At 36.5% G+C, this 144,179-nt stretch overlaps 1 long non-coding RNA gene across 1 annotated transcript; it reads right to left on the minus strand.

Moving 5' to 3' along the window:
• Window positions 1-3,995: 3,995 nt before the first annotated feature.
• LOC140001469 (uncharacterized) lies at window positions 3,996-75,133 on the minus strand. Its single transcript, XR_011806700.1, has 3 exons — window positions 75,070-75,133; window positions 44,223-44,263; window positions 3,996-4,186 (listed from the first exon to the last, which is right to left on the minus strand). It is a non-coding gene; the product is annotated as an uncharacterized lncRNA (long non-coding RNA).
• Between the last annotated feature and the right edge of the window lie 69,046 nt (window positions 75,134-144,179).

Consider the following 144,179-nt stretch of genomic DNA (forward strand, 5'->3'; position numbering starts at 1 on the left):
GGACAGGTATACAGTTCAATGGGTAAAGAACTGACTGGATGGCCAGGCTCAAAGAGTCATAGTGAAAGGAGTTCAATCTAGTTGGTGGCAGGTCACCAGTGGCAATCCCCAGGGCTTACTCTTGGGGCCAATTTTGTTTAACATTTTTATCAGTGATCTGAGTGTACTCTCAGTAAGTTTGCAGACAGTAATAAGAAGTTCAGTGGTACTGTCAATCTTCTTGATGGTAAGAGGGCTTTTCAGAGGGATCTGGAAAGGCTGGATCAAGGGGCTGAGTCCAATCACATGATAGCCAACAAGGCTAAATGTTGGGTCCTGCACTTGGGTCATAGCAACCCCATGCAATGCTAACAGGCTTGGGGAAGTGTAGTCAGAAAGTTGCTGAGCAGAAAATAGCCTAGGAGGTCAACAGCCATGTGAACATGAGTCAGCAGCATGCCCAGGTGTCCAAGAAGGCCAATGGCATCCTGGCCTGCATCAGAAGTAGCGTGGCCATCAAGACTAAGGAAGCGATTGTCCACTGGTGAGACCACACTTTGAGTACAGTGTTCAGTTTCAGGCTCCTCACTACAAGGATACTGAGTTGCTTGAGTGGATGTAGAAAATAGTGACAAAACTGGTGAAGAGACTAGAAAACAAGACTTATGAGGAGTGGCTGAGGGAACTGAGGTTGTTTAGTCTGGAGAAGAGGAGGGTGAGGGGACACTTAATTGCTCTCAACCACCTGAAAGGAGGTTGCAGCTAGGAGGGTGTCAGTCTCTTTCCTCAGGTGACAAGCGATAGGATGTGAGGAAATGGCCTTGAGATGTGCCAGGAAATGTTTATATCAGACATTAATTTCTTCATGGAGAGTGTGGTCAGGCATTGGAATGGGCTGTCCAGGGAAGTGGTGGAGTACCCAGCCCTGGTATTTAAGATGTATTTAAGAGACATGTGGACATGGTACTAAGGGGACCTGGTTTAGTAATGAGACTCACTAAATCATGTTGGTGGTTGGGCTTGAAAATCTTTAAGGTCTTTTCCAGCCTAAAAGATCTATAATTCTATTTGTTTTCTTCTGTAATAGTGCAGATCTGGCTATTGGCACTCCTCATAGCCAGTAGTATAGTCAACAGATATGGTTAAACACCATTCTTCTTTCTGAGGGTATGTGAAACACATCCAGAACATGATGCAGCTTCTGTGTCACTAGTACCATTAGGTAAAACACATTCATTTTCTGTGACTTGGAACCTAGATCTTCACAGAACAATCACAAGACCTGTGGAATGAAATTGTGCACTTTCATCACCACTGCTCTCTCTCTGTCACCTTCTCAGTGCTTCTGATGTGCATTTTGTATTTTGATGAGTATTTTTCCCAGGTTTCACACAGTTGCTACATTTGGGCTGTGCTTTTAGTGTTTGTACAGCTCTGCATGTATGCCCTACCAGACCCTGTTACCATGTAGAAGTATAAAGTATATACAATTTTTCCCATATAATTATGTATTCATAACCAGATGTATGGATGAGATGATAAGGAACTTGGAAGAATTTCTTAGCACTTATCAAAACGTTTATGGTAGCTTTTTGAGCATTGCCAAACATTAGTAGCTGATAGGTGGCCAACCAATCAGACATGAACTGTTCTTTTTCAAAAATCAGCCAAATAAATGTAATATATTTTTGTTTAATATGAGATATACCAATTTCAACTTTTTAAAGTTTTAAAGTCAGAAGAGGCATAATGAGAAATGAGTGCTTAAGACGTATTGCAACTTTCATTTCTTAGGGGACTGGTCAGTAGTTCAAATCTCAACCAAACTAACAAGTGGTTTAAAATCATTACAATCTGTAGCTGTTCAACAGCTGTTTTTACTAAAATGAACTGGCAAAAATTATGTTTTGCAATATGTTTATAGTCATGAGACCAATACCACCTACTGTTTTGATTAGCAGTTTTATGGGAAGACAGACTTGAGGTGGAGTTCTCTCAGAACAGAACTTACCTCAGTTCTGTCTACTTGAGACGGATATTAAGGTTTCTTCTTTTGATATTTTGCTTTTTAGGCCCAATTAGTAGGTGATTCCAATGACCAGTATTAAACACCCACCTGAGTAGTTGAAAATGGTTATGCTGCAGAATTACTTCATAAACAGCTTAAGTTACGCAGAAGAAATTTTGTGCTCAGTTCTTGCATGTAAGACACCCAAACCAGATTTGGTGGAGAAAAAGATCTGAGAATGTTTCCTGGCTTCCCAACATGTCAAGACTGTTTACACAGTGGCAGCAAATTTGCCTGTAACATAGCTCTGCAATTAATCGGGGCTTGACTTTCGTCTTGGGTAAAACAGAACTGATGTAACTGTAGCTTGTCATTCTTTATATTGATCTTCTTTTTTTTTCTTTTTTCTTTTCCTTTTCTTCTTTTCCTTTTTTTCTTTTTTTTTTTTTTTCTTTTTTTTTTCTTTTTTTTTTCTTTTTTCTTTTTTTCTTTTTTCCTTTTTTTCAAGTGAAAATATACACACAGGACCTAGGAAGTTTATTCTTTGAGACTGAAAGTCAGAGCTCAGCATAGAGATAAAGGAATTGTCATAAATAGTTCAATATTTATTTTTCAGTACCGGCATCTGCCTTTTGTACTTCGTGATGCTTTCCATTTATTGAAATATAACATCAGTCTAGTATGCTTTCAAGTACAGATGCTCCAAATTACTCTGCTATTGCACACAATCAAAATGCATATTATTCAAGATCTATTTTTAAATATATTTATATATTTTTATATATGTATTTATTTTTTTTTTTTATTTAGGTCAATTTCATGCAGAGTTTGTAACATCATTAGTTTGGAAGGGCACCTGAACTCCCAAACTGTCCAGAAATAATCCATGTTTAAACTCTCTTTCTCTGTCTCTCTCTTTTTTTTTTTTTTTTTTATAATAAATAAGTGTCTTGAGTTCAGTTGTAATTTTCAACTTTTTAAGTTTTTCAGAATTTTAACACATGCCTCTTCCATTTTCACAATAAGCTTGTGCATTTTATAATGGTTCAGAAAACTTTCAGCAACTACAGCAGTGATGCTGCCAAAAGTTTTGACTATTTTTGACTTTTTAGTAAAAATATTGTAGCTAAATTTGAAGCTGTTGATGTAATGAAGAAACCACCAGCATGGTTCTGTAGTCTATTCTATGCAGAAGTTTAATTCTGTTACACTGTCTTTTCAAAGTTTAAAAACTGTATATTTGTGAAAATCATTCCAAAGAGCTGTTTATTTGAACTTTTCAATGGAATGATATTCAGTTCCATGTTCTAGTTTTGTAAATAACATATGGACAACTTTAGAAATGATCTGGGAATAAGCAGGAACTTATATGAAAAGATCTAACTAGCTGAACTAACCTGATACATTTTTTTACCCATTTCGACCCTGTTTAATCCAATTTTCTGCATGCACATTTGTATGTCTTTCTCTGTGTGATCTTGTCATCCATAATACTAATTTTTAATTTCTGATTTTATTGTTGCATGTACTATCTTGTCTTTGTATTTCACCAAGGAAGACTCTGTACTGTTTGATCATCCAGCAAATTTCAGATCTGTCTGTTTCAGAGACTCTCCATTGCCTTTCTCCCCCATAATTAGTCTTACAGCTGTGAAGTCTGAGGGCTGTATTCTCAGGGCTTGTATTTTGTTGAAATGAGATTTCTTCCAGAATGATGGAAATGTGCATTTTAATTTTGTAATCAATTTATAAACAATACCAATTGCTGCAATATAGTGAGTAAGCTTAAATAATTAGTTCACCTACTAGATTTGATGTCTGTTTTGAAGTCTAGAAAATGTATTGTGCCAATCAGTAACAGTTTTAACTCATAATCAGTAATAGCCAATCAGTAATGGCTTTAACTTGTAATAAACTTAATAACCGTATACATTGCACATAATATATAGGTAGATAAAGCTATATCCACATACATAAATATAACTAGCAATATCCACTCTCTGCAGTGTTTAGAAGGCTTTGGGGTATAAATATATACAAGGCATATGGCTGAAAAGAAGCAGTTCTTCACCTGTGCTCTTTTCTTTAACATTCTTTGTGCCCATTTGACCTGTATGTTTTATTTTCTTAAAAGCACCTTTGATCCTCAGCTGTTTAGCTTCCTCAAGTGGAATCCCAAACAGGTGGCCATCAAGAAACCTGGGAAAAAAATCCATCTATTGGTGTGTACATATATATTAACAAATATAAAGTGGGTTAACATGCAAAACCTATGCCTCAAGCTAATAGAACTTATACACACAAAAAACATAATATTGGGATGTTAGAGATAAAATTAAAAATTCCACTACACAGCCAATTATATCCCTAATCATTCCCTTGAGTTTTTTTTTTTTTAAATAAAAATTTTAGTCACATCTGAAAGAGAGAGACACTAGAGAAAAGATGGACGTAAAAAAACTTTTCTCATATAAAATGTCACCTAAGGATTATGCATAATTTGCTTTAGTATAAACTAATGCTTTGCTTTAGTATAAACTAATTATTAGTGCAACAAATAAACTTCTTTAGCATGTGTGATTCCAAAAAGTTCAGTAATCCCTATTTTATTCCCTTCATTTAAATGATTCATCGAATCATCTCAAAATATAGAGATATTACAGATAAAACTGAACTGCAATCAACATGCCACAAAAATACATAAAGGAATTGTTAAAGTCCTTTAGTCATTGTATTTTAAGTTTACTATGGTTAAAAGATTCCCTTGAACACCTGCCACTTTCTCTGTCCAACCTGCTTGTTTAATCATTGTGTCAAGAATGTTAATTTGTCCACTAAACTTATTTTCAAAGTACTGAGCTGTAGGAAACTTTGGAAATTTCAGGCAAATCGCTTAACCTTTTGCCATAGATTCGAAAGATTAACAGAAAGTTTAAAGTAAGAGTTGGGAGGTAAATTTTTACTGTGAATATTAGCATCCCTAGTGTACAGCCTGAAATTCCATTATCAGCTGCTGTGCAACCTTGTTGTTTTAGGTGTTCATATACACCTCAAAAAGTGTTAGGTGTTAAATCATGTCTCACAGCACCTGACAAAGGAAATCTGAACCCACATTAGTGTGTCCTTTCCAGTAAGCAATGCTCATTCTTTTACATATGTTTGTCTCTTTGGCCAAATCAACATTTATTTATTTATTTATTTATTTATCTATTTATTTATTTATTTATTTATTTTCCTTTGAAATGGAACACTTCAACAAGAATAATTTAGTGAACCCATCTATTTCAGACACCTACAGACAGTGGGAAAATTGAACTGGCTTGCTTAGCAACTAGCAATTCCCAAAGCTATTAGCTAATAACATAGCTGTATCTACTTCCAATACTATACACTACACATGCAGTACACTATATATTCAGTTGTAGACATATGCAAACACATGCACAGACAATGTCTGTTTATATACACATGCTGTCCATATATATTTGTATCTATAACACTTCTTTCCACATATTGTGAATCAGCTGGAGGACAATGATCAAGACTGTGCATTGCAACTAGAGATACATGTCATTGTGTAGCTGAAGAGTTGTGAAGAAGCGTGAAAACTAAAAATATCCTGTTTTCTCTTAACATGTTATCCTGAGTATTCTAGCTGTTCCTGCTCAGTGCTGTCACTGTGTTTTCTTTTTCTCTATACCTGTCTGCACACATTTAAGAAAGCTTTTGTTACCTAGGTTAAGCCTTCAGTACTCAGTAGACAGAGAGGGTCAGAAGTTAAAATTGTCCCTCTTATGTATCTAGTTCTCTGATTATTCTCACACCTATTTTGCATCAGCATAACTAATTCTGCTTCATCAAGTTACTTTTAATTAATACAGAATAAACAGAAGAAGATTGCAGCGTCTTAAATATATTCCTTTGCTGAATAAGGTTACATTAATTGAGAAAAGAAAACAAATGTGTACCTCAGTTATTAAATGATGTATTGACTACACTTTGTCTAGAATATTATGAGCCAGATTAACTCCTATGTTATATTTATCAGGATATTCCCATCAGAAACATGAATTTGTATTCTTCATGGTGAAAAAAAAAAAAAAAAAAAGAAAAAGAAAATTGCTATTTTCCTTTAGTGTGCAAGTTCTGCAAACTATGCTGAAACACTCTGGCCAGGTATGTTTAAGGGCCTGTCTGCCCCTTCAATTTTATAACTCATTGAAGAGCTTACTCCAATTCACAAAGCATGTGTAACTATTTAGCTCCTCTCATCAACTCTCATGATCACTCTTTTCCATCTGCACCAGTTACAAATACACAAAGAATAGTGCCTATGCTTTGCACTATAACTGTGTTGATTGTCTTCAGGAAGAGGTTGGCCTGTCTAGGTAAAAGGAGGAAATAGTTGCAGGACCAAAGTCAGAAAAGAGAGAAGGAGAGATGACAGAAAATGTGGAAGTCGAACATTGTGTCTATTGTTATCTAGTTATTTAGTTGTTGGTGTGCTAAAAATAAAAATAAATAAATAAATAAAAAAGCTCACCTATTTGTTCTTTATGCTCTTTATTCTCTCTTTCTCTCTTGCTCTCCCCATGTTAATTCCCCATAGAGATATCTCAAGTAATAGCTGAGCCCATTTTAAGTTTCAGAGGAGGTTCAGAGGTGGACAGTCAAGTCAGTTCCTCTTATACCTACAGTAGACCTTGTTCAGAGTTCTCTCAAAAACTTTGGAGTACTTGTACAAATAAGGTTAACATACATGGCTGTTTTTTTATGATAGCAATAAGTGATTATGTGGAAATAATTTTCAATATTGAGTAAAGATGAATATGACAAGATTTGTATATGACTTAACATAGTACATGGTTAGGTTGCAGTACTGCTGGGAGGGAAATAAATATCCAAAAGGAGAAAGCGTACTGAGGATTTTGAATTAGTTTATATATTTTTGAATGGGTTTATCATTTCTTAAATATAGCATTTAATAAACACTAAGATTAAGTCTAAAATAATGCATTATATGAAGACTACTATTATCTTTGAATGTACTTACATCTGTATTTAAGTTAACTAACTTCATTTGCTATGTTGCAGTCTGGGCATCAGCCACTTGAAGAGGACATTTTTCTGGCTACTGAAATTTCAAATTTCACACAGGATTCTATATCTCCATGCTCTTTCCCTTGGTCTACTACAAATTCATATTAGCACAATTTAATGTATCATTTTGGTTGCACTCATCACATTGCACATCATCATATTCATTTTCATTGTGTTTGTCTGTCCTGGTTTCGTCTGAGATAGTTAATTTTCTTCATAGAGGCTCATTTAATGCTGATTTGTGATGAAAATAATGGTGATAACACACTAGTGTTTTAGTTGCTGTGGAGCAGTGCTTACACAGAGCCAAGGACTTTTCTGCCTCTCATGCTGTCCCACAAGCAAGGAGGCTGGGAGGACCAAAGGATATCCCATACCATATAGCATCATGCTCAGGAATGAAAGCAGGGGGCAAAGAAGGAGGAAGAGGGGGTGTTCGTGGTTATATTATCTTTTTCCTCAAGTGCCTGTTATGTGCGATGAAGCCCTGCTTTTCTGGAAATAGCTGAACATATGCCTGCTATTTGGAAGTAGTGAATAAATTCCTTGCTTTGCTTTCCTTGTGCACACAGCTTTTGCTTTACTTAATAAACTGTCTTTATCTCAACCTAGAAGTTCTTGCACTTTTACCTTTCGGATTCTCTCCCCCATCCTGCTGGGGAGCAGTGAGAGAGTGGCTATGCGGTATTAGCTTCCTGTCAGGTTAAACCACAATTGATGGTAAAGACAAAAATCCTTCTGGGAGTACTGATTGCAAAAAATCCCCACCTTCCTACATTTTGTTGCTAAATCACGTAAAAGCAAGGAAAAAAAAAAAAAAAAAGACAAAAGACACTGAGATATAATGATTTACAATAAAGAGATTTAGTAGAAAACTAAATTACGAAGCATGACAAAGCTTTTTTTGCATCTTTATTCTATTTCTCAGGGCTGTGGAGACTACCAAAGGGGGCTTAAAGATGGCCCTGGCAGCCCATGCCATCCCAGCACCCTATCAGGAGCGGGCAACCAGTGGCCCCAGGGCAGCCTCAGCACCAGGAATCCTCTCTGGGTACAGGCAAAGCCAGGCATGGATGCTGTAGGCCTGTGGGTGGGCCCAGCTGGGCAGGGGCCGTGTCTGGGCAGGGCAGGGCTGTGGGGAGCTGGAGACAGAACGTGCTGCAAGTCACTGGGGCAGGGGCTGGCAGTTCCTGGGCAGATATGGGGGCCTGGGCCTGTGCAGGTTGGGGAACACTGGGGGCAGGGCAGGGACAGGCAGGTCTAGGAGAGCCCTCATGACCCAGGCCCAGTGGCTTGACACGTTAAGAAATAATAATAAATTCTAATTGTTTTTCAACAGTTTTTTAATCTTATCTGTTTAATTGTAATCACTTTGATTTTTACTGCAGTCATTGATTTAGATGAGGTTGCAACAATACAGTATTTTAATTTTTTTTTTTTTTTTTTTTTTCCCTATATTCCACATTTGTGGACCATTTTACTACTTTTCAGCAGAAAATTGGCTTCTCTTTCTCCTAAATCAGTCAATGAAAAAGTTAGTGATTAGATCAGTAGAAGCAGGAATTCATTAAAAATGAGAGAAAGTATGCACATGCTTCATATATACTATGAATGTACACAAAGTTAAATGTATCTGTCCCTAAAAGGGAATGGCATTTTCTTTGTGGTGCTAAATTTGAAGCAGCATCCTAGCTGAGGTGCTGCTTAGTCTGCATTATTTTCAACTTTAGCAGCAAAAATATATGGTGAAGTTTAGACATAGTCATTTTTGTTCTTTTAGGTTTTTATTTTCCCATAATGGAAAACCATTTTTGTTATTACATTAAAATGTTGGCATGTTCATCAAAGCTATTTACCAAGAATCTGCTTTGACAGATTATGCTAAGGAAAGATTTGACATGAGAACAGTCTTGAGCTGAGAATACAGCTATAAATTAAATGAACTGAAGACTCATAGTCTGAGACTGAATGTGAGGCCATTCTGATTAAATCAGAGATACACATAAAGCCTGGTATACTGCTTTGCAAAGTCTCAGAAAACATTTGTCTCAACATTTCTGTGAGAAGGAGAAATCCCTCTGTTCAAACACTGCAACAGAATGGTGGGTAGCATAAATGGATCTTGTCATAAATAATAATCTAGAGAGACAGCATTTAATAGCAGGGCTACAGAAGATGTTCTAAATACCAGGTTTTAATACAAAAGGAACATTTATTTCTTCTGATTTTTTTCCTTTGTATGTACAGCGCGAAGAATCTGACCTCTTGTTGTGCATAGGGGTGTTTGCAGCCAAAGCTACCAACCTCATTTTAAGGGGATTAATAAGTACCCAGGAAAAAATGATGGTCTCAGGCTTTTAGAATATTACTGTTGGGAGGCTTAATTTGAAGATTTGTCTTTGTCTATATGATGATGTCCCTGACATGTAAGTCACATCATATTTGTCTGTAGCTGTCATTTCTAGAGAATTAACGTACAGTAATTTTAGCATTTGTACATTCATTACAAGACTTCCATTTAGTTTATAATATGTTTTCTACTAGTTTCTCCATGAATATCCTCAAGAAAAAAAACTAGGAAGATGTTTAGAGTATGTAAAGGATGATATGCTTAACCAACTAAAGAATTATTTTGTTTAACAATCATTTCTGCAACTCTATTAGATGTTGGGCCTTTCTTTAAACGCAAGCTAACAAATGAGCCTAATACAGATTTATTTATTTATTTATTTATTTGCTACAGTGTGGTGTAACTTGAAGTTTCTTAAATTTCTTATGAGTAATTTTTTTTTTTTTTTTTTTTTTTTTTTTTATGGAGAAAGACCAGGTGAAATGTATTAAGAAAAAAAAAAGTGTCTTAGGTGGCAAAATACTTTTTTTAAAAAGGTGGCAATCAACATAGCTTAATGCTCACCAAATCTCTTAATCACAGACATTGACATTTAGTAGTCAGTTGCTTAATTTGAATTATTCAGCAGAACTGAGAAAAATCTGCAAATATTCATGACTTTGCAAGGCCAAAAAATGAATCATTTCACACTACTTCAGCCAAGATGTTTCACAAACTGTATAAGAGAGAGACAGCCTTCAACAGTGGAAGCATGGAAAGATCATTAGCAGTGTAGTGGTTTCACAGTGGATGTTGTGGAGGTGACTGATTCAAAGCCCACAGAACCAGTGGAGTGGAAAAAAAAGTAACCTAGAACCTTGACTCTGAAGTAATTTGACAGTTACAAAGCCAAAACAGTGTTTTGAGATGATGTTCTAACTGGAATTCATAGCAGATGTGATACCATACATTGATATTGAATGCATTGATGGGACAAGCTGTATATCTCAGATTGCTGCAACTCCTGACCTACCAATTACTTGTTTAGATTCTAGTATATATCTTTTACAAGCTCTGTTAACTGTAGGGATAATTAATGTGTTAAATTCAGAACAAACCAACAACTAACCAAAAATGTTTAAAAAATCTTGTAAATTAGGTTGCATATGCTTACTACTACCCATGGTATATCTATGTGTCTATCTTACTTGTATTTGTGTGCCTGAGCTTCCTCATTAGTAACCAACTTATTAGACAGAAACATGAGTCTCAGAGATGTTAAAGTCCTACACATTTTATAGAATGGGTAAAGCGGTGTGGAAAGAGGAGACCCTCAGACATATGATACTAAGCTTTATTAGTTCCATTACTTTTAGAATTATTTGCTGTATCTGCACTTTTAAGCATTTCAAAACATTGTGATTTAAAGATATATAATATATACATAAATCTTCTAACTTCTCTCTACATAAAGACATATAATTCTTTAAAGATTTATATGTTAATGATCTAACAATTGGTTGAGCAAGGTGCATTTTTAACTTAGGAGACCAGAATGCAGAATTCAGTGAAGTGCAAGGTGAAAATAGGTTTGGTGGCTTCCTTCTATTTGCTCATATCAAATCAAATTTACATAGCACTACATTTGAGTATTTGCAATCTCTACGCAGCCAGTAAAGAGGTATACAAAATGATGTCTAAAACAGATCAGAAGAACCAAACCATATGGGCTCTTCCTTTTCCTTTTTGTCTGTATAGGATACTAAATGTTACCAGTTACCAGATATAGTAGATAGATATAATAGATATAATAGATATATATATATAGATAGATATAATATATATATATATATATAGATATAATAGATATAATAGATATAATAGATATATTCTCATTTGCAGCATGGGGATACAAAGATAAGTTGTGCTATCAGATTAAATTTATTTCAGTAGTAATCAAAAAGTTCTGAAATGTTTAATGTCCTTCAACAGTTGTCAGTTTGTCAGACTTCTTTTCTTTAGTGAATTTTCAGTACTGAATGAACTGTAGTGAATTTTCATTTCCAGAACACATTCCATCTTAACTTTTCTGAGAATACCACAAGGCTTGAGCAAGATTCAGGGAGAAATCTTAGATGTTTGAACAGAAAATATCTAGAAATGGCACACCTGACCACAGCAAAATGACAAGGAAATTTAGTTGAATATGTAGTCACCACAGGTAAGTGGTGATCTGAAATGTGAGATCTCAAGTAGAGAGCCATTACAGTTGGTAAGAAACATTAAAACTGAAGTGTGTTTGCTGTGTTGGCTACCTCTGAGGCACTAGAAGAAAGAAGAGATATGTAAAGGAGCAAGTAGAAGTGAATCCAACTCTTTTAAATTCATTATTAGGCACTGAGTTAAACAAGGAGACTCCTTTTTATTTATTTCTTTATTTATTTATCTATCTATCTATCTATCTATTTATTTATTTATTTATTTATTTATTATTTTTAATATTTTGTAACTGGAATGACAAAGTTTGAAAATTATGTATGAGTTCAGGAGGCAGAATCACACCAGATGACTGACCTGACACTGCAGGCCATCCTCGTCCAGTCCTGTTGGCCCTGTATTCCTGGCTGATGGTTTACAAGGTTGTCATCTGGTAAAAGGTCCTTCCAGCTGCTTTCTATCCTGATAATTAATGCATTCTCCTGGGCAATGAGCTTTCTGAGTGTTTCAATATTCTTAGACTGTTGTCCAGGACCTAGATGTGCTTTTTCTAAACATCGTAGTTGTATAAAGATGACTACTCCTACTACTACCAGAATATTTTAAAATACCTGTGTTATAAAAATTTGTTTTCATCTAGATTTTATGCTAAATGTTTGTAATCACTGTACTACATCACATGTGGTTTGTAGATTTAGATAGGTCACACATCTCCAAAACTTCACTCGTCTGTGATGTTTGGAGATATTCATTTAAGCCTGTAGGGAACATCGTGATTCAAAATATGATTGAATAAGTATAGACACTTTTGACCTCCACTATTGGGAAAGGCAGGTTTCTGCATCCCAATATGTTCTATCAAAACTTGAATTTAGGCACCACGGTCTGTATCTGGATCCTCTTCATAGTACTTTGCAGTGTTTCAGTGAAGTAGGAGGAAACTTGTGATTCTTATTCATGTAAATACAACTGGAGTTAAAATTCCTCTTATCTAACTTGAAACATTAAACAATTACAATGCAAAATTCAAATGTGCCCTAACCACAGAGAATAAGAAGAAATAAATAAAGAAGGTGTTTAAGATATATATTGTGTCATGTTGCAATGAGATGAACTGTGCTCGGTCAATTATCAGTTTCTCTTCATTCAATGTAAAGGAAGTTTAGAATCATAAATGAAAAATAAATTTCTATCTCTGAGGTGCTTAAAATCAGATCAGATCAACTTTTAGATGAAATATACATTTCTCAACAGGAGATGCAGAAAACAAAACAAAAGTTTTGCACTAGGGCTGCATCAGATGGCAGCAGCTTTCAAAACAAAACACAGAGGCATAAAAACACCCCAATGTTCCTTGCCGAAGATTTGGACAAAATCTATTTATTCTGAGATATCTACTAGTTTTCTCTTGAAGTCAATAGGTTGTTTTCTTATCAAAATCACTGGATCACAGGAAGACACCGTTTGAGAGCATCTAAACCAACTTCCTGATCAGATCAGGGTCAGCTGGATTGACTTCACCCTACATATATTGATGGAATATGTTGATGAAATAAAACTCTATCCTATGGTGATAAAGTTTTATACTGCATCACTTTGAAATAAAAGATTCTAAGTATCTCAAAGTTGCAGTGCTTCTGATTTTAATTGTTGTTGTTGTTGTTCTTCTTCTTCTTTTTAAGAACTACAGATATTATCGTGTTCCAAAAGTCAGATTCAAATGAGATCAGTAAAGTTTGTCAAGAACTCTGATATTATGGAAAAGCATTCAATCAAAACCCTTTCAGCAGCTTGTTTTCTCAAACAAGTCAATAATACCAGGAAAGATTCAATGAACTACTGTGACATAGAGTCCATCCTGTAAACTGAGTTGGGGAACTGTAAAAGTTTATACCAAGAAGACCAAATTAAAATTGCAGAAGCAACAGTGATTCTGACCTGCTCTATTAACTGTTCATGTTCTCAATAGTTGGGTTTCTTTAAAGGTGATTGTATGGGTGTTTTGACTTGAAAAACTAAAATTATAAACGCTGGGGAAAAAGTTATGAGCCAGTAACTATCCATGCTTGCTTCCTTCCTTTTTACTTGTTTTATCATTCATCATAAACACAGAATTCCTATTAATTTAAATGCTTAATAATTTTTTTTTTTTATGAGTATTACTTCTTCATATATATGTATATTTTGCATATAAACATAGTTTCTGGGTTGAATTTTTCCTCATGATTTTTTATTTTGTGAACAGTGTATTTTGAAATAGTAAGGCAGAGCTATATACCAAGATTTATTTGCTGACAAAGATAGTTTATTGTTTTTTGCTGACAAAGATAGTTTGGAGTTCCCACTCCAAACTGTAGATTTTTTCCCTCCATTGCAATCTTTTGTGTTCTCACAAGTTCTGCACTGTAAGCTGGAGTACAGAAATGTTTTTTTTTTGGTGTTTGTTTTTGAAATCAAAATAATCTAAATGACCTAGTTTGCATTGTGATCTCACAAGTAATTCTATTAAGGATGGCAAAAATAAAACATTAGCATGAAAATGAACACTAGAATAGGGAGAGGAGGAACAGGACCTAGCTAACATTTCTATCAGAGAGAATACGCTGTGTAACTGCATGCTTCATTACAGTAGATGATTTACCAAGCCAAGGATTTGAAATATTTGGATAATAATTGAATTGATTAGCTGTCTAAAATAATTAACTGGTGATAGATATAGAAGAATTATTTTACATAGATATAGAAGAATTATTTTACAAAAGATACAGTGCCTAGAACATTATAATTCCCTACCAGATGTATTTTTGATGCTATGGGATCTATTTTGACTGGACTAACATATCATTTATGGTCAATCAAATTAATACAACATGTAAACAGGAAATATCTTGTGGGGCTTGATTATGTCAATTCAGTAGTGTAACAGTGGCTATTTGCTGCAGAGCTCTAAGGCAGGAGTAGACTGTGCAAACTCCTGGAAAAGAATGATTAATTCAGTGCATTTAACCTTGTTAAAATTTATGAAATAAATTAAAATATATAAATTTGATCATGATAGACTGAATCTTTTTACCATGAGTATAGTTTGAAATACATCAAAATTTTTCAACAGAAACAATGAACAATTTTCTTAGAAGAAAAAAATAAAAATTTCCTCTCTGTTAATTATAACTCTTCCACTGGTAGCTAAAACATTTAGAATGAAGAGAAAAATCAAACACAGCAAGATGCCTGATGCTAGTGGAGTTGCAACAGTTGATGCAGGTATTGCATTATTGATACAATTATTCCATTTGAGTTCTCACAAATAATGCCAGCCAAATACACACAAGCACATACACACATGCGTGCACACACAATTTTATACACATATATACATACCTATATTCACATAACTAGTCACAATAAATTAAAAAATATAAATAAAAAAGGATTATAGATACCATGAAAATGAATTCACTGCAGTGGCTTTCACCAATTTTGACAGAGGTTCTTATACATACTCATATGATAAGAGCTACATGAGAAAGAACTAACAAAATGAAATTCAAACAATGGTTTAATAGTTGCTTGCAAAAGAGCAGCAATCTATGGGATTCCCTGACCCTAGAAAATCTTATTTTATAAAATGATCATGAGATCAGAGAATTCTCCAGGCATCTTAGCGATTTGCGCAGCAAATATGAAACTATACCACGACTATACCAGGACTCCACTGACCTTCAAAGATAAAGCAGTTGTTACATATACATATGCAGTGTAATTTTCTACAGTGGACTGTTCCTTGATTTTGATATTTGATCCTATGTTCTTTACCTCTAAGAACTTATTTTTCTTCTGAGTGCATTTCTGTTAAAGTTGAAAAGTACTGATTTGGGGAGAAAGCCTTTGTTATTAGGCTGGTTCACAAAGCAGAAATGTTTATCTTCTTTAATTTTGTAGTTTACATGTAAGCTTTGCCTTGGCATAAATGACAGCCCTGGGATTTAATGTTCTGTGTCCCTGTTATCAGTGCACTGAGGGAGACATGTCCTGAAATTTATTCCAAATTCACATCTGTTTCTCCAGTTGAATAGATTTTTAAGACTCAAATGTGATGGTGCAGCTGTTGGCCTTTTACATATGTTGTCTCCTCCTTTGAGAACCAAGAATTCATTTTCTTCTTCTACAGAAAAATGCTATAAACAGTTTTCTTCAGGGGCTAGTTTGTATTAGGCTCTTCAGAGTGTTCAGGTCAGTGGAAAGGCAATTCTCAAAACACTCTTCCATCCCTGTGTGAGATTCAGTTACCACTCCCTAGCTTAACTCTTGAAAAAGGGAAGGCAGCAGAGGAGGTCAAAGCCACATCCATCCTTTCCCATAATTGTAGGGCAGGCCAGGTGCATTGAAGGGTGGAAGCTCAGAAAATAGTTTGCATAATGCCTGTACATAGAAAACTGTATTTATGATGTGAAATTCATTTTGCAGACCATACTGCATTAAAATGCTATTGCAAGTGTTCATTGTCACACAGAAAATGCATTTATATATGCAATTTTTCATGTCTAGCCCTCTTGTATATGTGCCTGATGCTCTGGCTTTCTTCACTTTCAAATATGTGGTAGCTTGTGTGCATGGGGAGGTAATTTTCACAATGAGTCACTGGAAAACTGAAAACATAAGGAAAAGTTAATTGCAGCAATTCCTGCACTGAAATATTAAAGCAATGAAATAATAAGAATGATGATTTCACCTTCTTTAAACTTATTGATAGTACACAGTAATACTTTTCTATGAAAATTTATTCTAACACTGCAATTTGAGACTGAGATTCTTCACTGCCTTTAATACTGTTTTGTAACATTCCTTTGTGTTTTAGTGTGTTTGTTGGAATTAGGAATGCATGATTTCAGCACCCTGAGAGAACTAATAAAGATTAGTATAAGTAGTTCTACAATGAATGAAAGCTAGAGAGATTTGGGGGGGAAAAAGACAAGTCAACGTTATAGTTTGCCTTCACAAAAGAATGAGGCATGCAGTCAGATTATCTAGCAAGTGCTGCAGAATCCTTTTGGGGAAAAAATAAATAAATAAATAAATAAATAATCTTATTCATTACATTCCTGTGATTTGTTCTAGTTCTGCTGACACAGGCTATTAAAAACCTTGTTTATGTTTTAGAGACTTTTTTAAAGAGCACTTTGAGGCTTTATAGTGTTTGTAGAATGTTATCTATAGTTAAAATTACATGCTGAGATGGCAGGCTGCTGAGCTAATATATTGTTACACTGATTAAATTGATTAAAAGCTTCATTTTTGACAGGCAAATTGCAAAGGCTGAGATCTCTTTATTGCACGTTTCAGTAATTCAGCTCTTGTCTTGTCCTATCTAATAATCACTACTCAGCTTCTCTGTTTAGGAATCATCTCAGCAATGGGTACAATTTCAAACAGCATATTAGCTTCAGATCTGAATTACATGAGTCACAGTGCATTGGCATTACAAAACTCTTATACCGGGTAATGGTGAGGTACTTGAAATACATTGTGTGTGTGTGCACATGTGTGTTGCTATACTGTGGACAAAGAAAGGAACCCTTGATATATAGAAGATTAGAAAATATTAAATTGTTCTTACTGTAGCTGTGGATTGACAACAGAAGTCACACTACAGAAAATTTTTATGTCCTACTCTGAACAACATAGGCTTCCTTACAAATGTGTTACAGAACCTGGCATAAAACATTGCAAGAAATCAGGCAGATAAAGAAGATTCATCATGTTAAATCAGATGGAGAAGAGGTATTTTCCACAATAAATGTGGAAGATGAGTTTTTTTTTTTTTTTTTCAAAAAACAAAGGAAATCTAAATTGCCCTAAAAATATAGATGCCTACAGACAAATTTGTAGCCTTCTGATTGCAGCAAAAAGTGCAATGTGTTCACAGCTTGCCAGTAAGCAAGAAATCCAGAAGTCTAGTGAATCACCTGAGAGCACTACACAGATATAATCAGCACATTCCTGATTTGTTATAGGCATTAAGCATTTTTCAGGGCAAAAGTGGGCTAGTTTAACCAGAGATCAGTGCGCAGCCCAATGACTATTAAATTGCTCTGTTTGTCTGTCTTACAGCATGAAAGGTAAGAAGTTGAAATGTGTCTGCCTGGTTCAAACTGAAGCTCCGTTGGCTCAGTAGCCTGAATTGCTGATTCTGCTCAATGAACCATACAACCCAGCTTCTGGCTACCAGAAGTTTAATAAATTCTGGAGTAGCAGTGACATGCTGCTGGGTATATACAGATGCCACAGATGAAACTTTTCTCTGGATTTTACTTTTTGAACCTATTTACTATGTAGGCTATACAGTATCCGGTGACAGTGAATTTAGTAACTGAATTATATTCCATTCTAAACCTGACATAGAACTAACTTTCTTACATTGTGAGGAATAATAATTAATCATTTTACTTCTTGCTTTCTTCCTAAAGTTCACTGTATCAGTGAGCTCTAGCATTTCCCCCTCAGCTGTCGCCATGCCTTATGCTGGTAAAGCATTCCAGATACAGCATTGTTTCCAAAACAGCTCTGACACCACTGGCAGCTGACAGAAAACTCAGTGCAGGTGTAAACAGTTTAAGTTTTGGTATGTTTCTTTCTGCAAACAGAAGCATAAGGGGAAGCATACAGGAAAAATAAAGGGCTTGCAAAGAGCAAGGACTTTCATCCACATGCAATTTTGAGATACTATGTCTCCCAGCAGTCAGAAGTTGACATCCTTTTATATTAACATCTATAAAAGACTCTGGAAAGAATATGGAGGTGCATTACCTGACTGTACTTAGGAGGTTGCCCTGTGGAGCATAGGCCAGTAGGATCTGATGTGCATGTCTGACACGAGTAGAATAGCAACTGCCCACAGAAAGTCAGAAAAGGAACTGCACAACGTTTTTGTTTGTTTGTTTGTGATTGAACAATTAAAACCACAATTATTTGTAAATTAAGGTGGGAATCCACATCACACATGCATTAGATGTGATATACAGGTCATAAGGGGACATGATGAAAGCAATTAGTTTAGATTTCACAGAAAGCAGAAATGCAGAAATAATGGTAATCCTAGCAGCATTTAGGTTGTATGGTATATTACCAATCCCAAGTTCCAGAATCTGAAATCAGTCCTATAAAGTGCTGGGAAGTATTAATAGGAAGTTACATTCATTTTTAATGCCCTCCCACTTCACCCCCTAATCTGCACCTGTGAAAAAGCACATCAGATATTTTTGATCCCATCTGTGTAAAATAGGCTCCACAATCCACAAAATCAGATCTCTTTCAGCTCAGCTCGCAGCCCAGCAGTGAATTGCACACCTTTCTTTCCTGCATCCCTGTGGAAGAACCTACTTCTGCATCCCTTAAAGAAAATAAAGACTTATTTTGGAATTACTTTATCCAGCAGATTTTCAACACACCATTTGTTGGTAACCCTGAGCCAGGATACAGGTGCTTAATCTCCTAGTATATGTCCTTGAATGTAAGAAATTTGAGTGTATCTAAGGAAGAATTTGACTAGCTATGTAGACCTTGTCAACAGCTAGAAATACCCTCACAGCAATTATCTATAGTTAGAAATACAGCACCAAATGAGCTTCAGAGAAAAATAACAAGAGAAAATAAAATGTATGTCCAATAAGGCTAATTCTTCCTTCCTCAGCCACTAGTAGAAAATGTACATTGGAGCTTTTTCACTTAAAGATATAGAGATTCCACTCACTGCCCATGCTGAGTCATCCTATAGCATAAGGATTTATAATCTCTGTTGACTCTTCACCTTTCTCCTCCCATAATCCACAGATTTCTTCACCAAGGGACTTCTTGTGAATAAGATGTGGCATTTTAGCCAATATTTCTACATTTTGTGCTGTTGCACATCTGTTAAAATACATTTATTATTTCATTAAAGAGACTCAAAAGAGAACCAAGGGAACTTTTAAGAAACAGCTTTTAGAAGAACTGTTCTTCTATAACCTGTTAACTCTTTTGTGGACTCCTTTGCCTTTTCCCAGGTTTTGTATTTTCACCAGTCTATCCTTTTAAATGGTAGAAAATGCAGGCACTGTAGAAGTAGGCCCAACAGGTGTTCTGGTTTGTTTCTCACTGCAGGTATGTTACAGTGGACAATTTTAAAAAGAGCAGAGGCTCCTATTGAACCATATGATTATTCTTGAATATATTTTTTCAGATCCATTCAACCAAATTTTTCTATAAGGAGAAATTTCACTGTGTTTGTTCTTCATATGCAGGCTACTTTCCCTTTGATTGCTGTGAGATATGCACACAGCCTAATTTTAGACACTTGACTTTCTCTTTCCCTTGCTTTCCTCCAGTTATAGTGATTCAGGGCAGTAGGACAGTAGTACATTTGGAGTAGTCTACTATCTTCGGTGTCTATATGTGGTTATTGGGAAAACTCACCTCCTGACTTAAACCTATTAATCATTTTCCTAAAGGTAGGTGATGTGACTGTCCCTTTCCCTAAAGGACTGGCCTTCTAAACCAGTCCACAGTTATTCTGGGACAAGGGGACCTGCTGAGGATTTCACTGGTACCCGGTAATGTTTTGGATTTAGGCATGAGTTAAGTGCATGTGTGTTCAGTTCATTGGGCTTTGCTTTCTGTTGCACTGGTGAACACCTTCTGATATCCTCTAAGATTCTGAAATCTGGATTCAAAAGAAAAGATTTCCATAATTCTTAGCTACCCATCACATTCCTTACAGTTTGAGCTCTTGACACTTTTAGCTAATTTTTAGCTTATGTGAAAGAAAAACTACTCAGAATCTACATGATTGTTAATACTTGCAGAATGATGAATATATTTTAACAGGTGTACATCCAGCTGGCTCTGGATGCCTTGGGAAACAGCCACAGATGTGTGAAAAAAGAGTATAAAGACGAAACAGAGCAGTAAATTGTGCATGACATTCTTCTGAAATGGTCTTGCTTTCTGAGGTCAACCAATTGGAAGTAATTCTTGGGACTGGGTATGACAGAGCTGGGGAAGGATATGGGGAAATTCAGATGAAGAAGATGACATTCCTAGAATTCTCTGGGGCTGAAATGACATATTGTCTCAGCAGTACTCTAAGATGTCACTGTTAATAAACTGAATGACTTGGACATCTACTAATCAGTTTGAAGTTACTGGATGAGCTGTTGGAACTATCCTTATAAAGATGTGTTTCTTTATCAAGCAGCTACTGATATCCCTGAATTACAAAGCTTTCAAATACACGGAAAAGTATTAGTGTCCCAGATTAAATTGGTTCATTGCTGGGATAAACATACCTTCTCTTTATGTACCCATTTCTCAGTGGGGCTCCAAAGCTTAAGAAAATCGCCATTGCTACCTGAATGAATTATGAGATTGAATGAAACTGAATTATGACAGTAAAAGCATTATGCACATTCATTTATATTATGATTCTTCTTGCTATTATGAAGAATAAATTCATTCTTCTGATTCTTGATTAATGAGCTGATGAGTTAAAACATGGTAACAAGCTCAATTTATGTACCACCGTAACTATCTCTGAGAGACTGCGATGGATTTTTGATGGAGGATCATCAACATACATTTAGGGCAGAAGCTTGTCCATGATGATACCTATATTTCTTACATTGCTGGTGAGTCCAAGCCACTTAGAAAAATTAGAGAGATGGTTTCAGAGACAGTGCTAAATAACTGGAAACAGATATGGATTTCTATCAAAGTTTAGTGGTACATTTTCAACTGAAGCTATGTGGTACACTCTTTTGCATAAGTGGGGATAGAGATTTCCTTGGATTTTGCATTACTGACATAATAACTTCCACAATAACTGACTAAAACTTTTTTTTTTTTTTTTTTTTTTTTTTTTTTTTTTTTTTTCTAGAATGCAGACATGATTTGCACAGATCAGCTAGATAGCAAGAATTAATATATGGGATGCCATACCCAGAAGATTGCTGGATGTAAAATGGCATGTAAATGTATAAAGTCATGAACCTAGAAATAACAACTTTCAAGAAAAAATAAAAAATAAACTTATTCTTTTTTCTGTTTATATAGATAACTTTATTTCACAAGAGGATAAAAAGTGTTTTCTAAGATTAACATAAGGATAAATTGATATATGATGCCAAACCAAAATCTTCATGTTTGGTTATGAAGATGATGGAAAACTATTTTTCAGTGACTGAGTACTACTTACATTTCTCTTAGAAGAATGTTAGAAGAAAGTTTTGTTTTTTATTATACAAGCTAAAAATCAGTATTACTTGATCTCATACACGTCAAAGATTTGGACAGATTTCAGAAACCTTCTACATATCAGTTCTGATAAATCTAAATGTCAAATTCAGATCACTGTAATTATGATTTTCTTTTCTTGCTTTTGCTATTGTATTGCTTATTTTTTTGCTTAAAAAGGTGGTGTGTGCGTGTGTGTGAATGACTTTTACTTTATGGCAATCATAATTTCTTAATTCAGAAAAATTGTTTGAGGCAACTGTACATATAATAGGCTGTATGAACTAATTACAAAATGCACTGAAATGTATTAATTCCAGTATCATTTTCAATCAGGTTATGATAAGTGAAGTATATGCTTATTGGCAGCAAAAAACAGACACTTGTGATCCACAAGTTTGATATATATTAAGGAAAGACCTTTTATTTATTTATTTATTTATTTTTCTCCTATAAGGAGCTGTTTCTCCTATAAGGAACTGTTTAATTTAAAGCTGTGCCATTTATTGTATGAATTTCCTGCTTGCATTCAAGAAAATGGAAAATGTGGTCACACAGCTTTTTGTGACATGATCTTGGTGGATAAAACATTCCACAAACAGCCCTTGAGTTATGACAGTGAAATGGCATCTGATACCTGAAGACACAAAGGATCAGAAACCACACAGCACTTCTCTGATAAACATCAACTATGGAGAAAGCTACCTTGGACTAAGGTGTTATAATAGCCCAGAAGAAGCATTCAAGCTCCTCAAAGTGTGGCAGATATCTGGGATGAACCTTCTAGATCATGTTGCCTTGGGGAAAAAATCCTGGGGTGGGATTTTCCCCGAAATATAAAAGTCAGATGACCAAGAGTAAGAAAAGGCTTAAATTAATTGGACTTAAGTGTTGAAGAGAGAAATGTCATGTCTTTTCTGTGAAGTGAAAGAGGGCACAGACCATTCTCTGATTATGAAGCAAACCACACTCAAACCACAGCTGAACTCTCTCCCTTCCCAAAACGTGGTGGAAGCATCTATACTGCCTATGCAGAACAATACCTAAAGGCATATGTATTTTCTAGTACACGACTTGTTGCCAGAGAAGCTGGAAAAGTAGCAAAAAGATGATTAGAAGAAAGGGTAAGATGTAGTAGTTTAGAATTCTTCCAAGAGTAAGCTGATTGCATGAGGTTTGTTGCTGTCTGGCTTCAAAGAAATAAAACCTCTGTGGAAATTACTGTTAAGAAAATCTCTCAGTTTACATCATTAATTTCTTCTCCAAACGAGGAAAAAGTCTTTTAACTACTAAAACACTTCTGCTGTGTTTTTATACTAGCCTGATTCTGCAAACAATGCATAGTGGCAACAGAAGTGAAAACAGACTTCTAGTAGGTTCAGATTTCCTATACTATTTTCTTTGCTAAATTTGTGTCATTTGGCATTGTGGTAGCCTTTTTTACCTTTATGCATTATGTCATAATTGATTCATAAAAATCATTTCCAGTTACACACGAAAGGGCACTTTAGGCTAAAGAATGCATGTTTAATGAATTGTATATTTAGATCCAACTGCAGTTATTGGGAAGCTCTTGATTCAAAGTAACAGCATCCTCTTCTGCTGTGGCTTTTGAAGCAGTCTCTTGACTGCTGTGACAAAGAAAGATGCAGATTCAGAGACTCAAGACAGACCATGATGTTATGCCCTACTAAGGAGAACTAGATGTTGGTTAGTTCTCTCAGCAGCACTGAAAGGAAAGAATGACACTGAAAGAGTGAAATCTGAGACAAAAACTATGATGGGGTATATGATATACAATGTATATGATATATTGTGTGGTATGTGATATATTGTGTGGAACTGAAAAATATTGATCTCGAGATTCATGTTTCTGGACCAAAACAATAATTAGCAGTTGTCTATGAGAAGAAGTCAAAATTGTGGTTGCAATTGATATCATGGAAACACAAATATATTCCATCACATATTGTGGTTTTAAAACGTTTATTTATTTATTTATTTATTTATTTTCATCCAGGCCACTTGCTAATTCAGAGCACTTTCAAACAAGGCTGTTTTAATGCCTGGGATCAATATAACTATCAGATTCTGGAAGGAAAGGTCTCAGTTGACCAATGTTTTTATTTTATTTTATTTTATTTTATTTTATTTTATTTTATTTTATTTTATTTTATTTTATTTTATTTTATTTTATTTTATTTTATTTTATTTTGTTTTGTTTTGTTTTGTTTGGCTTAGTGTAGTTTAGTTTCTTCTCGTATCTCATTTAAAGAGCTGGTCATTTGCACTCTCTTTGGGTACATTCCTGCTTCTGCCAACTGGGAAGGAACAAACAAGATCTTCCCTGTAGCACTCAGTGTGATCATTGATGGAGTGTCACTTAGTTGCTATGCTCCTGCTTGTAAAGGGTGGGAGGGGAGGCTTTCATGAATCAGACAGTGAGACACCACATTGGAAGAAAAGAAATAAAAGAAAGGCAGAATAAATGAACTACAGGGAAAAAGGAAAAGAGAACTTGTGAAACTTCTGCAGAAATTCTGGCTCAGAATTATTTGGAAATGGGAGCTCAGAGGACTGGGAATCATCCTCTCTAAGCTGTGAAGCACACAGAGCTCTCAAAGGAAAATAAGTTACAAATCTGGGAAATGTCACTAACAATATATCAGTCTGTTTTCCCTCTCTTACTCCTACTTTCTCCCCATTTCCAGTAATTTAAAGCGAGCTGTGATTAGCCTGGTGACCTGGCGGGTGATTTCCCTGAAGAGAAAGTAAACTACAATATTTAAATGTAGCGTTTGATATAAGCATGAGCCAAGCCTCACCTTTTTATGGCTGGAAAAGAAGGAAACACAAGAGAATTGTGATTTCACTTTAACAGTTGTGCTAATAGCCAGATTGGCTGGTGTCACTGTGTTCCTTAGACAGGCCTCTGCATTTTTCTGGTGTAAAGGAAGAAATCACAAGAGACATTCATTTTCCCTGTCATAACCAGGTGTCTGTTACTTGATCTCAATAGTGAGATCAAGTGAGATATCCTCTTTTTTTTTCTCTCTCTCTCTCTCTTTTTTTTTTTTTTTTCCCTCTTGCAAGTATTCAGTGTTTCTTCACTGAATGGTGTTCTTTGAGTTTTAATCTAAAGCTAGAAGAAGAGAGAGAAACAATTTTAGCTGAATACTAGCTATACTGGAAAAGCTGCAGTTCTGTGCTCTGCAAACATTAATTGCCAACAGTCCTGAATATAGTTATGAATTATGCAAAATAAGAAGTATAAAGGCATGTATGGCTTGCCACACTGGGTCTGACTTGAACTCTATAGTATTTTGTCTCTGTGAGTGGCCAGAAGTTAATTAAAGTAATGTTTATACAGAAAATGTAAATGTGTGATTCTCTGCTCTGTTGCTAATATAACATCAATTATGGCAGAGGCAATATGTGGTATCTGTTAACAGGCAAGCAAAAGGAGCTTTTTCTCCTTTTAGGAGGAAACTAAAATAATACGTCTTCGGCTTTGTTTGTGTAAAGTAATTCATAGCTAATTGTGAGCAAATACTACACTTAAATACTGTATTGCATTCTAAGCAAATATATATTTTATAGCTCCAGTTCTATCACTATGACTAATCTGAGTGACGTTTGCTAAAGGTGTGATTCGTTGTGAGAAAGACTGATTGGAGAAACAGAAATTTTAATTCAGAATGATCTTTTCTTCACTTTTTTCCTCTTTTGAAATCTATTTTAATGACCTTTTCTTTCTTATATCAAAAAGTTATATTTAATTTGAATATATAAAGAAATCTAAATAGAAGCTTGATCTTGGTCTGATTCTCTGCTGTCTTGTATTCTTTGTAGCCAATTGAGAATAAAAGTGAAAGGTTCCCTCTCATATTTAGTGCCATTTGGTATTCATTTCACCCCTGCATAAATGACAATAAAGATAGAGGGCAACATATGATAGAAGTACAAAGCCTGACTGCAAGCAAAGAAAGAAATATTTCTGTTCGTGACTCTTTGATGGCAGTAGATCCATTTCAAAAAAAATGGATGTGCATGGAGGTGCATGGTATGTTCCCCAGTAAGTCAGAATGCTCTCAATATAGGATTGTTTACTACTGATAACCAAAAGAAATATAAAACTGTAAAATGTCAGTGCTAATTACATGTAAATCAGTATACAATTCCATTCAAATTGTGCATCCCAAAGTCAGACTGGCTTCAAAATCTAGAAAAGAAGAATTATTCATGGTATAACCTGTACTGGGTCTGGCTGGGATGTTAACTTTCCCTGCAGCAGCCCATACAGTGCTGTGCTCTGCACTTGTAGCTGGAACAGCAGTGTTATCACACCAGCGTTGTGTCTACTGCTGAGCAGTGCTAGCACAGCATCGGGACTCTCTCTAACCCTCCTAAGGGGTGGGCAAAAAGTGAGAAGACAAACGTCACCAGAGCAGCTGACCTAAACCAACCAAAGGGATATTCCATACCATATGATGTCACACTCAGCAATAAAAGGTGGAAACAGGAAGAAGAGGGGAGGGGTGGGCTCTCGTGAAAATGTCAGTCCTCTGCCCGAACACCGGCTATGTGCGTTGAAGCCCTGTTCATTTGTGGGAAGTAGAGAGTAATTTCTTTCCTCTGCACTTCCACATAGCCTTTATTTGTTTTGTTTATTTGTTTTTCTCTTTTTTTTCCTTTCCCCCTCCCTTTTCCCCCTTTCCTTTTTTTCCCCCTTTCGTTAAATTGTTTAGTTCATAACACTATTTCTTTTATTATTATTATTATTATTATTATTATTATTATTATTATTAATTATTATTATTATTTCCCTTTAATTAAATTATCCTTATCTCAACCCGTGAGTTGTTCTTTGCTTTACTTCTTCCCCTCTGCGTCTAAGGAGGGGGAGTGAGAGAGCAGTTGTGGTGTTTAGCTGCCTATCACGGTAAAACCACCACATAACCTCAAGTGGTTTAATATGTTTAACATGTCTTTTAGCTGCATTTATGTTATATCTGACATTAAGGGTACTTTCTAGCAATGTCATGCAGAAACAAACAAACAAACAAAAAGCACATGGAAATACGAAATGAAAATACACATGTAGATGAGATGAAAGTTAACTGTTGATTTTGTGGTGTCTTAAGCAGATTATGTTTTTTATCAAGGCTGAGGATTTCTAGTAAAAATGACCATTTACCTACTGTCAGCTTTTAACTATATGTAACTATATTTTTATTTTATTTATTTATTTTTTTTCATTGTGTACCAACCATTTCAGATATCCCACCACATGCTAATACTATCAGTGGGTTCTTTCAAACCTGTGTACTTTGGCAAAAGAATTGGGAACACTGCTAGTTAAGAACTCAGCAAATATGGAGAACATTTTTCATGAGTTCAGAAGAAAATTTAATTAAGAATCCATCTGAGAGTAAATAGGAAACAAAATAAAATTAAAAAAAAAAAAAGGTGCTGTGCTAGCACACAGAGCAGAGTGAACAAAGGTTTGTATGTACATGTGTTCATATGTACATTCCAAAGGAGGAAAAAAAGCAATACATTTTAACTCAGAAAACACCTCCCAGACTGATAAAAGACTCTGTTAATAATAGCTTAGTGACTTACAATCAAATCCAAAGCAGTGCTAGACTCTTGCTTTGGAAAGTGTGATTCAGAAAAACTTCAGTAACTCCCTGATGAGACAAGCCCTCTGTCAACTGAGTTCCCTCTGTGCCTGTGACTCAGCACTATACACATGACCAGGGCTGCCTGGCCTCAACAGCGGGTTTTCTAGCGTTCACCTAAATCTGGCTGGATCTAAACCAAAACATGGCTGCAGGAGTGCCAGCATCTCCTGAAAAACTCAGGCAGGTCACTCGAGAAACTGTCATCAATACCCGTGACATTGTGTTGGGCAATTGAAAGCTCACATGATTTTCTCATAAAATTACAAGAGAGGGGAACGTATGGTATAGTTAACTGTAGTGACCTACTGCTAGAAGATCAACATGTAAAAAGGGGTATGATGCCCCATCCCAATTGTTAGAGCACTCTCACGGACATTTAGCATCAGTGGCCTTGGAATTCTGTTCAGCTCTGTTTGGGAGTGCTTGAATTTGGTTCCTGATGCTAAGATTCTAGTTTTGTTGTTGTTGTTGTTTGTTTGTTTGTTTGTTATTTTGTTTTGTTCCGTTAATGAATTCAATGTCTAATTCAGAAAAAAAATGATAAAATCTGTAAACTGACAGGTGGCAGATCTGAGTATCCTCAGGCTGAATCAGCAATTAAACCAAGATTTTTCACATTTTTGGCAAATTCTTGAAAAAAAAAAAGTATATAAAACAAAAATAAAAATCTGCAGAGCTGTATTTTAAGGAAGAGGCCAATAGTAATTGTGGGTTTTCTTTTTCTTTCTTTCTTTCTTTCTTTCTTTCTTTCTTTCTTTCTTTCTTTCTTTCTTTCTTTCTTTCTTTCTTTCTTTCTTCCTTCCTTCCTTCCTTCCTTCCTTCCTTCCTTCCTTCCTTCCTTCCTTCCTTCCTTCCTTCCTTCCTTCCTTCCTTCCTTCCTTCCTTCCTTCCTTCCTTCCTTCCTTCCTTCCTTCCTTCCTTCCTTCCTTCCTTCCTTCCTTCCTTTCTTTCTTCCTTTCTTTCTCCAGTCCCTCAAATGCCTATCCTCAGTAGTAAAGGTCACATATTCTTATATGTGGCTTGTATCCCAACTACATTTGATTAATTTCTGTTAAGATTTTAAATATTTTGTAAGTCTTAATAGAGAAGATCTCAGGCTACATTAAAAATCAGTCCAATGCAGCTTCCTAAATATTCATCAACTCATTAGAAGGGATTCCTGTTCCTCATCAGAGACACCCAAGCCTTCCACATGGTCATTCCTTACATGTCACTAGTGAATTTCAGCACAAAGATTCACCTGGAAACACAGCACTTGCAGTATTATATTACGGCAATTACTGAAAAGACTTAGTGAGTCATATGGTACTCATTTATGGTGTTCTTGCCTTTGTGGATATGGAAAGGAGCTCATATAAATATTTAACATGTACCATTAACTAAACCTATAGAAACTCCATAAAGCATATGTTTTACCTGATGCCATTTCTAGTAATTAGAGCAGTGCCTAGCAACTATAATTGAAATCAGGACTTCTTTGTAGAAAGCAACACACGTGCATATAATGAGATAGTCTTGGTCTTGAAAGAAATTATGTATCAGCATTCTTGCTGTATATTGTAATGTCTTACATAAACTTCTCAAGGGCTTCCTTGAAATTGCAAGATAGAAAAGGATATTTAATCATTTTAAAAACTGTTCTATCCTATGCCAAGCCTTAGCTGGGACCTATTAATGTAGGTTCTGCTCCATGATATTTATGAGTTAAGTGAAAAGTTAAATGTTAGTATTCTCTGGCACATTCATGTAAGGTAAAAATATGTTCATTTGCAGCTGTGTCTGTGAAATGTGGAAGTCAGATCTACTTTTGAATTTTGAACTTGTCTCTGAGTGCACTGAAAAAGTATTTTGGGCACAGTGGTCAACAACTCATTTGATGTAGTCTGTAGCATCTTTGTGTAAATGCTTGCTTTCAGTAGTTTGACATACCAAACCATCAGAAGCTATTAAGGGAGCTTCAAGGTTACTTCCTGGAAGCATTACTATAGGAGAAAGTCATCTAATGTTGAAGTAAATGTGACCCAGGTCACATCATTTTTTTAAGTTCAAAGGCACACAGAATACATTTCAGAATCAGATCAGCACTAAAATCATATCGCAATGTCCCCAAACACTTTGATAAAGAAAAAATTTCTCTTGGTGTGGTTTGGAAGGGAAATGAAAATTCCTGTGCTGTTTTTTATTTTTCTTACCACAAAATCCAACCATGCATGTTAAAAGGAAATAAACATTTGCTACTGCAGGATCAAAGATGAGACAGAAAATACATTACTGTTTAAGTCACATATTCAGGGAGCATGAAGAATGTGAGCTTTGAAAAGGTGGGGTTACTACTCACTTAGGTAACTGCTGTGAGTGTTCAGTCAGAGTAGCAACTAGCTAGTCTTCTAGCTTGGGGGTTAGTTGTAGAAAGGCTGGAGCAGAATTTGTTCCTGTCCAGAGCAATTGCTGCAGGGGGAGGTGTTGCATCATGTGGCTGGATTGCTCTAACCACCTACTGTGACCATGGGCATCGTGGTCAGGCAGCATCCCAGCACAGCCAAGAGGAGTGTGAAAGGACATTTCATCAGGCCAGCAAGGCACTTCACTTCTCACCCAGCCTACATCCAGACACTGCAAGAGGCAGATTCTAAATTAGAGGCAAACTGGGAACAGAGACATTTCCATACGCAATTCACAGTCTTGTCATGTTTTGTTAAGCTGTGGGAAGGGGAAGCACTATGCTGTACAGTAAGCATTCAAAGAAGCTTATGGCTTGCGTATATGAAGAGCAAGGCTAAGCCATGGTGAGGGCTGCATCAGGATTACAAACAAAAAACCCTCAATAACATTGCTGTCCTCTGCAGTGTTGGTGCAGCAGTTCTTGTGTACATCTCCAGTGCTAAACTATCACATACTGCAGCCTCAGGAGGGAGACAGGAAACTTGCAAGCCACATAACTGTGAAGAAGCTGATCTTCCTGGGTCTCTGTGTTTCTGTCTTGTTGCTGTCTCGTGAATCTTAGAGTCTAATAGCAAGACCTGAAGTTAAAGAGACATAGGGGTGCCACTCCTTGATTCTGATAGAGCTTTCACAGCAGAACAAGGCTCAGAGGAGATTTAGTCATGCTGAAATTAAATTTTCTGTTTAGGTGGAGCACTAGTTGACTGCTTTCTATTTTGAAGTTTTAAACCAACTACTTTGCTTTTGTAATTACCCAGGGGGTAATTTAGGAAGATCATTACAGTTACACAATTTTGTCTCATTTTTGCTCAACTTGGGTAAATGCTGATCTTATAATTCTTCTGAATGTCATCAGTACCTAAAAATTCTGAAATCACATAAAAATAGCTTTTTGAGCCCAATTACATATTAGAGTTTCACCTCATTTAAGGATCAAAACTTAAACATATAATTAGTCTTATACTTTGCTGAATATGTCTGGTTAGCTGGATAATTAACTAAATGACTTTTACTGAGGAGTCAGGTGATTAATTTCTTCAGATGCTGCAGTATAACTTGTCCCAGGAGCATTGCTACTAGAGCAGTGGTCTGCTTCTGCTGAAACTGGGATACAAGATCAATATCACAGGCACCATTCAAGATGAGCAGCAGAGACACATCCTGGGAATGTTCTGGATAGGAATGCAGGGAGCATCAAATACAGGTGCAACACTTTGATCTTGTCACCTTGAAGGGTAGTAATGCAAGCCACTTCTCAGAGTAATAATAGCATGGTACCCAAGCTGGCAGAACAAGTCAAAGGTTAAGAGGTTTGGAGACAAGGAATTAACAGAAAATTGTTGTCCAGAAACAAGTAATTCTTTCTGTCTGAGATATCCTGAAGGAAAGGATATGTGCACTTTCTGGACCCAGAAGTAAATGGAGATATGACAGCTGATTGTTCTGAGATCTGCCCAAGGACCTAAGCATAGTATTTGCTCAAAATAAACAAACAAACAAAAAAGTACTTAGAAGCTTACACACCTTATCTGCAATAGTTAAAGGACCTAAAGTAATAATAAGATAAAAATAAATAAGAAAAAAATTCCCAGACCATCCTCTCTGAATTATCACATTCTTTTTGTATTGAAAAGTTCTACTAAAGTGCTCAGTAGCAGGAAGAAGTTCAAGACAGAATTAAAATAAACGAGAAGCAATTTGCTGCTAGATTACAAATTGTGACAGAATTTGTAGTCATTGATATTTCCACCAGGCCTGTGTAGTTAAATCTTTAAGTTTCTAACTTGAAGCAGCAAAAACAAATGCAGAAGAAAGTCTAATCAAACAATTCTTATTGTTAAAGAATATTTATTATAAGACCAAAATGACAGTGTAAGTGGTTCAAATTCTCAGATTTATTTATTTTATTTCTTATTAGTTTGTACTTCTGTAAGATTATTATGTTGCTTGTGCTTATTGCTTTTCCAGACCCAGGTGGATTACTGGTATGCTTTGGTTAGCCGTATTTGTATTGTATTTTCTCATAAAACCTAAGTAAAACTAAGAGATAAAGACTGCAGACAAACCTATAAATTGTTGTCCACTGCTGATGTTGTTGGAACTATGACCTTAATAGTGGCCAGCTACAGCAATTATAATTGTTCTTTTTATTAGCTCTGTTATTCTCATTTTGCACTGCCAGGCCTTACATGTTGTCAGGAAATTGAGGGAGCAATGCACATTGGAGTCAATTAGAGGGTTTTTTTGGCACATGTTTCTACCATACACCTACTTCTAAAGCTGGGATTTGGTTTATTTTTCAGGTAAAGAAATATCAAAAATTAAACAAACAAACAAACAAACAAAAACACTCTGTAGAACAAAAAGGAATATAAAGGAATATTAAAGAGTAAGAATAAGTACAAAGGTCATGGAGAAGTGAAGTGGGACACACACACACACACACACACACACACACACACACAAAAGACTTGCAAAGTCACAATAAAAGACGTTTGAAAACAACTGTAGCACATTAATAGAAGCACATTAATAGAGTGTGTTTGTTAGCATCTTTGCCCTGTCCCTCAGCAGCTCAGCAACTGTGAAGGATATTAGAGACCTCTTTAAACTCATTTATTCAGTTATGTGCTGTGTAATATTAGTGTTTTATTTCTCATGAGTGTCAAGACAAATGACATTTTAAAAACTCTTCCGGTCAAAAGATAAAAGGATGTTATATTGGTGTATGCCAATCTGTTCAGAGAAGGTGGGTACTGTAACTACTCTATGCTCACATCCTTATGCCTTATTATCATTTTGGATAAACTTTTTCAATGAAATACAACTCTGCCATATTCACTCTTCAAATTTATTCAGAACTGAGTAGCAAATATTACAGAATGGATGTATACACAACCTTAATGTTATTAAATAATAAACCTTAATGTTATTAAACATATTAATGTTATTAAATAATGTTATTAAATGCCCTCCACTGTAACCATCTATAAATCCATATGCAAACATTATTTTCTTCTAGTATCTGTTTAGTTTCTGTACTAACTTTTAATTAGTGTATGATAAATGACTCTTGGACACTCAAGCAGATTATATCTACTGAATTTTTATTATAGATACTGATGCTGAGCTCTTTGAAGAAAGACAATCCATTTCTTGTAGTAAGACTGTCAAAAATGTATGACAAAAGCTGTACTTAAAATTGCCAAGGAAATTATATATATTTTTTCTGTGTACATGATTTCTGATTTTACTATAAAATTTTATAGTTGTCAGGAATTTATTCACATTGGAAAATTCTTCATAATACTTATTAATTTTATTAATGCTATTTCTGGTTTGTAGGAGTCCAGTAAAAAAATTCTTCCAGATTTTCATTTCAATGTTGGTCGGAGGGTATAGTTTGGGATGAATTTCCATATATTTTCCCCATGTATTTATTTTCCGTGATAATAGCCTCATCCCCTTATGTTTTAGTATAGAACTGTGTAAGTAGTCTAACTTCAGTTGCTTTTACGTTTTTGCGTTTTTTTAAAAGACATTACTTTTGAGCCTAAATAAAACATTTAAGTAACACCAGTTAACGAACTTGTCATCATTATTTCTGCTGATGAATCTGAGACAATAACTCCTATTAAAATCACACCAATTTACACAAGCTACAGCTAAAACCTAAAACCCGCAAAAGGAGTATGTGCTATAATTTAACCTAAAGGTTGCTATTAATAGTCATTTATGTAACACTAGCTAGCTAACTTGTCATCATTATTTCTGTTGATGATCCTGAGGATTATAACTCTTATTAAAATCACACCAATTTACACAAGCTACAGCTAATGGCTAAAGTCTGTGAAAGGTATATGTACCATAATTTATTTTAAGGATTTTTTTCTGTTGTTGTTAATAATTTTTTTAATTTTTATTTTATTTTTGCTAATAGTCATTGCAAATAGTTATCGAGTTTGTGATGCTAATAGTCATTGAATATGTGATGTACAATGACCCATTAATTACCACTGGTTCAGTTTTCCTTCAAGACTAACAATTTCTTCTAGACAAGAGACATTTATTTATCTATTTATTTATTTATTTTTCCTGGTGGATTTTGACACAGTATATTATGTCAGTCTCATAGAATAGTTTGAAGCAGCTATTGATTTTTGTAGTCAGTATAGGGATGTTTTGTGTTTTAAAATACTTGTGTAAAATACAGATCTGTTTGTTTGTCTGAGGTGCTATCTCTGAAAACAGTGAACCTAAACACATTCACTCAAATATAACATTTTTTTTTTCCTGTAATTCTTGGGGAAGAAAAAAATAATCAGAGAAAAATTATTAAACAAGATTTTTTTCAGCCTCAGAAAATGTGAATAATATTTTTTGCATGTTTCACATTAATTCATGTAGCAATCATATTCACTTTTTCTAAGTAGGAGATATTATTTTAGCTTTGTTTCTTCATTTCTGAAGGTTTGTTTTCTGAGACTGACACTCCCTCTGCTTGCCATCTTTTGAGCTGTGACTAGCTGTTGTATGGCACAAATAAAATATTTTAGAATTTCTCTTTAGACTTATTCTGAAGATACTCTTCAGAAGGGACAGGCAGCACAGAAGGGGTGGTGGTGTGGCTCTCTATATTAGAGAGTCTTTCAATGTTGTAGAACTCGAGGCTGGGAACGACAAGGTCGAGTCCCTTTGGGTTAGGATCGGCAGGGACAACAAGGCTAGTGTCCTGGTCGGGGTCTGCTATAGACCGCCGAACCAGGATGAGGAGACGGATGAGGAGTTCTACAGGCAGCTGACAGAAGTTGCGAAATCTTCAGCGCTTGTACTCGTGGGGGACTTCAACTTCCCTGACATATCCTGGAAGCACAACACAGCCCAGAGGAAGCAGTCTAGGAGGTTTCTGGAGAGCATGGAAGATAGCTTCCTGACACAGCTGGTTAGTGAACCTACCAGTGGTGGCGCCCTGCTAGACCTTCTCTTCACAAACAGAGAAGGACTGGTGGAGGATGTGATTGTCGGGAGCTGTCTTGGGCAGAGTGACAACGAAATGGTGGAGTTCACTATTCTTGGCAAGGCCAGGAAGGGAACCAGTAAAACCGCTGTATTGGACTTCCGGAGGGCTAACTTTGGGCTGCTCAGGACACTGGTTGGTAGAGTCCCTTGGGAGGCGGTTCTGAAGGGCAGAGGGGTCCAGGAAGGCTGGGCACTCTTCAAGAGGGAAATCTTAATGGCGCAGGAACGGTCTGTCCCCACGTGCCCAAAGATGAGTTGGCGGGGAAGAAGACCAGCCTGGCTCAACAAAGAATTGTGGCTTGAGCTTAGGAGAAAAAAGAGGGTTTATATTCTTTGGAAAAGTGGGCAGGCCACTAGGAAGGACTATAAGGATGTAGCGAGGCTGTGCAGGGATAAAATCAGGAAGGCCAAAGCTCATCTGGAGCTCAATCTGGCTACTGCCGTTAAAGATAACAAAAAATGTTTTTATAAATACATCAACACAAAAAGGAGGACTAGGGAGAATCTCCATCCTTTACCGGATGCGGGGGGAAACTTAGTTACAAGAGATGAGGAAAAGGCGGAGGTGCTTAATGCCTTCTTTGCCTCAGTCTTTAGCGGCAATACCGGTTGTTCTCTGGATACCCAGTACCCTGAGCTGGTGGAAGGGGATGGGGAGCAGAATGTGGCCCTCATAATCCACAAGAAAATGGCTGGTGACCTGCTACAGCACTTGAATATATGCAAGTCAATGGGGCTAGATGGGATCCACCCAAGGGTACTGAGAGAACTGGCAGAGGAGCTGGCCAAGCTGTTTTCCATCATTTATCAGCAGTCCTGGCTATCGGGGGAGGTCCCAGTTGACTGGCGGCTAGCAAATGTGACACCCATCTACAAAAAGGGCCAGAGGGCAGACCCGGGAAACTACAGGCCTGTCAGTTTGACCTCAGTACCAGGGAAGCTCATGGAGCAGATCCTCTTGAGCGTCATCATGCAGCACTTGCAGGGCAAGCAGGTGATCAGGCCCAGTCAGCATGGGTTTATGGAAGGCAGATCCTGCTTGACGAACCTGATCTCCTTCTACGACATAGTGACGCGCTGGGTGGATGAGGGAAAGGCTGTGGTTGTGGTCTACCTTGACTTCAGCAAGGCTTTAGATACCGTCTCCCACAGCATTCTCCTCAAGAAACTGGCTGCTCTTGGCTTGGACTGGCGCACGCTTCGTTGGGTTAGAAACTGGCTGGATAGCCAGGCCCAAAGAGTCGTGGTAAATGGAGTCAAGTCCAGTTGGAGGCCGGTCACTAGTGGCGTTCCCCAGGGCTTGGTGCTGGGGCCAGTTCTCTTTTAATATCTTTATCGATGATCTGGATGAGGGCATTGAGTGCACCCTCAGTAAGTTTGCAGATGACACCAAGCTAGGTGCGTGTGTCGATCTGCTCGAGGGTAGGAAGGCTCTGCAGGAGGATCTGGATAGGCTGCACCGATGGGCTGAGGTCAACTGCATGAAGTTCAACAAGGCCAAGTGCCAGGTCCTGCACCTGGGGCGCAATAACCCCAAGCAGAGCTACAGGCTGGGAGATGAGTGGTTGGAGAACTGCCAGGCAGAGAAGGACCTGGGAGTGATGGTGGACAGTCGGCTGAATATGAGCCAGCAGTGTGCTCAGGTGGCCAAGAAGGCCAACGGCATCCTGGCTTGTATCAGAAACAGTGTGTCCAGCAGGCCTATACTCGGCTCTGGTGAGGCCACACCTCGAGTCCTGTGTTCAGTTTTGGGCCCCTCGCTACAAGAAGGACATCGAGGTGCTTGAGCGGGTCCAAAGAAGGGCGACGAAGCTGGTGAGGGGCCTGGAGAACAAGTCCTTTGAGGAGCGACTGAAGGAGCTGGGCTTGTTCAGCCTGGAGAAGAGGAGGCTCAGTGGCGACCTTATCGCTCTCTACAGATACCTTAAAGGAGGCTGTAGTGAGGTGGGGGTTGGCCTGTTCTCCCATGTGCCTGGTGACAGGACGAGGGGGAATGGGCTTAAGTTGCGCCAGGGGAGTTTTAGTTTGGATGTTAGGAAGAACTTCTTTACCGAAAGGGTTGTTAGTCACTGGAACAGGCTGCCCAGGGAGGTGGTGGAGTCACCATCCCTGGAAGTCTTTAAAAGACGTTTAGATGTAGAGCTTAGGGATATGGTTTAGTGGGGACTGTTAGCGTTAGGTCAGAGGTTGGACTCGATGATCTTGAGGTCTCTTCCAGCCTAGAAAACATGTGATTCTGTGATTCTGTGATTATTCAAAATATCTTTTCAGAACATCGAGTTCTGAAAAGTGTGGGTCATACAACACTTCATTATTCAACATTAATTTTAATTTAATGAAAATTTTCTAACAAGAGTGTGTTCCTGCCATTGTACTGCTTTGAAGAGCATAATAAATGTTTTTGAAAAATATGGCAGTCAACAGGATCATTTACTTACTACATGCAATTCCAAAAAAAAAGATGTGTTTTAATGGAAAGCATATGCCTTGGGCCTTTACCTACCAAAATGTCATATCTGAGTATGCAATGAATATGCAATTAGAAAATGAGCATTTTTGTGATGAAATAGAAGAATCGTAATTGAAATTCTGGACTACTTTATGACAGCAAATAATCATCCCTTGATTTTGATAAAACAAGTCATATATTCAATTACAAGTCTTGATGAAGCAGGTTGATAATACTATATGTGTTTTTTTCAGGTGTTTATTTATATGGAATAAGCCCTAAGATTCATTTATTTATTTGTTTATTTATTTATTTATTTTTTAAAGAAAAGAGACATGATTTAAGGTAACTTTACAGGCACCATCATGGTTTTTCTTTAACCAACATCAGTGTTAGATGTTGTAAATATTACACAGATAAACCTATTACTATTCTGGAAAGGACCTGTGTGCTTTTCAAAGAAAAATAAAGGACTAATTATATTATTATTATTATTACTACTACTACTACTATTATATTATTGTAATTATATATTATATGATATATGATAGATTATATAATATTTATTATTATTATTATTATACTATTGTAATTATATATTATATGATATATTATATAATATTTATTATTATTATTATTTCACTTTGACAATAACCCAATGCTGATAAATTTCATTCAATTTATGTGAAAGATATTGGTTCAAAGTGTGATGTTGAACTGCTTCATATTTTTTAGAGAGAAAAACTGCCTTTAGATAGGGTGAGTCTGAAGGGTTAATGATATATTCCAGGTGTTTAATCTTAAAAAGTGGAGATAGGAGGAGAAAATGAGGAAATGCATTGTAAAACAAAGAACAAGTGAGAATACATTTTTAAAAGAATGTATCAAAACACTATACCATTATATACAGTGACCATAATATCATGTCATTTTAATTATTATTATATATTTCTTTTATTTTCCTATCTAACCACAGACTTATTTTAAAGAACTTCTATTTCAAATGCTGTGAAAATCAGAACTAAGTATTTATAGCAGCAATTCATGGCCATGTTATTCCAGAGATATATAATTTCTTGCCTGAGCCTACACTTCTTGGTATTCCATTTTTACCACAGGTTCATCAATTTTCCAGGCAAAGAAGCTCTCTGGCAAGGTGATACTGGCTCACCCTCAACACCAGGCAATTCAAAAGGATGAGGGGGACTGTAGCTCATGCTTTTCACGGCTAAGACAGCTGCAGCACAGCCCCAAGAGCAGAGACCATCCATAGATCCCACAATGTTTCCATGGTTATGTTAGGGACAAAGAAGAGGTGTTTTAGCTCCATTCCAACATACATCCGCTAACTGCTATAGCAAGATGATCAAAGATGCACAACAGGCAACTTCTGCATTTAATGCATCATTGCAATAAAGACCTACAGGTCCCTCAAGGAAGAGAAGAGACTTCTGCTCTTGGAAAGCTCTTTGTCAGACACAGGGCCAAGTCCTATGGTCCTCATTCTTGTAAAAGTTTCCATTAACATCAGTAATAAACCAGAGTAAGTCTTTTCTCTACAAAATCATCATTGCTTGCATGTGTATTCCCATGAGGGGTAGGAGGGAAGATTGCTAGCTAAATGAATATATACCCAACCTTTTGAATCCTTTCGAAATCCTTTGAATCCTTTTGAAATTTGACAGAAAACATCATATTTTGCTATTATTTCCTGTTACCACTAACACTTGAAAAAATTAATTAATTAATTTCAGTGACAGGAAGGTATTTCTCTGTACTGATGTTTGTAACCTTTATTAACTGTTTTTACTCTTTCATAATTTTTCAATTTATCTCAAGTGAGATTTCTATTCTGGGTCCTTAAATATATTCCACTGTTATGTGCTAACTGATTGCTCCCCAGGGACTGAATTCATATTCACAAATGACATCAATTGCACAGGCTCGGGTCTTTCTCATTTTCAATGTTATTTAGCATTTTCACCATGAGCTCAATTATCAGGTATTTATACTGAGTGGCAAAAAATTATCTGAAGAGTTAGAACTGAAGGGAAGAGAGCTTCATAGTAGAATTAAATTTGAGACATGTTAGTGAAATAATATAGCATCAAACTGTTTTGAGAGAATGCATGATGTATATGCATGTGTGCAGTTTGAAACTGCAGCTATTTTCTAGTGTGGTTTTGTGTCCAGAGTGGGATGTAGGTAGTTTTGAAGTTGATAGTTGTGTATAAGGTAAAACTATAGTTTGAAGATTTATATATATCATATATATATATAACTTTAAATTTATTTTTATTCATATATAGAATATAGTTGGGTATTTAAAAAAATAAGGGCACCTAACAGCCCCTCAGTGCCTAAGAGAGGTCATAAAGGAGGTGGAGGTGGGCTACTCACAGTGGTGCAAAGCCGGAGGCTGTGAGACAATGGGCACAAACTGCAAAAAAATGTTTCAGGCTGGGTATAACAATTTTTTTTTTTCCCCCGGAGGACAGTCAGGCAGTGGAGCAAGTTGCTTCAAGAGGCTTTGCTGTGTGCATCCTTGAAGAGTTTCAGGACTGTATTGAATCAAGCTGTGAGCAGCTTGGTTTTATTCCAGAGCTAGTCCTACTTTGGGTGGGGGTAGACTAGAGACTTGCTGAAGTCCCTTCCTGCCTGAATGGTTCTGTGATCCTTTATAATATTTCAAGTAAATTGATAACTTTGTGAATGGTTGTTTGGGAGCTGTTGAATATCAAAGCTTCTTATTTTCTTCAGCATACATATTTTTTAAAGAACAGATGTAATCAAGAGAAATTATACTGGCTTCTCTGTGCATGTTTCCCTAAACTGTATTATCAAGCTTGGCAAAGAGCATGAGGTGAAAGCCTAAAATGACATTTGGAGTGTCAGAAGCAAAAACATTTTTTTGTTGTCTCTTTAATATAAACCATGCCTTATCATTTCGTCAGTTAGGGAAAAATACCCAGTATGAGTGTCGTAATGTAATATACATAGGGTCCCAGAACTGCTGGTTCACTTGGCTTCATAGCCCAAGCAGACCTGTGCTCATTAGCATTTGTCTCATTCATGCAGACACTACTGGAGTAGTTATGAGAAAAAGCAAAGAGCAGAATACTTTAATTCCAGGATTTGAGCAACCTTAGCTACCACTAGAAACACCAAATCTGGGAGCCAAATCACTGCCAATCTTTGCAGGCCAATACAGCCATTGCTTAACTTTTTTTTTCTGCTCCTTTTATTCTTCAAGGGTTGATTCACAGGAACATTTCCTAAAAATAAGCTCTCATCCACAGGTCCTGATCCCTAATCTTCAGGTATAGACTCATGAAAATAACAGCAATTTTGCCTCTGATTTCAATGAACCATGGATCAAGATTAAATTGACATTTTTCCTGATTCTATGTTTTGCTAAAATGAATGGGGAAAAATATTCTCGTATAGGACGTATTCTTACTCTCAGCCCCAGCATAGACGATGTTTCCTTAGAGGAATTTTTCTTTTCTTGTTGTTCTAACTGTGATGTTTGCATCACCCTCAGACAAAACAGTTCATGACATCTCACAGTAACACTGTTGGTTAACATTACATTTTCCAAATATATCTAATGTGATGCTGCTATCAAGTAATTATGGTAAACCACTTCCATTAAGAAATATGTCTTGATGGGCCTGTAACTTATAAGTTTGTCAAGTGACAGCATTCAAAGTGAAGATGGACTCTGCCCAAGGTTGTGGTCTTCATATTCTTCCGTTGAATTAGGCTTATTGCTACCTAGGCATTTTAATATGCCTCTGCATATGAAATCTAATAAAGTAGTACCACTAATGCCTGCATCTTTCCAACATCCCCAGAAGGAAGAAAGCTCCCTTAAGGTTTTCCATAGCCATCATTACTAAGTAACTATTCCTTATTTTATCTCTTTAAGAAGAGGAGTTAAGTTCTCATGGGCGATACAAATAACTAAATTGCTCTCTTTAGGAGAGGTCGCTAAGAAACATTTCTGCAACCACTGTTTGTCATTCAACTAATATGACCAGCAGGAAGATATAATTAGTGAACATCTAAATGTAATATGAATGCCCCTGTATTAGTTTTTCTTATTTGCAACTGATATAACAAAGTGAAGTTTGTTTTCTCTGGTAACATCATCTAAAGGGTCTTTGTTTACTGTGCTGCTTCTAGCACTGGACAGTGAGACATTCAGATGACTTAGAAAGCCTAAATCTGACAGAAAATCTACACTGGAACAACTGGAATGAAGATCAGCTTCTGAGAAAAAAAAAAAAAAAAAAAAAAAAAAACTGTTTTAAACTATGAGAAAATGAGAGTATAGAGTGCTATTGTAAAGGTCAGTTTTTCTCATCAGCTAGACCTAGATGATTTACATCTTTGGGATCAGTTCTGTTTCTGTGAAGGCTTATCTGAAAACTTATTTTCAGGAAAGTTATGCAGAAGAATAGGCATATTTGGCAACCATAATTCATGATCATCTCTTTGCACCTGATCAGAGAATCATAGAATTTTTAAGGCTGGGAAAGACCTCCAAGATCATCTGGTTCAACCATCCTTCTACCACCAATATCACCCACTAACCCTAGTCCCTAAACACCATGTACAGCGTTTCCTTAAACACCCCTAGAGATGGTGACTCCACCAAATCCCTGGGCAACCCACTCCAATGCCTGGCTACTCTTTCTGAAAAGAAATGTCTCCTAATTTCCAAACTAAACCTCCCCTGCTGCAATTTGAGGCCATTCCTTATAGTCCTAATTACCTGTGAGAAGAGGCCAACCACCAGTTCCTCACAGCTTCCTTTCACGTAGTTGTAGAGAGCAATAGTCTCCCCAGAGCCTTCTCTTCTCCAGACTAAACAACCCCAGTTCCTTCATGCACTCCTCACAGGACTTATGTTCCAGGCCCTTCACCAGCTTTGTAGCCCTTCTCTGGACACATTCTAGGGCCTTGATGTCCTTCTGGTACTGAGGGGTCCAAAGCTGAACACAGTACTCGAGGTGTGGCCTCACCAGAGCAGAGTACAGGGGGACAATCACCGCCCTGGTCCCACTGGCTATACTATTCCTGATACAAGCCAGGATACAAGCCGTTGGTCTTCTTGGCCACTTGGGCACGCTGCTGGCTCATGCTCAGGTGAGCATTGACCAACATGCCCAGATTCTTTTCCTCTGCAAAGCTTTCCAGCCACTCTGACCCAAGCCAGCAGCGTTGTATGGGTTTGTTGTGACCAAAGTGCAGGATATGTTTTTGGTCGTGTAAGTAAGTCATCAGAGAATCCTTCATCAGGCTCTCAGGAGACACTTTATCTGATATCTTTTAGTGTTTTCTTGGTTTTATTTTTTCAGGATATTTTGGAGGGACATGATTTAGATCAATCATGTCTTGAAGCTCCACCAGCTGTGAAGAGGTCCTGGAGTGACTAGCTCAGATATCTAGATGAGTATCATCAGCACTGTCCTTTCTGGGAAAAACAACATATTCACAGAATTTTCCATAGGGATGTTCATCAGATAACATCCGTTTCTTGTCTGATTCTCTGAAGGACTGAGTTCTGCCTTTTTGTGACAGGATTGTTATTGACTCAAAACACTCTAGGATGGCCCAGAATATTGCAGAATGATGTAGTATGGTACTAATTCTACAGTTACACATAGCTGCAATTTAAAGCCTGATCTCAAATTCAGAGTAGGTTTTATGTCATATACTGATGAGAACTTTGTGTCATTCCCACAGTATCTAAAAATAATAATAATAATAATAAAAAAATCCTGCTGCCTTCTTTTTGACAGTTGCCAGCTACATTTAAGAAGCTTGAAAACTGCTCATCTATTTTGATATTAAAACTTTCAAATATCTATTCTATGTGTGTAAAAATGTTCAGTACATTTTTTGCAACATGCTGTGAATCACCTGCTGCAAACATGAATTTATATTTTTTCATGTGGGTAGAACTATAAGCATCTTCCATACATTTTTTTTTTGAAGATTAAAAAGACCGAATAAATTCTTTTAATAAGAAATTTGTACAGTACTTCCAACTAAAATATGGTTTGTTTATCCTTTTTAAGAAACCACTGAATAAGCACATTTTGCCTTTTGCTGTCCTGATTGAATTATTTTTTTCATGGTCTTTTTAGTTCATGCCCAGATTGCATCGGCTTTAGAACATAGCTGTAATGAAACACAGTATTGTGAAAGTGTTCAACATAGCTGTCTGTAAACCTTTTCCTAAATAAATACAAATTAAAATCATAAGAGTGGATTGTGCATCAAAAGCGTTCTTTCGCAGTTCTTGCCATGTGTGGGACTTGGCCAGTATTCTGTTTTGCCAGTTGAACCGAGTTGGTATAATTATCCTACTCAGTCTGACCAACGTCTTTTGTGTATTTTTGGAGGTTTTTCTGATTGCTTATGACTTACTGTTGAACAGGGAAGAATTTCACTCTTTGCAACCCTCAGACACTGTGCAATACAACACTTGGATGAATAGTACCCTTTAACAAAAAAAAAAAAAAAAAAATCAATGCATTTTTTCTTCATCTCTATATTCTTCCATATGAAAGCAGGAGCTCACACTGTAACTTACTCCTTTAGAATTCTCATTGATCAAAGGATTTATCCTATTTATTCTACTATAAAAACAACATCTTGGTGGGAAATTTAAGACTATATTGTGTTCTGTCATCCTACAAAAACTTAACTTACCTTGCAGGGGTTAAATGAGAAGATAGACAGCAGGATGCAACCTGTAGGTTAGAAACAAGAAAAGTAATATTTATTATTATTATTATTAATTAGGAACACGTTAATGACCAAGAGATAATAATTTGTCTAAGTAGTCCCATGGAATACAAACTTATAATTAAAAAACTCAATTCACAATGTCTCTAAGTATCCCCAATTTTATTTATTTATTTATTTATTTTAATCCCAAGATTAATTCCTTCCTTATTCCTGAACACATTTCTGCAAAGCTTGCTTCATTACTAAGTTTGGCAGTTCATTATACATTTCAACTATCTACATGGCTGATGGATTCAGTACCATATCCATTCCTGAGACAAGTCAAACTCCTGCTGAGCTTGTTACAATGTCCTGATGGACCAAACATTCCTCTTCTGCATCCTATCAATAAATGCAAGATTTCATTCACTGACACTGGCATTGTTTAACAACACAGCAGGAGTTCATGGAGAAGTTTCTATGAAGCATAAATGTTGAGGAAGGAGGCTGAAAGGGGTCAAATTTCAGTCAAGAGGGAGGATAGAATTGAGAATAATACTGAAGTAGAGTAGGGGATAAGTCAAGAAGTTCCTTCCTAGTAATGAATCTGACTTACACTGAGCATTATGACGATAATTTTTATCAATTATACAAGTTACTTTTGTATTTGCTTTTAAATTCTTTTCATATTACAGGCTCTAGAAGTATAATGCAGAATCTGAAACTGTAAATGTGTGTATGGTAATACATTCTGAAGTATAATGAAACTGAGTTCTCTTATAGTTTAGATGTGTTTAGAATTTTAGGGTGTTCTGAGCAAACTATTTCACCTTCCCTACCCTAGACACAAAGATAAAAACAAAACAAAACAAACAAACAAACAAACAAAAAACCACATATATGTAGAACCATCTCTGTCAGCAAATGCTCAAAACAGGATTGAAGTGTAGCGAATGTCTGGGAGTTCAGGTGGGACTAAACAGGGTCTAAGCAGTTATAAGTGGTCAAGCTCATGTTCTGTCCTCTCAAACTCAATGTTTAGCTCCCCTTGCCCAGTACAGATGGAAGTCTATATAATCAAATAGCTATGCTGTTAGGGGAGAGGCAGGCAAAAACAGTTGTATATGACATAGTGGGGATGCAGAGAAAACTGGCATTGGAAATGGTAATGGGACCATGAATTGTACATGTAGGATAATAAATTGAGCAAGCTGGGAATTGTTATAACTAATTTTTAAGATTTAGGAAATCAGTTCAGTATGGCAAACAGGGAACGGGGAATTGAATGAAGGACTCTGTTTTTACATGATTAAAATCAAATGGAGAATGATAGTCTTATGACAAGCAGATGGTTATGGGTGCTGTCAAACAAAATGGACAACTTAAACAAAATAAATGTTTCTTAGAAATATACCCATTGGGTCAATATACCCATTGAGGAAGAAAGTGCCTTATAAAAATGAAGACAGTTCTGGATGCTGGGTTGGGTTTCTACTGGCTTGACTCAGGAGCCTAGTTAAGGTAGATGAGTAGATAAAACTAGTCCAGTTAAATACTAGCATGAAACTTTGTACATGACACAGAGGTTGAGCAAGAGTCAGGAGCCTGAGCAAGTTCTGTGTGGCATCAGATATATCCTTGCACTGAAGGTTGGGAGTTCAACCCCCAGATGGGGTTAAGGCTCAGCCCTGGCCCCTGACATGAATCTGCTGAAACTGAAATCTGCTTTGTCTGCAAGGAGCTAAAAAAAACTTTTGTCAGTTGGAGTAAATAGTGGGAGATCAAAGCTAGCTACCTTTGTGTACTGAGGCTAGAGAGGAAGACTGATCATCTGTTAGCATTACCATTACCTGACCCTTAAACTGGATTTTCATATATAATCTGACATCACTTCAGATAAAAGGACATTTTAAATCCCCTAACGTAATAGCAAATGTGAACTGCAAAATATATGTCTTTTCTAGATATTTTACAGAGAATTTAATTATATTCATATATCTGTGTGATTAACAAATCAATTATTGGAAAAGTTACACCCTCTTCTCCTTCCTGAATTACTATATGTTGTTATTGAAGCAAATGCAGTGAGTGTTTCCATAACTTAAAGCTGAACTCTGGAATGTATTTTGTTGCATTGTCACTGTACAGGAACAATACAAATGCCTCTTTCAACTTCTGTCTGTATCTCTGAAGCTTAAAGAAAAGCTTTGGATTTTTGATCCACTGATAAAACACAATTTCTAATGGGTGAGGAGTCAGAAAAATACTTATAATTTTATAATTTCCCAGAGAGATTAAAAGACTTTGATATGCAACAGTCCACCCAAAACACTGGAAACAAGGGCCAAGTCACTGAACATTCTTCTTTTTTCTTTTCATCATTGCCCACACACAGGTTCCTGCTACAACTCAGCAGTACGTCTGAGAATTTGGGTCTAATTTAGATGGATTCTGAGGTTTCCTTGTTGTTATTTCAAGAAGGCTTCTGGCTGAGGTGCTCGCAGGCACCTCTGGAATGCAAGCAATCCTGTTTACTGAGTGCAAGACAGACCTTGTCAACATAGTCATGTTAAAATAGTACAGGTCCTGTGGTCTTGCACAGTGTAACAGACTTCACAGCAGAGTGGTTATTGCAATTCAATTTGGATAGGCCTGAGTCCTAATCCTGGTTCCTAGGACAGTTCAAACATTTCAAAATTATATAATAAGTGCAACTGTTTTGTAGGTTGGACAGCTAACATTAGGCTCTACTATTATGTTTCTTCCTTCTTTTTCATCCACCCAATGAATCTTGGATTTGTTCTAGCGTGGCATTCTGTGCAACAGATCTAAGAACTTAAACCACGACACCTGCATTACACAAACTCCAGTTTGTTGTGTATTTTGCAATTATTTTATAGTTACAAGACTGTGATACACCACTATTTTTGCTTAGTTTTCGCATCCAGGTGATAATCTAAAAAATTACTTGATCTGGAGCCCATGCATGCCTTGGGTATTTCATTTATAATGGAGGTACACTAGCAGACAGAAATTTATCAGAGATACTTGGCTTTGAAGTCTGTCATGTGGTTATCACCTCTGGAAATGAGGTATAAATATATATATGTGTGAGCATACAGACTTATGTGCAGATTCCAAACCTCAGCCAAATATTGTTATCGTTGGTTTTATGAGATTGTTTCTGAATCAAACAGTTAGAATAACCACTCTTTCTGAGGTTGACCACAACATTAAATGGCAAGATCGATTTTCAGTGTTAATGTTTTTTTTTTTTTTTTTTTTTAGAGAAAAGCTGTAGTGCATGGGGGTAGAAAAGTAGATTATAAAGAATGTGTGTATTTAGTCAGCCTGGACAAAGCCAAAAGTTATGGAACTTCAATGGCTGTTTTTTGGTCAGTTATTTATGAGAAATGCAAGTAAGCTCTGCCTTAAAAAGGACAGCCAATATTCAATATAGACCCTGTGAAGTGTTGAGAATATTCCACAATTCTGGCTTCATGAGGGGAGAGGAGAGGAAGGATTGTCACTCACATAATATGAGATTTTCTTCATCCCTTCCATGAGTGTTCATGGAAAAGGGAGACATTTCTCTCTTTCTTCACAAAACGACTTTCATGTCCATGTGGTGCTTATTGCTTCTAAAAGTGCCAATGGATATCCATAAAAACAAAAATTATATGTTTCTACATTATTCTAGATCTAGATTATTCATAATCTAGAAATTATGTACCTAATGTTGCCTATTCATTGAATCATAGAATCATAGAATCATAGAATATCCTGAGTTGGAAGGGACCCTTAAGGATCATCAAGTCCAACTCTTGACACCGCACAGGTCTACCCAAAAGTGGGTAGACCTCAACATTGCCATGGTGATGTCCATGGCCATAAACAGCCTAGATCACAGAAACTAATCTCAGGGATGATACGGTTGGAAACTTCACATTCAAGCAGATACATGGTAGAAGAAAGTATTTCTAAATATATATCTTTTCTTTGTTTGTCAGCTGAAGACTCTTTTTAATACTCTCAATGAATACAAATGACAACAAAATTTATCTGGTAATTTAGAATAGTATTCCATGGTTAGAAAAGTTTTAGAATTTAAACCCTGCAGAAAACCTTCCGAATGCATTATTCCAAGTCTTCCTATGGATGAATCTTTTTCCTGTGCCCCACCTAGCTATTAATCTACAAAATCTACATCATTAACAATAGTAATATCTTTCTCCTGTATTTTATTTTATTTATTCATTATAAAAACAAGTTTTTGAGGGCATGCCTTGTTTTTTATTGATGTTGATTTAACGGAAATTAAATGAACAGACTGCATAATATTTAGTTTTTTATGGATGTAGATAAGTTTGTTCTTCATAGTCATATTTATACCTTCAATGAGTGGATAAGTCTTTCCTTACTTTCTTTACTGAACACCATTTTGTGCTAATTCTTTCTCCAGACTTCTTTTCTTTCACTTCCAAACCTAAAGATTTTCTTTTTTGACCATATGGGAAAAAAGTCTACATAAATATACTACTTGATTTGTTTCAGAGAAATCACCAGGTGCAGGCCACACATGACTGTCTAATGTAGGTGTCTCAGTGTTGAAACTGACTATATGCTCTACTACTTGTTTTCTTCACCTTGGCTGATGGCAATTCTCTCATCTCAAAAACACACCAGAAACTTTCTCCAAGGAAAGATAAAAGGCCCATCCTTGCTACTTTTCACTGGACCATTTATTCTCTTTTTATGTAAGAAACGCTTATTAGTGTTTATACTTAATAAATGCCCTTGAATATCTTTCCTGATATATGTTTCAGTGAAGGCAAAAACTTTACATGAATATCACAAAAAGGTTATTGGGTGTTGGTGCTTGGTAAGTATTTCAGACATCACTGTATCTGTTGCAGCATGGTTGAAATACTATGAAATAGCAGAAAAAAAATATATTTGGATTATGCGACAGGCTTCATGGCCTGTATCTACACTACCTGTGATCTGGTCATAAAGGAGTTCAAGGGCTGTCTGGAGCAGTGCGTTAAACCACAAAGATGATCAGATAGGGTCACAAAGATGATCAGTGGTCTGGAGCACCTCTACTGTGAAGAAAGACTGAGAGATCTGGGACTGTTCATCCTAAAGAAGAGAAGGTTCCAGGGAGCGGAGCGGCCTTTCAGTACTTAAAGAGGTCTTATAAAAAGATGAAGAGGGACTCTTTACTTGGGTAGATAACAATAGAACAAAGAGGGATGGTCTTAAACTAAAGAAGGATAGACATCAGAACATAGATTTCAGATAGACATTAGACATCAGAAAGACATTCTTCACTGTAATGGTAGTGAGGCACTGGAACAGGTTACCCAGAGAAGTTGTGGATGCCCCATCCCTGGAGAAGTTCAAGACCAGGTTGGATGGGGCCTTGGACAACCTGATTTAGCGGGTGATATCCCTACCCATGGCAGGGTGGTTGGAACTAGATGATCTTTAAAGTCCCTTCCAACCCAAGTCATTCTATGATTCTATGACAAGCCTTCTGGCCAGTGAGTTTTGTCTGACCCCTGGGCAGACAGGCAGGCAGGCAGTGCTGAAGACATCTCAGCTGGTTTCAGTATTAGCCTGAACAGGAGGAAAGAGAGTGTGTTAAAAACACTGAAACATGAATCTTCAGCCTATGAGCACGGATTATATAATCACATTTTTAAATTTAATGTCACAGTGGACATCACCAAAATACCATGCCATTTAGGGTTATTAGCTTTTTAATGATTTATTGCTTGCAATAAATTATGAGAAAGTTTGATCTCACACTCCTACCTTAATTTGAATTGATTTTTCCTTGCCTTTAAATGAATTCCCACTTGAAAAGGCTTCTGTCATGAGAGTGGAATGCTTGTCAGTTTAGCAGAAACCAAAGGAAATAAAAAACACGTCTATCTGCATGTTGTAGGAGTTTGGCACTGAACACAATAGTATCACTCCTGAGTGGTTAGTCACAAGAGTATCCAGCTGTAAAAAAGAGTTCATATTTGGCTTCAAGTCAGGACCTACTGTTTTTCAGCAGGACTGGAAATGTATAAAGCATAAAATGTTTTTGATGGTGCCAGAAAGGGTTTAACTTACACAGAACTCAGCAAGATGGGTATGAAACCTCCATCCCCTCCCCAAGTTTTGAAAGGAGATGCAGTTGGGTAGACTAACAGTCTCGATGCTTTCAGTAGGTTAAAGAAAAAAAAAAAAAGTAATTGGCTCCAATAACCAACAGAAATACTCCTATTTCTATTCTGCATTATTTATTTAGCATGAAATGAAAATATGAAATAATAAAGCATATTGGAAGCAATGTTCTCTCTATGAATTAAGTTGTTATTGTGAAGTAGGAGAAATTCTTCCTCAAGCAGGAAAAAATAATCATGCTTTTTCATGTCTTTCTACTTTCTATTATGCATCCTTCTAAGAATGTATAATAGCTTGCTACCAGCTTTATTTATTTCTTTTTAAAGCTAATAATAATTGTTGTGTAAAAAGCTTACTTTTTTTTTTTTTTCCTAGACTAGTTTATTTGAGAGATACAAGAGAAATCCCTATGCATGTATTTCAAAGAGACAGTAGAAGTTTTATTCTTGTAGTCACTGCTATTATTAGATAGATAAATATATTTCTAAAAATAAAAATAAATCAGCTCTTGGTGCAGTTATTTACAAACTAACTGTTGGTTAAGACAGAAAATGATTAAGCAGAAATGTGCCTAAACAGCTCATATGTTCAGATATAAACCTTTACCCTCCACTGACATGTGTCATCTATCTCTCCCCTTAGTCAAAAGTTTTCTCTTGTATCTTCTGGTCCTTCATTCCTTGCAAATTAGTTCATTCCTTTATTTATTTTTATTTTTATGTATTTTTATTATTTTTATTTTTTATGTATTTTTATTTTTATTATTTTTATTTTATGTATTTTTATTTTTATTATTTTTATTTTTATTTTTATGTATTTTTATTTTTATTTTATTTTATTTTATTTTATTTTTTTCTAATTTGATAACTCCCTTGCTCCAACTGTGCTGCTTCTCCTGTAGATCAGTTTGTTGTCAGCTCTATCCCCCCTGAGACTTACTGCTCCTATTGTTTTGTTAAGTCAGTCAAGGGATAGGTAGCCCATGGGCCCTCTTTCTTACACTTTTTAATCTTACTGTCAGATTTGGTAGTGAAAAAAAATATCTTTTCCTACTACCTTGATTTTTGCTTTTAATTGCAGTATTTATTAATTGCAAGAACCACAGATTGTTAGGTAGACCCTGAGGAAATTCAATGCTCTGAAAGAAAACCTAGAAAAAATAGTATCCTGGGGACTTTTCCAGTGACATCTCTTCATCCCAAGACTGGGACTTCTGGTATTCCTATCTATAGCCCATAGCATAATGAAGTCTGAACTGCCCTTTCTAGGAATAACACTGCTCAGAAAGAAGACCTGCTCAGAAAGTCTGAGATAAGAAGGCAGTAGTTCGTACTAGACATTGAGAGATAACTCCCTTGCACTGAATTTCTCAGCAACTCAGAGAAGTAACCCAGGAATCAAAGCTATAACTGGAACATAACCTGAAAAAATCAGCTGATGTGCTGTATTCTTCCCCTCCCCACCCCTCCAATATCTTGCCCTAACCTGCTGCTTAGCATTACTGTTTACTTTGTTACCACCCTATTAATACAATGCCAAAGTTGCTGTTGTACAATTTGTCCTATCCTCTTACTGGTTAGATATGTCTTTATGTCTTTAACAAGACGAGTAAACCTAAACATAGCAATTCTAGGATAATATAATTGCCAATTTGATATTTGAATTTACACTAATTTGTGCTGTGTTGGATTATCTTAATATAATACAAATTTGAGATTTCCTTTATATGTTTATCTAGTATAAACTAAATTTATCCTCGTATACACAGAATCCTGGCATTTCAGAACAGGTAGAAACCATTTCTTCCTCTCAACTCTGAAGACATCCTATTGAATTTACTTATACATCACATACTGTGACTGTGTTATTGCCCTGAGTCATTTGATAAAAGCAATTGAAGAATCAAGGGCTAAAGAAAATGATTTATGAAAATACCTCGAAGCTAAATAAATATAGCGGTGACATGGTTAAAGGAAAAGGTTAAGTTAAAAGTCTCCAGTAATCATAACAATATTATTAATAATAATGAAGGAGCACAATGAGAAAGACTGGTAGAAAGAAAGATAAGGAAAATGTAATGGACAAAAATAAAGGATCAGAAAATATTATATAGAAAATATGTAAGGAATTTCAGTACGAAGAAAATCTTCTTGTACGTAAGTTTATGTGTTTACCTTGTAAGAGATACACTAAAAATATTGCTGAAATATTAAAAGAAAGAAAACTTTTGAGGGTCATATCAAAGTGGAAATGGTTGAACCAAATGCATTAGACCATTTCTATCATTCTTAGTCTAGACTAGCAGACGTACTTGTATTCTCCTCTTTCTTTCTCCACATGGGAATAATTTTTATTTCTTTCCTGTTTCCTTTTTACAGATTACTTTTGTCTCCAGATGTGACTTCTAGAAATATGTCTTCCCTTCCTTCTAGTGATAAGGCTTCCCTTTCTCTTCTCTTACATCTCTGTTATCTCTATTGAAAAAGTTGTTATTGCTGTCATTGGGTTAATTTTATGATTGTTGTTCACTGAAAGGTTTTCTCAGGTAGCATACTATATAAGAAGTGATATTTTTTTCAAGCACTTTTCACTAGAAAGTCATGGTTTCCTAAACAAGTGAGTATGCTCATGATATGGACTTCTCCACTGTACATTGTAGGAATGGCTTTTCCTTTCATCTAATGTCTTTCTGCAGATTCATGTCCCTAGGAGCAGAACTGCAATTTTCTCCTTTCTGCACTTGTTTTCATTATCCTTTTCCTTCTGGCTTGCTCCTTTTGTCTTTTCCTCTCCCAACTTATTTCTCCAGTTAGTTTTTGTTTTCTGCAACACTGCGAAGCAAAGTGCATTGAATTGCATCATTTAATCAGAATGCAGTTTCAGATGATAGTGAGAATTAAAGCAAAACCCTATGCTTGCTCCCATTGCCAGGGAGAACATGCGATAATACTCATTCTGAATGAACATTTTATTTTCCCTCTGCAGAGTACACAATGAGATATCACAGGAGAAAGGTCAGAAAGAAGGCTAAGAAGTATCCTTGAGCTTCATCACAAGGCAGTTGTTGCTGTCTGCCTGTGAAAAGTTTCTTGATTCCTTATATGTTTGAGTATGTAATGATTTCTTTTCAACAGACTTTGTGACCTTCTTTTTTTGGTCCTTTTTTAATTTATTTTCCTGCTTAGACTATATAAATTGATTTAACCAGTAAAACTTAACATATTTTCCTGATTCTCAGTTCTTTGCCCCGTACTCCTCTTTGCCCCACACTCCTATTTCAAATGGTATCTATCTGATTTACAGTTATTGTCATTTTCCCATAATTTCCTCCTTTTCTTCTTGCTATAAACATTTCTGTAAGAGTGAATTGTTGATACCTTTAGCAATTTCTGAAGATCGGGTACATCACAGATATCCACTGAAATCCTCAAAATCTCAAAGGTTATTTAAAAGCTCCTCCAAAATGTTTGACTACTACCTGTCTACCTGACAAAGAGGGCAGTATATAAATGATATTTGTGCGTGTATTTGAAGGAATATAAGCAATTTAAACAGATTAAAAATAATAATAATAATAAAAAAAAGGAATCTAAGAATGTCTTTTCTGGCTTTAGTGAGTGAAATAGACTTCTGCTTTTCTTGCTGCTGTGAACAAGTATCTTCTTAAGCTGGCAGAATGTAGGTTAAAGCCTAAAGTGACAGGATTCAGATTCTGTTTTGACTTAATCTCAACCTGTTTAAAACCTGTGATATTGAAAGACTCCAAGGAAAACCATGAGCCTTGTGCTATTGCCAGAGGAAAACTCTCTGAATACTTTCAAAGCTCAGAACACTCAGTGTTTCTCAATTCTTTCTATTTATTACTTTAACATACGTTTTTGAAAATAATGAATGAAATGTTGTTATTGGCCAGAGCTTAGTAGTTACAGTGCTGGTTTCCTGTAATAAGAAAGAAAAAAAAAAAAAAAAAAAAAAAAGCTTTTTATTAAGACTATTTTGTAAAGACTAAAATGTAATGTATGAAGATTTCCTCTTCAGAAGCTTCTATTAAATTTTCATAAAATGTCACATCTTATTTTTCATAAAGAAAATACAAAATTTTCATTGATTGATTTAATGAGGAATGAATGACATTACTGGGATTATTGTGTTAAATTAAAGGTAATATTTAGCTCTTTTGGGCAATTTGAGTAAGCTTCAGCAAAATACTGCAACAGGCACCAGGCTCCTACAGAATGATCATCATCCTAAATTTGATTGAAATTTCATCCAAAACTGTAGAGTCTCTATGGTTGTAAAGGTGGGGGTGGATTAGGTCTCACTACAAGATGAGTTTACACAAATGGTTTCACATTCTCTCTCTTAATGCCCCTTCTTAATGCCTTATATTCCTGAAGCACAAACTCATCAGGTTGATGAACTCTACGAATAAGAAAAAATCTTCTTATAGGGGCTTTTATTCATTTGGGTTAACCTCTTCTTATCACAATGACCTGAACCATATGACAGATTGATAGGAATATGAATTGCTTCTTTAATAAACTGTTGCAACTCAGAACTTCAGGTTCTTCAGTACTTCAGGCTACTGACATGTAAAACCCTTTCAGATTGTCTGAAAAATTATGGAGGATTTGTGACTGATAACTGACTGCAGTGGATTAGTTTCTTAGTTTGTAATGTGTTTAGATTCAGGTTTTATAGTTGAGAGATCCATTGTATCTCACTACACCGACTCCTTTGTGACTTTTTTAAGTCACACAACAGATACATATCTTTTTGGTAAAAAAAAAAAAAAGTTGATGTACAAATGTGATAACTTACATTGCCAACTTAACCTTTCTCTGAGTTCCTTATTTACTGAGGTTTAATTAACCCAAGTAGTTAATTTGCAATTTGTCCATTTGTCTTAATCAGTGTAGTGCTACAATGCAAACTGGGAAAGTTCCCTGTTTATATTTTATTTTTTTCCTGACTGGAGCAAGGAAGCTTATTAATTATTATTATTATTATTATTATTATTATTATTATTATTAAAGGTTATCCTCTCTAATTAATCTCCAGATATCTCAAGCCACATCTCCCTGTGTTATCTAAAATGCATAGAGATTCAAACATAGTGTTTAATCTCATAAACATATTACTTGAGTGCTCCTAACTGCTGTAGCTTCTAAGTCAGGCCTAACACTTACATGTTGGGTCTACATCCTTGCTCTAGAAAACTAATAAAATAATGAAAAATGTTCAGTGAAAAACGCAGTGACTATATATCTTCAGAAAGTTTTCAGAAGATCTCCAAAAGCATGGAACAAAGCTTGTCTTTTGAAACAACTAAGTTTCACGATCTTTCCTTTGTAATGACAATCTGCTTATTGACTCAAGAATTCAAACTGGTTAACTGATGTGTCAGTTTGAAGGTGATTGGGATAGGCACAGCTAAATTACAGTAAGTAATGTCTCATGTCAACTACACATGTGAACAGCACACTCAGTGGAGGGCAGTATGACCTGCAGTGAAACAACATAGCTGTTGTCCAAAATGTGCTTGCTAGGATCTTGGATGTACTTCAGCATCAAAACAGTAAGTCAACAAACAAACAGAAACTACGGGATTGATCCTTTTTTTTTTTTTTTTTTAATAATTATTTTTTTTAATTTTTTGTTGTTGTTAAATCTTAATTATATGGAACATGAAAAGAAAAGAAATGCATTACATATGTTCTATCAGATGTGTGGCTTTAGCAGCAGTAAAAAGTAGCTGTTCAAACTTAAGAAAATTTGTATGTGGGTGAAGATTATGCTCAAAATTCCATACGACACAAGGTTTCCCTTTGAAAGGAAACACAGAAAACATTTGCCTTTATATTTGGATGAATATTTCTAACTTTGTTTAATTATGTTGATGCAAATTTTGCACAGATTTAAATATAAGAAAAGAGCTCCGTGTAAAAAAGCCTGTTTTAATTCTGGATCTTACCTCTGATGTTAAGTATTTGCTTAATTTTAAACATGCAAGTATGAATTCTGAAAATTTATGCTGTTCATACACCTTATGCTTAAGCTGAGGTATGTATTCTGATTTGTATTTTATCTGTTTCTGGGCTGAAGTTTCAAGCTTCACAAGACTGTTAATTTCTAAAGGTGTTCATATATCTGTTATCTATAATCTGTAATTAAATAGAAGTTCAAACAGCCTACATTCTACTAAAGCAAGGTACAAAGAGGCTACTGAATATTCAAATCATTTGAAAAAGTAACTTCCCAGAAGTGTCTGAGCATATAAGTATGCAGGTATTATTATGTCAGCATCTACCCCTACTTTTCAGTCTAACACTCAGTCTAACACTCTCCCTTCTCTGTAGTACGGAAAGGTTTTTCAATCAGATGGCATATTATTACCATTGCTGATGAAGTGATGTGGTAGGTGACTTATGTTGCAGGATAACCAAGTACACATTTCCTATCTTTAAATCTAGAGACTGATTAGATTTCATTGTTGAGTAAAATCTCTGGGCTCATGAAACCTTGCTTAAAAGAGGGCAAGCAATGAAAGTTGTCTGGTTTTAAAGCTGCGCTAAAGATGTATTTTTCAGGTAGCAGTATTACAAAATAGAAAATACATTTCTTAGTATGTGGTGAAAGATGGTGTCCTAGGCTCAGGCAACATTAACATTTTGTTTCATAGTGAGGGAAATCTCCACTGTTTTCCTTTCCTTCTGTTGTTGAAGAATGACATGGTCTCAATTATACTTTATTTACAAAACTCTATTTCCAGAGATCAAAACTACACTCAGAGAAATATGGCTTCAATTTTTTATTTTTTTATATGTTTTTAAATATATTTTTATCTTGGATGGAGTGATTTTATCAACACACAGAATTTCTTGTAAAATATATCCCAGAGAGAATACAAAAAAATAAAAGTTCAATGTTTATCTAAGTGGTTTAATAATATATATTAATACATTAATAATATATAAAATTATATAATAATATTAATAATATTAATAATATATATTAATAATATATCTGATTGATATATTACCTACAGAGTGGTTTAACTACTTCATTGCTGTAACCTAATTATGCTTGATAGTAGAAATTTTAGACTTTCTCAAAGTGAAATGGGAAAATTTAGAGGGAAGGAGCTGACAGTCTGCATTGAAAACCAAAGGAAAAAATTCTGTCCCCTTCTAAGCAATTGCCAATTGGACATTTGACAAAACAAACTGGATATCTGGCAGAACAGTGAATAATCCTGCATTTTACTGAGTATAGGAATATGTTTTCATTTTGTTCCTTTAGTGTTTGACTATTGTTCTTTTTTATCAGTATGAAATTGTTTATAACTAATTTGCTTTGAGATTTATGTTTTAAGTTGATTAAACTTATTTATTAAATGCTTTGGGGATTGAATTCAGTCTCCAGATTTGCTGTAATAGTTCCTTATGGACTTTTGGGATTCATCAGATAAATTAAATTGTCCTAGCTGTATTGGTTTAAATGAAAATACGATAATTTACAGCTGAAGAACTGTATCCCAACAATTAACTTAAGCACATAAAAAACTAAAATCACTAAGAAAATAGCTGTCACAACTAGATCTGAAAAATAAAACCAGCTGGCATCTGCAGCTGTTTAAGGTTGCTCTTTTCACATGCATTTGGGAATGTGGGGGGAACAGATTTGGGAAACATATTTACATATCATAAAAACTGTGAGAGTTATATTGAAGAGGTTAAAGCAATTTGTTAGTTACTGGGATCCTTGCATGTCACTTTCTTGTCTTTTGTGTCTTCTTTTCTATCAAATAATGTATCTTTAGCTGATAACATCTGTATTTCCTGACAAAATACCTTAAATTTACTTTCTGTTGCTTTGTTGTTTCTCATTTTCTTAAAATAGAAGTAATTTGAAATGTAAATATGTGGGCTGTTTCTAGTGTATGGAAAACTAGACTGAGTGAGATGAAGCTGATCAAGTATGCAAACATATTCCAGCTTTGAATAAAGTAGAACTTGATTTCATGGCATGTAGGTTAAATATTGTTGTTCCATAGAAAGCAGTTTCTAAGATTTTTGATTTTCTTTCCATACTTATCTTTCATCACACCAAGCCACAGTATTCCCAGCAAGCCAGACAGAAAATTTAACTTGGGTCTTGAATATATGATTAAATAATGGCTGGTTTTCTTAGCAATGAAAACCTAATTTGTTAGATTTTATGTGTGTAATCTGAAGCAGCAAAAAATGATATAGTAACATTTTGGTTTGCTATTGCAGTGTAAATGGGAAATATGACATTTTTTGCCTTGTTTCAAACTTGTTATAAAAATCACAGAATAAAATAATAGAATTAAAATTTCTCCTATCTACTTTAGAATTTTATTTTCTATTCATCATATTTTCACAGGTATTTTCACAGGAAAGTAGAAAGAACACTGAATTTATTTATAAATGTATTATATATAATAGAGGATTTATTTTACCTGGAAAGCCTATTTTTTATTGCAAAAGACTTAATCATTATACTGAGCTTTTCAAGCCTTTGGTTCTATGCTGCAGGAGTCCTTCAGAAGGTAACTGTCCCCAAGGCAAGGCACCACTCTGTATCTTGGCACACTGGTATTTTGTGTGTAAACACTGTATGTGTCTGAAGCTTTAAGTGCCAACTGTTCAGTAGATTTAGACATTGTTATATTCTACAGTTTCTTCAGTCCTGCTGTGTTTTGTATAAGTCTGCTTAGCTTTTAACTTGATAAAGGATAATGGATAGTCTTTTAATCTGAAAATCTGTAGATACCTGCACAATGGGGGATAAGTTGCCCACCATGTTATCAAGTGTTTGATGTGCTGCATATCTCCTCACCATCCATATGCTTGGGTATTTGTCTATAGTGAGGGAAAGTCTGCAAGACTCTGCATATTGTGGAATAATTGACTGGAGTGACTTTAAAATTAAATTGATATTCACATTTTAAAGAAAAGGTACAACACTGAAAAAGCTTCTAGGGTGGAGTGTAGCTGCAACATTTAGAAGTTCCCTTGGCCTCCAACCTTGGATGTTAATCACACCAGATGAACTTGGTGTGCTGACTCTAAAAGGAACAGTACAGAGTGTGGAGCAGATTGGAGACACCGTGGCTAGGCTCTGTGATAAGATGGGAACTTGATCTTGTGCACACCGAAACTGATAAGCTGCACATTTGCTACCCTGAGCCAACAGCCAGTCATGTTTTTGACAAAATGCTGTAGTTTGGTGAATTATGTTCATTATAATATCATTATAATACCAAAACACACCTCCATCCCAAAAGCTATCTGCCTCCAAGCTGCGACCACCCCTCGCTGAGCATGTGTTCTGAATTTCTATGAACCTATACATTTAAACAGAAGAGAGAAAACTTTGCACCAAACATAACCAAGATATGCATGATTAGAGACACTCAAGTTCCACCTAAAAGATAACAAATAATTTAAATTGGATTAAGAGATAGAGGATGTTAGGGAAGATATCTTCCTTAAGATATGGATACCTTCTGACTTCTGGGATCAGTTGACGCACTGAGCCTCTCTTCCCTCGTATTGATACGCCTTTGGGTAAGATTTGAACATTTGGTTATACCAAACACCTCCCCAGAAAACTTGGAAATCTCTATGGGTTGCATTATACCTTTTAATGCATTTATAGCCAGACTATGTTACTCATACTTTTGTCATTTGTATGCGCTTTGCAGACAGTGAATTTGTCGATGGCAATCCAAAGATCCTGTGAACCTGTTGCTTTAATAAATTACACTACTCATTAAATCTAGCCATGATAGTTCTCACTGAATGCTACCTAACTCTTTAAGTGTGGCTGTGGTAGTCCATGGAACGTGACTAGATTGAGGGTGTATTATGTTAGTTGTGAATCCGTAATCATGATAGTTCAGTATCCTGGAAACAACCAGACTTATAATGGCAAATTGGGCATCACTCCCAATTACTTTAACCCTTGATGCAACACATGTCCTGATTTCATTAGACAAGTACCTGGGAACCCAGGAAGCCCAGACTGGAACATTTGTCTCATGTGTGACAGACCATTCAAGCTGTGGGAAGGTAATGTAAGGTATGATGAGGTATGATGGTATGAACAGGTGTTGGTTCAGGAGGAGTGATGAAAAGATAGATATATTATGTTAGTAAAGGATGAAACAGTTACATTTTGAGATGGTGGGGAGGAAGAATTTTTACCTTTAATTTGGAATAAAAGACTATTTCACAGTGAAGTTTTCATGTGTACTGAAGATTGATGAAAAGGTTCTTTGTCCAAACCCTTTTCTAAAGCAATGCTGAAGGCTATCTTGCACTCAGTATTTCTAAGGTGACTCTTCTGGGTGAGTAAAAGGGATAATAATTGTAATAACATCAGAAAAAAAAAAATAAATATATATATATATAAAAAGAATTGGGAACAGAACCCTTTTCAACCATTTCTACTTTATTTGAAAGAAATAAAATGTAGAAAAGAATCAATATTGAAGTAGGGATACATGCCTTTTTTGAACATTAAGTTGATATTACTTAATAGGTAACGTAAAAAAGTACAGTGAAAAGACAGTTTTTTGACTGTTAAATAAGGAATGCCAGGGACTGATCCTCAGTATTTTTGTCTAATTGCACAGATTCTTTTACTTCACACAGTTTATTACTGTCTCTCTAGGCTGTTTTTTTTTGTTGTTGTTGTTCTTGATAGTTTATGTGTCCCTAAGGTGCTTTTATTTTTTTTTTTTTTAATTATTATTATTATTGTTGTTGTTGTTGTTTTTGTTTTGTTTTGTTTTTCATTTATAGTGTCTGAAAGAATGTGAGGGCTGCATGGAAGTTTATCAGTTATAAGCAAATTATTTTTTTTTTTTAGTGTAAAGCATAACATGTCTCACAATACTGGGGTGCAGTAAAATCCTGCTTGAAAGGCTGTGCCTTTCAAGGGTAGTGTTGTTGGGACTTTGGAAGATAGGATTGTTAAATCTAAAGCACAGCTGTTGAAATCAGAGAACCTTTCAGGAGAAGTTCCAAAAAGAGACAGTACTTTAAATAAAGTTAACAGATAGCTCCTGGGCTCTCTTTTATATTGCAGACATACCCAGTGAGACAATTTCTTAATTAAAACAGTAATTGGAATTCATTTCACCTAACCAATATGAAACAGTTCTCTAGACCTGTTATGTCAATGGAGAGAAGCATCTTGGAAAATATACTTTTAATTATCCTAACACATACAGCTAAAATAAGTGAGATAAATCACACATTTTAAATGAAGGTTTCTTTCAGTAGATTTTCAAGTCAGCTAGATTTACAGCTTTGGTCTAGGCAACTGTATTGTCAATGCCTAAAACAAAGTTAGATGTATCTTACTGCACAAACATGTATCAGAAGCTTTCCATCTGTAGCATCAGTTTACACTATTATTTTTCCCCTTATTAGTACCTCTAGTAGCATACAGCAATTTGATTAGTAAAGAAAGCAGTACATGTTCATTAAACAACTGAAATTTGGTTTCTTACTCATGTTGGTTCCTGACAATGGATAGCATAGCAACAAACACTGTCAGAAAATTATAGTATCTGAATTTCAAGTACGAACAGTTGCATTATACTAATTAATCCACAAAGATGTTGGCCAGATCATTACAGTATAGATTTTACTTTTTATCTCTGATTATTCTGATATAGTTTATATATATATAAATATATATATAAATATATATATATAAATATAAATATATAAATATATAAATATATATAAATATATATATATATATATATATATATATATATATAGTGCCTGTCACCATATTGATAAACACACTTTGGAACCAATCTTCTGGTCTACCTTCTTTCACTGTTACCTTTTTGTTTTGTATTGTTCTCATCACAGAGTCATTTGTTCCTTGTGATGTGATTCAATTCACAGATATAAATTGGTCTGTCTTTGCAGTTAATTTAATCTGAGTATGATTTTAATCTTTTATTTACATTTTAAAAAATCCTGTTGATCACATTGTTTACCTGTGCTTTTCCAGTGTGCAAACAATGACCAGATGTTTGAACTATAATTAAGGAAATAACTCTGCTGATCATCTGCATTCAAATAAAGAAATTCTCCATAGTACTTTTCAAGTCATGAGATGTTTCATTTATTTATGGCTATATTAAAAATTAGAATAAAAATGCCATTTGTCTTTTTCTAAACAGTAAAGTACTGAATGCTCATGCCATGGCTTGTGCAATTTTGGATTTATTTCAGTAAAACCAATTTAATTAACCTTGAATGTAGCCCATTAAAAATATACGTTTCTGAATGGCTTTCCTGTAAAAATCTGAGATTAAATAAAAAGTAAAATAAAAACAAACTCCCCCACAGAAATTCCACATAGTTTGGAAAGTCCCCCTGTTTTCCTCCTCCCACTCATTGGATGTGAAAAAGAATCCTCAGTAATTCATGTTGTCTCTGTTCATAATTCCTTGCAGATCTGTCCTTGTCATTCACAGTAGTATTATATTTCCAGAATTTTTGTATTTTTTCACTGTTAATTAATGCAACATTAGCTAAATTTTATTGTACTCTATATATTCTTGGATATATATATATATGCAGCTACTCATGTAGAAATCACTTTGTCTTTCATACTACCCATTCAACTACAAAAGGGGAATATTTGTATATTTTTAATTAGTTGCAGAGATATTTTAATATCAAATTATCTAAAATCACTGCAATTATGAATACAATTTAAATTAACTGTGGTGTCATAATGTTATGTTACCCTATACACATTAGAAAAGTTGTATTTATTTAAATTTATGATGATATCATTACAGAGTCTTTCACTTTAAGAACATAAAATACATAAGAAATGCCAAGCAATTGAAAAAGGAAAAAACAAACCTACGTTGTTTTTTTTTCTTCTGATCATGACAGAAACTTGCTTAGATGCTTTGCTGAGCTTTGAGACTGTTTTTTTTTTCCCATGAAAGGCCCAAAGACAGCAAGGAAAATGGGGTGCTTCTTGTGTCAAGTACAGTGGTAACTGTGCGGTAACTTGTTGGGCAGTGAGAAAACACCTGACAGTAGGCAAATTAATTGATTACAACTTTTCAAGACCAAAGATTCATTCTTGATATAGATGAAGTTCCTGGCTTACATAAATGAGCACCCCACTGTGTTGTTCAATAAAACTTGAGTCTTCACCAATCACATAACTGAATACTCATTCTTCTGGTACAGTAATGATAACACATTTACTGTATCTATGTGTAAATGTGTCTGTTTACCCCTGATTGTCACAGCACTTACCAGGTGCACAATAGACATATCTACCACCTAAATGAGGGGCAATCACTGCTGCCTTATATGCTGGGGGAAAATGCAGTATTCTTTGAGGACAGATGCTCTGCTGATCTGTAGCCCTCATGCATAAACCTAAGAACACCCAGAAAAAAAAATAAAATTCCATGGCCATATAGCAAAAGTTTTCCTGAAATTTTTAAACTTACAATGATTTATTTACAAAATTACATGTACATATTACATTATTTGCTATTACTGACTTAACTTTGTCTCACTTTTTTTCCTGAAATCAGTACTCCGTGATCCAATATCTATAACTGCTTTGCATAGATATCCTTTGAATTTACAGACCATGTCATTTTTCTTACTCTGGTATTTGATCGTAGTCACATCTACAATAAATGCCATCTCCCAAGACATTGATTGTCCCTTGTTTGCTTTGCAATAAAACTACAGTTACTATAGTTCAGTTGAAAATCTTAGTTATAAGATTGAGCAGACCACCAGTGTCATCCACTGCTTTCCATGTGTTTTGGAGGGAAAGAGATCCTGCAGCAGATGGTCTCTGTGGAGTTGGTTCTGAAAGCATTAGCCCCAACTCATTAAATATCTATGAACATATACTGCCTGGAACTGAACTGAAGTAAAGTTTTGATAAAATAAGTCATTTGAAAATCCTGTTATTTAGGACTCAACTTGCTCCGTCCATTACATCCCTTGATAAACACTGCTAATGCCTCTAAACCTTGTGCTGATACTGTTTTTTCTTGTCATCATCGTTGTTGATTTTTAAGGTAGCTGTATATTGACTAGGCCCAGAGATATAGTTATCTATTAAAATCTGCATATTAATGGGGAGGGGCCTTGCTCATGTTTTGATGGGTTATGAACATGACTTCCACAATGCATGGAAGAAATCATGTTGATTTCTTATGTTGAATGTAATTGAACCCTTTGGTTACTTTATTTTGGTTAGTACATGTTTTTTATTCTTATAACAGGCATTTAGGTTTTGTGGTGGGACAGAAGGCTAAATTTATAATTTATCTTTGAAGATTCTCAGATGTAATAGATGAATTGATCATTATATCTGTAACTGGTGTTTTTGTATTCTTGTTTGCAAAATAAACGAGTGGGGATTAGGTTTAGATGTAGATTTCTACAAATATATACATTTTAAACCTGTGGAATATCAACAGGGTGTACAAAACAGTTTTCTTGCCATATATCAATTCTTGTAGCTACAAATATTTCATGACAGGGATAGAAGGGATCTTACTGTCAGTCAAAAAAATTGTGATATATGCCCTTAAGTATGTGTTGATATATATGTTTAGTTATGGTCTTTATATACTATTCAATAAGATTTGCTGAGTTAATCTACGCATGGTTTACAATAAAAACTATTCATACTGAACTAGTGCAGAAAATCTTCTGGCTGTCCCAAAACACATCAAGATCTGGCTAATTTAGAAGAAACAGTTTGCAAATTACCTTCTATGCTAGCAATCTCCAGGTCCACCAGATGTTCAAATGTCCAGAGTGCTCTAAGCCAATGCTATAGACAGCAATGGAGATACAGAAGAATAATTTTCTCCTGAGCAAAAAGGGGAAAATAACTTTTACAAAGATTATTTTTCATTCCAGCTCTTCCTTTAAAGTGTGGATATCAGTAAGAAATTTATTTCAAAATATCTAGCTCTTTTAGTGTATTCTTAGAGAATGGATGGAGATTACATTAAGAGCTTGGCACAAAACACCACATCACCTCATTAAAGAAATATGTATCTTTATTTTCAAGTCTGTGCACAATCTCAGTGGTCCTTTGAACTTTTTACTCCCTCAGAATTTCTCATCTACTAAACAAGATAAATTAAAAAAAATAATAAATTATATATATATAATACATATATATATATATTTTATATATATATATATATATATATATATATATATATATATATATATATAATATTTTATATATATATTTTGGCTGTGGTAATCCAGTCATTCCAATTCCACTCTGGACTGCTATAGTTTCTTAGAGTTAGTACATAGGCACACAATCCTTGCAATTTTCAGTGAGTATAGAAACCAGAAGTGGTGATATTTTATTCCTGTATTGGTCAGGGGAAATGTACTTCTATGTACTCTTCTATGTACTGTAGCTCAGACCCTTACAGTAATTTCTGGTCTTTCAGCAGAGCAGTCGTTGTCATGCTGGAGATTCACTAACTTTCACAATGTAACCAGCTCTTCTGAAAATTGTGTTCCAATTTGTATTCCAAGGAGCCAGGCATACTTAGAATACCATTCAAAAGGAAAATTTTGTCTCTGTGGGATGGGGTTGTCTGATGAACAAACCCAAGGCTTTGAAGCATTACTAGAAGAAAAATAACAGGATATTTTCAGACTCCCCAGACATAGAATGAATGTAAAATTCATTGTTTTGATTCAGCGACATCTGGGAGTGTTAAGGAAGAAATCACATTAAAAATAAATAAAAAAAATAAAATAAAATAAAATAAAATAAAATAAAATAAAATAAAATAAAATAAAATAAAATAGAAGGAAAGAAAAAATGGTAGGAGCAAAAAGTGATTAAAAGAAAAGCCTAATAAAAATAAGAGAGCAACAATAAAAGAAAGCAGAATATAATAACAAAACCACAAATATTGCTTTGACTTTTTGTAGACCAGTACAGAAGAAAATTGTTTACTTTTGTTATGAAGATATGCTGATATATGGAATGAGGATATAGAAAAACTAAGAGGGGAGGAAGGGGTGTGAGCAAATCTTCACTGTGGTGCCATGATCCAGCCTACACACAAGATTCATACTTAATTCTGATATTAATTATACACCCTATGAAAGAGTTACTACATAAATATTTTGAGCTAGTATTTTGAGCTAGTTACACTGTGTGTAACAGTGTCTTTTTACATAAAGTCAAAATGCTGAATATAGAAACACAACAAAATGTGGTTTACAATTTTTTGATAAAGGAACCTTAAAGTTTGCAGCTTGCCCAATCTTCAAATATGAATTTTAGGCTACTTATTCAGGTTTGCTGTGTTGATTCCCCAGGTGATTTTTCCCCACAGAATCTCTAGAATTACAGCAATGAATGGTATCAGTTGTATCAGTGAGGCATAAACAAGGAGGATGTAAGCAAACAAGCTAACAGCACAGGACAACTCTTTAATTCTCATAGTACTCTGTCAGGATAGTGGAAACTGTTGCTCACACCACTTAGGGGGCTTCCAGTTCCACTTTCCAATTCAAACATGAGATAGACCCATTGTTTTGTACACTGTAGGCAACTACATGAGGAGATATTGTACATTTATTACTGGGACACATTTTTAAGTTCAATATATTTTCCCCAATAAAATAACTGAATATCTTCAGTTTCCTTAAATATTTTAATTTGTTCTAGAAACAGGAGGTTTAGTCTTCAAAGTGGCAATAAACTAACTGTAGCCTGAACAGCCCAAGGGATGATATAGGTTCACAGAAAAATAAACTATGATTTAACAGCCTTGTCTGTTCTTGTGTGAAAGGGCTACAGTATTTGGATATGTCTGGGCATGATACCGCCCCATAATTATGCATGAGAAACATACATTTTAAGCTTAATCCATGCAGTACTCATACCTTGTTTTACAGTGTTTGCATTTTTCACTACATTAAATTTCTTTTTGTTTGTTTGTTTGAGCTAAAACACAAAAACACATACTTTTCCATCATAGACAAAATAATGATATATGCTTAGTTGTAGAGCTGTAAGTCATGAGGGTTCTTTCTCCAAACCAAGGGGCAAAGAGGTAAATAAGATCTTAGATAATGAAATACCTAAATGAACACAACAGAAACCTAAACTGTGATCTTGTAGCAAGCTCAATTTGTATACAAATTGTGTAGCATTTGAAAAAAGTGTCACTTTCAGTGAGGAAATAAATGTACTTTCTTTTTCACTTTAGAGCTTTGTAGTGATTGCAGATGGATAGATAAAAAAAATGGAAATCTAATCATGCCCTCCTGGCTTTATATATTTTGGGACATATTTCATCCTGATAAACTGTTTATGGCCACTGGTATTTATATTGGGGTCCATAATGGAGTTATACGATTCGTTGACTCCAACCTATTCAGGAATTAGGGATGGCTAGTTCTCATGTAAGAAAAGTTTTGTGAAAGTTTTTCATTTGCTAAAGATGTGAGATAAGATTCCATGAGTGAAGCATCAGACATGAGAAAGGGTGTCAGAATGACTGTGAGGTAGCTGTAGCTGTGCATTTTTTATACCTTGACTAAAAAATGTCCAAAGTATTAAAGAAAGATCCACAACATTGCTAGTACTTGGAGGAGAGTCATATTATAGTAGGAAAATATTTACAAGAAGGTGAGAGGTTCAACCAGTATACCACAAATCTTTAGAACTATAAAAAGGAAAAGTGAGAATTTCATAATAAACATAAGTGAGTGGATATTTAATGGCAGAGGTGAAAAATTATACGTGCTATTGTTTATTCCAGCATCCCTGAATTACACTGTTAGTAAAAAATTAGAATGTTGGGCATGCTTGTGGAATTACACATATATTCAAACCCACACATTAATATTTATATAAACTAACGAAAGCAGCAAAATACAAATGAGGAAAAGTCAAGAAAAACTTTTACTCTGAAGACAAATGGTAGGTATATACACAAATTATATTGCATATTATTTGATTAATATAAGTCTATGTAAGCTTTATCTGAACATAACAGTCCTTTGACCTATATTATAGAAGATTAAAAAAAGAATTACTACAATGGTACATTGCATCTTTCCAATCTATGATTTTATTAACATTGTTATTGAAAAAAAAAAAAAGGAAGAGAAAAGCTTTTACATATGAATGAAGCTCTTTTAATTTTATGTATATTTGATTGGGAAAAGGTTAGGATTTAAATTAAATAGTTATCATACAATTAATATCTATTTAATATTTTTATATGTAAATCCTATATAGTCATTACATTAAATGTCTATTAACTAACATTTAATTTTATTTTATGATTATCAACCAAAGAAAAAAACATACTTTGGCAGTTTTGCTTCTTTTTCTACATGTGTTGATCACATCAAGAGATCTTTCAAAAGATGCTAGTTCTTTCCTAGTTTTTCTCATTCCAGGGCTCTTCTATTCTCCTCTCTATGCATATTGTGAAGCCTAAATTTGATTCCCTATTATTTCACAGAATTTCTAGGTTGGAAGAGACCTCAAGATCATCGAGTCCAACCTCTAACCTAACACTAACAGTCCCCACTAAACCATATACCTAAGCTCTACATCTAAACGTCTTTTGAACACTTCCAGGGATGGTGACTCCACCACCTCCCTGGGCAGCCCGTTCCAGTGCCTAACAACCCTTTCAGTAAAGAAATTCTTCCTAACATCTAACCTAAAACTCCCCTGGCGTAACTTTAGCCCATTCCCCCTCGTCCTGTCACCAGGCACATGGGAGAACAGGCCAACCCCCACCTCGCTACAGCCTCCTTTAATGTACTTATACAGAGCAATAAGGTCACCCCTGAGCCTCCTCTTCTCTAGGCTGAACAAGCCCAGCTCCTTCAGCCGCTCCTCATAGGACTTGCTCTCCAGGCCCCTCACCAGCTTCGTCGCCCTTCTTTGGACCCGCTCAAGCACCTCGATGTCCTTCTTGTAGCGAGGGGCCCAAAACTGAACACAGGACTCGAGGTGCGGCCTCACCAGAGCCGAGTACAGGGGGATGATCACCTCCCTAGCCCTGCTGGTCACAGTGTTTCTGATACAAGCCAGGATGCCGTTGGCCTTCTTGGCCACCTGAGCATACTGCTGGCTCATATTCAGCTGACTGTCCACCATCACTCCCAGGTCCTTCTCTGCCTGGCAGTTCTCCAACCATTCCTCTCCCAGCCTGTAACTCTGCTTGGGGTTATTGCGCCCCAGGTGCAGGACCCGGCACTTGGCCTTGTTGAATTTCATACAGTTGACCTCAGCCCATCGGTGCAGCCTATCCAGATCCTCCTGCAGAGCCTCCCTACCCTCGAGCAGATCGACACACGCACCTAGCTTGGTGTCATCTGCAAACTTACTGAGGGTGCACTCAGTGCCGTCATCCAGATCATTGACGAAGATGTTAAAGAGGACCGGCCCCAGCACCGAGCCCTGGGGGACGCCACTAGTGACTGGCCTCCAACTGGACTTGGCTCCATTTACCACAACTCTTTGGGCCCGGCTATCCAGCCAGTTTCTAACCCAACGAAGCGTGCGCCAGTCCAAGCCAAGAGCAGCCAGTTTCTTGAGGAGAATGCTGTGGGAGACGGTGTCAAAAGCCTTGCTGAAGTCAAGGTAGACCACATCCACAGCCTTTCCCTCATCCACCCAGCGCGTCACTTTGTCGTAGAAGGAGATCAGGTTCTTCAAGCAGGACCTGCCTTCCATAAACCCATGCTGGCTGGGCCTGATCGCCTGCTTGCCCTTCAAGTGCCGCATGATGACTCCCAAGAGGATCTGCTCCATGAGCTTCCCTGGTACTGAGGTCAAACTGACCGGCCTGTAGTTCCCCGGGTCTGCCCTCCGGCCCTTCTTGTAGATGGGCGTCACATTTGCTAGTCGCCAGTCAGCTGGGACCTCCCCCGATAGCCAGGACTGCTGATAAATGATGGAAAACAGCTTGGCCAGCTCCTCTGCCAGTTCTCTCAGTACCCTTGGGTGGATCCCATCCGGCCCCATCGATTTGTGGACATCCAAGTGCCGTAGCAGGTCACCAACCAGTTCTTCGTGGATGGTGAGGGCCACATCCTGCTCCCTGTCCCCTTCCACCAGTTCTGGGTACTGGGTATCCAGAGAGCAACCGGTTTTGCCGCTAAAGACTGAGGCAAAGAAGGCATTAAGCACCTCCGCCTTTTCCTCATCTCTTGTAACTAAGTTTCCCCCTGCATCCAGTAAAGGATGGAGATTCTCCTTAGTCCTCCTTTTTGTGTTGATGTATTTATAAAAGCGTTTTTTGTTATCTTTAACAGCAGTAGCCAGATTGAGCTCCAGATGAGCTTTGGCCTTCCTAATCTTGTCCCTGCACAGCCTCGCTACATCCTTATAGTCCTTCCTAGTGGCCTGCCCAATTTTCCAAAGATTATAAACCCTCTTTTTTCTCCTAAGCTCAAGCCACAATTCTCTGTTGAGCCAGGCTGGTCTTCTTCCCCGCCGGCTCATCTTTGGGCGCATGGGAATAGACCGCTCCTGCGCCATTAGGATTTGCCTCTTAAAGAGCGCCCAGCCTTTCTGGACCCCTCTGCCCTTCAGAACCGCCTCCCATGGGACTCCACCAACTAGTGTCCTGAGCAGCCCAAAGTCAGCCCTCCGAAAGTCCAATACAGTGGTTTTACTGGTTCCCTTCCTGGCCCCACCAAGAATAGTGAACTCCACCATTTCGTGGTCACTCTGCCCAAGACTGTTCCCGACAATCACATCCTCCACCAGTCCTTCTCTGTTTGTGAAGAGAAGGTCTAGCAGGGCACCACCCCTGGTAGGTTCACTAATCAGCTGCGTCAGGAAGCTATCTTCCACTTTCTCCAGAAACTTCCTAGACTGCTTCCTCTGGGCTGTGTTGTGCTTCCAGGATATGTCAGGGAAGTTGAAGTCCCCCACGAGTACAAGCGCCGACGATTTCGCAACTTCTGTCAGCTGCCTGTAGAACTCCTCATCCGTCTCCTCATCCTGGTTCGGCGGTCTATAGCAGACCCCGACCAGGACACTAGCCTTGTTGTCCCTGCCGATCCTAACCCAAAGGGACTCGATCTTGTCATTCCTAGCCTCGAGTTCTACAACATCGAAAGACTCTCTAATATAGAGAGCCACACCGCCACCCCTTCTGTGCTGCCTGTCCCTTCTGAAGAGCCTATAGCCAGGCATTGCAGCACTCCAGTCATGAGACTGGTCCCACCACGTTTCCGTGATGGCAACCAAGTTGTAGCCTGCCCGCTGCACGATGGCTTCCAGCTCCTCCTGTTTGTTACCCATGCTGCGTGCATTGGTGTAGATGCACTTCAGCTGGGCCTTTACCTTATCCTCCGGCCTTGCCATTGCTCCCCCTGGCACAGCCCCAACAGTCCTTGCTTCAGCCCCATCCCCCTTCTTACCTAGTTTAAAGCCCTATCAATGAGCCCCGCCAGCTCCTGGCCCAGGATCCTTTTTCCCTGTCGTGGTTTAACCCGGCCGGCAGCTAAACACCACGCAGCCGTTCGCTCACCCTCCCCCCTCCCTCTCTGGGACGGGGGAGAGAAATGGAGAGTGAAGCCCGTGAGTTGAGATAAAGACAGTTTAATAAGACAGGAAAATAATAATAACAAAAATAATAATAACAATAATAATAATAATGATACAATGGTGATAATACGAAAGTAATAGTATGTACAAACAAGTGATGCACAATGCAATTGCTCACCACCCGCTGACCGATGCCCAGCCTAACCCTGAGCAGTCCGGCCCCCTCCCCCCAGCTAGCCACCCCTATATATTGTTTAGCATGACGTCAGATGGTATGGAATACCCCTTTGGCTAGTTTGGGTCACCTGTCCTGGGTCTGTCCCCTCCCAGCTCTTACTGCACCCCCAGCCTGCCCGTTGGCAGGACAGAGCAAAAGGCTGAGATGTCCTTGGCTTGGTATAAGCACTGCTCTGCAACAATTAAAGCATCGGGGTGTTATCAGCACTCTTCTCATCCTAAGCCAAAACACAGCATTCCACCAGCTACTAGGAAGAAAATTAATTCTGTGCTAACTGAAACCAGGACATTCCCCTAAAGGATAGGGACCCGTCTACGGCCATCAGACCAGGTGCTGAGTAAACTGCCCCATGGTCGAAAAACCCAAGATTTCTGCGTAGGCACCAGCCCCGGACATTCCTCATGATTCTTCAGTTTCATACATTCTTTCATTCTATGAAACTTCCTGTCACTTAACAACAAAAATGTAGTTTGAATTATGTTGAGGGTCATCCATCCTCAATTTCTAACTTTTTATCATCACTCTGTGTTGATGATGTTTTTATCATCACTCACCCAAGACATCAACATGATAACTTCCTGCAGTCTACTTCCTGTTAAGTTGTACAGGGAAGAATACTGCAAAGAGATTGTATGAAAAGTGGACATACTTTTGTGGTACATACACTTCCAGAGGTGTGAACCAATATATATGTATATTAATTATACTTAGTGTACTGGAAAATAAATTTAAATTGATATATCTTGGTATGAATGAGGGGATCAAGTGCACCCACAGTAAGTTTGTAGATGACACCAAGTTAGGCACAAGATCTGCTCCAGGGTAAGAAGGCTCTGCAGAGGGATCTGGATAAGCTGGACCAATCGGTAGAGGCCAACTGCATGATGTTCAACAAGGCCAAGTGCTGGGTACAATAACACCATATTGTACCAGTTTGGGTAACACCATGCAATGCTAAAGGCTGGAGGAAGGGTGGCTGGAAATCTGCTCAGTGGAAAGGGACATGGGGGTATTGTTCAATGCTTACCTGAACATGAGCCAGCAGTGTGCTCAGGTGGCCAAGAAGGCCAATGGCATCTGGCTTGAATCAGAAATAGTGTGGCCAGCAGGACTGAGGAAGTGATTGTCCCCTGTACTTGGCTCTAGTGAGGCTGCACCTTGAATATTGTGTTCAGTTTTGGGCCTCACTGCAAGAAGGACAGTAAGGTGCTAGAGTATGTCCAGAGAAGAGTGATGAAGCTGGTTAAGGGACTAGATAACAAGACTTATGAGAAGAGGCTGAGGGAACTGTTTTGTTTGTTTGAATGATTGTCTGTTTGCTTTTTTCAGCCTAGAGAAAGAAAGGCTTAGGGGAGACCTTATCACACTGTACAATTACCTTAAAGGAGGCTCTAGCATGGTGGGGATTGGGCTCTTTTCCCAAGCACCAAGTGATAAAACAAGGGGAAATCACCTGTAGTCCCAAGTGATTGTCCCCCTGTACTAGGCTCTGGTGAGGCCGCACCTTGAGTACCGTGTTCAGTTTTGGGCCCCTTGCTACAAGAAGGACATTGAGGTGCTCGAGCAAGACCAGAGAAGGGCAACGAAGCTGATGAGGGGTCAAGAGAACATGTCTTATGAAGAGAGGCTGAGGGAGCTGGGGTTGTTCACTCTGGAGAAGAGGAGGCTCAGCGGCAATGTTATTGCACTCTACAGGTGGCTGTAGAGTGCGGTATTGCACTCTAAAGGAGGCTGTAGCAAGGTGGGGTCTATTCTCCCACATGCCTGGTGACAGGATGAGGGGGAATGGGCTAAAGTTGCACTAGGGGAGGTTTAGGTTAGATATAAGTAGAAATTTCTTTTCTGAAAGGGTTGTGAGGCATTCGAACAGGCTGCCCAGGGAACTGGTTGAGTCACCATCCCTGGAGGTCATCAAGAAACGTGTAGATGTAGAAATTAATAGTAAGGTTTTGTGGTGGACTTTTCAGTACAAGTTTAAAGGTTGGACTAGATGATCTTAGAGGTCTTTTCCAGCCTGAATAATTCTATGATTCTATGATAATATATTATGTTTGATCCCTAGAATAGTTAATACTATGTTTCAAAAAGAGCAAGAGTCTTTATGGAAAAAAGTTCTCCTTGTTTATTCCATCTTTAATATTTCATTCTGTAAAAACTGCTCACATTTAAGCCTATCTTTCTCTATGCATTGGTCTCAGATATTCCCTCATTGTTGTTTCCCTTTAAAAGCTGCTGCTGATGTCTGTTTCTTCATTTATTTATTTATTATTACTATTATTATTTATGTATATATATATTTGCTATAGTAAAGTAGAAGTGTTAGATTACACCACTGTGGTATTCAGATTATTAATAGAGAGGTCTTGATTTATACTCAACGGTTTATTAAGTGATAAATGAGATAATTTTTAATAAAGTGAGAGGTTTATCTGTAATATAATAGGAATAAAAATATCAAAATAAGTTGAAGAAAGATCTATGGCTGAAACTGGAGTGAAATAAATACCAGTGTATGAATATATAGAATTTTTAAAATACCAAATGAGAATTTAAGTGCCTTATTACAATGTGGAATGTTATTTTTAGTTAAAGAGAACTATTGGTGTCCTTTTTTCTTTAATGGTAGAGTATAGAGAATAAAACGCATAATATAGAATGCAAAACAAACAAACAAACAAACAAACAAAAACAAACCACAAAAAAAAACCAACACTAATATTTACTGAAATGTTAACGTGAAGAACTCATCCTAGCTTGTTCTACATCTTTACAACTTACCTCTCAAAGACTCTTACTAGAAGTAAGACTTCAGTTCAAGCTTTGTGCATGGCAGGTCCAACACTGGAAAATAATGACAAATTAAATAGCCAAAATTGATTAAAATGCCATATGAGATAATGGCGAGTCATATCTCCAACAAAATGAACGTGTAAGAACTGAGTTAAAATCTATGAGTAGCCTGAAAATGTCTACACTGTTTGGCAAATCTCTTGTCAATGAAAACTGGAATCAGTTTTTGACTGAATATGACTCAAGGTGCGGCCTCACCAGGGCCTAGTAAAGGGGGATAAAAGTTTTCCAGCAATTTTTATCATGACTTTAGAAGATAAGGGCTAAAAGCTCTACCATTTAAATAATAACTAATATTTAAAGGCCTTGAGCAGGTATTGATGTTTTTTATCAATACATCAATACTTTTATATATATAGTTTATATAGTATAGTTTTATATAGTATAGTTTTATTGGTAGTTATTTACAGAATATTTTAAACCTCAAACTTTAAAAACTTTAATAGAATCAAACTGATCAGACACAACTATCCAAACTGAACTCTCCAGAATTCAATATAAGCATTTTTTCATGAAAAAAAAAAAAAAAAAAAAAAAGAAAAAGACAAGGATTCTGCAGATATACTGTCATTAGAAGTGTTGTTTGGAAGATCACTTTTCCACTATCATGTTTACCATTGGATATTTACTTACTTCATTTCTGAATCACTATTATATTTTTAAATTTAATTGCCAATACATGGCATTTTTCAATTATCATTGCTATTAACATGGAGTGACAAGGTCTAAATTTAATTTACTTATATAAAAGAGTTTATAGTTTTCAGCCTAACTAATATTAACAGAAAAGTTATTAAGCCACTTATTAATACTTAATAGTATACTTAATACTTAAGCCTTAATACTTAATACTTGAAAAGACAGTCAGAAATAAAAAGGTGTTATGAGGATTCTAAACTAAAAGTTTGCTGTACAGTCAGAACAGGTAAATAACAGTGAAAAAGAAATATAATGCAGTGTAGTGACTCATAATAAGGAAAACAATAATTGTAAATATTAAATACTTAAATATTAAATATTTTTATTTAATAAAAATAAAAAAATAGATTAAGAATGTTTTATGCTTGCTATATTTTCTTTCAAAATTTTACAAAAGAAATGTTCGGTCCAAAATCTATCAGATAAATGAAATGTTTTACATTGATTTCAAATAACTTTGGATCAGATTCAGCTTAACCTCATTTAGGAAATTGTGAAGTAATAAGCAGAAAGTAATAAGAAAAATAAGCAGTCTGAACCTGAAAAAATACAATGCAGATACCTATGAATCCAACATTTAGTTGAAGTATTAACTTTAAATCAGAAAGTGTGTAGTAAAACAAATCCGCCATTACATTTTATTTTTTATTTTTTTATTTTATTTTATTTTTTGAATAAACCCACTAGACATTAAAAATTTATTGAAGAACTAAAAACAATATCCAGAAAATTTTATTTAGTAGCAGATTATTTAATATATAAAGTCACTATGGAAATTGAAGTTATATATTATTTAATTAATATAATTAATTAATTAATTAATTAATTTAATAAATAATAATAATAATAATAATAATAATAATAATAATAATAATAATAATAATAATAATAATAATAATAATAATAATATAATATATAATTAATTAATATAATTAATTAATATAGTTAATATATTTAGTTAATTAATTAACTTAGTATTAAATAAATGCAATAGTATATCTATAGTCATACTGAAATTGAAATACGTATCAGATTAACCTATAATCCTTCTGTGTTTTATCTCTGGAATCAGAAATCTTACAAACTATATATTATGGAGATTTAAACTAGAACCACAGAATAAACTGGGATATAAGAAGCTTTGATTAGATGCATTGGTCAAATTAGTGAGATAATTTATCTGAGATGACAGGAAGTACTTGATGCTGACTTAAAATTATATGGCGCTCAAAACAGAAAAACTGTAACAATTTAGAGCAGTTAAGATGTTACAGGCACAAACTGTCTGAAGGCACCGTTTTTTTATAAGATTTCTCCTCCTAGTGACTGATCAGGAAAAAAGAAACAAAAAAACAAAAAACAAAACTGAATTATTCATCAAAACCAAAATTTTTAGCCCTTTGAAGTTTGGCCAACTCAGGTTTTAGTTATTTATTTTTTTCTAATACAGACTGCTGAACTGAGTGCAAGAGTAGAATTTCTTGAGGATCAACTATTTCATCTGATCCAACTTATATTAGTCCCTAATATGTTTATTCTTAGACATATTTTTTCTCCAATATAACCATACACATACAACAACTGTAGGAGAATCATATAACATATTTGATAATCTTATTTTTTTTTTTTTAAACAATATCATCCATTAGCCACATACAGTTTCTTATTTATTTTTGAGGGGTTCATTTGGTACAAATATTCAGGGGACTGAATTTTTAATCTTTTATCCAATCTCATAGTTAATATTGTTAACATACTTTCAAAGCATTTCTAAAGTTCATAATGATAAAACATTTTTTTTTTTTTTTCTAAAATGTTAAAAATACACTTGTGGAATATTATGTTTATTATATTTACTTACTAAAGGATCAATTACAAACAATTTACAACAGGTAATAAAACTCTGAGAAAGTTCTAGACAAAATAGTTTGTCCTTAGAAAATGTTGATTTTTCAAAAGTAAAAGTTTCCTTGGAAACATAAATGAAATTCAAAGGTAAAAGAAGGAATTTCTCATGAAAACAAGAACAAAGTAGAGAGTAAAGTTAGGCAAGGTGGGGAACATTGTTTCAAAATAAAACAACATTGCCCATACTTTTAGATATCTGAACAAAAATTCTGCTTTGATTTTCAGTTACGATATATATTTTGATTTCTAAAAAATAAAACCAGACTTCTAAAAGATACTACTTGTTTCAGTGTAGAATGGGAATATTTTTAAAGTCTCTAATTTTTCCTGATGGCAAAATTTTATGTATTTCATAAGAGCTTTATATGTCTTGTAAACCCTTCAGAGCAATATAAGCCCAAAGCTGTTTGCCTTTTGTCATTTAGTGTTCATAAAGGGATAGGAAACTCTCATAAATATGCAAAAATCCCTACAGATAAGCATACTGAAGTATTAAATCTACTCAGTATTCGTCATGTGAATAAATATCCTACATAACATATTGTTTTTCTTCTTCTCATAACAACAGTTAAGCTAGCATAGTTATATACAGAAAACATTCTAGTTAGGCTTGTAAAGCACAGAAGTAATTTCATATACACTGAAATTAGAAAGATGTGAAAACGTAAATCCTTAACACACAAGAGCTCTGTCTTTCCTCTACATTGAAATCTATTCTCATAGCTTCTTTATATTGCAACCTCACTCCATTCCTGAACTTTTAACTTGACCACTAATAGTTGTGAATTCTGAAATAATGTGTAGATATGTTACCAAAGGCTTGTCTATGGACAGCCAATTAAAAGATACATGATAAAAACTGCCATATATAATGGAAATGATAATATAGTCCTGGTGCACCATCTACATGGCAGATAAATTAAGCTCAGTGTGTATCTATAGTCCAAAGGGAAGGAATGAACTGTTGAATGGCTTAGTTTTCCAATTTTTTATATTTATGTATAACAGTGTGATAAGCATAATTAGAAATACAGCAGTTAAACTGTCGAAATTACACACTCTGGCATTTCACCTCATTTCAGATACATGCATTATTTGCATCTGAGGTGCAGAGTACAAGAAAATCCTTAAGTTGAAGACAAACTGACGGTAAGCACTTCTTTTCTCCTTTGCTTCAAAAGTATATTAACCCTGCATTAACATTCTGATAACATAAAAGACTAAATAGCTAGATATCTTGGAATGTCCCAGTGTGTCAGGCTCCAGTTTTCAACTTTACATAAGTGATAACTCATGATATAGCTACCTAAGGAATTTTATAAGCAATATCAATAATGACTTATTGAACAAGCAACACAAGTGAAAACCATTCTGTAAAAAATCTGAAATTATTTGGAGAAATTCACATAAGGTACTAATAAAATATTAGAGATTGTGGAAACGGTAAATAAATGGATTATTGTTATTACATTCTTCACTGAACTGAACAAAATAGTGGGAAAGACCCATTGCCCACCTTCTATGTATCTCTGGTAGTTGCCTCATTCAGCCAATATTAAATGTTATTTTTCTTCTTGCCAAAGAAAGGTTTTGTATTAATTGTTTCTGTGTGCATTCACACTGTTAGATGACAATACGGAGAATAAAACTGAATGAAAAGCAGACAATCCAAAACTGGTAAGAAACATGTAGAAAGAGAAACAAACAAACAAACACAAAACAAACAAACAAAAAAACAAACAAAAAAAAAACACAGAGTGTAACGACAAAAGACTTTATCTTTTATCTAAGAGAAGAGGGAAGATGTCAAGGCTGAGGGGGAGAAATGGTTGACTTACAGCAAATTTTAGATAGGATTTAATAAAAACTGAAAGCTAAAACACAGTGCTTCATGTTTTCTTAAATGATTTGTTGCTTTTTCTAGTGAACAAATGCTAAGCAGTCTTATGGGAAATTACTTATTTACAAACCAGGCTGGCATATTCTGCTCTGAAAAACAGATTTATTTATTTATTTATTTATTTATTTATTTTTAATATAGTAGCCTGAAATTAAATTTTAAAATTCAAATAAATCTTAAGAAGTGCAAAGAAACTAAAATGTTATTAAAAATATTATGAGCCATGTATATTTAGCATAGTTTAGCTATGTTGTGGATTTAAAATATTGACTTTAGAGACAATCCTAAAATATTTGGTCAAAGTATTTTCTCTCTCTAGCTATATATGAAACTGGAGAAGAAGGAATTTTTTGAGCTTAGTACAAACCTATCATCCCAAGAGAGCTGTATGCATTGTCAGCAGCAAATTGCCAATTTGCAGTGTACTTGCTTGTACACTGTTAATAGGATTATCAGCATCTGGTGCCTCTAAAGATTAGATGTCAAACTGCCTAATCAATTTGACTTGAAGAGAATCATTAAAGAAGGAAAGGTAATGTGGTGTGCAGGTATGTTCCAAAGGTGAGGGAACAGAAAACTTAACCCGAGGGTAATTTTTTTTTTTTTTAACTTTAGAGAAATATTCTGATCCTGATCCACCCACACAAAAGTAAGAAGGAGGTAAAGCTTTTAGGGCAAATGTGATAATGTTGACTGACACTAACATGTTGATAAATTCTTTTCAGCTATATATTATATATGTAAAGTTGTCTAATAACATGAATTTCACATTTTTTCCCCCTTTCATCAGCAAATCTATTAATTCTGTAATTCTATGAGTGTGAGGAAGAGGAACAGATGAATTTACTGATTGTCAGGTTGATTAGCAAACAACAAAGAAAATTTTCAAAACAATTATGAGTAAATGTTAAAAGACAGCTTTCCAGAAAGAAAGAAAAGAACCAGCCTTCCTTTGTCATAGGTTTTTCTAGTTCTGTAAATATACATTTCATGTTTAACTTAGCAGCAGAAAAGGAAAGAAAGCAACAGCATATCAGTTGAACAAGCAAAAACTTAAAAACAGGCAATTTATCTTGTCCTCCTGAATTTTCCTCTGACGGAGGGGGAAAATATGTAGGGTACAACATTTTTGTGGCAGAAGCCTGAGAAGGAGCTCTGGAGGTGAGAGTTGGAATATCCTCTGAATGACTTGCTAAAGTTAAGAGAGGTGTATAGAATTCAAAGGCATCCTCAGACTCTGGGGAGAGCATTGGGGGATATGATATGTAAAAGTCCTGTCACCTGGGCAAATAACATGGGATTTATCTTGTCCCTTTAATTCAAGAGGCATATGGCTTTGTCCATGTCTACCTGGACATTTTGTCTGTACTATCTTGGAGTACTTTCTCATTTACAGATTGTTGTGAGGCTGCTGTTCTTATTATAAAACAGACCTCTAAAACTGATCGAATAAGTCACAATAGAGATGTATCTGTTCCTCTCCACTGAATGTAAGAAGGCTAATAGTAGCAAGGACTAAAGTCATCTAAGAATCCTGTAGCCTGGAAACAACAGTAAAATATTTTTTTTTTCATGTTATTGCTTATATGTGTAGGAAAATATTCCTCAATGTTCACAGTTATCTGCTGTGAATCATAACCCAATACAGAAAAGTAAGAAAAGTCCTTTTAGTCATGGAGGGTGTTCTTAGGGATGGCTCCAAGCTGGGAGCTTCACAGAAACCTTTAGGCTATGACTTTCTTCTTTGTTTTTATTATCCTTTTTCTGATGCAGTTATTACAGAGGCTGTTCATATAGGTCCACGAAGTGTGAATTATTTTATTTATTCTTAATAAATATTCAGAAGAGACCTAGCTCAATTCTGGCCGGAAGAATTTTCTAATTTCCATAAATAATTCAGAAAATATCCCAGCTCAGTTCTGGACACTCTCAGTTATGGACAGAAAACAACAAAGGAACCTACCATCAAGGTCACATGATGTATAGCACTCTGTTTCTAATATAGATACCAACCTCTTCTCCAACCAGGCCAACTTTAACAAAACTAAATTTCTCAGAATATGCAAGAACAAAGGGGATAATGCTAAGCCTTTTAAGAATATAAGTAACAAAAGTAACAATATCACTTAAAACCCATTTAGTTAATCGCATATGAAAAACATATGTTGGTAACCAAGCTGTTCTTTTATTGGTGAAAGACCTTTGATTTTATAGCATTCACATTAGTAAGTGAAGCTATGTATTAGTGTCGTGGTTTAACCCGGCCGGCAGCTAAACACCACACAGCTATTCGCTCAACATCCCCCTCCCTCTCTGGGATGGGGGAGAGAAATGGAAAGTGAAGCCCGTGAGTTGAGATAAAGACAGTTTAATAAGACAGGAAAATAATAATAACAAAAATAAAAATAGCAATAACAATAATAATACAATGGTGATAATAGGTAAGTAATAATAGTATGTACAAACAAGTGATGCACAATGCAATTGCTCACCACTTGCTGACCGATGCCCAGCCTCACCCTGAGCAGTCCGGCCCCCTCGCCCCGGCTAGCCACCCCTATATATTGTTTAGCATGACGTCAGATGGTATGGAATACCCCTTTGGCTAGTTTGGGTCACCTGTCCTGGGTCTGTCCCCTCCCAGCTCTTACTGCACCCCCAGCCTGCCTGTTGGCAGGACAGAGCAAAAGGCTGAGATGTCCTTGGCTTGGTATAAGCACTGCTCTGCAACAATTAAAGCATCGGGGTGTTATCAGCACTCTTCTCATCCTAAGCCAAAACACAGCATTCCACCAGCTACTAGGAAGAAAAATAATTCTGTTCTAACTGAAACCAAGACAATTAGAATGGTTGGACCAGATGATTTTGGAGGTCTTTTCCAACCTTAATGATTCTACGATTCTATGAATTAGATGGTATTGACCATAGTAATTTTATTGAATTAATAATACTTTGATTGAAAATAATACTTTGATTTCAGACCTCCTCCAGAATTGCAGCATGCCCTGAGATACCCGAAGTCTCAGAAAATGTAATTAAACTACTGCAGAAAAAAACGAGCCAAGCTCTCAGCAAAAGGTTACAACTGCAGAAGGTAGCTGCTGTGATAGTGTTCTTTCCCACCCTTAAAACTCAGTCTTATTCAGTTCCTTTGGTTGGACTCTACAGCCCAAGCATTTGTAGTGTGCAATTACCATAGCAGCTTTCTTAGCAGCTTTTGCCTTGGTTATTTTTATTATTTTTGCTTCTTGCCCCAAATAGTATGAAAACATGAGCAGTAATATATTAATTCTGAACATTTTAAAATTCTTAATTCTCAGATAAATTTCATTTTATCTTCTAGCTAGAATCATACCAGGATTCAGGTATGAAAGTGAGAAAGTGAAAAAATTGGACAGTAAGAAAGTGAAGTTGGTCTTTAAGTATCTGAGAACTAAAAAACAAACAAACAAACAGACAAACAAAAACAAAAAAAAACTTTTTCAAGTAGTCTTTTGGTAAGCATAGCATAGTCATGAGAGGTTTAGCCAGTCTGTGTTCAGGACTGAAATTTAATATTTGGGTTGGAAATAGTTGCATTAATATGGGAATATATATTACAGGTCAAAACTTCCTTTCCTTCCTGTCCACAAGCTGTAGTTATACCATTGTATCTATGTATAAACATAAACAATGAGCATAACATGTCAAATTCTATAGTGTTTTACAATTTTTGAAGAAATTATTTTAGCAAAAATTGTTTTATATTTTAATAAGTACTTTTTATCAATCAACATTTCATATTGCCAAGTAGCTACATAACATTCTAGGTAACCATTTTATTTTAATATTTGTTTCCAATACATAAATGGATATATCTCCAGTTATTTACATTAAGTTGAACTGTTATGGGAGAGAGACACAGTTGTGATAGATCAGATCAAGAGCACAGTTTTAATCTGAAATGCCAAGCTAAACTATTTATTTATATATACATGTTTATACATATATACACACTGAAAAATATATACAGGTGTACAGATATAAAATATAGTTGTATACATGCTTTATGTGTAGAATATACACAAGATCTGAAGTATTTGCTTTAGTTACTGCCTGTTAAGAATTGCTTTGTTGTCATTATTGTTTATTTCCAGTTATGTAGCAATACCTATAGAATACACTTAAAACTGATTTATGATATAGGGATATGAAATGAAATCCAGATTTTATTTTTAATATCTTTTGTTATATTATGCAGGGCAACCAGGTGATCACGCCCAGTCAGCATGGATTTATGAAAGGCAGGTCAGGCTTGACAAAACTGATCTTCTATGACAAAGTCACACGCTTGGTGGATGATGGAAAGGCTGTGGATGTGGTCTACCTTGACTTCAGTAAGGCTTTTGACACCATTTCCCACAGCATTTTCTTCAAGAATCTGTCTGCTCTTGCCTTGGACTGGCGTACACTTTGTTGGGTTAAAAACTGGCTGGGTAGCTGGGCCCAAAGAGTTCTGGTGAATGGAGTCAAATCCAGTTGAAGGCCAGTTGCTAGTGGAGTCCCCTAGGGCTCAGTACTATAGTACTAGTTCTCTTTAATATCTTTATCGATGATTCGGATGAGGGGATCGAGTAAGTTTGAAGTAAGTTTGATCAGTAAGTTTGAAGACAACACCAAGTTACGTGCATGTGTTGATCTGCTTGAGCGCAGTAAGGCTCTGCAGGAGGATCTGGATAGGCTGCACTGATGGGCTAAGGCTGGCTTCAGGGAGCTTCTTTATACATGGCTTTTAGGCTGCAGCCAAAGTGTTCCTCTGGAAGTTTGAAGATGGTCGAGCAATTAGAAAGATGCCTGGCAGGGAAGGACCTGGGAGTATTGGTTGATAGTCAGCTGAATATGAGCCAGCAGTGTGCTCAGGTGGCCAAGAAGGCCAACAGCATCCTGGCTTGCATAAGAAACAGTGTGGCCAGCAGGTCTAGGGAAGTGATTGTCCCCCTGTACTTGGGTTTGCAGAGGCCGCACCTCAAGTAGTGTGTTCAGTTTTGGGCCAAGAAGGACATCGAGGTGCTCGAGAGAGTCCAGAGAAGGGCAATGAAGCTGGTGAGGAGTCTGGAGAACAAGTCTTATGAGGAGCAGCTGAGGGAGCTGGGGTTGTTCACTCTGGAGAAGAGGAGGCTCAGCAGCAATGTTATTGCACTCTACAGGTACCTTAAAGGAGGCTGTAACAAGGTGAGGTCTGTTCTCCCACATGCCTGGTGACAGGATGAGGGGGAATGGGCTAAAGTTGTGCCGGGGAGGTTTAGGTTGGATATTAGGAAGAACTTTACTGAAAGGGATGTTAGGCATTGGAATGGGCTGCCCAGGGAAGTGGTGGAGTCACCATCCCTGGAGATCTTTAAAAAACGTTTAGATGTAGAGCTTAGTGATATGGTTTAGTGGAGGACTTGTTAGTGTTAGTTCAGAGGTTGGACTTGATGATCTTGAAGGTCTCTTCCAACCTAGACAATTCTGTGATTCTGTGATTCATGTGGTTGGTTTTGATTCATCGCCCAGCTCTCCAATCTGTCCAGATATCTCTGAAAGGCCTTTCCACCCTCATCCATGTCCACAACTCCAATGCAGGTCCTTCTGGAGCCAGCTGAAACTGGCCCTTATCTAACATGGGGCAGCTTCTGGACTCTTAATGAGGCCACTCCTGCAGCCCACTGCTAATAAAACCTTTCCATGTAAACCCAATATAGGTAATTCCTTCCACTCAGTGGAAACTTTACCGGACTGATACAACTCAGATATGATGGGTAGTGGCTTAGCAACCTCATGTGCGAGTTTCCTCATCACATCTTAAGGACTTGGGCACTTTTAGGTTCCTTAGATGGTCTTGAATCTGATCGTCTACACTGAGTGGTTCTTCATTCTCCCAGTCCTTGACTTTCCTTCAGTAATATGTGTGGTATGGGTGGAGCACTTGCTGGTCAAGACTGAGGCAAGAAAGTCATTGAATATCTGAGCTTCCCATGTAACCAGGTCCCCTGTTTCCTTCTGGAGGTGGCCCACTTTTTCCCTAGTCTTCCTTTTATCACTGACACACTCTTCTTATTGCCCCTCGCCAGATTCGATTCTCTCTGTACTTTATCTTTTCTAACTTCACCCCTGCATTCCTGGACATTTCTGTATCCGTCCCAGGTTACCCACCCTTGCTTTCACTCTCTGTAGGTTTCCTTAGTGTTTCAGTTAGTTCAGGAGTTTCTTGTTCATCCATGTAGAACTCTTGGCATTTTTGCCTGACTTCCTTTTTGTTAGGATGCATCATTCTTCAGCTTGGAGGAAGTGGTCTTTGAATATTAATCAGCTTTCTTGTGCCCCTCTTCCCACCAGGGTTTTATCCCACAGTACTCTACCAAACAACATCATCAAAACACTGTAAAGAAGCTATTTCTTATACAATACACTTCTATTTAGAGAGAATTACTTGGAGATTACTGATGTTCAAAAATAATTCTCTGGTATTATAAAACTTCAAAATCTCTTTGATTTTTCTTGACGTATGCATGAAATGACAGAGACAGCTAGCTAGCTAGACAGACAGACACAGATTTCAGAAGAAATTTAACTTGGTTAAGTTTGGAATTGTTTGTCATCTTGGAGTTCATTTTTTTTTTTTAGCTCATTTAATCTTTAGCATAATTTATATGGCAAAATAGAAGTTTAAAAAATACACATCTTGTTAAGCTAATTCATTTTTTTAAAAACTAATTTAACTGAAAATAACTTTGAAGTTGATGACATTGATATTTGTTAATTACTTGGATACAATCTGGGGTAGATGCTTCAATAGCAGCAACCGTTCTTGAAAAAGTCATATAGAATTTTATTCACAGTTAATAACCCTGCCATAAAATAAGCCAATAATGTTTCAATAAGTTGTACAGTACATACAGCTAAGATGTATGTATCATGAAATTTTATTTCACTACAGTTAAGATGATATTTACCCTGCAATGTGTCTCAAGTATGAATGAATTCATTCCTTCTTAGAATTCTATATTCTATATATCCAGTAGAGACAGACAGACAATATTTTTGTAAGGGTCACTTGAAATACCAACATGTCATATCAAAAGCCCCCAAACCCAAACATTTCCATATTCAGCATATCCAACCACAAACAAAAAAACCTGACCCTTATGCGTATACACACATGACACAACATCTAACACAACTGAGTTATCTTTTTCATCTATAATTCCAGGTAGCCTGTACAATTTTTGTATCTCAGTTGCTGTTATATTTTAGTCTGATCATGAAAATCTCTCTCTACTAAAAAAATAAAAATAAATCTTTGAAGACCGAAGATTTGATCCAGAACTTAATATAATTTCTCTACTATATTCACTGTTGTACCTTGAGTGGTAAAATAGTAGAGCTGATTTTATATCTGTGTTGGGTCTAGCTGGGATGGAGTTTCCCTGCAGCAGCCCATACAATGCTTTGTTCTGCACTTGTAGCAAGAACAAGGTTGATATCACACCAGTATTTTGCCCTCACCCCTCCCCCCCAGCACAAAAAGCCAACAGGTTCGGGGTGGGCAAGAAGTGGGGAGGGGACATCAACAGGGCAGCTGACCTAAACCAACTTAAGGGATATTCCATGCCCTATGACATCACACTCATCAATAAAATGTGGGAAAGGGGAAGAAGAGGGGTGTCTTATTATGAAAACATCTGTCTTCTCAAACAACTGCTATGTTTGTTGAGACCCTACTTCCTGGGACGTGGCTGAGCTTCACATGTTGATGGGAAGTAGGGAGTAATTGTTTTTCTCTCTGTGCTTCTGTACAGCCTTTACTTGTTTTATTTTGTCTTGGTTTCAGTTAGAACTGTGTTAGAGCTGTGTTTTCACCCCTGGGGCAACTGATTCCAAGTGTATTGGACTCCCCTCCAAGTGAAAGCAAACTGTGGCCTGCACTCTGCTGCTAGAGGGATGGAGAAAAATGCATTAGTGCTATCAATCATGGTGTACCACTTGGCTGCCTTCAATTCCAGTTCATACTGGAGTTCTAGTATGTCTGGCACTGCAGCACTTAGTGGTGGCATGATTTCATTCAGGCCACAATTGTCCACTGTTAGTCTCCACTCACCATTAGACTTTCGCACTGGCCATATAGGACTATTAAAAAGTGAATGAGTCTTGCTGATCACTCCTTGGCTCTACAATTGATGAATTAGCTTATGGATGGGAATCAGGGAGTCTTGGTTGATGTGGTATTGCCACTGGTGCACAGTTGTGGCAGTGATTGGCACTTGCTATTCTTTGACCCTCAGCAACCCCATAACAGAAGGGTCCTCTGAGAGACCAGGAAAGGTAGACAATTGTTTAATGTCCTCTGTCTCTAAGGCAGCTATGCCAAAAGCCCACTGGAACCCTTTTGGGTCCTTGAAATATCCTCTTCTAAGATAGTCTATGCCAAGGATACATGGAGCATCCGGGTCAATCACAATATGGTGCTTTTGCCACTCATTCCCAGCCAGACACACTTCAGCCTCCAAAACAGTTAACTGCTGAGATCTCCCTGTGACTGCATAAATACAGGTGGGCTCTGGCCCTTTATAGCTTGATAGCGTTACAGTACATTGTGCATCGGTGTCTACTAAAGCCTTATACTTCTGTGTGTCTGATGTGCCAGGCCATCGAATCTACACAGTCCAGTAAACTTGATTGTCCCTTTCCTCCCCCTGGCTGGAGGCAGGGCCCCTCTAATCTTGGTAAGAATCTTCTTCATTTCTGTGTTTGAACGACTACCTGCTGGAAGTTGGAACAGAAAATTTTTCAGAGAATCCCTTCTTCTCAACCGTTTTCTTTTGCAACTCATGCCTCTAGGGTCGCGGTAGATTTTCCATTCTATTTTCTCATGTCCTCTCCATGGTCTTGTAGGTAAAACTACAGGGTGGCACGGGGTGTGTACCCGTCTTCCTTTTGCGGATGAACACTTACACCTGATAGCTGAGACCTGGTTTGTAAAGGTGGAGAGGAAAATAATCTCTCTTCAAGTTGGCGGAACTTTTCAGACAATTTCTACAAAATATTCTCTTTTAGTTGGTGGACACTGGTTTGTTCAGGTGGGGAGGAAGATAAATTCTCTTTAAGTTGGTGAAACTCTTCAGAAAATTTCTCCACAGATGAGATGCAGGCCTGTAAGGAAGAAGAGAGACTTTCTTCGTACTGCCAGAGTTATGTAGCCACTTCATCCACTGTGGGTTCCTCATCTTCTTTCCAGGCCATTATTGCCAATGAACTGGCATATGATGATGGTGTACTCCGTACAAACTTCTGCCACATGGGTCATGTACACTTGACTTCATCTGGATCTGTGGATGTTTGTCCGAGGTCTGGGTCCTCATAAATAACTTCCTGTACAGCTAATTCCCTCAGGTACTGGATTCCCTTCTCCATAGTGATCCACTTACCTGGTAGACATACAAGTTCTTCCTTGAAGGGATACCTTTCCCTCACAGCTGACAGGAGACGCCTCCAGAGGCTGTGAGATCATGCTCCATCTCCAATTGCTTTGTCAGTGACTGCGGGGATCCCAGCCGCCTGGCTTCCTTGCCCTCTAATTCCACACAATTGGCTCCGGTGTCCCAGCACTGGAGCAGCAAGGTGACAAGTTGCTCATCTATGCAGCAACCAAAATATTTTCACACATCTCGTAGGTTTTGGGTAGCTACTGTTGATTTTTTGGCATCCTCATCTTCCTCCTCATGAATCTCTGATGGCCCAGTATCGTCTTCTCTGTACTTAGACTTAGCAGAAGACTCTCTGTGTTCTAGACGACCTGAATCGCTATACAATTTTTTCACCTTCGCTACAGGGGCAACTTGCACTGCTACAGCTCGTTTCTCTGACCCAGCTACAGGAGCTGGAGTGGCTTCAGGAGCAGGAGCTGGAGTGGCTGCAGGAGCTGGAACTGGAACAGCTGCAGGAGCTGGAGCAGCTGCAGGAACTGGAGCGGCTGCAGGGTCCATCATAGGGTTTGGAGTGGCCGTTGGGTCTGTCACAGGACTTGGAGTGGCCACAGGGTCTGTCACTATGTTGATAGTAGTATTAATTGAAGCTCGATAGGCATGGGCCAGACCCCAGCACATTACAGTGTTTTGTGTCACTTTGGAACCGCTGGAGTCATGACACCTTTTTTTCAAACATTCTACCAGTTTTTAGGATTTAGTTCAGGGGTGAATTTCCAAAACACTGGAGGTGCCCACTGCTCTAGAAACCTGCCCGTATCCTCCCGCACTCCCTGCCACTCACAACTATCTTGCCTCAGGACAGATCTCTGGATGAGATTCCTAAGTAGTTGTTTAACTTTAAACAAAACCTGAAGCACATTCAGGAGATGTAACAACAAGAACATGCTGGTCTGAGGATCCCAAGGATATTCAATATCTTGGAGGACTATTGTAACAAGCTAGGAGGATCAGAAGGTAGTGAAGGAGAAAGGGAGAGTGAACAAGTAAGAAAAAATATCTTCCACTTTCCCCTCCACAGATTGACTCCCTGATGAAAAAAGGCAATAGTTTGTTAATAGTTTCTGAGATACGGTTTCCAAAATATAGAGTTGACAACATAGCCGAGTACAAATACCAAGTTAGAGTCATGACCAGAAATTTCATCGTATCATAAGCCACTGTTACAATGCACAGTACCATAATGATCTTAAACCTGGGCCCGGAAAGAATAAACAGCATGACAGAGAACACATATGGAAAGTAACATGCTATAATACTCAATTTGGAAAACAGGTGCAGCAGACTTGAGATTAAAGCAATCAGCATTATGACTAGCAGCTATTAAGTAGGTCTAATACCAATTTTAGTTTAACACACTCTGGTCAGATCTGTTGTTATCTCAACCCTTCAAGCCCCATGTTGAGTGCCAAAAAGGACTGTTGTGGTTTAACCCAGCCAGAGGCTAACCACCACACAGCTGTTTGCTCATCCTCCCCCCTCCCTCTCTGGGATGGGGGAGCGAAACAGGAAAATGAAGCATGTGAGTTGAGATAAAGACAGTTTATTAAGACATAATAATAATAATAATAGCAATAATGATGGCAATACTACTACTACTAATAACGTGTACAAAACAAGTGATGCACAATGCAATTGCTCACCACCCACTGACTGATGCCCAGCCTAACCCCAAGCAGTCCGGCCATCCTCCCCCCAGCTAGCCACCCCTATATATTGTTTAGCATGACGTCAGATGGTATGGAATACCCCTTTGGCTAGTTTGGGTCACCTGTCCTGGGTCTGTCCCCTCCCAGCTCTTGCTGCACCCCCAGCCTGCCCGTTGGCAGGACAGAGCAAAAGGCTGAGATGTCCTTGGCTTGGTATAAGCACTGCTCTGCAACAATTAAAACATCGGGGTGTTATCAGCACTCTTCTCATCCTAAGCCAAAAGATAGCATTCTACCAGCTACTAGGAAGAAAATTAACTCTGTCCTAACTGAAACCAGGACATATTTCTTTTTCTTTTTCTTTCTTTTTTTTTTTTTTTAACCTTATCTCGACACGTGAGCTTTTTTTTTTTTTTTCCTGGCATACTTTCTTTTTCCCTTCTTCATCTAAGGAAGGGAAGCAAGAGCGGTTGTGGTGAAACTCAGCTGCCCATTTGAGTAAAACCACCACAATATCTACAGTAAAAAAAAAAATCTACTATTTCCATATTTTGGTGGAAAGTAAAATAGTATTCTGACTGCTGTTTCTGTCTTTTTGACATTCTCATAGCCACCACGTTTTCTGTAGAACTGAACCTGCAGGTGTGAGGAAAGAGGAAAGCTCATGATTTGAAAAATTGTTGTTTAGTAAGCTATACATATAAGGATTCCTGAACTTGATTCACGCTTGTTTTTACTATTGCTATCACATCTTTTTAATTTAGGAATATATTTGACCAATATCTTTAACAATGGTATAGCAACCAGTTCTGTTTTGCTGGGCTATTGTCCCACTGTTATGTGCAATGCCTTTTACAAACATTTTGATTACACTGCAATGTGGGACTTTATGGCAGAGTTTCTGACATCTATTTACAGAAGATGCATAGTTTACAGCTACATAATGTACATAACTCCAAGTGAATAAATGGTTCTGTAGTCTAGGTGAAAAATGGAAAATAAACTTGTTTTGAGTCAAACTGAAACAAATGAGCCTAATTTTTATAGCTGAATCAAAATACTGCAAAGGTTTTGATTAATATTAAATTAACATAAGGTTACTTTCTCAAATTCTTATTTTGTTGAATTCATTTATTTTCTCTTTGCTTTGCTACTTGAGAAGAGAAAATTTTGCTTGTAAACAATACACTAAGGAAGCTGAATTTCCCCTTTCTTTAGTTAGGAAAAAAAAACAAACAAACAATAAACAAAAAACAACTACAACAACAAACAAATAGCACATGTTGAATTTGTCTTTTAAATTGCATGGTAAGTGGCTTACCTGAAGAAAGCTAAAAAATAAAAAAAAATAGCAGGTAAAATTAGCTTTTAAATATTCCAGTACTCAAAAATGTCTTCGGTGTGAATTTTATAAATTAAACAGCTAAGTTCATTTAGTCAGCTCTCTCCTTCTACCCATTTCCTCTTAATTGCAGAATATACCATGGCCAGTCAGTCACCTTCCCTGTCGGCATATTGGTTATCTTGCCCTGACTGACTGGATGGACTTAGGCATGCAAGATATTCACTAATGCTTGTTCACTGCAGGTTCCACCTGGTTTTCCCAAGATGTGAAAATGTCGCATCTTGTAGAAGGGCTCTGAGTGCACAGTTGCCCTTTGCTTCCACCAACTTCTTTGCAACAGGATGTCTATAAGACCTTGTCCTTGGAAACAGTAAGGAGAGACAGCAATTAGTAGCCTATGGTCAGTGACAGATATAGGTTTACCTTTAGGTACTATCACCTATGCCTGGCAATATAAGTAGTCCTTCTTTCCAAAGGGAAAATTTTATAGATTTACAGGTTTGTGAGGAAGATTGTAAACAATTTTGTATATTCTTGAAAAGCATTTGTACATTTCTTTAGACTCTGAAGATTATCAAATAGCTATTTTTTGTACATGGTCCTCTAACCCCAAGGCTTGGACAAGTGTTATAGATGGTGTGGGCAGAATTAAGAGCAGAGAAAAATAGCAATAGGATTTGGGTGGATATTTCAAAATTTTGTTGATTTAAGCTGTCAAGGGAGGTTGTGTGCATGTATAAGGTAAGCAAATTAGACTGCTAGGGATTTTGTATGTCTAAACCTGGGCAGAGGTCTAAACCAGACTAAAGTGTTAAGTGACTGTTGAGACCATAGAGAAGTAGCTGAGACAAACTGGAAAACCAGACTTAGCAGCACGGTACATGTCTGGATATATATACATGGTAGTGATGGAATAGTTCTTCAATCAGAACGCTAAGCTGACATGCCTTTATATGAATTTAAGCTGTTATGACAATACATCTGTTAAATATCATAGTTGAGTTAGAAACATATATATTATTATGAAACAAAACTTTTCCAAATCAGTTTTGAATGAAATCTTTTTCATTAGTTTCTACTGAAATCAACTCAAAGATTGCTTTTTATTTGTTGTTGATGTGACTTTTGCTTGTTTATAAATGATAAAAACTGTTAGCCTTCAGTTAGAAGTTATTTTTCTTTTTGGCTGATAACATGACATCATACCATTATGCTGAACATCATCAGAAATCATTTAATCTTTTAAAATACAAAATGTCTGTGTATCTTTGTTCTTTCATGTAGTAGAAATATTTCTCTAACTCTGTTTGTAATTCCAAGTGTCTGGAGCAACTTCCTGATGGTATCTCATAATTTGCTCACATAAATATTGTGTAGCCAAATAAAGCTTCCCAAACACTGAGATCTGTAAATCTACATATGGAAAACTGCTTTATTCACAATGTTTGAAATAAGAATGAAGCTTTTCATCAGCATGTGCAATGGCAACATCTCCAATAAGAACACTGGCTGATTTTGTGCAGATTTTAAAATAGGATTATTATGCTTTAAACAAACTTTGGGGCTGAATAGGAGGTGAAGTGAATGCTCTCAGGAAACATCCGTTCTTTGTTGCTTCTAAAAAATTCAAAAGGCTGGCATATCTTCATTTAAAATAAGTTTTGAAAAATTACAAACACCTATTGCGTAAAACCTGATGGAACTCTTGCTTTGCTAAAAGACAGTCACAGTCTCCTTCAATTTAAATCTTTGTTGTAATAGCTGAAAAGATACATAACTTGGAATACATTAAAAAAGAGGATAAATCACAACGTCAAGCCATGCCTAATTGAAACCTTTTCACTTTTTTTTTAAATTTTGGCCCCAGGGTTTGGGCCCTGATATCAGAGCGATGCTACCTGTAATCAAGTATAAAAGAGACCTATACAAGTAAATAAAGTAAGATCATGGCTCACAAATGGAGCACATGCACTTTACAAGAATGACTGACTTCCCAAATGATGTCTTTTTGAGCCACTCAATTGAAACCATATTAGTGGCTGCTTACCAAAATAGTAGAAACAAAGTATTTAACTAAATTAATCATAAAGTTAGGAATAAATGTCTCAGAGGAGAGAAACCACTATTAGTTTTATGTTTTTTGGTGTAAATAAGGAAAAAATATATACCATTGGTCTTAAAAAGTATTTGGAAAAAAGATTTTTTCCCATCTTTTTGCAACTGTCACCAGTTGTTGGTCAGCGTTTTGAGAAGTAGCAACTGATTTTCAGAGTTTTCTAGATAAGATTTCAATTGCAGAGAAAAATATGCATTTCCATGCATTCATGGAAACAATCTACAACAGATTTTTTTTATAGTTTATTTATTTATTTATTTATTTTTAATGGCAATATTATGACAGTCCTAGAAGTTAGAGGTGTTACAGAATTTAATAAAAACTTTTCTATTCTGTTTTACATCCATAACAGAGGTGTTCACAGGCAGCATTTTTTCTTAAAATTAAGACTAATTGAAGCTTAAAATTGAAAATATTTTCTCCTTCTACTCCTTGTCTTCCAGTTCTTAAGGAAAAAAAAATAAAAAAAAAAGTTGCATAAAAAACAAGTTGCCATGCCTTCTCAAGATAAAAAATTGTTCCATTGACAAATTCATATATCATTTGTAACTTCGCCCTTGTGAATATTTTTCCACTTGCACTGTGGATATTTTTCTGATAGGGATATTCCATAAATCCACAATGCATATTATAGTTAAATACATATAATTATTTAATATTTGAAGTTCAAATAAAAATATTCCAGGTAGATTAAAAATAAAAACAAAAATAAAAGTAATAATAAAAATAAAAATGCTGGTAACTGTTGTCTTGCCTCTATGGTAAAAATGTATTTCTGGGGAAATAACATGATTAGAAATTAGCGTAATATTAATACACTTTTAAAAATTTTATTTCTGCAATGTTCAATATTTGAAAAAGTTTTTTATATCTAGTTATCATTTAGAAGTTTTTCAAACCTTAGAAAACTAACTATGGGATTATCTGTCCCATCAGGCTTACAGCATAAGTGTTTTTGAAAGAACCAAATGCAAAATTGAGTTACAAAACATAGAGATTGATTAAACATAAAAAATTCCACCCAAAACAAAACAAAACAAAACAAAAACCCACATTTTACTAAAATAATATATTTTAAAAAGATTCTTTTCCATTTTTTTTTTTCAAAAAAAATCTTCACAAAAGCAGGAACACCATGTTAGAATTGTTATTATTATTATTATTATTTTTTTTTCAAATAAGAGAGTTTTTAATGTCTAGGTACATTGTTTCTGACAATATTGCTTTTCTTTTTGTCATTTTTTTTTTCATTTTATCTTACAGTCTTTGTGTCTGTCACTGAGGTTTCAAAGAAAATCTTCACTACTTTTTGAAAATAAAACTGTAATCCTGTATAGTAATAACTCATAATCAGTAATAACTGTAATCTATTTACTCAGTAACAATAAAAGAATCATTAATGTATCTGCAGTCTTTGGAGTTCACATGAAGTCATATGTTAGATGTAGATCTATGTGAGATGTATATGCTCACTTAGAAGAAAAAAGTATTGTCAGAGATTCAGTCTTGAGAAATAACTGATCAAATAAATAAGACACTTCAATCAACACAGCAGGTTAGTATGTGGCAGGAAGAGGTTAAGATTTTGCAGTAATCAAATACATATTGAAGATTCCTTTCCTTAATTGTAAGACTGTTACAATCAGTACATCAATGGGCTATCACAACTCAAACCTGCTTGTATATGAGGGTATGAGGTAGCATTTATTGAAAATCATAGGTTAACTTTTGTGTTTTGTAAACTTGGGAAGATATTACTTTAGCTGCTACATACTGAACACATTTTCCAGGCTACATTGCAATCATAATAATGAGCCTTTTTAAAAAGATGTTGCAGAGAATGAAATAATAAGCAGAAATACAACATTGTAATACTGTTATGCATTAACTGAATCCAGAATTTGAAAATGATTGTATTTATTTACTTTTTTAATGTTTTAATTAATTTATTTATGAGAAGTTATATAAAAGTAAAAACATTCATCACAAAGCAATATAACACGGTACAAATCAATGTCTTTTCAGTCTATGTATTGTCTTTGGTTTTATCTGTCTCTTTAAGGACAAATCTAAGTCTAATTGTGTTTTATACTAAAAAAAAAAAAAAAAAAGTTAGAAACCTGTTTCTTTTGTCTTAACTTTTTAATTCTTTAGAACATAATTCATTTATAAATGAAGGGGAAAAAAAAAAAAGAGGAAAAAGTATTCTATTCAAAATGTTCTCCTATTTTGGAGCCTGACACAGCCAAATCAAATGGATAAGCCATGTCTGCAAATCAAGCACACATTTTAATACCATCTTTGATGGGTACTAAATTATCTGGTAACCAGTTCCCCTTAAAATTATGAAGGGCATTCCACACAACAGTGTGCAGACCTACAGCTATAAATCCAAACTGGGAGATAAATGGAGAAGTCAAGAAAAGTCCTCATCCCATCTGATCTCTTTCAAAAAGGAAAGGAACTTAAAATTGCCAATGAAATGTCTATGAGCATAATCCAAGCATTAATTCTTCTGAATGCATCAGAGGTTTGTGGACTAAAGTCTAAACTTTCCCCTAATTTGTGGCTGTCTCAGTCTGGAATTTTGGATTGAACTTACTCCTAGTAAGTCCATTGCAAACTGGAGATGATTAAAACATCAGTTATAAATCTGAAAATTAATGTGTGTATATATAATTAAATCTTTATTCTTCAAACATAAACTGACATCCATTTAAGTAAAATTATTTTTTTTTCCAGTTCCCAAGGATCTGAAATGTACTGGGTAGTTAGGCTTTGGAGTTGATTGCTTATATATTTGGCAGCTTCATCGGAAATTCCTCAGAATTTCTGATGAGAGAAGGATCCATGTATATATCAAATGCCAGTATAATTAGTCTGGGAAAAACATACACATTTGAGTGACTGGTTGTTATGCGGGGAAATATTTATCTGTGGGGATGTATTTTACACTAAAATTACAAAATGGATTGAGATTACATTTTAATTATATTTTTAATTGATATGTATTGATAGTATTTGTACTTTTTCCCAAAGCAGAGCAAAATATTCTGTAATGGACTTTCTTTTGGCAAGAATCATGCAGCCTTAGATATAAAGAACTGAGTTTGAAACAGATTCTTTTGTTGTTGGCATTTGTATTCCCTTTTGAAAAGGAAAAATAGTATAATTTTAACTTGTAATTCAGAAGACATATTCATAGACTGCTTCATAAGCAGTAACTGCTCGTGTCAACATGAAATTATCTCAAAATTTTTGAAAAATACTTTAATTTGGTAACAATGAGAATAAAAATAAGTTTTGGAGAAGTCTTCAATTTAATTTTTGTATACGTACACTTTTTGTTATGGGTTGTTTCAGCCATCATGAATGTGTATGCCTTTGTTAAGCTACACAGAGCCATTAAGAGCAATAAGGCAAAGGATATTTCCCTTCCTGGGGGCATGTTGCACCAGAGACCATGCATTTGCTATGGCAGTTTTTGGAGAGAGGGAAATATAATTTTCCTGTGTGAGTCTACAGCTTGCAACCTACTCCCACTTTCCAGTGCTTCTCTCAGATTTCTTAAGGAGTTTATGCATACCTAAGCAATAAGGGACCACTATTTGGGAAAGAAGTGTCTGTGTCTCACAGTAGCACACATTATAAGAATAATGATTCTTAGACACTGTGGGTTACAAAACATAATTATTCATCAAACTTTAAACTTCGTATGAAGGTTTATCTATACAGTTTAGTGTGGAAAAATAATCATGCTGGACTGTTGTCTAAAGTTCATGTCAGCAACTAATTCTTCTGTCAGGTAGGCTCACGGTGTGCTGGCTGCCTTTTCATGTGTCATCTACGTGTAAGACAGAATAGCAATTCCTACTATGACAATGTTTTATGTATATGTTACTATTATTTTTGGATCTGAAATTTTCCAGAAGTGAGCTCTGGGAAAGAGAAAGTTCTATCTGACATTTTGAGTAAAGACAGACAGACAGACACACACACACACACACACACAAAAAAAAAAAAAAAAAAAAAAAAAAAAAAAAAGCTTGATAAATTATGGAAGTGTTCTTGTAATTTGGAAAGACTCAAGAGCAAGCAAAGTGCATTTAGTGAGATACATTCAAGTTATGATTTAATGGGTATCACATTCAGGGCATGGCTAATGTATGTCTCACTAGATTTTAAACTTAGCACCTGAGGTGTTCCAAAAAGTAAAGCTGCATTGGGCATCCATAGCTCATGTAAATATATAAATGAAAAAAAATGCCAGTGATATACGTAAGCTGAGTGATCTGCAGCACTTTGCTCTGATTTCCTACAGCTGTTCTTAAATATTCAGTCATGAAGAGTCTGATGCCATTTTACAGGCATAACATAAGTTTTCCCACTCGCTCTTCACAGATGGACCTGATACAAAGCATCATACTCTATGACTCCAAGGTCAGGACTCATGTGATCTAATTTGAGAGGTCTGCAATTAAATTAATCTTATATTGAGATGAGGCAACTCCCACACTACAAAAGTGTCTTTCATTCTTTTGCCTATAAAAGCTGTTTAATATAAATTGGTTCAGTGATAAATGTTTACTTAAGACAGATGAATCTCATTGCTACTGACATCAGTACATTTGCATCAAGGACCACTACATTTTGTTTTCTGTAAAACAATAGAAAATATCATATGCAATAAAAGTTAGATTGATATGGGTGTCCTGTAAGCTATGATGAGAAATAAAGAATCTTTTTCATCAGAATGATAACATACTTGGAGGATCAGGCTCTTTTCTCCTTCACAGTACTATATAGTAGAAGTAATCCTATAAAACCTCGAAGAATAAAACTGCTGTAAAACATGTGTAGCAAAATGAAAATCAGATCTGTTCTAAATTTCTTCCATGTCAAATCACATTATTATAATTACTACATTTTCAATGCAGTGTTTTTTTTAGAAAATGAAAACTAAAACATTTCTGTTTAAATCAGACATTATACCTATGGAGTCAGAATCATAGAATCATAGAGTATCCAGAGTTGGTAGGGACCCATAAGGATCATCAAATCCAACTCCTGACACCACACAGGTCTACCCAAAAATTTAGACCATGTGACTAAGTGTACAGTCCAATCTCTTCTTAAATTCAGACAGGCTTAGTGCAGTGACTACTTCACTGGGGAGCCTGTTCCAGTGTGCAACCACCCTCTCGGTGAAGAACCTGATGTCCAGCCTAAACTTCCCCTGCCTCAGCTTAACACCGTTCCCGCAGGTCCTATCACTGGTGTTTACAGAGAATAGGTCACCTGCCTCTCCACTCCCCCTCACAAGGAATTTGTATACTGTGATGAGGTCCCCCCTCAGCCTCCTCTTCTCCAGGCTGAACAGGCCCAGTGGCCTCAGCCGCTCCTCATATGTCTTCCCCTCTAGGCCCTTCACCATCTTTGTTGCTCTCCTCTGGACACTCTACAACAGTTTAATGTCCTTTTTGTACTGTTGTGCCCAGAACTGCACACAGTACTCAAGGTGAGGCCGCACCAGCACAGAGTAGAGCGGGACAATCACTTCCCTCGAACGACTAGCAATGCCGTGCTTGATGCACCCCAGGATACGGTTGGCCTTTCTGGCTGCCAGGGCACACTGCTGGTTCATATTCAACTTGCTGTCAACCACAACCCTCAGATCCCTCTCTGAGGGGCTGCTCTCTGGCGTCTCGATGGCCAGTCTGTACGTAAAGCCAGGGTTGCCCTGTCCCCGTGTCCTGGTTTCAGTTAGAATTAATTTTCTTCCTAGTAGCTGGTGGAATGCTGTGTTTTGGCCTGGGATGAGAAAAGTGCTGATAACACCCCGATGTTTTAATTGTTGCAGAGCAGTGCTTATACCAAGCCAAGGACATCTCAGCCTTTTGCTCTGTCCTGCCAACAGGCAGGCTGGGGGTGCAGCAAGAGCTGGGAGGGGACAGACCCAGGACAGGTGACCCAAACTAGCCAAAGGGGTATTCCATACCATCTGACGTCATGCTAAACAATATATAGGGGTGGCTAGCTGGGGGGAGGGGGCCGGACTGCTCGGGGTTAGGCTGGGCATCGGTCAGTGGGTGGTGAGCAATTGCATTGTGCATCACTTGTTTGTACATATTATTAGTAGTAGTACTATTATCACCATTGTATTATTATTATTATTATTATTATTATTATTATTATTATTATTATTATTATTATTATTATTATTATTATTATTATTATTATATTAAACTGTCTTTATCTCAACTCACGGGCTTCACTTTCCATTTCTCTCCCCCATCCCAGAGAGGGAGGGGGAGGGTGAGCGAACGGCTCCGTGGTGTTTAGCTGCCGGCCGGGTTAAACCATGACACCCAGGTGCAGGACCTGGCAATTGCTTTGGTTAGACTTCAGCTCTTCAATCTGTCCAGATATCTCTGCAAAGCCTTTCCACCCTCATCCATGTCCACAACTCCTCCAAGTTTGGTGTCATCGGCAAATTTGCTTAGAACACCTTCAAGTTCTACATCCAAATCATTTATAAAAACATTGAAGAGGACTGGACCTAAAACGGAGGCTTGAGGGCTCCATTAGTGACTGTCTGACAGCCAGATGTGGCCCCATTTACCTCAACCCTTTGAACTCTGCCCGTCAGCCAATTGCTCACTCATCGTATGATGTTTTTGTTAAGTTGTATGCTGGACATTTTGTCCAGTAGGATCCTATGGGAAACCATGTCAGAAGCCTTGCTGAAGTCCAAAAAGATCACATCAGCTGGTTTCCTTTGATCGACTAGATGGCTGATCTTCTCATAAAAGGAAATCAGATTTGTTAGGCTGGACCTACCTGCCTATGTTGTCTGGGACCAATGACTGCATTGTCCCCCAGGTGCGCTTCAAGAACTTCAAGAATCATCTTCTCCATAATTTTACCAGGCACTGACGTGAGACTGACAGGCCTGTAATTTCTAGGGTCTTATTTCTTACCCTTCTTGAAAATTGGCACAACATTTTCTAGATTCCAGTCTACTGGGAACTCTCCAGATTCCCAAAATCATTGAAAAATAATTGAGAGAGGTCCCATGATGATGTCAGACAGCTCTTTAAGTACCCTGGGATGAATCCCATCTGGACCCATGGACTTGTATGGATCCAGGTGAAGCAGCAAATCCTGCACATGCTCAGGGTCGGTTGGAAGTTTGTCATTCCCACCATCATGGTCCTCCAGCTCCAGGCACCCTGGGTCCCAAAGCCCATCATCAGTGTTGAAGACAGAGGCGAAGAAGGCATTAAATGTTTCTGCTTTACCAATGTCATTGTCTGTGAGGAGACCTTCCCTATCAAGTAGAGGACCTATGTGGTTTTTGGTTCTCCTTTTTCTGCTCACATATCTAAAAAAAACTTTTTTTGTTGTCTCCCAAAGACATGGCCAGCTTCAACTCTAGTTGGGCTTTGGCCACATTAATTTTCTCCCTGCAAACACAAACAGCATCCCTGTATTCCTTCCTTGTCACCTGACCCTCATTCCAGCAGCTGTACACTTTCTTTTTTTCGCCTAAGCCCCAGTAGAAGTTCCCTGGTCAGCCAGTCCGGCCTTCTGCCCACCTGCCTGACTACTGATATTCTGAAATTGCCTGATCTTGTGCGTTTAGGAGGCAGTGCTTAAAGACTGACCAGCACTGATGGATGCCAATGCCTTCAAAAGCAGTTTCCCAAGGGACCTTGCTGACTAGTTCCCCGAGCAGCCTGAATTCTGCTTTCCCCATATCCAGGGCTAAAGTTTTGGTGGCAGTTTTCCCTCTGTCGCCATAAATTCTAAACTCAACCACTTCATGGTCACTATGACCAAGATGGCTGCCAATTGCCACATCTCCCACAAGACCCTCTCTGTACTCCAGAAGACTAAGGATTCTCAATATTCTGCTTTCTGCGATCTATTGATGCACCCTTATGTGTATAATTCATAAGGAAATAAGATTTTTTCTCAGTCATATATCAGTCTAATTTAGGGTTACATTTTGAGCATTTGAGCATTTCTCATTAGATATTCAATCAGTTTAGGGTCCAATTCTTATTGTTTTCAATGGCATTGAGGATTTCAATTTCAGTGGATACATGTTGGCCCATAGTTAACCCCAACCAGCAAACTCAATAGACACTTAGTAGATAAATCTGTATACAGATGTTTAATTATATTAATAATAATTTCTTCCTCTTCTCTGATTCTCATGAAAACAAAGGAGAGTTCCATGTTAATGCTGTAGAATCTGGTTATGTAAAATAAAAAATAGACACAGGTTGTATCCTTTTCTAGGTTCCCTACAAACTCTTCTCTCCCTACTTTGATTTTTTACAACCACATCAAAAATGCAGTTAAAATGGAGTATAAAACACACAACCAACTTTACTTATAATGCACTGCTAGAAAAAATGGATTTGACAAAATGGAAACAGTATAGACAAGAGGATCAAGAACGTTTACTCACCATTTAATGAAATATTAGAAAATTTAACATGGTTGGGAAATTAATAAGGTTTACCCGTGGCATGGATGGTCCAGAAACTGAAATATTTTAGAGGAAATGCTGACCTTAATCCATAAATTTTATATTACTTTATGAAAATAAAGATTATATTTCTAAAAGCTCTCATGCTTAGCAAAAAGCTTAGCTGTCTTCCAAGTGAGGAAGACAATACAGGGTGTGTCAGTGAAGAGGGATCAAGAACATACATCTGCAAACCACAGATGCCGCAGTACACCCAGCCATGAGTAGACTTACCCAGCTGGCAGAAAGCAAAGTTCAAATCAAGACCCAAACTGCCAAACAAAATTACTTTAGTTCAAATAGATAGTTCCAGACCTGAAGCTGTCCCCAAACTGTTCCCAGATGTCCTAACTCAAGTCAAATATTTTATTGTAGAGCCATGCTGTGAGCCCTCTTGGGCCTGTTTATTCAGTCTTCCAGTGTAGGAGATGAATTCCAGAAGTTTGGAAGGGTATGTCTGGAGAGGCAGATGAGTTATTGAGCTGCTCCAGGATTTTCCAGTTTAGATTTCACTAGAATGAAGGTAAATGTTGTAAAAAGATAATATTACTTAGGCATCTGGTCACACAGAGCATATTTTTGAAAGCATAAATTTGCATTATTCCTGTAAAGAGATAGTTAATGCGTGAATTATGAAATACTCCTGTGGTACATATATAGTGAAAGTAAACCACAGAATAGTCTGGGAATGTGTGTTATAGCACCAATATTAATAACTATCCATAATTTTATCATACACAATCTACATCATGACCATTCTTTCTTGGTAAGAACTAATCATTAAATCAGCATAGCATGTCCTTGATAGCCCACATTATTTCAGGCATCTCTTCTGCAATTGCTTGATAATGATAATATTGAAATCAGTTTAAAACTTCTGAAGTAGAAATAAATTCTGACTAAAATTTTACTTGGTTCTCAAATTTGTAATAAAATAAAATAAAATAAAATAAAATCAGATGGATCTGAAATATTCTTACAAGTCAAGAAATATCTGGCAGACAAATGAAAAAATCCAAAATTCATTTGTGTATTTTAATTAATATTTATCAGAAAGAAGCTACGTATCTGACCATTCCAAAGTAATTCAAAACAAGTCTTTATTTGCTTTTTAATACATTGTGTGCATTCAAATGATCGTTATAAAAATATTCCCTAACGAAGGGAATATTTTATAAAAATATTCCCTAATGAAGGGTAATGAATTATTAAATTATTAACAAAGTTGACATGTTGTCTTCTATCCTCAAGATCATCAGATAACTAGATCAATCTGACTCAGAGTACCTCTCTATACCTGAAGGTATGACTACTGTAAGTTTGAAGAAAAAAAAAGGTATAGTTATTAATATCTAGCACAGTGAGACATTTTGTTCCTTTTCAAAGTGGTTATGTTCTTTCTATTGTAGGCACAGAAAAATTACAAAGTCTTTGCAACTAGTGACTGTTGAGATCTTAATAGCAACCACTATCATTGGAACAGGGGAATTCAAACAATCAAGGTAGGCCTCACTAAATGCATGACAATTGGCATCTGGTCTTACAGGTCAGTGAGATTTGCCAAAAAAAAGAGTGCTTTGGTATTAAAAACATAAATAAATGAAAACTTGTGCAGAGATGATGGGTTTCACCATTAACTGCTCATTTAAATACATGCCTCCTGACACCTCAGAAGAGTCAAGTTGCTACAATGCTACTGCTAACACCATGGCAAGGAAGATGTCTAAATTGGGGGAAATAGGAGTGTTTCCAAATTCCTGGGTCTGAATGCACATGTAAGTTTACATCCTGACAGACTACCAAGATGAGACTGTGGTATGTACTGTTTTCCTGAGTGCTCTTTTGTAAAGAGACCTGGGGCTGCAGGTTGCAGGTACTGGGGATCCCAGTCCAGACACTCATATAACAAGACAATAAAATAACTTGGAGTAGGCACCAGCTTGGCAGTTAAGGCCAAGCTATCAATAGTAACCTTTACTTAAAGGAACTGAGGACTTTGTAAAGGCACCTGCTAGTCTGGGAGCCTGATGTAACAATCTAGCTCTATGTCTGGCTGTCATCAAGTCCTGAGTCCTAATTGGGGCTTTGATGCTTGTGGCCTCTGTGGCCTTGGGCAAGTCACTTCTCTGTTCTGTGCCTGTAGAAGGCAATGATACACCTCCTTCTTCTCACAGAGAGGTTATGCAAATTCATTAGAGACTATTTGTGAAGGGCTTTGAAGTAGAAAATCACACCATAATTGCTAAGTATTATTTAATAGCTCTTTTATAGTAGGCATTTACTTTTGAATTTTGAATTTCCCTGCCATTAAAATGACATCATGCTCACTTACAAATTATAGTGGCAGGTCGTGTGCCTGCGAGTATAATGAAACATGAAGAATTATACATATCCCCTCTAAATAAATTAATTTTCAAGAAGTTATCACTACTGAGGTCAGACTGTAGGCCTCTAGTTTCTCATGTCTTTGACACTAGCCATATACTGATTCTCACTTATTTTTATTGACTTTAGTAACATTAATTTGAAACTGTTATTTTCATCAATATGATTCAGGATACTTTTTTTTTTTTTTTTTTTTTTTTTCTCAGATTAAATAATATTATTAAAATGTGTGTGATTTATAAATTAAATACCAGAGACTGAAACAGAACTATCATTTACTGTACCTGCATTCCATGCCAGACCAGCATACATGAAAGGAGAAAATTACAAGAAAGAAAACAATAAAATGATGTCACTTTGTATTGACATGAAACAAGAGCAACTTTTTGGTGCTTACACTGTAATTTTTTGAAGGTGAACATAGGATTGCCATGTAGGAAATTCTAGGTTCTGCTCTGGCATATTTCATAGTTTGGATTCTAGGGCTGTGCTTGTACTGCTGGATTAGAATGACTTGTGCTCTTATTCCCTAAATATTCAGGGAGCTGTAAGTCACAGAATCACAGAATAGTTGAGGTTGGAAGGGACCTCTGAAGATCATTTAGTCCAACCTTTCTGCTCAAGCAGAGACACAGAAAACATGTTACACAGGATTATATCCAGGTGGATTTTGAATATCTCCAAAGGAGACTCCACAACTTCTTTGGGCAGACTGTTCCAGTGCTCTGTCACCTGAACCATAAATAAATTCTTCCTCATTTGACAATGAAACCTCCCGTGGTTCAATTTACAACCATTACCCCTTGTCCTATCACTGGCCACTACTAAGAAGAGTTTGGCCCCATCCTCTTTACATTGTCCACTCAGGTATCTGTAGAGGTTTATATGGTCCCTCTAGGTATATCTATATCTTCACTTGGTAAAGAACCTACACAGTCATGGGGGCAGGACTCACACCTGGTCTCCGTGAACAGCTAGATAGGGCCAAGGTGAGCTTCTAAGAATTTGGAAAACACAATTTAACTCACATGTGGAAATACAGCATGGTTTCAGTAACACTGGGAGGTAGACAGGCTCTTCTGTAATTCAGAGAGAAACGAGATATTTGTCTAAACTTTGAGCATGGCTATGCTACTTTGATTCAATTACTTTTTTTCAAGATAACCTTACCTAGCGCTTTAAAAAATGTGAATATTATTTTTACTTCATATAATACATCTTATAATAATAGCTGAACAGAACTGACTATTAATTAGGAAGTGATGACCATTTATTGGACTCATAAAAATGGGTTTTTAATACATGAATTTGTTATATTTTGGAATCATTTTTGGATAATAAGTAGGAAGCACTTTCAAATTTTTTATTTGCAAACAGGTATTTTTACAAACTACAAAACTAGGAAACATTTTAGGACAAATGTAACAGAAAGATACAAAAATAAAATGTGCTTTTGAATACTTTTCCAAGAATTTTAACTATTCTAACATAAAAAGCATGCACAGTGCAACAAAAGAGTAACTGTCAATATCTGTGTTCTCAACAAAAAGGAACATAACAGGGAAATAACTGGAAATAACTTCACTTTGGATTAAAAGGCACATTTCTGGGACCTGCGTTCCCTAACCGAAAACTGATATTCAGGAGAGATAGCAAAACAATGTTCTGGAGAGCAGAACATGCTGCTAAGTGTCTATGGCACCAGTGAAGTGGGAAAATGTCTGGACATGCTATTTGCCAAATAACTGTTATTTGTGAGGGAATAACTCCAAACATATCCTACTGCTTTGGCGCACAGAGAGATCCAATAAATGAAGACAGACGCTGACCCTGGTCTTGATCTACTGTATGTAATTAAAGAAAAGATTTTAAATATTTTTTTCCTAATAAATTAAAAAGAAAGTTTTTGTTTGTTTGTTTGTTTGATTTTCTGTAACTTTCAATGTTGCAACATATTATTCTTGATATTCCCAGCTGGTTTGTCTTTTTTTTTTTTTCTATTTTTGTATCTTTTTTTTTTTTTTTAGAAATAGTGAAGCTGAGGAACCTAATAAGGAAAATCTTTTTCTCTTTCTCCTGAATAAAAAAAAAATAATAAAAAAAAAATCACATTCACATTCAGTTCCTACAAGTAAATTTTAAGCCTTCAAATCACTTACATGACTTTGATATTACCCTCTTAGCAGAGGAGAAAAGCAAGCATGGGGGGAAGGAGGGGGAAGGAGAAGTAGCTCTGAATGTTCAAATGGAAACATTACATGTAAACCATTAGATGTTTTATTTCTTGGAGAAAAAACTTTCACATATAGCTACTCTTGGAAATGTGTTTCCATTCAATGATGCATTTCCTCTATAACCAAACCCTCCCTCTGTGGGCTGCTGGCATTATTAACATCCAGAGCCCTCAGGATCCTGAGACTTCATTTGACAGTCAGCACTAAGAAGTCTCTTGATAAATCCATGGTACAGTTTCTAAAATATCCCAGTTTACTTGTGTTGCAGAAGGCATGATAATTTTTAAATTGTGTAATTTAGAAATGTCAATGAGAATTGGCCTTTTGAAATGAAAAGTCTATCCGTACCCTGTGCATAATGGGCATTTCTTTGTTTGGTAGATGGCTCCTTCTGTGTAAAGGGAGAAGCTCTGTTTGTTCCTTAGTGGGTTTTACCTTGTCTTCACATTTCAAGAGAGATTTTGTCTCTTTCTAAGTTTATCACACATTTTCCATCTGAATAGCTGTTGCACTCATTATAAGGGAGAAAACATAATAATTCTAGAGAACATGAAATCTTTCCAAATTTGTTTGTTGTATAAAGCTTGTTATAGAATATAAAGAATATAAAGAGTATGTTAGAATATAAAGCATGCCTTGCTTGCTAATGTCCGTGTTCCACCCCCCAGCCCATCAGTGATTCAGAATGATTTCAGGTCATGCTCAGTTTAAAAATTAATTGAAAATAAATTAGTCCCACAAGGGTATAGCTGTAAGCTGAGATTTTGACCGACAGTGGGATGAAAGACTGTGGATTTAATCACATCACTTTTAAGAGCATTTTATATATGTAAAATATTTCAAATTTCCACAAGCATATATGGCTTTAAATTGACCTTGGCATACTGGCATCCTGAATATTGATTCTTCTGAGTAATGCAGGAGCACTAAAGAAAAAAATAATTTACGAATTATTTCAAGATACTTGTTACTAAATATTATTTCATCAAAAAGGTGTAACAGCCATTCTGAAAAACAAACAAACAAACAAAAATAAACAAAAACACATCTCCTATTTTATAACTGAACTGATTTACAGGACTTACAGTCTTCTAGTGGTCAGAAAAGTCATGGCACTATATTTTTTATACATGGTATTTGGAGAGTATTCATAATGATATAGAAGAGGACACTGAGCAATTAAAAAATCATCATTATTTAGCAACAGTACATGAGGAAAAAGCAATTTACAATTGTCGTGGTTTAACCTGGCCGGCAGCTAAACACCACGCAGCCGTTTGCCCACCCTCCCCCTCCCTCTCTGGGACGGGGGAGAGAAATGGAAAGTGAAGCCCGTGAGTTGAGATAAAGACAGTTTAATATAATAATAATAATAATAATAATAATAATAATAATAATAATAATAATAATAATAATAATAATAATAATAATAATAATAATAATAATAATAATAATACAATGGTGATAATAGTACTACTAATAATAATATGTACATACAAGTGATGCACAATGCAATTGCTCACCACTCGCTGACCGATGCCCAACCTAACCCCGAGCAGTCCGGCCCCCTCCCCCAGCTAGCCACCCCTATATATTGTTTAGCATGACGTCAGATGGTATGGAATACCCCTTTGGCTAGTTTGGGTCACCTGTCCTGGGTCTGTCCCCTCCCAGCTCTTACTGCACCCCCAGCCTGCCTGTTGGCAGGACAGAGCAAAAGGCTGAGATGTCCTTGGCTTGGTATAAGCACTGCTCTGCAACAATTAAAACATCGGGGTGTTATCAGCACTCTTCTCATCCTAAGCCAAAACACAGCATTCCACCAGCTACTAGGAAGAAAATTCTGTTCTAACTGAAACCAGGACACCAATGTGCTTCCCCTGGCTCTTCAAAGATTGTCTAAATGCTCATCTTGATAAACTCCTGGAATCAGTGGCAGGGACTGTGGTCCTGTCTGAACTTTCAGGCTCCCCATGGTAGCCTAGGTCTGGTGTTTACAACATGGAAACAAGGATAAGGATGTGATTTCAGGTGTGAATTAATACCTTAAATTAAATAAGTACCTTATCTCCAAAGCAATTAAAATATTTGAAAACATTCAAATGTCCATTAGGAACAGCATAACAAAAGTTCTGTCATGCATAACTCTTTTGAAACATAAGCAGCCTGAAAAATTACTAGCAATGTGGCAACGCCTTAATACTTAACCAGAAGTGAGCTAGAATTTGTTAAAATATAACCCCCTCCTTCTATTCATAAAAAAGTCAGAACACTTTGTTCAGAGTTACTGATTTACTGCTGTTAAAGTAAAAAGCTTTACATTCAGGTGATGCTTTGGACTTCTAAATTTAGAGTCTTTATTTAGGGGTATAAATTTAGGGTCTTTATTGTGACTGGTATTATTTAATACCTACAATGGGATCAAGTACATCTTCAGCAAGTTTGTGAATGACACCAAACAGAGTGGAGCAGTAGAAGGAATAGATGCCACCCAGAGGGACATCAACAGGCTTGAGAAGTAGGGCCATGTGAACCTTGTGAAGTTCAGGGGCAAGTTCAAGGTCTTACACCTGGGTCGGTGCAAACCCAAACATCAGTACAGACTGGGGAATGAATGGATTGAGAGCAGCCCTGCAAAGAGAGTACTTCAGAGTACTGGTGGATAAAAACTTGGACATAAGCACTTGCACCAGTGAGCGCTTGCAGCCCAGAAAGCCAACCATATCCTGGTTGTGTCGAATGAAGTGTAGCTAGCCGGTTGAGGGAGGTGACTGTTCTCTACTCTGCTCTTCGGAGACCCAACCTGGAATATTGTGTTCAGCTCTGGAGAGAGAATTTGACTTATTATAGCAGGTCCGGAGGAGGACCATGAAAATAACTAAAGGGATGGAATACCTTGCCTTTGAAGACAGGCTGAGAGCTGGTGTTATTTAACCTAGTGAAGAGAAGGTTCCAGGGAGACCTTATTGTAGCCTTCTGATACCTAAAACAAGCTTGAAAAAAAGATGGGAAAAAAAAACTCTTTATCAGGGTGTGTAGTGATAGGACAAGGGGTAATGGTATTAGACTGAAAGAGAGTAGATTTAGATCAGATATTAGGAATAAATTATTTACTCTGAAGACAGGAAGATACCTGAACTGATTGCCTAGAGAAGCTGTGAATGCCCTATCCCTGGAAGTGTTCAAGGCCAGGTGTTATCAGGCTGCCGGCATCCATATCTAGTGAAAATGCCCCTTCCCATGGCAGAAGGGTGGACTAGATGATCTTTAAAGGTCTCTTCTAACTCAAAACATTCTATGATGCTATTGTGTGATTCGTGATTTGGGGAAATAAAAGAACTAAATATGTACCACTGAGATTTTTTTTTTATTTTAAAGGTGAAGTCACTAAGGTGAAGAATAGAAAATATGTAACTCCTGAGAATAGATATTAGTAGATTACTTGGAATCTTTATTGAGATTTTGTCATATGGCTTTCCTTTGTCATCATCCTCATTCCTCAATATAATCCACATTAAAATATCTCCAGTCCAGGCTTGAGGTTGCTTTGAAGATACTCCATCTTACTGAGGGACTTCTGATTTAACTAAACAATTGCAGTGTCAGGCTTCAAAAATTAGTTTTTGAGATTCATCTAGAAGTATTCTCCTTTCAATAATGCTGTCAAAACTGAGGAAAATTTTCTCAATTCAACATTAAGAATCTACAATGTGAATACCTAGAAATATGAGGTTTAATGAAGATGAACTTCAAGAAGTAGCACATAGGTAAGTACTTTACAGTAGGATGTTAGTATTCTGGTTAGGAGCCATCTGCCAATAGCCAGAGCGTGTTTTATAGGTAACATACACATAGACTGCAGAAATGGTCATACTTCCCCTGGCTGTTTATGTTTGAATCCAACAGATGTATTAGATAAACAGTGTAGTTGTAACAATGTGCTAGACTTAATTTTGAAAATGGGAAATGAAAATGAGTAAACATTAGAGAAACATTTAGAAAGTTATTTGGTTTTCTAAGGTAATAAGCTTCTTAGAAAAGGAGAAGGAGAAAAAAGATATCTCAAAGAAGACTAGGAAAAATAAAGGAGTTCCGTAAAGAAAATTATCATCTTGGGACATTTAATTATTCTAGACTTAAGAAAAGCAAGAAAAAGCTATAGGTCAGTATAGCTTTAACTGACTAATGATTGGATTCATTTACAAAAATTTTATTCCAGTTACACAAAACTCAATTTCATGCCAAAGCTTGTCATGAAAGTCAGGAAATAAAGATCAGAAAATTAAATCAGGAAAAAGATAACTGAGGCTGACAAAACCTTGGACAGAAAATGGGGTAACAAAATTCAGGAGATTAGCATATTGGCTAGAATATATATAAAACTGTATAAAACTACATATATAGTTTTTCCAAAACTATGAAAAGTTTTGGAAAAGAAAATAAAAACATTTGTATGCAGAGAAAGCATGGAATGCACCACTTCCACAGCCATCTGCCATAAAGACATGACTGTTCAGATGTGCTATTGTGAGTAGTGAGTAAAGTAACCATGTGAACAGGACCTGCAAAGAGGAAAAAAAATCCCTTGACAAGCCTAAAATCTTGTTTCACACCTCTGTCATAACAGGTTTTTTCCAGTTCCACCATACTACTTACTAAAATTGTGTTCTATGATAAACATACATGTAATATGGTGATTTATGAAAAAAAAAAATGTAACCTATGGTCATCACAAGACAGAAGTGAAAATATATTAAGTACCACAAACAGAGAATTTCTCCTATTCTAAAGGTATTAAAGATTACCACTGAGCCTAGAAATGTCCCCAACACCTAAAAATATAAATATTGGTTTTCAAAATAGTAAAACTGTTGCCTGAGTTTCTTTACATCAGTTAATTGAAAATGTACTTAAGCAGAGCATCAGTAATTCTTATATTGTAATTGTTTGAAGTCAATTCCACTCACTTCTTTAACTCCAGAGCTTAGTTAAAAAAGTGGCGTAAAGAAAATCACCATGATAGTAGTTCCAGCACCACAGGGGCTGGAAGGGGCCCTCCAACTACTTGATGGAAATTCACATAAATCGGGAAAGATAAAGCTATTCTTTCCTTGATAAAGGGAAAAAGCAAAATAAATGAACAAACCACATCTTTTCAGAATACCTCTAACAAATAATAATTAATATTATAAATTGTATATGTTTATTATAATGTTATAAATAAATAATAGGGGGGAATAATGGCGCTGTTCAGTTTTGACTTAAAAACATACGAATACTTACAAGTTATCTTTAGTGAAAAGCGTTAGAAGAAAAAACAAACAAACAAACAACCCCCCCCCCAAAAAAAAAAAAAATAAAAAAAAAACCACACACTTAAGCTGTGCAGGTAACAAACAACTCCTCTCTCCTCACAATTAAGGAACATAATTAGTAAGCGCTGATGAATCAAGTTCATGTAAGTGTCTTTGAAGCTTTCTGTTAAAGCTTTGATTTCCCTGATAAATTCAAATAGAAAATAAATGATCTCAACTAGTATTGAGATTACACTTTGAGTTAGTGTTGTCCATAGGTTTGTGCCCAGTGCACCACGCCAGTAAGCACACAGAGTTGGAATCCACATGAAGGTCTTTTAATTAATTAATTAATTAATTATATAACTCTTCAGAGTCAGATGCTTGGTTATCTTTCACAAAGCAAGCATACCACTGACTCGAATCACCATCATTTATACACAGCAAACTTGTGAAAACTATATCTTTGGCTAATTTTGATTGCCTATTATAGCTCACATACCTTATCTCTACTGAGTTTGCTCATTACAGAGGAACAGCTGGGGGGGATGACACCAAATCCCACATTAGAATATATTATCATTTTGATTGGTGTTGTTTTTAATACATTAATGACCCTTAATGAGCAACAAGTTATTACAGGTCACTCTGGAGCTGTTTTTCCTTATTTTTATTACTTTTTATCCCTTATCTTCCTTGCTTCTGCTAGCTTAAGGCTACCTGTCTCTTTCTTACTTCCTCAGCTAAAACATTACACAAGCTATAGAAAGACTACGCAAGCTACAGGCCTCCCTGTTTTCTTCAAGTTTGTTTTTTTTTTTTTTTCTTCTTTTTTTCTTCTTTCTTCCAGCTTTGGGACTACATTAGGACTCCAAGAGAAGAGAGAGAGGATCGGTAGATGATCTGCCTTAGTGGAGGGAAAAGCAAAGTGCATAACTAAGCAGGCATTTTCCAATGAGTACATGTGATAAGAAACGGAGAGAAGCAGAAAACATTCATAACCAGGAAAGAGAAGATGCTGTTCAAAGAGTTAATCACAGACATAAAATGTTTATAAGCCATTTATAGTGTTGAAGGTTTTAATTTTAATATGGTCTTTTGGAAATAGTGTGATTATTTGTTCTAATATAATGTGCAAAGGCCATAATAAATAACAGTAATAGGTTGAAATGTTCTGGGAAGGCTGTATTTCAGCCCAAGCAGTCTGTTAATAGATATGGGATATCATGCTTGCTGAACTGGGACAATGTAATTATAGCAGTCATCCAAGAATAAATCAAAGGATGGGGATATGGATTTTAATGGTTTACATTTGAAATAGTCAATTTCCAGCTCTCTATTGGACAAAAGGGAAAAAGATCTGGAGAAGGCCACTCTGGAGAAGAGCTATGGCTAGTCCAATTCCTGTAATATTCTTAAATCTTGACTTTTCAATGCAAAAGTGTGGGGTGATTTGCAGTGCACACATCTTTTCACAGTGTCTGTAACATTTCATTGGATTTTCTAGTGTCAGTGAATGTTTCACTTCACAATTGACATGGAAAACTAAATGCACACACATTGTCTGATACAATGGCTCAGTTGACAAGCAGTCACTTGTCACATTTCAGTGACTTGGTTTCTTTAGATCATGTGACCATGTCTTTAGAGTTGTAATTAATGCCTTACAGGTAGAAGCATTTTTGTGTTTTACTTCAAAGTGTTCAATTTAACCTAAGATATGAAAGAACTGCCATTTAGCATCGAAGTCACAGGGAATATGAGGGTTTAAGCACTCAGATTTCTGAAGAGAGAGAAAAGTTGTGGCTTTTCTCTGTATTGTTCTTTTTTTACCTTTTGCCTGCATTGTTCTGTAAATAGTCCGGAACCTGATCCAACAGATGATGATTTGTTTGGTTTCCCTTTGGCTGCAGAAGCCACCTATCTTTTCAGTGTAGAACTGGACATGAAGAGGGAAGGTTTGGTGCATGCCCAGGTCATGTCCCATTATGGAAACAGATGGTAATTAGGGACTATTCCATCCTAGAGCCAGAAACTCAGAAGCATTTCCATCCCTGCTAGTGTAGACGTAGTCTAGGAGAATGAAAAGCACCATTCTTTTTTCGGAGACATTTGGCAGAGAGCAGTGAATGTGGCTGAACACTGTTTCCCCCACCACATAAAAGCAAGACAAACTTCCTATGAAGTGGGATCGGACAAATGCTGGGAAGTCAATGACTGACTAGGGCAAGAACAGGCAAATTCATAGTTCACTAAGCATGTAAAAACAAGAAAGCAGACAACAAGCCACTCCTTTTACCTCGGTTGAAATGTATTAAGTGGAAACTTCAAGACTCAAAGAAAGAGGGATGCCAACAAAGAGGCATCACTGCTTTGTAAAGTTATGATTTAAATTAGCAATTGCTTTCTGTCTTGAGCCTATTATGTCATAGGCAAAGAAAAGTTAAAAATATAAAGAAAAGTAGTGATAGCATTTTTAAGTGGGTATGAGAAAAGCCATGAGTAATTTAGCAAGATATTTATACAGTTAGAGACTTTTTGCAGCACATTTTAATGTCTTGATGCTTTTTAAAATGTTGTCTTTAGTTTTTCAATTGAACTGTTTCCAAGTTGTTTTTGTTTTTGTTTTTTTTTTGTTGTTGTTTTGTTTTTAATGAAAATTTAAAGGCCAAATTTAAGTTATGTCAAGAAAACCCCTGATAGGTAGCTACACTTTATGATGTCGACAAACATGAACTAGCATGAATGTAAAAGCTGCAGCAATATACTAATTTGATGCTGAGCCCGAGGGAATTAACTCTATATAGTTTTAATAACTATTTAATAACATTTAAATAACATTTCCTCCACCTCATTCCATTCCCCCAATAATGGCTCTTAAACTCATGCATTTTCTTTCAGTGGTAATGATTTCAAATCTGATCTAAAGCCTGTAAGAAGCAATAAGATTTTTTTGATTGAAATCAGTTTTTGGAATTATGACTGACAATTCTATGTGTGGAAAATTGACAGGTGACCACTGTTGCAGGAGAATGCCTCTTAACTCACACAGTTTAAATTAAATCAGTATTGAAGTGGATTATTGAATTATTAATGACATGTAATTAAGCAGCAAAGAGCAATATATATTCAAAATCAATATCAGGAATATAACAGGTAAATCACCATAGTGAGGTCTTACCAAAGGTTCATAAACAGTTACAAATTTCTAAGCACTCTTCTTTAACTGATCTCCAAAAACTTCCAATCACACACATGTGCATATGCACACACACACACAGAGGTCACTGTGCACCTTCCTCCTCAGGAGGTGTGGGTCTCCAGCAATCCTCCACAGTGGCTCCCCCATTCTCCCAGTGGAAGAAATGGGTGTTGATTGAGCCCATCAACCCACACACCTGTGTGGTGAAGGAGTCCCCACACACCTGTGGAGTTCCTTGTGATGTGGCCCACATGTTCAGCCCCTGCTAGGTGCAGATACTCCATGGTCTGGGTTGAAAGGAGGTTGCAATGACAGAGCCACTTTGTGCAGTGTCAAGCCTGGTTTCCCAGTTCACTCTCTCTACTTCTGCGATTTGTCATGGTTCTTTTGCACTTCTTTTCCATCTAATGCCCCCATTCTTCCCCTGTCCCCATTTAATCTGAATGTTGGTCATCTTGGTCATTTTCCTTTTCAGAACTGTCTGCATTGACAAATCTCCCATTAGGCAGCTTGGTGTTTCCACTAACACAGCATGGTTTATTCTCACTTCCAGCACACTATTTTTTGCACGCTATTTTGCAAAAAGGACAACACATAAACTCCCTGACAGAACATGTACTACCTATACAGATTATAATCAATTTCAGTCATTTACCACCAAAGATACCATGAGACAAGTTCCATATGCTTCTGAAGACCTATTTTAGTGTTATGTACAATTTTAACTTCATTTACTTCAAATGAAAGACTGTACCAGAATCTGACTTTTTCACGCTTAAAAACTTTTTTTCTAACTTTCAGACCAGATGTATTTATAGCAAGCCAGAAAAAAATTGCTTCTGGGCTAGCACTGCCCTTTAGTATGCACAGATGTGCTGCTCCTTGGTGCTTTCTTTCTCTGTCACCATGTATCCACAGACAATTGTATCACAAAATTAATTATAGAAATGTTGATGGAAAAGGACCTCCAGGGCTCTTCTGCTCTAGACTCTGTTAGAAATAGAACTACCGGCAACTGTATCAGGTCACACAAGGTTTTGACTGTGTTTGAAAACTATGTTTGAAAACTGCTGGGAAAGGAGATTTCACAACCTGCTGGGGCTCGAGGGCCAGAAAGGAGGGGAATGAGGGCTTAGCCTTTGGGTTACCTACCAGGCTTGTCAAGCTAGCTTCTCTAGAGCCCCTGTTCTCTGTAGGCTGTACAGATCCAGTGCCTTCTGAAAATGCTGCTGATGAAGCACATTACAAAACACATTTATGTTTCGTTTAGTATGAAGTGCCCTGTGGCAACTTCTGACATCATTTCATTCTGCTGATAGGATTTTGAAGAAACTTTCATGCAATATTAGCTTGTTCCTCAGCTGTAAGGAATATTGAATATAAATCTTTTATACTGATTGTGCAAGAGCAACTCTGTCAGATTACATCCACTTGATAGATGTTCACAGCCTCCATGGTAGGTAGATGCCTAGTTCCCTGCCAGGGCAGATGGCAATAAACTGAGAAAGTCTTTGTACCTTTTTCTCAGTCATACAGTAGACATTCATCTTTTGGATGAAATATTCTACTGTGTTGATATAACCTTCCTGAGGGGACAGGTGTAATAGTCTTAGGGTTGTATTTACTCGTAAGGGCAACATTCAACAGGCACAGCAGATGAAAGAGTCTGGATGAAAGATCATGTCTCAGTCAGAAATAAGGAGATCTGTTCCTGAGTGTAAAGGTTCATTTTTGTCCCATCCCAAAATTAACTTTGCAATTGCTGGCTGTTTCAGTCCAACTTTTAAAGGGGAAGAGGCAAGGAATTAACACAATTATTTCACTACAATAATTTTCCTATTTATATTTTCAAATAAGAGATTATAAAATTTACATAAAAATAAGTATCTACTACTAAGTATCATCCTTCTGTATGAAATAGAATAAATCACTTGCTTCCATTATACAGTTTTGTCACATAAACCTAGATCACTCCCTTAAACATCTTACATTTTTGCATACTAACTTTATGCACTGAAATTTCCTGTCATAGTTATATAACACTGTACTAAGCATTAGGCTGAAAACTGGAGAACAAAATGCCATAAATTTTTATTATTATTTAAATATAAAAATATAGTCAAGATAATTTAGTCAAAAAGAAAGATGCATACAGTACGGGCATAACTGTGGAAGTAGTCTAAGGCAAGAGAACTTTCAGCTGTCAGATGAAACCAAGGCTAGCTCCTGGTGCAGGTACTCCTTTAACTTTGTTTAGGGTTGAAATATTTTATTAGTACACCTGTCAGCAATACTACTGTTTATGTTTTGATGAACTGTCATTTATGTAAAGTGAAGTCTCTTAAAGTGAAACACTCATGGGTACTGAGCAAGTGCAGTCAGGGAAGGTGTAAATGATGGGAGAATGTTTCAAATCCATATAAGACTTGGTTTTCCCATGTAGAACACTTCTGTATGCATCCATACAGATTCACAGTTGGAGACAGCAATAGTCCAGTTCCTCAAAGGCAGAAAAACTGATTTGGCTATGGTAAACCATGTAAAAAGACAAGATAATATAGAACTTTCTCCAATGTGCTAGTTTGATTATAATATATTATCAAACAGAAGTGGTGGAAAACCCTCATATTCTTACAGAACATAACTATTAATATTGTCCAGGAAGGTCATAAGTACAATTAGTGAACAGTAGACTGCAATTTTGTTTGTTTGCTGGCTGTGATGGTATAGAAACACAGTTTCAAAAAGTGTCCAAACAGAAGCCTGAAGCCACATATAACTGCTTTGTCTGTGTTTTCTATGTCTTTCTATGCTGTCTGTCTGACTCTCATTCAAATGTTTTATTTCCATGCTCTAAGGCAACTCTGAATAAAAAATCACTGATGTGCATCTTTCTCTCTCTCTCTCTTTTTTTTTATTTCTTTTTTTTTTTTTTTTTTTTTTTTTTTTTTTTTTTTTGGGTACAGTGGCTAGCAGTGGAGTTTCAAAGCATATGCTAAAGTCATTTGGGGGCAGCTTGCAGTGGCTCTCAAAAAAGTTCTCTCTTGTGGCCTATGGTCACATTCTGTTTGAATGATTTCTCTCTCAGGCGTACCAGATGGACTTTTTGCATATAACTTCTCAATCTCTGTTGCAAAATGCTCTTATTCAGCTGCAACAATATTTTTTTCCACTGGCAATAGTGATCTGGACATTGCAATTAGCATTTCAATTGCAGTTTTCACCTTTGGCAGAAAGTGTTTTTTGTTTTTTTTTTTTTTCTTCCCCTGGGGATTTCTTGTCAGTTGGTGGTCTCTGAACTTACATAATTGACACAGGAGTCAGGTACCTTTTATTCTTGGGGGTGGAATGAGTAAGGGAGAGGCTGGTAATTTTTTTTTTTTTTTTCTGGAGATTAGCAAATGAACCGTACACAGTCAGACTAACATAAACCCATCCTGCATTTAATTTGTCTCCTCTGCTTTATACCAAGTCTCTGTATTTAGTGAGATGTGGGTATTTTTCTTGAGTGGTCATGTTTTCTTTGTGTTATTTAGCAATCTATATGTCTCATTTTCCACATTTGGATATGTGTTTCCTCACCAGTTTTATGAATCATAGAAACATAGAATGGCTTGGGTTGGAAGGGACTTTAAAGACCATATAGTTCCAACTGCCCTGCCATGGGCAGGGACACCTCCCACTAGACCAGGTTGTTCAAAGCCCCATCCAACCAGTCCTTGAACACTTTCAGGGACAGGACCACTTTCAGGGACAGGACAACCACAACCTCTCTGGGGAAACAGTTCCAGTGCCTCACTACCCTCTGAGTGAAGAATTTCCTCCTAATCTCTAATCTAAATTTCCCCTCTTTTAGTTTAAAGCCATTCCCCCTTGTCATTATCTGACTGAGCAAAGAGCTGTTCTCCATCTTTTTTATAAGCTGTTCTCCATCTTTTTTTTCCCTTCAAGTACTGAAAAGAGGTGCAATGAGGTCTCCCTGAAACCTTCTCTTTAGGCTGAACACTCCCTGCTCTCTCAGCCTTTCTTTGTAGGAGAGGTGCTCCAGCTCCTTGACCATCTTTGTGGCCCTCCTCTGGACCCATTCTAACAGCTCCACCTCCTTTTTGTGCTGGGGGCCCCAGACCTGGACACAGCACTCCAACTGGGCCTTCACAAGGGCAGAGTAGAGGGTGAGAATCATCTCCCTTGACCTGCTGGCCACTCTTCTTTTGATGCAGCGCAGGATGCAGCTGGCCTTCTGGGCTGCAAGCGTGCACTGCTGGCTCATGTCAAGCTTTTCATCCACCAGAGTATTTACAATTTCAGTTGAGCTGTTATGGGGTCTCTGAGAATCCATAGCCCTCTACTACCCAGGTAGTTCCTGTGGTGTAATGACCACACAGACAGTAGGGATCTTTTAGGATCAGTAACAATCCCAGGGTTTCTGAAGACAGAATGTTTTGAGGACTAAAATGTGGTATTGCTTGAAACCAATCTGTGAAACCTTATACCACAATGGCATTTGTCATCCCTAAAGAAAAGGATGGACAAGCTACTCCACAACTTGTTCTTGTGCAAAATAACACAGATAAGCGTACACTAACTGCTTCAAGGAGGTGTTTTGCAGTCTTGACTGAGTTGGTTTCCACTGAAATCAACTTGTTCAGCTTGGCCAGGAGAAGGCTTAGAATCATTCCTGCCCTTAACTGCCTAATTAGTACTTAGAACAAAGACAGAAGCAAACAATTTGTGGAGGAGCATAGCAAAAGACAACAGACAAATGCTTCAGCAAAGAAAATTCCAGGGGAACACATGGAAAAAAGTCCTCACACTGATAGTAGCCAAACACTGTTCAGAAAGTCTATGGAATCTTCATCCTTGGAGATATTAGACATCTGAGTGGACATGTCCCAGACAATCTAATGTAAATTTAAAGATGACTAACCTTAGAGCAGGAAATTTGACTAGATACCCTCCAGTGGTCATCAAAATTATCTATACTTAAAAATCTAAGATCTAAATTATTTCTTGATCTGAAGATTTGTAAGCAGTCATATGGGAACATAAGGGCATATGGGAACAATCAGTTGTCTAAAATTCAAGTTCTCCCTTGATCACTCTTTCTATGAACTGAAGAATATTTCATTTCTTTCTTTAAATGAGGGTTGGAAAATAACCTACTTGAGTTTCTTGAGGTTCAGTAATACATCATTCATCCTGGCTAAAAACACAGCAAGCTAATTTTAAGTATTACCAGCTCCGTGAACATACACAGTCATTGAGAAAGAGGTTCTTCTTATCATTTTTAGGTAGTTACAGTACAAAGATTCACATCTGAGTTACTTATTAATATTCTTTTAAGTAAATAGAAAGAAAAAGGGCTCTAATGAGCAGTTCATCTGTTTATTTCAGATATGTCATCAGAAATGAATGATGCCTTGATATGGGCTATTTTTTCTGCTATTGGTTAAAAATATAATATAGGCAGCTAGCTCAGCATTAAACGTGTACTGTCTGGATAGCCAAATGAAGTTAATCTCAACCTAGTCATCTTATGAAGGTGTTCATATCTTTGTCCTTTGTTAGTTATCTTCTTAGGCAGACTCATCACCAGTGTAGTGGTTTTACATGGCAAGGTTTTAGTAGCAGGAATCCATAAGGGTGGCTTCTGTGAGAAGAATCCAAAAGCTGCCCCATATTAGATAAGGGGCCTGCTGCTGTCCAGAGCCAAGCCAATAAGTGATGTTGTTTGCACCTCTGTGAAAACAGATTTAAGAAAGAGAAAAAATGTGGCTCAACATAGACACAAAGGTCAGTGAAGAAGGAGGAGGAGGAGTGCTCAAGTCATCAGAGCAGAAGTTTTCCTGTGGCATGTGGCGAGGCCCCTGGTGGAGCAGGCTGGACATGGATGAGGGTGGAAAGGCCTTGCAGAGATATCTGGACAGATTGGAGAGCTGGGCGATGAATCAAAACCAACCACATGAATCACAGAATCACAGAATTGTCTAGGTTGGAAGAGACCTCAAGATCATTGAGTCCAACCTCTGACCTAACACTAACCAGTCCTTCACTAAACCATATTGCTAAGATCAACATCTAAACGTCTTTTAAAGACCTCCAGAGATGGTGACTCAACCACTTCCCTGGGCAGTCCATTCCAATGCTTAACAACCCTTTTGGTAAAGTTCTTCCTAATATCCAAACTAAAACTCCCCTGGTGCAACTTTAGCCCGTTCCCCCTCATCCTGTCACCAGGCACATGGGAGAATAGACCAATCCCCACCTTGCTACAGCCTCCTTTAATGTACCTATAGAGAGCAATAAGGTCACCCCTGAGCCTCCTTTTCTCCAGGATGAACAACCCCAGCTCCCTCAGCCACTCCTCATAAGACTTGTTTTCCAGACCCCTCACCAGTTTCATCGCCCTTCTCTGAACTCACTCGAGCACCTCTATGTCCTTCTTGTAGTGAGGGGCCCAAAACTGAACACAGTACTTGAGGTGTGGCTTCACCGGAGCCAAGTACAAGGGGACAATCACTTCCCTAGACCTGCTGGCCACACTGCTTCTTATGCAATCCAGGATGCTGTTGGCATTCTTGGCCACCTGAGCACACTGCTGGCTCATATTCAGCTGACTATCAACCAATACTCCCAGGTCCTTCTCTGCCAGGCAGCTTTCCAACCACTCATCTCCCAGCCTGTAGCTCTGCTTTGTGTTATTGCGCCCCAGGTGCAGGACCCGGCACTTGGCCTTGTTGAACTTCATACATTTGGCCTCAGCCCATCGGTCCAGCCTATCCATATCCCCCTGCAGAGCCTTCCTGCTCTCGAGCAAATCGACACACACACCTAGCTTGGTGTCATCTGCAAACTTACTGAGGGTGCACTCAATCCCCTCATCCAGATCATCGATAAAGATATTAAAGAGGACTAGCCCCGTACTGAGCCCTGGGGAATGCCACTAGTGACTGACCTCCAACTGGATTTGACTCCATTCACCACAAGTCTTCAGGCCCGGCTATCCAGCCAGTTTTTAACCTAACGAAGCATACATCAGTCCAAGACAAGAGCAGCCAGTTTCTTCAGCAGAATGCTGTGCGAAATGGTGTCAAAAGCCTTACTGAAGTCAAGGGAGACAACATCCACAGCCTTTCCGTCATCCACCAAGTGCACCACTTTGTCATAGAAGGAGATCAGGTTCGTCAAACAGAACCTGCCTTTCATAAACCCATGCTGACTGGGCCTGATCGCCTGCTTGCCCTTTAAGTGCCGCGTGATGACACTAAAGATAATCATGAGCTTCCCTGGCACTGAGGTCAAACTGACAGGCTTACAGTTCCCCAATTCTACCTTCTGGCCCTTGTAGATGGGCATCACATTCGCTAGCTGCCAGTTGACTGGGACCTCCCCTGATAGCCAGGACTGTTGATAAATGATGGAAAGCTGCTTGGCCAGCTCTTCTGCCAGTTCACTCAGTACCCTTGGGTGGATCCCATCTGGCCCCATTGACTTGCGTATATCCAAGTGCCATAACAGGTCACCAACAATTTCCTCATGGATAGTGAGGGCCACATTCTGCTCCCCATCTCCTTCCACCAGTTGAGGGTACTGAGTATCCAGAGAGCAACTGGTTTTGCTGCTAAAGACTGAGGCAAAGATGGCATTAAGCACCTCTGCCTTTTCCTCATCTTTTGTAACTAAGTTCCCCCCTGCATCCAGTAAAGGATGGAGATTCTCCTTAGTCCTCCATTTTGCATTGATGTATTTGTAAAAACATTTTTTGTTGTCTTTAACGGCAATAGCCAGATTGAGCTCCAACAAAAACAAGTTTTTTAAAAAAATATTAAAAAAAAAGTAAAAAAAAAAAACTTTTTTTTTTAAAAAAAGTTTTTAAAAAAAGTTTTTGTTCAAAGATTAAAAAAAGCAATTGCCAGGTCCTGCACCTGGGACAGGGCAACCCTGGCTTTACATACAGACTGGGCATCGAGATGCCAGAGAGCAGCCCCTCAGAGAGGGATCTGAGGGTTGTGGTTGACAGCAAGTTGAATATGAACCAGCAGTGTGCCCTGGCAGCCAGAAAGGCCAACTGTATCCTGGGGTGCATCAAGCAAGGCATCACTAGTCGTTCGAGGGAAGTGATTGTCCTGCTCTACTCTGTGCTGGTGCGGCCTCACCTTGAGTACTGTGTGCAGTTCTGGGCACAACAGTACAAAAAGGACATTAAACTGTTGTAGAGTGTCCAGAGGAGAGCAACAAAGATGGTGAAGGGCCTAGAGGGGAAGACATATGAGGAGCGGCTGAGGCCACTGGGCCTGTTCAGCCTGGAGAAGAGGAGGCTGAGGGGGGACCTCATCACAGTATACAAATTCCTTGTGAGGGGGAGTGGAGAGGCAGGTGACCTATTCTCTGTAAACACCAGTGACAGGACCTGCGGGAACGGTGTTAAGCTGAGGCAGGGGAAGTTTAGGCTGGACATCAGGTTCTTCACCGAGAGGGTGGTTGCACACTGGAACAGGCTCCCCAGTGAAGTAGTCACTGCACTAAGCCTGTCTGAATTTAAGAAGAGATTGGACTGTACACTTAGTCACATGGTCTAAATTTTTGGGTAGACCTGTGTGGTGTCAGGAGTTGGATTTGATGATCCTTATGGGTCCCTACCAACTCTGGATACTCTATGATTGTATTTTCTCCCCCTTTGTATCTGAGGAGGGAGAGTGAGAGAGTAGCTGTGGTGGAGCTCTGCTGACTAGCTGACTACCTGAGTAAAACTACCACAACTGGGTGCCATATCCATGTAGTTCAGAGTTTGAGTGAGGGCCAAACTGGGGAGAGACAAGTAATTGTCACATCCTACGGGGATTTTGATACAGATAACACTACAGATAAAACTGAGAAAATGTACTAAGCCTTCTTTAAAAGCCTTGAGAAAGTTTCTGAATCACAGAACCTGGTTCTCATGGGGGAATTTCACCTCCCAGATATGCTGGATGGGCAACATAGTGAGACATAAGCAGTCCAGAAAGTTTCTTGAAAGCATTGGGATAAGTGTTGGTAAAGTCATTGCACATTTTTTGCTGGTATTCATTGGGAAGGAAGAACCAATTGGGGATGACATAATAAGTGGAATTTTTGGCTGTAATGACCTTAAATATGGAAGTCAGCAATCCTGAGGTGAGGAAGGAGAATAACAGAGACAGTGCAGACTTGCACTTCAGGAAAACATTTTGAATTATTCATGAAACTGGTACTTGGCATCACAACAGCAGGCAGCTCTGAAAGGGTAAGAGCTTCAGAAAGCTGGAAAGCTTTCTGAACTGCAAGGATGGTCCAGTCTGGTACTTGGAAATACAAGCCAACTGCTGATAGTGGACTCTCTTGGCTAGGATGGAACCATTGGCTGGAGTCCTGAGGCAGACAGGTAACAACACAGGTAGGGAGAGACTGTACAGGAGGAATCTAGAAATGTTGTACAGGCATATAAGGATGCTATCAGAAAAGGTGAAGTTCAACTGGAGTTGAGCAGAAAGCCCTTTATAGATCAAACTTTGAGCAGGGCAGTATGATTCCAGAGCTGACCGTGGTTTGGGCAGGGGTTTGGACTAAAGTCCTCCTGAGGTCCCTTCCAGACTAAATTATTCCCTTTAGTACTGAAATAAAGACTAGAAGGAAAGGTTAAGAAGGAAAACATACTTTGTTTTCACGAAAACTGAGGGTATCACAATCAAAACATACAGAACAGCAAACCCTGTTTTGGTAACCCACTGTTTTATCTGCCATAGGAATAAGAAAAATAAATGCTTAGTCAGTAAATTTTAGAAACTAGTTCATACTAAATAAAGTCAGAATAAACTTTGTCTTTGGTCTAAAGATTTAACTTTGCGTTTTTAAAAATACTGAAACCATTACAGGAACTCATCAAAACCCATTCAGAATCTGCTGCAAGTATCTCCTTAAACTCTACATATGAAGAAAAGTTAATAGAATATGTTTTAGTTAATGTTTTGAAACAAATCTCCCAACATTTAGCAAATAAATACTGACTTAATATGTCTTGAAGCATGATTGAATTTAGAAATTCTTGACTTCTCTCTAGGATCCTGCTATTAAAACACACACAACACTTTTGTTAGAAAGATAAAAACATTTTAATCCATAAAGAATACAAAGGCAGACATTCCTGAGTGCTGGAAAGTAATATGACTCATTCAGACTGCTATACAAATGGTGTTGTGTTTGATTTTTTTTTAAGCTGGGTGCTTTGTTATAAACACATTAAAGAGCATTGCTCCTGAAGCAGACGTTTATTCCATCATCATTCAACATTTCTTTTTATTAAAATCAGAGATATGTGGAAACCTTCCAAGATAAAAGTTGTTGAGATTTTATTTGTCTAGAAGTTGTGCATTGTCTCCACATGTTTAAATGTTTCAAATATAACAGGTATTATATGGTCTGGGGCTTTTAATCTTGAATTAATTTATGGTTTATGATGTAACTATGATGTAAAGTCATCAGTTTCTGATGTCATTCTGGAGGCTTAAGTAAAGGTAAATAACCTACATATACTAGTATTTCTCTCACTATAATCTGAAATATAAAGGTTCTTGTAGTCATCTTATTACTGCTGCAATGGTAGGGAATTATGATCATGACCAGATACGAAGATGGGCTATGAATATGGTGAAGGATCTGGAGGGGAAGATATGCGAGAAGGGGCTGAAGTCACTTGGTTTGTTCAGCCTGGAGAAGAGAAGATTGAGAGGAGACCTCATCGTGGTCTACAGCTTCCTCTCAAGCGGGAGCAGAAGAGCAGGTGTTGGCCTCTTCTGTGACCGAGGAAATGGCTTGAAGCTGTGACAGGGGAGGTTCATGCTGAATGTCAGGAAGGTTCTTCACTGAGAGAAGGCACTGGAACAGGCTCCCAGAGCACTGAGCCTGATGGACTTCAAGAAGAGTTTAGAGAATGCTTTCAGACATGGTCTGATTTTTTGGGTAGTCCTCTGGGGACTCAGGAGATGGGCTTGGTGATTCTTGCGGGTCCCTTCCAACTCAGGCTATTCAGTGATTCTATGATTCTATGATAGGTTCCTGCACAGTGTAATGTTGACCAATGGCAGGAATAATACTAACATTTCCACAGACATACATAAATTAGAAGAGCTCTTTATTCTGTAGATTTTTGTAGGTGTTTTGCAGGTGCTTTTTCCCACTCAGAAAATACTGCAACCTATTAGTTCATTGGATGAAGAACATGCTTTAGACTTCAGAATATGTGATGGTAAAGAAAGATGTTTTTTATTTGTTCAATATGATTATTAATACTTTAATAATGTGATGTGTTACAGCTGACCAAAGAAGAACTATGACCTTGGGAGAGCTCAGGTTGAAAATAAAACGCAGAAAAGAAAAATATGTTTCATCTACCAGTTTCAATTGAGGATCAAGCGTACACATAATGTATTTTGGCTTGTGAAGTTATAAAACAATCAGAGAATGAAAATCATGTGGTTCTAAAATGGGAATAGAAATATGACAGAAAACCAGAAAATCAGAAGTAGAAATGAAAAGCCTGAATATTACTGCCTCATTCAGTGATCAGACCAGTATCAGGAGAATTTGGATTAACTGTCACTCATCAGGAGAACAAGGATTCAATTGCTTTAAAGCAGTGAAGAGAAAGGAACCTGAGAAAAGCATTAGGGAGATATTTGGGGGCACAGTATTATTTTTCTTATTTTAATAACATAATTATGTAAGTCCTTAAAGAAACAACATCTTCTGGGACTCCTTACACTAGCACATAAACTGTTGTCACGCCTGTGATATTATTGCTTAATATATAATAATTATATTTATATAATAAGAATATAAATATTCATTATTTCTTATTTAATCAATGGTCATGAAACTGTAGCAGTATCAAGAAGTTGACTCTGTTCTTCAGCACCTTTCAAAAAAACAGATCTCTATTTGAGGATGGTTGTTTTCATCCTTTATTAGTTTCTCAGCATGGTATCAGAATACTGACAATTGAACTACTGTATATGACACTCAAGTGCAGAAAAAAAAAATATTTTCTGTACTTTGTTTAAACATATACTCATTTATATTCTTTTGATGTTACAGTAATTGCATTCTTGTACATATTTTTGGGGAGAAAAATATTAAAATAAATGTTATCTGAGATAATAATTTATAGAAGACTGCACTGAAGGTTAAAAAATTCTTTGCCCAAGCTATTTTGATTGATTCTATACTGTTTAGATTTTTTTTCATTTGTTTTAAATAACTTGTAGCCAGTTCTAACTTTCTTCTATTCTATACGAAACTTCTGTTATAAAATAAACATTTTGAGACTATCAACCAAAATAACTTATTTTAAGCAGTCCAGGGATTGTGAAAGCAGTCTTATTCCGCCTTTTGGTTAGAAGACATCCCTTCACAAATATTCTATTTCAGTACCACTTCACAACAAGCAGTCGTATTCTGAAGTTATTTATGGATCTGGGTATGTCCATGCACAAGTATGAAATCTACAAAGAAAATTCTAGTTATGACTGTGGGTTTCCTGGCTCATCTGTAATTTTACCTTTACTCTGGGAACATAAAATATATATATATATATATATATATAGAAAATAAATTCATGTCAAACCACTGCAATACTGACATCAGTGAATTCTTCTGGAAACCATATGGACATTTTTTAACCTTGGCATTTATTGGTTCATATAGGATTCAGATAGGTTCAAATAGGATTGGATTGGGAACAGGAACTGGGAAACAAACCTTAGAAAAGGTGGTGCAGTGCCTTGGAGTGGGTGACCTTCCAATTTCCTTTCCCAAATAGATTCTTTCCTGCTGCTAAGAAAATGTCTCAATTTTCTAGAGTCATAGGGAATCCACCCTGACTTGACTTGAGCCTGAAAGCTCAAAGGAGTTTTCCTAAACATTAAAAGTAACTGCATTGGTGCTGTTTGGAATGGAGTTAGCCTTCTTCACTGCAGTCTGTATGGTACTGTGTTTTAGATTTGTGGACAAACAGTGTTGATAACATGTCAGTGCTTTAGCTACTAACGCTTTCATAGTGTCAACGCCTTCTCTGTTTCTTACTTGGCTGCCCAAATGAGTAGGCTGGGGCTGGGCAAGAGATTGGGAGGGAATATAGTTGACTAAAACTGACCAAAGGGATATTCCATACCGTATAACAACATAATCTGCAATAAACCTGGGGGAAAGGGGAGGAGGGGGGTAGTGGTGGTGTGGAAGTACACATGTTCAGTACAGGGAATCAGATTTTTTTTTTCACGAATAAGCACTGAAGAGGAACCTTTGTGAGGCACAGGGTGTAACAAGTACAAGTCACATTATGAAATGCTCTGTGATACTACGCATCATAACATTTTGGTTAACAATCTCTGCATTGTTAAGTGTACAAGATATATGGCTGGAAGAAAAGATTAACTAATAGTGCACAACAGAAAAAATGAAATTGTTTATTATAACTTTAAATCTCTTTTTACATATCACTATTTTGTTTCATAATATAAATAATAAATACTTTATTTCATTTAATATTTAAGTCCTGATATGCTATATATGAATAATATACCATTGTATTAACATTAAATTGTGTCTGGCTCCCAGTGGACTACTCAGGCTAGATAATGTCTATACCACACAGAAATCCTTTACCCTATCAATACTTATATATTCAGTATTGTAATTATCAGTAATTTGTTAGAAAGAATACATACCAAATAATAATTAGGGTCTTTAAAATATATCTCAATATATCTTATCTTTCAAGAACAAGACAAAAGCCATTCCTTTTAAATGAAAGCAAATCAGTCTTTCCCACCTCTATTTTTGATCCCTCCTGGATTTTGTTTTCCATTTGCAGAATTAGCAGGCAACCTAAATAGTGTAATACATCCATATCATCAATTTACAAATGGAACACCTTAAGCTATTGTTTCCAATTTGTTTAATTTTTTCCAGCTGAATTAGTATTTTTTTATGCAAGGTAGAAAGGGACTTTGCCAATATCTCATTTGTTCCCATATTCCCACCCCTAATCCCCCAAATCACTCTTTGGTGGGTAAAAACATATAAAAGCCAACTACTGAGCAGTTACTTAGTCACTTTTTTTTTTTTTTTTTTTTTTCCAGATCATTTTTAATTTTATATTCTCCTAAGGCATTGACTGTAAGTGTCTGCAAACAATTTATAAAATAAATGTACATTCTTCTTAAGAATAGATCTGTAATGCCAAACAATGGATAATTTTTTATCCTCTCTGCGACACTTGTCGTCCTATAGCTATAGTAACTTAATGCTTTTTCATCCTCCATGTTCTCAAGAGTAAAATCAGGATGGACATGTTTGTCACCATGGTAGCATAACACTACATGTATTTTAACCAAAGCAGATGCAGAGAGTACAAATCCTAAGATTTTTTTTTTGTTTGTTTTTGTTTTTGGAGAGCTTTGAGGTGGCTCACTTAACTATGAGTCCCTACATAAAAAGGAAGTGGAATATTTCCCTTCTTTTGAATGCTAAAGAAACCTGTATATTCTGTACCCCTGCTTGTGTTTCCTCTGAGAAATGGCATAAAGCAAGTTATTGTTTCTTTTCCCTTAGGGCAGACAATGAAATCTTTTTACAGTAAAGTCGTTATTTAAAAGATGAGGTAATTTTTATAAGAAGTTTGCTACAATGCAAAGACTTACACCTTGTGATAATATCAGTCTAGTTTACAAAATAACTAATGGGAAATTAAGGAAATGGATATGATTTTTGAAGGTCTGAATAGTAAGACTGTACCTCAGAGCAGGTACCTTAAATGTGCTGCATAGCTTCTGGCTAAGGCAACTATGTCAGGCAAAAGGAATATGGAGAAGGAGTTTTTTTTTTTTTTTTTCTTTTGAAATAGAGTCTCTTTCTTCAGCTATGACATCTGACTAAAGAAAGGTAGGTGTCTCAGGTATCATTCACCTTCCCTCATGGTCCTTTTCATTGTAAAACATATTCTTTCTGGGTTACAATCCTATTAGGAAAATGTGCTTGATGGATGGTAATACACAGCAGAGGCACATATAAATTAGCTACAATCATCTGAAACCTGACGGGAATTGGGTGAAATCTGCTGAAATGACAAAGTCAATTTTCCTCCTATTTACTCTTTCGCTTTCTCCCATATCTGAACTATTAGTGAGTGTCAGCTAATACTCACAAAGTGAGTGTGGCTCTGCTTTGCACTGTTTTCCTTCAGCTGGCATAAGGATGGCTTGTCTGAATTAGGACAGCCTCCTCCTTCACAATTTTTATAATGCTTTTGCACTTTGCTATCCTGTGGTTGTGCTTTGCACAACACTATTGTGCCAGCAGGAACAGCAATTAGGCAATACCCTATAGACAAGGCATTGTCAGAGCTGAATCCATGTGAATGTATAAGGACAGAATCCAACCAACTTCCTACTGCATTCAGAAAATCCAGACAGGTCTACCCTGTGCAACAGGTTGCTACCCCTAAAGGTACCTGGAGGCAATTTCCATTATCTTTCCCTACCACTTCCTCTGAAGGGAGGCCATGCTTCTCTGTACTGTCCCAGGCTGAAAATATTGAGAAGGCAAAGTCTAGTTAATTACACATATATTTGGTAACCACCAAAGTCCTCTGCTGAATATCCCTCTAGCCTCTTCTCACTTCTTCCTCCACTCCAACTATTGCAGAAAGTAAAACGATCTCATAAAACCGAGAGTAGCTTGTGGATTGAGTTTAGTAGTGATGAAGTAGGCACTTTATTACTATTCACTCTGTTATAAGTCAGCCTCAACTGCAAACAATTAGAAATGCTATAGATGGAGGACATAAAGATATTCAATCTTGCAAAAACAGATGAAAATTTGTACTTAAGGAAGAAATTTAATATAAGAGTGACATTCTTTGTGGTTTATAGTTCATTGCCAGTATTTTTGTTTCTACGAATTGAAAACCATTTTATTTTTTTTATTTATTTTTTAGTTAGCTATTATCTAGTACTGACTTTATTGCAAGCAACACTTGTTTACAAGATCTTTAATCTTATTGTTTATGGCATAGTATTATTGCAGTGAATGGTATTTTCCTGCATGAAAATATCTTCAAAGAAAAAAATCATATTAAATGAGATCCTGGATATTAACATTAAAAATCCAGACTTTTTTTTCCTCATGCTATTTGCTTGTTCAGTCCACTTCAAATAATAGCTTATTAAAATGGTTAAAACAGAATAATCATATTTCCTAAGAACTATTCTTCATAAAACAGGTAGGGGAGAGACACTCTTCCTTGTTTCCATTCCAAGTATCTCATACTTTAATGAAGACAGACTGTAAACTTCAGCCATCATTGTACAGTAACTATGGCAAACACAAAGCTGATGTTACATATGCATTATTCTGAAATAAACCTTTTTGTCCTTATTCTTCCATGTATGCACAGCCCTGGCTTGCACTGAAATGGGGCCATGGGCCATGGACAAGGGTGTGGGATAGCCCCGTATGAAGCTGGACAAGGACAGCTGGTGTCCTCAGGGCCCTGAAAACAGCCTCTCCTGCCAGCAATGCGTGTTCTCACACCTTACAAGGGCTGGGTTTGGGAGATACTCACTTCAAAATGCCCCAGTCTCAGCTGGAGAATTGTTTGCTGGTTTCATACAGAGCTCCTTAGGTCCATAGTGCTTCTGAGCACTAAGCTGGTGAAGACTTTCTTGAATGACTTTAGATTTCAATATTTGCTTCACTTGATCCTCTGAAAGATCCTCTGATTGCCCCTGCACTCTGGCTAGCTGGTGAAAAAGTCTGGTGATATGGCTTCACAAGGGATATGAGGAATATTGGGTGGGTGAATCTTCAGGGTTCATTGGAGTTCCAGGCAGCAGCTAAGGCAGTGAGCACTGGTGAAAGGTCGTGTTGGCTATGGTCCAGTCTGACAAAAGTTTGAATTGTCTAGAGCTGTTCACCAGAAAAATAAACCTGGTAAATGACGGAGATGTTTGGTCTGTCTGTATGTCTGATGACCTATTAAAGATGGTTTAGGTTCAGCTGGGGTAAGGGGGAAGGTTTTGACCTGCTGAAGTATGTCTCCAGCTGCCAGTAGATGAACTTTATGCATATCTATATGACACTTTATTCTATAATATGTGTGAGCTTTTTTTGAAGCTTTCCCTGGTAAGCCACTGGCTGCATTGCAGTGATCTGCCCTTCAGTTGGGATGCTTCTCAAGGTTATTCCTAGAGGTTGAGAGACCTCTTACCCCTGAAGATCTTTGGTAAGTAACTGATATCATGCATAACTTATATCACAGGGCATTAAGATCTTGTATTGGTAACTTCGAGTCATTATATCCTCTGTGCAATAAGTCATAAGTTGAACCTTGCCATTGAAGTCTGATAAGCCTCACTTTTGCAATATTTCGCTATATCATTTTTGTTATTATCTTTGGCAGTGATTCTTTTGACAGTTTAAATTTCACCCATGACAGGCACTCAGACACTGTAGTGGGGAAAACAGACCCCCAAGTTTCCCAGGTCTGGCTCTTGCCTTAAGGCTCTGGGTGCCCCCTTCCCACAGGGATGCACAAGGTTCCCACTTGGCAGTGAAGCAAGAGATTGCGTTTCCACAGCCAGGGCAGCCTGATATTGTAGGGAAGGGGCAGGTGTGCATGACAAGGGATGACTAAGTGCCATGGCTGGCTCAACAGGACACGTCATATGGTGATGTCCTGTGGGTGCTCCTTACATTTGCAGCAGTGATGGTGGTGGGGGAAGTATACAGAAGCCATGGACTAGGGTAAGTGTCTCTGAAGAGGACAAATTCAGACCAGTTAAGGCCTATTTGTGCCCTCAGAAAGAACCCTGGCCAAAGGGTGACAAATAATTTCGTTTCATACAATTAGCTCATATAAAATAATTTCAGCACTTCGGCACTGTTCTCAGGAACTGGACCAAAGGAAAGAAAAAAAAGGTTCTTTTGATGATTACAGATGTCACTGGGCATAGAAGAAGAAATCAGTCTAAATGAGGGCAAAGGCCATTATGACTTTCCAAATGCCCCACTATGAATAGTTCACATTCATGGGTTCTGAGAAAATTCCATCACATTTTTTATGTGCAAACTGACTTGAGCGTTCAGGGGAGCCTCTCAAATCGAAACCATTTTTTAGCTCACAATGTAACCAGATGATAAATCAAACTCTTTTGCTTATTAATGTAGGATTTTGAACATGAAGGTTCACTCCATTTTCACCATTTATCAATCTGTCCATTCTTTCTGAATATCCACACAGGATAATGTTATATGCTACCTTAGATTTCTGTGTTGTCATAGTAGAGGAAAGCACTGCAAAGAATTTCTTTCATTCTCATTCAGAAATGCTTTGAAGTGCTTCAAAGATAACAGCACTTCATTATGTTCATGAAGAGTAAAAGTGTCCTACTATGACAAGAACTCTTTTAATATGATGGTTAAGTGAAGCTTAACATTAGTTTCAAATGAATAAAAGCACTCGCTGATGTCAGGTCATGATTCATATTTACCCTCTTCAAGTCCCTGGTTTTCAACAAAAATGCTTACATCTTAAAATAATAATAATAATAAAAAAATACTAGGCTTTGTTTTACAGCATGTTATAGGATTACATTTACTTGGATTTCTTGCAATAAGATGAAACATTTAAATCATTAAGTTGACATTAGAGATGAAAGACTTTCAATTTACTATTTGTAAGTCCACCTTCTCTTTTGTGTAGAGGACATACATTAGTGTCTCTCTTGAATCTTTCATTCTGAGAGACTGTGGAACAACTTTTCAGTGAAACACAATATGTCTGACACTATCCTGCTCATTTAAACTCATGAATTAGGTGTATTTGTCTTACACTGGAAACAAGTTTGATTATGCAAGAGAAAACAAAGTGTAACACATTTATTTCCTTAACTAAATGGTGAACATAATCATTGCCATTATTTCAGTAATTCTCACACTTTAATTATAGGAGTGAAATAATTTTTTTGACTTGTTTTTGGAATTTTTGAATTGTTTATTCATACTCTAACAACTCACAAGAATTCATAACAAATTTGTTTTTGCTAAGAATTATATAAATAGAAAAATTTCTCTAAAGCACTCTCAGCCTATTCTTGTGCACATTTTCTTTTTGCATACTGTGGGATATATATTTTTGATTTTCTTTTTGCATACTGTGGGATATATATTTTTGCAGTGGCCTGTTAAATATCCCTCATGCCCTGGAAGATGAATTAAACCTAACCACCTTATATCAAATGAAGATGACATTCTCCAAAAATGATCCAAGGACTTATATCTATTTTATTCTTCTACATTTCAACAATAGTTTGGATACACTTCTTTCACCAGGAAGAATCTTTTTCCAAGTGTTGAACTTATGTACTTTTGGGGACTAATAGAGAGGACATTATGTACTGTTCTGCCTCACTTTATGCTCTTGCCTTAGTTATTAGGAGCAATTAACTGAAAAATAAGAAAGCTTTGTCCCTCCCTGGGCAGTGAGATCTATAGAGGCATAGCCACCTCTTTCTTGGATCTCCTTCTCTCCTCTCTCTCCTTTTAACAATTTTCTCCTCTACTCTGCATTTTCCTGGCATTCATACATCTCTTGCTGTCCCCAGAGTTTGCTGCTGACAGGCATGTAAAAGCCAAGTCACTTAAACCATTTCTGTTTCCCTCATGTGCTGTTCTTTGAAGAAACACTTTACCATATGGTAGTTATGTCACATAATCCTATCTGTTATGGTTATATCTAAAAGAAAGGGGAGCCTAATAGTACCAAAGCTAAAATTTATGCCTTGAGAATACCAACAGTTTTTCACAAGAGTATTTATAATGCATTTTCACAACTAAATGTGCTAGATTTTGTACAGTTAAAGACAAAGTTGAACACTGAGTTATTTATCAAAACTCTCATATTTCCACCCATCATGTTACATGAAATTACATACTAAATAAGAATGAATGTAAAAGATGAGACAAAAAATAACCCTTTCTTGTTACCTAAATTAAGCAATCCATTTTGAAAATTCATAATACTAGGCAAATAAATAAATTGAAGCCTAAAGCTATTTCAAAACAAGATTTTATGATTTGGCATTTTTTCTCCATTTTCCCCTTAATTCTTAACATTTTACCAAGTTTCTGTTCTCTGAAATCACGTCAAAATGAAAATCCAAGAGTGTCCTTTGATATAATGTATGCTGTATTATAATTTTGGTAAATGGTTTCTTACGTATCTCTTTTGATACAGATACCCTTTTATGAAACAGAAAAAATTATAGAGAAAGCGTAAAAACTATTCGTGTTGCTTTCATCATTCTTGTAATTTTGTTGTATTATTTTGTTAGCACTTCTTTTTTTTAGGCCAGAATTAAAAATAAAAGTCCAGGATTTTCAATGTCTTCAGATGAAATTTTTCTCTTCCAAGTCATTTTTGAGGTGGTCTGAACAGTGAATGTGACATAAAGTATCCTTGAGTGGCTACACTGTATAACTTACTGTTTATAAATATTTCTGTGTTGTTCTCTGTCTTACTCCTTGTACAGCCTGACATGCTTCCTACTTTCTAGGTCATTGACATATACTGAACAGAGTGGGTGGTCTTTACAAACCTGACATAATAAAGAATCATCCCCATCAACAACAGGAAAGGAGTGTCCCTGCATGCTTCCAAACCAGCCTCTATATTCCCATCTGTATATCTCTGAGACATTTTGACACATTTTGACATTTGACCTTTCATTCCTTGATATTTTCCTTGATATTGATATGTTATGCATAGAAGGATATGTTTTGTGCTTTTAGGATAATTAAAGACAGGAAAAAACAAATTCTGAGAATTCTTTGTCTTCCAGTTATTCAATATGTATTTTTGACTTTGAGGCATGTTGAGGGATTTTTGAAACAGCAAAGATCCCATGGCTTGCTGCAGCTGAGCAAACCAAGCTACCAGAATGACTATGAGAAGTTCCCATGACAGTGTTCCCATATCATCCACTTGAGGAATTTAGAAAAATATTGTTGACAGCAGCTGACTTCAAGGACGGGATCTACATGACTGCTAATCAAAAGGGGGTTGCTTTCTTGCAGGTGGGGTTGTTTTTGTGCAGTTGTTTGTCTGAGTGCTTTTGACCAATAATCTTGTGTGAGACACTATCCGCCCCTGTTAAGTTTACTATAAAAGTCAGGCTATTCAGGTAATAAAATGGAGCATGATCTGACCATACCAGTGTCTGTCGTGTTTTTGGCCGTTCTTCCTGCAAAAGAGGCATGCAAATAAGAAAGTTGGGAAAGGGAGATTAATGAAAGAAGAAGCTCAATAAGAGTGTTTATTTAAGGAGGACTTGTCTACATTGATATAAAGTATTAATTTACAGTGTACTAGATAATGGTTAGTATCAAGTAAAACCAGACTCAGCTCACCTTGTTTAGACACTTCTTTGTGGTATTTAGGTGAGATGAATCTGAGTCTCAGTGTGGATGAGATAAAAGCTAGCTTATTTAATTTTTCCAAGACAGAGATTTTATGCTGGGAAATAAAATAATAATATACTTTTTAAAAATGTTACATAACAGTTTCCTTTATAACAAAAAATAAGTTACCCAGACAAGAACTGTTTTCCACCGTACACCCGATCTATTCTAGAGCAGACTTTTTGAAGATTAATTAACAGGAGAGAGGATGGTCTGTATTTCTCATTAAATAGTTGCATAATTCTAGAGGATCCTGAATATTTCATATATATATGTATATATGAAATATTATACACACATATATTTTAGTATATAAATATTCTAAAATGGCATAAATATACAATAAAGAAAAACACTTTTGGGATAGGATTTGTCAGATATCTGATAAACTCGCTTTACATACCATGAAGAGAATTAAGGATTTAATCTCATTCTAAGCAGGTGTACAAAATAGAGATTATGGTGCCTGTATCTTTCTAGTGAATAAAGTAAAAGTCTAAAGAGGCTAACTCAGCTAGATTTAAGATCTATATTCAATATGCCTCTTGTTAGGTAAGATGGATTTCTCCCCCACTGAATTAGATCAGGCCCACTTGAACAATGAAATTGAAACTGAAACTGAAATTTCTTATGAGGTTATCTCATAAAATTTCAAGCTATAGTATCTGCCAGTAATAGTTTCAGCAATTCATGTTGTTTTTATTTTGCCTTGACCTTGTCACTGCAATTCAATGCTTATTAATTAGATACACATAAATTTTGTTGATTAAATCAAATATTTTGATTCTATTGTTGCTCATGAAACTTATAGGCAAAAATCCCATTACATTTCTGTAATTACATAATGATGGATGTCTTTGAATATAAGGCTTTAATGAATGAGTGCTCAAATGTCCATGCAGCATATTAGAATCAAATACTTGAAAGAATTTCTGCTTGCAAAATCATTTGAATAAATAGGATTTTTATAAAATTAATAATAAGCATAGTTCAAAGGTTACATTTTGTGTTTTATACCAAATGCAAACTTGCATGGAGCTAATAATTTCCATGGTGTAAGAAGCATAAAAATGGTTAAATCCATAGTGGCTTTCTGGATATAGAAACTCATGCTTTATATCCACTGCTGTCATACTTAAGATGTGCTTGACACAGAGTTGCAGAAACTTGCCTTAGTGCCCTCTTAAAAGGAAAACAGCAATGGAGGCTAAATATGAGACTCTTGAAGTATAGGAATATTATTTGCCAGTTCAGCATGGGCAAAAAAAAATGTACACAATGTGACTAATTTTGAATCAGACACTAAAGGAGCTGCTTGTTTGTTGTTTTTTTTTTTTTTTTTTTTGTTGTTGTTGTTTATTTGTTTGCTTGCTTGCTTGCTATTTTTGTTTGCTTGTTTTCCCGTTCTTTTTTGTTTATAATTGCATATGAAATAGCAGTTCAGAGACAAGACCTATTGTTACCATGTGAAGGATAAGCAGCCTATCAAAAAATATCAATATATTTTGACAGCAGGTACCACATTGTTACCCTAAAATTTTGCTAAATATTTCAACTCCCAATTCTAGGTGCTGAGTAAGCACCATTTAAAAGCTATACTGTGTTGTCAACATGTCAAATTTAGAAAAAGAAAGAATAAAAAAGTTTATTGGAAGACCTGTGAATTAGCCACTGGTCTCTTTCTCTAAGGATACCAAGATATAATGCCTACAAAGACAGATATGCCTCTATATGTACATATAATATATATATATGTTCAAAAATGTTTAGTGTATAGAGATGTGGTGGTTTTACCGTGCTGGGCAGCTAAACCCTACAACCGCTCTCTCACTCCCCCTCCTTTAGATGAGGAGGGGGAGAAGTAAAGCAAAGAACAACTCACGGGTTGAGATAAGGATAATTTAATTAAAGGGAAATAATAATAATAATTAAATAAAGATTATTATGAACTAAACAATTTAACTAAGGGGAAATAAAAAGGGAAAGGGGAAAAGAGAGGGAAAAAAGGGAAAAATAAAAAGAAGGGAGGAAAACAAACAAATAAAGTAAATGAAGGATATATGGAAGTGCAGAGGAAAGAAATTACTCTCTACTTCCCACAAATGAGCGATGATTGACTACGTCCTTGAAGCAAGGCCTCAACGCACATAGCCGGTGTTCATGAGGAGCACCGACGTTTTCCCAACGAGAGCCCACCCCTCCCCTCTTCTTCCTGTTTCCACCTTTTATTGCTGAGTGTGACATCACATGGTATGGAATATCCCTTTGATTGGTTTAGGTCAGCTGCCCTAGTGATGTTTCTCTCCTCACTTTTTGCCCACCCCCTAGGAGGGTTAGAGAAAGGCCCAATGCTGTACCACTGCTACTCAGCAGCAGACACAACACTGGTGTGATAACACTGCTGTTCCAGCTACAAGTACAGAGTACGGCATTGTATGGGCTGCTGCTGGGAAAGTTAACATTCCAGCCAGACCCAGTACAACAGATCAGATCACTGTTTTGCAGCTGTATTTTAGATTACGAATATTGTATAAATACATTTATAAGCATGAATCATAAATGAAGAAATGACTTCTGAATGTGTAATTAATATGTCTCCAACTGATTCAATATGTGCTGCCTAAACACTTTAGTTCCTCCTTGTGCCAAATACACAGCTTGTGTATGATGAAGTATGTTGCATCAGAGAAAGAAATAAAAATAACCATCAAGCTGGATACATCTAGATTTTAGGGAAATTGTAATGATAGATTTTGAAAGGACAAAGAAATATTTATCTGACTCATCACAATTGAAAAGGTCTGTGTTCTCCTTTAGATGTGATCAGGAGAATTTTGACTCAGGTATACTATGTTTTTAAGGGCCCTAAAACCCACTGAAATTGAAGGAACTGGAAATATGAATGTGTTTGTGGTTCTTGTTGCTGGTCTTTAGCCCTTGGACCTACTGAATGGTCTTCATCTCTCCTTGAAGTGCTCTGTGCACTCTTCCTTCCTTCCTTCCTTCCTTCCTTCCTTCCTTCCTTCCTTCCTTCCTTCCTTCCTTCCTTCCTTCCTTCCTTCCTTCCTTCCTTCCTTCCTTCCTCCCTTCTTTTGTTTTTCTCCCTCTCCCTATTCTTCTACTTCTCCTCCCTTCCCCAACCCCCTCCCCAGGATGTCTGACAATGTAAACATCAACTAAAATTTAAACCTTTGTAGAAAATTGAATTAATTTTATCTCCCATAATAGATATGATAAGTTGTATGTAAACCATATAAACTATGGTACAGCTGCAGTTAGACTATAGCTTATATGTGTACAGATAAAGGTGATAAAGTACAGTAAATTGGCAGTGGTGCAAGACACGGGGAACTGTTTAAAGATCACAAGTACCAGTGTTGAAATAATAGCAAGAAGGGCAAAAGTCAGACACATTAGCAACACCTCTGGGATGCTTAGTAAGAGTCTAGATGTCCAATTTAAGGAAGTAATATACTGCTACAGCATTAAAAGTAATAATTCACAGGCAGTTAATGATTTGAGTATAGAAGATATTGGGTCTAAGTCAAGATATAAGGACTGAAGAAACCTAGTTTAGTTTTTGCTTTGTAACAGACTTCCTCTGGGATTATGAGGAAGTAAATTACTTTGAGTTATCAAAAAGATCTTTTAAGCTAAAGTTCAGTATTAACTTCATTATTTTTTCTAAATATAGGTCTGAGGATCCTTCATCACAGTAATGGGCACTCTCTAAGAACTAACAGTTAAACAGACATACAGCATCATTGTTGTTACACTACTTAGTAATTTCTGCTGTTATTCAATCTTTTCCAGTTAACTAACACTTTTCCAGCCTATGACGCAGGATATAAATGTCCACAAGCAATTCCAATCACTACTATAGAAAATATGCTTTCATTATATAATGTGAAACGTGTTCCTCCATAAAAAGTATACACGTAACTGTAAGTTACACTGGAAATGCTATCATAAGCTGTGAAATAGTCACCATGTTTTTCAAACCTTTAAGGACTGTTGTTCAGACATTAAGTTTCTTTTTCTGCAGTTTCTGTATATACAAGGTTATATATAACATATAGATAGCAGAAGAGGAAAAATGTTCCATCTGCTGTGATATGTCTATAAATTTACAAATTCATAGCATAAAACTCTTCTTTACAATAGAATTTAAAAAATGTAAATTTTTAGTTCAAGTTATAATATTTTGGTGCTATTCTGATTTGTCTTCTAACAGTGTCAGTTCTAGTGACAAAACACCCACTGCTTGAACACTTGTTAGTAGGAAAAACAGAAAACAATTAGCTTTGAAAAATCAGATTAATTGTACCAATGCCTACATAAAGTTCTTTTTTCTGTTTTCCATTGCCAAATGTTATTGGTAACCAGCTAGATGTGGTTAGTTTTATAGGTATCTACAAAGTTGGTTCTTTAACAGGTAAGAACATTTTTTAGTCTCCAAGTGGGCATTTTTTTCCAGTTAGTTGCTTTGGGCTAGAAGACTTTTATTTTTTTTTTCTTTTAAAGTCTCCACTTCTATGTACATGCTATCTCATTGATGATTATGATTGTTTTTCTACATGACCTCATACAAAATCAATTTTTTGTGATCTGAAGGTTTTGAAATTTGAGGGTTTTTTTTTGATTGTTTTTGTTTTTGTTTTGTTTTGTTTTGTTTTGTTTTCCATGTAAATACCTTCATGAGGACAGAATCAAACCAAAAATGGGATTAAGAGATTTTAGAATGAGTTTTATGGGGAAAGGGTTAGAAAAAAATCCAAGTAATCCAAAGTCTTAAATAAAGGCAGAAAACTAACCTACAAGAAATTTTCAAAAAGGGAGGCAGAAAATATAACTATAGTTTTTGGGCTGTATTTATTTATCATAATCATACAAATCACTGGTATTTTAGAATGCAGGACGTCCGTGTGAATTCACAGCAGTGTTGGATTTGAATCAAGAACAGTTACCAGAGGTCTCCCAGCAAAGCCCTGTTAGCAGCTCTTCTGGAAATCTATTTGCTGTTCAGGATAGTACCCGATCACTTACTTAGTTATAACTCTTTTCAATGGAAAAGCATGGTATTAATTTTTAATTATACACTTTTATCCCACTGTATTCATTAAATATAAGCACAGACTTTACTGTGTTCTTTGTGAGGGAATCTTACCTGAATACAAACTTTTGTTAAGAAGAAAAAAATGTAATTTGTAACTTACCACTCATTATATGTGAGACGGTGTATGTAGAGGTGACATCCTTGGTTTATGTCACTTTCTGGATGCCTTGTTTCATCAAATATGCCCATAAACTTCTGTCTTAATATGAGTGAAATTTAGTAATGCGTTCAAAATGACAATCCCCTTCCCTTACAGATGCAGTTTCTCTTACTCTTGAATTTTATTGTGAAACTTGTCCTATTGTTTAGCAGCTTTAAATAAGAATAATAACCAATTTGAAAATACATGCTAACTACAGAAGATAAAACTGCAGTATATTAATCTGCTGACCTTTGCACTGAGAAAATATCCACCACTATTTATTTATGTGTCTATCAGCAGTACATGGATACACTATTATATATAGTAAGTGCTGTATATATCAGCTGATCTCTGTCTACAGTTTATTGCATCTAAGGTGTAGTAAAATGGTATATCAGGGTTTATCATCTGCACCTCTAGTCACTTGACGGGCATTTCTGTTCAAGATATATACCAAAGAGTAAAAAGAAAGTGTGTTGAAAGAAGAAAGGTATCTATTAAAACATTACAACTAGCAACATCTGGGAAGCTCATCAATTGAATTTTATAGCTCACATTTGCTTGAAGTTAAGGTTTATTACATGAAATGTGTGGTAAAAGAATTATGTCATTTCTCACCCAATTGTTATAGCATAACATAAGGAGTGTGTTGCATCCATCACTACAATAAAGACACTTCTTAAAGTACATGTTTTAAGAATGTATATGTATACCAAGTGGTTCATTTGGTTTGTGTGTGCTAAAAAGTGAATAAAACTGGATATGAATCAAACTTTGATGTCCGCCTATATAAGATTATTTTTTAAGATGAAAGAAAACATTATTAATAATAAAAATAATAAGCATTATAAATTGATAGTATTTGGACTGTTAATAATTTTGTGGACAGTAATTGTTAGAAACACTGCAATTCTGACGTTATAGCTTTTTTGTTGTTGTTTTTAAGGAAAATGAATAGAACATATTGAAAAATTGTCATTAGAAACAGAAAGCTAAGGGTACTTCTTGCATGCTGGATAAAAAATATGAAGAGTTATAAAAGGTTTTTTGAAAGACAATCTCTCAGAAGTAAAAGTTCCTTCTTATTCACTCAGAACTCTTTTCATCTAATTTAACATACTTAACATGTTTAACATACTTTAACATAACTTCAGTTGTAGAACTGACATTCATGCTACTACTTAGAGAAAAAGAACTCCTCTAAAAAATGTATGTTTTTCCTTTAATTTTATTTTTCCTTTAATTTTAGCAATCATCATCAAATTTTTATTTATTTATTAATTTTTTTCCCCTCCATCTTGAATGTTCACAGATGTAGAAATCTGTCTCTTTCTGTATCTAAACTGGCTGAGTCTTCTGAGGAATAAGAATCCCAGTACAATAGTACCAGGATCATTGCTTGCATAATGGGCTATATTTCATTATATGAAATTAACAATTAAATAAAACATCATAACATGAAGATTCAGGAAAAA

This window comes from Anas platyrhynchos, chromosome 1 (genome assembly GCF_047663525.1).
Source record: "Anas platyrhynchos isolate ZD024472 breed Pekin duck chromosome 1, IASCAAS_PekinDuck_T2T, whole genome shotgun sequence".
NCBI classification, from domain to species: domain Eukaryota; kingdom Metazoa; phylum Chordata; class Aves; order Anseriformes; family Anatidae; genus Anas; species Anas platyrhynchos.